This window comes from Oncorhynchus clarkii, chromosome 2 (assembly GCF_045791955.1).
Source record: "Oncorhynchus clarkii lewisi isolate Uvic-CL-2024 chromosome 2, UVic_Ocla_1.0, whole genome shotgun sequence".
Classification (NCBI taxonomy): domain Eukaryota; kingdom Metazoa; phylum Chordata; class Actinopteri; order Salmoniformes; family Salmonidae; genus Oncorhynchus; species Oncorhynchus clarkii.
Genome location: NC_092148.1, coordinates 49,551,228 through 49,694,509, shown reverse-complemented (window position 1 = coordinate 49,694,509; position 143,282 = coordinate 49,551,228). Strand labels below are relative to the sequence as shown.

Below are 143,282 nucleotides of genomic sequence, written 5' to 3'. Positions count from 1 at the left end.
TACTTGTCGAACATCTCATTCCAAAATCATGGGCATTAATATGGAGTTGGTCCCCCCTTTGCTGCTATAACAGCTTCCACTCTTCTGGGAAGACTTTCCACCAGATGTTGGAACATTGCTGTGGGGACTTGCTTCTATTCAGCCATGAGCATTAGTGAGGTCGTGCTCTGATGTTGGGCGATTAGTCCTGGCTCGCAGTCGGTGTTCCAATTCATCCCAAAGGTGTTCGATAGGGTTGAGGTCGGGGCTCTGTGCGGGCAGTCAAGATTTCCCTTCACTGGAACTAAGGGGCCAAGCCCGAACCATGAAAAACAGCCCCAGACAATTATTCCTCCACCAAAATGTACAGTTGGCACTATGCATTTCTGCAGGTAGCGTTCTCCTGGCATCCGCCAAACCCAGATTTGTCCGTTGGACTGCCAGACGGTGAAGCGTGATTCATTACTCCAGAGAACGTGACTCCACTGCTCCAGAGTTCAATGGCGGTCAGCATTACACCCCTCCAGCCGATACTTGGCATTGCACATGGTGATCTTAGGCTTGTGTGCGGCTGCTCGGCCATGGAAACCCATTTCATGATGCTCCCGACGAACAGTTCTTGTGCTGACGTTGCTTCCTGAAGCAGTTTGGAACTCGGTAGTGAGTGTTAAATATAGTATATATATACACTTGTGTATATATAGTGTATTTGTGGCAGCTGTTAGTGGTAGTGTGTACCAGTTTAAGTGGTTTTATTGTTATGTTGATGAAGGTTGAGCACCTCCTTTGTCCACTCCCAGTTCTACAAGCTTTGTAAGAGCCTGTGACAATCAAGAGCTGCACTGTTAAGAGGTTACTGTGCATTTTCTAGTAACTTAATGGAAGTTGGTCACCAGGAAGTTCATGTTTATTTTTCAATAAATTACTGTCAGCTTGCTGCAAGTAGTTATTGTAAAATTCACAGTAACTTACTGTGGCTGATCCCTGTCATGCTCACTGACTTGTTGGTGTGACAGGAAGGTCAGTTGGCTCTCAACAAAAATGTTGAGGTCTGGTGAGGGAGGCTGAGTCTCAAGTGTACTCACCACAAAGAATGATTAGTAGTTGTCAGCTAATGTTAAGCTATCTTGTAATCAATAAAGTTCAGTGAAAGTACAGTAAGTTAATGGCAGCTAGTTGCAGATAAGTTACTAGCAGTTACTGGTTATTAAGTTACGGTGAATTTGGATAGCTTTTTGACACTGATAGCTAGGGCTGGGCGATAAATCAATAATTTTCGAGGTAATTACTAACCCCCAATAACGATATAAAAACGTTTAGAGTCTGAAGCAGATATGCACCTTTTAAACATTATTTGATTAATATTGTGATAATTATTGTCATCGAATGAAAAATATATATATATCGTGATCATTTATTAGCCATGTCGCCCAGCCCTACTGAGCCCTACCAGTTAGGTAAAGCAAAATTCACAGCAACTTACAGGCTACTAACTTCCATTAATTTACTGTAAAATGCACTGTAGACCCATAATTGTCACATGCGCTTACAAAGATTGCAGAACTGGCATTGATAAAAGAGGTGGTCAACCTTTGACAACATAACCATAAACCACTTAAGCACCATACCTGAAAAATGGTTACACATCACCCTCAAAGAACCCCTCAACATTTGTGTGTGTGTGTAGTAACAACATTGAATTAACATGTTTCTTTACTACTTTAGCCATGTTTTGCATTGTGTTGAAAGATTTGTTACACAATAGAGCCCCACAATGGTGTCATAATTCCCCAAAAACCTAGTGGTAAAACAGGGAAATGGTTCCAATTGTTTTTTCCACCATTAATTTTTCCCATAGGGAATTTTGGTAGCACTTCATATAAGGGCTGTGTTTCGTGTAGCCTTACTCTGGCGTGACGTTTTGAAAACCATGTAAATTTCTCTCGGACAAGGTGATTTTTATCAATATGTTCATCTCTATTTACTTTGATTAAAAAACGCTAATTAGCATCAAAGTAGACATCATGCAAGACTACAAATCCCTGCAAGCTCCTGCATGTCATCTCCAGCTGACACGTTTGCTAACAGGTATTGTGTTAATTTAAAACTTGCACAAGACATTTCACAGAATTGTCCATTCCCAAAAATTTAGACAATTTATGAATTACTCAATTTAGCTAACATTACATCGTAATCCAGAAATTCTTACCTTTGCCTCAATTCGGAAGTCTCATCTCGATCATGGCATTTGTAGTTCTTTATGATAGCCACATTAACAGCTAATTAGTATTTCATTTTTGGGGGGTAAATACAGGGGTCTATTGATGTCACTTGGTGGTCCAAGAGAGATTTCCACTTATCAAAATGTCACACCAGGGTAAGCCTACACAAAACCCATCCCTTATTTTAAGTGTTTCTAAAATCCCCTATGGGAAAAATGAATAGTGGAAAAATGATTAGAACCCTTTCCTTGTTTGACCGCTAGGTTTTATGGGTATTATGACTCACACTGTGGTCCTCTATAGGAATATGGACAATCCCTATTCCACTTGTGGCTGTGAAATAAAAACTATGCAATTACAACAGTACGACAATATCGTATTAGTGTCAGAACAACTGAACTTACCAATGTCTACCATTTGTGTTTGATATTGAAGATTTTAAGCCCAACATCATCATCAACACCAGATAAGTCCAGCATTCATTCAGGCCAGGCTTTTAGGTTTGAATGGGATGATCTATATTTTCTTTAGGGTCAATATAAATCCTCAATTACACAACAAAGTGTAGCCTCAAAAGAAGACTGAGTTACAGGGAGCCAGATTTCTTCCTCAAAAAGATACAACCCAGTAATTAAATTGAAACACACTCATAATCCATGAGTAGAATTCGGCCACTCGCATACACTTTATAGACTGATTGACATGATGTGGCCAGAATGTTTTTCACAGTTGTGTCAGGAAAGCTTGACTCAGCTGTAGGTAGCCTTGCGGTTAGAGCGTTGGGCCAGTAACCAAAAGGTTGCTGGATCGAGTCCCTGAGCTGACAAGGTAAAAATCTGTCGTTCTGTACTCTGAACAAGGCAGTTAATCCACTGTTCCCCAGTAGGCCATCATTGTAAATAAGAATTTGTTCTTAACTGACTTGCCTAGTCACATAAAAAAAATAAAGATACAATCCATGTAAATTATAAACACCTCCACCTAACCATTTTGGTTACGGTAAGACATGCTTATTTCTGATTAATGAAAGGCGTGATTCAATTCTGGGTGCATTAACACTTTCGCATGTGAAATTGTAAGTCGCCGGGTCTCATTTATTTGGCAATTACTTTGCAGCTCTGCTGAAGTGAAATATATGGGTCAGTATTAAAATTAGTGATACAATCGCCATAAACATCCATCACAAGGAGGAAACTGGGGCTGCCTTCACCTGATCTTGAGCAACTGAAACTGTCTGTGTGCAAAAAGGCCTTGAGAGACCTGCTGGAACTGCTGACAAGGTGGCCGTGAATCCAGAAGATGGAAATTAGGATCATGGTCATTAGGGCACACGGTACGGTTATTTAAAAAAAAAAAATTAAAACGCTTAACAGAACAACGGGGATGAACTGAAATGTTTTCTTCAAACCTTTCAGCAGTTGAAGTCACTGAACAGAAAACGGAAGCAAACGGGGAGGTAACTATCCGAATATCTCAACAAAAGGAACGCTTGTTTTCGTGTCCCGTTGCCATAGGTTTTCATACGGTGTGCCCTAATGAGTCATGAACAATGTACATCAATAAGTTCTGCGATCACACAAAATAACTCAGTTTTACAACTGATTTAATATCTCGGTAATAACAAACTTGAAAATTCCAGAGCACAATTACACTTCCACAAGTGAGATATACGACAAAATTCCCATTCTTTAAAAATATAAAAATAAGACACTGGACACATGCTGTATGAAATGCAATAAATAGTTACAAAATTAAGAAAAAAATGGCCTGTGTTTTAAAGAGGATTTGAAAATGGGAGTCCAGTCAAGATGGGCCACTTCCCCTCCGTCTTCCTTCTAGTGTGACGCATGCATTATGATGCCTCAAACGGTATGACCCAATGACTCTTCTTGTGGGACCTTCTTCAAAAGGTTTCTGCTCCCAACTGAGGTTGAGGTACATTGCTACTGTTACAGCTAATGTCCGGTATCTGGTCCGCAAACGACTGTGTCATCCACTGGTCGTATGGCATGTGGCTCATTGCTGTAGCTTGGTCCTTACTGGGCATTCCTGAAAGAAGCAAAAAAAAAAAAAAAAAAAAAAAAAAGAGAATATATTCATTACATATGTCATTTTAGATTAACAAACTTAAAAACCTGTATGACTAGTGATGCTAACTTGTCTCATCTTTCGGATCTACTTTTCGATCAGCCTCAGATGGCCCAGGTTAACTAACAAAAGTTTTTTTTTTTTAAACACAAGCACTCTGGTCTTCAGAAACTGACAGAAACCTACTCTCACCAGTCTCTTTGGTGGAGGAAATGTTGCAGTAGCTGGTGCTTTGCTTTGCATCCTGGGACGCCCCACCGCAGTTCTCGTACTCTGGATCCACCTGCTCTTCCTTGATGGCCATCCTCTTAGCATCTTCTGTAGCGCAGCGATACAGGAAATACAAGGTTACTAATCTTCAACACTCTGAACTGCCTTGACAAACGGATGACATTCGTTTCTCCTTTGCATGTACACCAAACAACTGAATATAATTTGCCTAACATGAAGGGTATGATTATCATCATATCAGTCATGTTCATGTGTTCATGTTCATTTGGTGATGAAATTTCACTTCCTTATGTCATCAAAAATACATTTTAGCAAGACTTTAGCGTAGCTGACAAGATGCAACTTTCCAGATTTGATTTTTAACCACTTTTTCCACTGCCATGGATTTTGTCACCCTAATTCTGACCATATTACAAGGGTAAACACTCCAACAACTTTTAAACCGTTTATGATAGAGACCTGATGTTTGGACCATTGTTTTTCTTTGAGGGTTATCTACACAATTAACATATGTTACCCATTGTTCAAAATATGTGTTTTTGATTGGACACCCTACTTATCAATGACATTATATTCAGTGTATATAGTGCCTTCAGAAAGTATTCACACCCCTTGACTTCCCCCACATTTTGTTGTGTTACAGCCTGAATTTAACATCGATTGAATTGAGATTGTGTCACTGGCCTACACACAATGCCCCCTAATGTCAGTGGAATTATGTTTTTAGAATTTCTAACCAGTTAATTTAAAAAAATGAATAGATTATGTCTTGAGTCCATAAGTATTCAACCCCTTTTATGGCAAGCCTAAATACATTCAGGAGTAAAAATTGGCTTAACAAGTCACATAGGTTGCATGGACTCACTCTGTGTGCAATAATAGTGTTTAACATGACTTTTAATCGACTACCTCATCTCTGTACCCCTCACATGTAAGGTCTCAGTCAAGCAGCGAATTTCAAAACACAGACCAGGGAGGTTTTCCCATACCTCGCAAAGGGCACCTATTGGTAGATGGTAAAGGGGGAAAAAAAGCAGAAATTGAATATCACTTTGAGCATGGTGAAGTTATTAATTACACTTTGGATGGTGTATATATACACACCCAGTCACTACAAAGATACAGGCGTCCTTCTTAAGTCAGTTGCCGGAAAGGAAGGAAACCGATTAGGGAAATTTACCACGAGGCCAATGGTGACTTTAAAACAGTTACAGAATTTAATGGCTGTGATGGGAGAAAACTGAAGATGGATCAACAACATTGTAGTTTCTCCACAATACTAAACTAAATTACAGAGTGAAAAGGGGCCTCCCGAGTGGCGCAGCGGTCGAAGAGGCGTCACTACAGACCCTGGTTTGTTCCCAGGCTGTGTCACAACCAGCCGTGATCGGGTCCCATAGGGCAGCACACAACAGGCCCAGCGTTGTCCGGGTTAGGCCTTCATTGTAAATAAGAATTTGTCCTTAACTGACTTGATGACAAGATGGCGCTGACAGATATGGCAGCTCTGCTTCTAGCTCCTAAGCAACTTTACAGTATTTCGTTTTTTTGTGTGTTATTTATTACATTATTTGCCCAAGAATTTGTATTGTTACATACAGCCGGAAATAACTTTTGGATATCAGAGCGGCGGTAACTCCCCAGCATTACAAGGAATATGACTTTCCCGAATTGGATCCTTAGTTCGTACCCCCCCAGGGCAATTTAACTTATCCTAGAGGCTGCTCCAAGACATCGCCGGCGGAGAAGAGGTATTCGGAGTGGACTTCTAATCAGACTCTAGAGACATGCACACCATCCACCGCTTCCGAGTATATTACTCGCTAATCTTCAGTCTCTGGACAATAAAGTAGACGAGCTCAGAGCGAGAATCTCCTTCCAGAGAGACATCAGGGACTGTGACATACTCTGTTTCACAGTATCATGGCTCTCTCCGGATATACTGTCCCCATCCATACAGGCAGCTGGATTCTCAGTACATTGCGCAGACAACTCTCCGGAGTCGAGTCCATTTAGCTCCTCCCTTCCTATAGGCAGAAACTCAAACAGGAAGAGCTCATGCCAAGGTATATTCAACGCTGGTCTGACCAATCGGGAATCCATGCTTCAAGATTGTTTTGATAACGTGGACTGGGATATGTTCAGAAACGGTGGATAGTTGGCAGCATTCACACAAAACTGAAAGTGCAAACCACTGCATTTAACCATGGCAAGGTGACTGGGAATTTATTTTATCTTTATTTAACTAGGCAAGTCAATAAAGCTGAATAAAAAGTGTAGTTATTCCCTCCGTAAAACAATTAAACAGGCAAAACGTCAGTACAGAAACAAAGTGGAGTCACAATTCAACAGCTCTGACACGAAACGTATGTGGCAGGGTCTACAGCCAATCACGGACTACAGAGGGAACATCAGCCACGTCGCGGACACTGACGTCTTTCTCCCGGACAAGCTAAACACCTCCTTCGACCCGCTTTGACGATAACAGTGTCCCCGACGTGGACCGCTCCCAAGGACTGCGGGCTCTCGCTCTCCGAGGCCAACGTGAGTAAGACATTTAAACGTGTTAAGCCTCGCAAGGCTGCAAGCCCAGACGGCATCCCTAGCAGCATCCTCAGAGACAGCGCAGACCAGCTGGCTGGAGTGTTTACGGACATATTCAATCTCACCCTATCCCAGTATGCTGTCCCCACATGCTTCAATATGGCCACCATTGTTCCAGTACCCAAGAAAGCAAAGGTAACTGAACTAAATGAATATCACCCCATAGCACTCACTTCTGTCATCACAAAGTAATTTGAAAGGCTAGTTAAAGATCATGTCACCTCTACCTTACACTATGGACCAACTTATATTTGCATACAACCCCAATAGATCCACAGACTATGCAATTGCCATTGCACTGCACACCTCCCTATCCCATGTGGATAAGAGTAATACCTATGTAAGAATACTGTTCACTGACTATTGCTCATCATTCAGCACCATACTACCCTCCAAGCTCAGGGCCCTGGGTCTGAACCCCGCCCTGTGCAACTGGGTCCTGGACTTCCTGACGGGCCGCCCCCCAGGTGACAACACCTTCACTTTGCTGATCCTCAACACACAGGCCCCACAAGGGTGCGTGCGCAGCCCCCTTCTGTACTCCCTGTTCACCCATGACTGCGTGGCCACGCATGCCTCCAACTCAATCATCAAGTTTGCAGACGACACTGCAGTGGTAGGCTTGATTACCACCAATGACGAGAAAGCCTACAGGGAGGAGGTGAAGGCCCTGGCGGAGTGGTGCCAGGAAAATAACCTCTCTCTCAACACAAAGAAAGGAGATGATCATGGACAGGAAACAGCAGAGGGAGCACCCCCCTATCCACATCGACGGGACCTCAGTGGAGAAGGTGAAAAGCTTCAAGTTGCTTTGCGTACACATCATCGACAATCTGAAATGGTCCATCCACACGGACAGTGTGGTGAAGAAGGCGCAACAGCGTCTCTTCAACCTCAGGAGGCTAAAGAAATTTGGCTTGGTCACTAAGACCCTCACAAACTTTTACAGATGAACAATTGAGAGCCTGTTGGGCTATATCACAGCCTGCGCCGACCTCAACCGCAGGGCTCTCCAGAGGGTGGTGCAGTCTGCCAAACGCATCACAGAGGGCGCACTGCCTGCCCTCCAAGACAACTATAGCGCCCAATGTCACAGGAAGGCCAAAAAAGATCATCAAGGACATCAACCACACAATCCACGGCCTGTTCACCCCACTACCATACAGAAGGCGAGGTCAGTACAGGTACATCAAAGCTGGGACCGAGAGTCTGAAAAACAGCTTCTATCTCAAAGCCATCAGACTGTTAAATAGCCGTCTACCACCCGGCTACTCAACCCTGCACCTTAGAGTCTGCTACCCTAGAAACATAGAATCACTGGTAAAATGTTTACATAACGCTTTACTCATTTCATATGTACATACTGTATTCTAATCTACTGTATTTTAGTTAATGCCACTGACATTGCTCGTCCTAATATTTATGTATTTCTTAACTCCATTCTTTTACTTTAGATGTGTGTATTGTTGTGAATTGTTAGACATTGCTAAACTATTAAACTGTTGGGGCATATACAACACAACACATCACTGAGTACCACTCTTCATATTTTCAAGCATGGTGGTGGGTGCATCATGCTATGGGTATGCTTGTAATCGTTAAGGACGGGGGAGTTTTTCAGGATAAAAAAAAAAAAAAAAAAGAGACAGAATGGAGCAAAGCACAGGCAAAATCCTAGAGGAAAACCTGGTTCAGTCGGATTTCCAACAGACAATGGGAAACATTTTCACATTTCAGCAGTGAGTTGCTTACCAAGACCGCATTGAATGTTCCTGAGTGGCTTAGTTGCAGTTTTGACTTTAATCTGCTTGAGAATCTATGGTAAGACTTGAAAATGGCTGTCTAGCAATGGTCAACAACCAACTTGACAGAGCTTGAGAAATGTTTAAAAGAATGTGCAATAATTGTACAATCCAGATGTGCAAAGCTCTTAAGAGACTTACTCAGAAAGACTGCCAAAGTTAATTCTAACATGTATTGACTCAGGGGTGTAAATATTTACGGAAATAAAATTCTGCATTTAATTTTCAATAAAAATGTCTAAACATGTTTTCACTTTGTCATTAGGGGGTATTGTGTGTAGATAATGTATATATACACACACAGCACCAATTAAAATGTTGTACTCATTCCAGGGTTTTACTTTATTTTTACATTGTAGAATAATAGTGAAGACATCGAAACTATGAAATAACACATACGGAATCATGTTGTAACCAAAAAAAGTGTTAAACAAATCAACATATTTTATATTTGAGATTCTTCAATGTAGCCATCCTCTGCCTTGATGACAGCTTTGCACACTAGGCATTCTCTCAACCAGCTTCATGAGGTAGTCACCTGGAATGCATTTCAATTAACAGGTGTGCCTTGTTAAAAGTTAATTTGTGGAATTTATTTCCTTCTTAATGCATTTGAGCCAATCAGCGGTGTTGTGACAAGGTAGGGGTGGTATACAGAAGATAGACCTATTTGGTAAAAGACCAAGTCCATATTATGGCAAGAACAGCTCAAATAAGCAAAGAGAAACGACAGTCCATCATTACTTTAAGACATGGTCAGTCAATCCAGAAAATGTCAAGAACTTTGAAAGTTTCTTCAAGTGACCCAGAGTTACCTCTGCTGTAGAGGATAAGTTTATTAGAGTTAACTGCACTTCAGATTGTAGCCCAAATAAATGCTTCTGAGTTCAAGGAACAGACAGCATCTCAACATCAATTGTTCAGAGGAGACTGCATAAATCAGGCCTTCATGGTCGAATTGCTTCAAAGAAACCACTACTAAAGGACACCAATAAGAAGAAGAGACTTGCTTGGGCCAAGGAACACGATCAATGGACATTAGACCGTTGGAAATCTGTCCTTTGGTCTGATGAGTCCAAATTTGAGATTTTGGGTTCCAACCGCTGTCTTTGAGATGCAGAGTAGGTTAACGGATGACGTCCGCATATGTGGTTCCCACCGTGAAGCATGGAGGGGGAGGTGTGATGGTGTTTTGCTGGTGACACTGTTGGTGATTCATTTAACATTCAAGGTACACTTAACCAGCATGGCTACCACAGCATTCTGCAGCGATACACCATTCCATCTGGTTTGCAGTTAGTGGGACAATCATTTGTTTTTCAACAGGACAATGACCCAACTCACCTCCAGACTGTGTAAGAGCCATTTGACCAAGGAGAGTGATGGAGTGCTGCATCAAATGACCTGGCCTCCACAATTACCCGACCTCAACACAATTGAGATGGTTTGGGATGAGTTGGACTTCAAAGTGAAGGAAAACAGACAACAAGTGCTCAGCATATGTGGGAACTCCTTCAAGACTGTTGGAAAAGCATTCCAGGTGAAGCTGGTTTTGAGAATGCCAAGAGTGTGCAAAGCTGTCATCAAGGCAAAGGGTGGCTATATTTTGATTTGTCTAACACTTTTTTGGTTACTACATTCATACATCCATATGTGTTATTTCATAGTTTTGATGTCTTCACTATTATTGTACATCGTAGAAAATAGTAAAAATGAAGAAAAACCCTGGAATGAGTAGGTGTGTCCAAACTTTTGACTGGTACTGTATACATGTAATCCATTGTGATTTCTGCCTGTAACAACAAAAATGTGGAATAAATCAAGGGGTTTGAATACTTTCTGATGCACTGTATAAGAGATTCAGTATCCGGCTTTCACACGTTCGTTCTGAAATAGCCAAATGAACGAGACTTTGAAGTGTGGCAAAGGGAGACTAATTCAGTTACCTTTGGCAAGTCCCAAGTCGAAGTGGTACTCTGTCTCTTGCACCTCACGGGCGACTGGGGCCACACCCTTGATCTTGTCCCGTAGCTCCTTCAGCTTGATGTAGAAGTGAACCTTGTCCTGAGCGCGGGGGAACTGGGCACAGCGGGGGCTTGACGAGGGCATCAAGTAGCACACCTGGGGTGTATTTAATGAGTGAAAACGTTTGCAACATTGCAGTTAGGAATGCAATGTGTAGAGCCGACATGACTCACAAACACTAAACTTGATCGACACACAATACATTTCTATCGGAATATTCTATAACGCTGCACCCTCTTGAACAGACCCCAAAACAACAGTAGGAAGAGCCAATTAGAGGAACAGCCAATGAGAGAATGGCTACAAACATCAAAATAGAAAATATTTGCAACTTCTTTCTATTTTGGTAAAACTACTTACCGTTTCGGTTTCTGGGATTGTGTACGGCTGTAAACCGAACTCGAGTTTCTTTGCCTTCACTCCAAAGATCTCTTTGCTGAAAATTTCGTAAATACCTGCCAAAGAAGAGCAATGCAATGAATATCATTTTTAATAGTAAGTTAAGTGTAAAAGGCAGCATTAAAAAAAATACAATTCTAATTACTGATATCCTCTAAAAATGTTCTCACATTTTCCATTGAAAGCTGCAATTAGCGGCTTGTATTTCTTCAGCTTCTCTACCAATTGATGGCCTCCTTCACGAAACTCTTTGCTGTAGAAATAGCAACAGTTAGCCTAGACAATGAACAGCCAATTTACCATGATGGCAATTCTAAACTGAAGAGAAAACACATCATGCAAGGTAGTTTTATTACTATAAATACTACTGTGATGGCACGTTAAATAACATACATTTGACAATAACTATACATTTGGAAAAAAAAGAAGGGGGTTTGACACCTTGAGAGGTCTTTGCTTCCTGGCGTTGTCCTCTCCACCATGTTGGTAAAGCCAATGCCATACTTCTCCGGTAAGTTTCGATCGTGCATGTGGTTGAGTTGCTCATCAGTTAGACCAGAGAGGAACAGGCATTTCCCTAAGTTCCGAAACAAGAACAAGCTCAATCACTTTCATCGTAATGTTACTAATAACGTGGGCCGTGCTCACTTAGGTACAAAACGGAAGAAAGCTGTCTCAAATGAGTTAAGCAGGGAGGTACTATCTGAACTTGTCCAACAAGAACAGCTAGCTTTTGTTTTCCATTGCACACCGTTTTGCTACGGTGTGCCCCAATAAACATGACCCTGATCAAGCAGTCAGAGTGTCATATTACAGTATTCTGGATATATGGAAATAGAAGTGAAAAAAAGAATACTGAGTGAAACGTACAAAAATGATTTCCTGGGTTTGGGTAATGTCGTCCCTTGTAGGCTGACAATAGTCCTGGATTGATACCAATCTGAGAAAGGGATAATACAATACCTTATTATTGCAACATGCTAGAGATTTTTTTTTTAAGAAAAAAAAATGTAATTTTTGAGATTTACACAATTCATAGCTTTAATCTAATTAACATTTGCGTTTGATCCAGGGGCTATCATTAGGGGAAAATGGTACAGATAAAGCAAAATGTAGCCAAACTTCACATCAAAAGTCCTACTCGACATTCCCACTCCAAAAATGACGTTGAATGACGTTAAAACTCACTATCAAAATGTCGAGGTTGTGGTCAATAATGTCTGGCAGGGTTTTGGCCATGACCTCATCCACTGACATGCCATTGAAGCGGTTAAGGGTCCTTTTGGCTTTCTTCAGAGCTTCTGCCTGATCGTGTTCCTCCTGCGGTTGGCCCTCCCCCGGCTTCTGTTTGGGAGGCCTACCTCTCTTTCTCTTCCCTGGCATTGGAGCTAAAAGAAAGAAAATGAACACGTTTGAGGTGAATCTGTTTCAGGCCAGGTGCAGAATCGCTTATCTTGATCATATAATAATGATGAGTGCCTATCTGGGAAGCAAGGTGATTTCTAGATCAGTGATCCTGTGCAGTCCGGCTGCAATGTAGTCTCAAACATGCCCGCTAATTCTGTGAATGGTGCGAGACAAATATAATTGAATTGATTGACCAATTGATTACAGGAACAGCACTGCACGAGGATGGGTGAATTCATGTTAATACCAGGGAGATGGGGACTGGTGGAAATGTGTTTACGGTATGTGGAGGAAAGAGAGCACGGAGTGGCAAATCGAGCTGTACAAATATTTACCAAGCAAACATGGTAGATTGCATGGCTAAGTAGGGGGAGGGGCAGGAATCACATACCTTGTGATGTATCCACAGGCTGATGATGTTGGACAATTGGCTCTTGATGGCCGAGGAAGTCATGATGGAAGTCCAGCTCTTGGTGGACTGGGAGCTCCTGGTGGACCGACAACTCTGTCATGACCCGGTCCTCTCTGGATCCCTCCATGTAATGGCCCATATGACCTGTGTTATGGTACTGCATCACATGTTGAGCTTGGGGGTGCTGCTGGGTGGACTGGTACCTACAGGTCGAGAAGACAACAGGACAAGAGGCAGACTGGGGTGACACTATCTTCTTTTGTCTTCATGGGATTTGTCCCGACACGAGACAAAACTCATGACAAACAAATGGCGCACCAACGATGGGAGGACCAATAGAGAAATTGTTCATGCTCCTAGGATCTGAGAATGAGTTTACATCAATGATAGCGGCCTTCAAAGAATACATGTTTCACACACACATTGGTTTGACATGTCGTTTCCTGGTCAGAAAAAAAAAAAACTTATGGCCCTACTTATGGGCCAATCATTTGATATGGATGTGTGCTATTAATGACCATGTTTTAATGAAGCATATTTTTTAAGGTCTAGGACTACTTTAGTTAAATGTAAATGGCCTATCAATGACACGTTGCCTCATACTCTGCATCAACAGAGTAACTTTGCATATGCACTTTCAATTACCGTTTTTTTTTCATTGCAAATCTTACATTTGATCATGTAACATGTAGAGAGATGTCTTTGTTTTGTCGGTCTGTTTTTCTGAATTCCTGCCTGTCTGTCTGTCCGTCTATACAGGACCATTATTGCTTCTTCATTTTAAAAGTAGTGTTGCAATAAGAAGCATGCTTTTTTTCTGAATGTGTTTGTGATGACAATTAAGCATTGCCTAGTGTAGGCCTCGACAATAGTAACTGTTTTGTCAGTTGTTACAAAATGCTATTTATTTCATCATGATATAGACTGCACTGACACTCCACAACAATTTTATTTTAAGCAAACCCTCCAACACCAATACATTTGGAGGACAACTCACCACTGTTGGAGATAATCCGTAGGAACCGTCAGTGACGTATACTGCTTTTCTTCCATCTTTACGAGGATTTACTTAAATAAATTAATATTCATGTTGCTGTTAGCTACAATGATATGCCTTTACGCTCTAAGTTACCACAGTAGGAGTATTGACAAGCTGTAGGTCTTTAGATTTGGCAAACGGATTGTTATCATAGCACCACAAAGACGTCTGGTGGTAGGAAGGGCTACGGACAACCAACATTCATTCTAGCTACACAGTCTACTATACTAAAAAAAGCTTTCTGGAAAATTGTGAGGAGGGTATATAAACGTGCTAGCGTAACTAATAAAAGATGTTGTGTATAGACATACCTGTTATACATATGTTTACAATTCCCTTTTCAGCAAATGCACCGAATGAGGGCGATCAATGCACCCAAAACAAAGACCATTTAGGAACATTGGGGGGATCTGTCTTCAGTTTGTTGGCTTGTTCTTAGCAAAAGTATTTGCATTGTCGCCACCTACTGGGTTGGAGTATGGATCTGGGCTCACATCAACTTGGCTTTTTGTGCCATTAACCCATTATATTTAAATGTAGCTTATCTACACACTGTAGGCACATTACGCCTTTTACCAGAATGGAAAAAGTAGATTCAGAATTTCACAACTAAAGATTCCATCTCTCGAAAACGGAACGAGATAGGTGGCAGTAGCGCCCAAATATTACCCACAGCGGTAACATAACGTTCTAAAAAAATAAGAAGAAGGCTGTTAAAAAAAGAAGAAGAAGGCTGTTAGCAGTGCTGTTACGTTAAGTGACCTGCCGATGTGCTTCAATGATAAATAGATTTCTGTTGGAAAACGACCGTTTTTCAAACTCGCCTTTTGTCTGTTTCAGAATAGAGCAAGGTAATGTCAATAGCTGAGTGCGAGTGTTTATTTTGGGTGGTATGACTATGGAGCAAAGACAAAATATCTACTGCTAGCTGGCTAGCTACTTGGCTAGCTAGGTAACGTTACATATGCTAAGTGACATAGCTAGCTAAGGATTGAGATATAAGAGATTTGAGACCTAGAACTACTGTAGCAGTATGGCAATGGATCCCTGATGACGTGCCATGTAATGTCAGAAAATCTGTGTTTAACATGTAAACTGTGTTTCCTGTGGCTGTGATTATTGAAAGTAATGAATGTACCCTACTACAACGCCTTAGCATGTTGTGTTGATTATTCGATACAATGATGATGTTGGGGTACTGGGTTAGGGTTAGCACAACGCCCACCCACCTGGAACCAATCCAAATCTTTCTGCTAATGACTACCACTGTCTGTCTCTCCCCTGTATAGGTAACTGATTGGTCCTCTTGGCTGATGTGAAGATGCCTGCTGGTGTGTCATGGCCTCGGTACCTGAGGATGTTTGGTGCCAGTGTACTATCTATGTTTGTCGGAGCAGAGGTTGTCCATCAGTACTACAGACCCGATCTGGTAAGCATGGAAACAAACTCCTATCCTTCCCCCATTTTGCTTTTTTATTATATGACCACGTGTGTCGTAAAATGAAGGGTCCACATGGTATTGTGTTTTGCGTACTTGCTCATAAGATCATAAATGCATTGCTTGTAATGTTGCTGATACTCCAATGTAATGCATGCACCTTTTTTTATTTTCCTTTGCCAGACTATTCCAGAAATCCCCCCCAAACCTGGTGAATTGAGGACTGAACTGCTGGGATTTAAAGCCAGAGAAGAGGCTGCTGCTGTTGCTGCCCAAAGACAGTGACCCTTTCCGTTGACTGATTACATTTTTGTACAGTATCTAACTCTAGAGCAATCCTTGTACATATTGCACATGTTTAAAAACCACAAAGGGACAAATGTGAATAAGAAATTGGATGGACATATGCGTATCACATTTGTTATGAAACGAATGTGGTATAAATTGACGTGTGCCAATTCTATTCAAAGTTACTCCAGGCAATGATGTGTTCACATGGCTGGATGGCGCTTCAGGCTCCTCAGACTATAAAAGGAAATGGAACCTTTATTTAACTAGGCAAGTTAGTTAATAACAAGTTCTTATTTACATTTAGGTCAGGAGCCTACAATTGCGTTTATCGAACCTATTGTCATGGAGAGCTCATGAGGTCTTGAGTATGGGACAACTTGCAGAGCAGACACCCTTTTGCTGTTCTTGATGCGAGAGCCATAGCAAAGTGAGCTCAAGTTTTAACCATGTCTGATGGATCACTCATGTAACTTCTGCGCAGACTAGTATGAGTATGTCAGATACTGTATGTATGTAAGTAACTGTTCATTGGGTTTTTAATCAACAGATGTGAATCAAATGTTTGTTTATGCTTTTAATAGACTTATGTTGGGTCCACACGCAACAACAAAAAATATAGATATATACAAATCTGAATTTCATGATTTATTAATGAATAAACTTTTAAATTATTCTGATAGTTATCATTCTGATTTTGATCATTCAGAGCGCTAGACGAGGAGGAGCGTCAGGCGATTTGGCGTATCCATAGCAACCACATATAGCAACCAATGTAGCTAGCTACATATACTTTTCAGAAGAATGGCGACACCAAGAGAGCAAGAGGCTGCAGATTATCTTAGAAAACACAAAATTATCGAACTCATGGATAATTTAACAAGCATGCTCTTCTTTTACAGACCAGGTTAGACTTTTTCATCATTTGTTAACATTTTCTTCCCATCTTGTGTGGTGGCTGAAGTAAAAGGTAAGCTAGCCTGCTGTGCTAACGCTAACTGCACTGACTGCTTGACTAACGTTAGGAAAGAGGGTCATCATAATAATCTCATCACTAGCATCCTCTTTGTCAACATTAGTTATTTAAACCCCCCTCCCCAAATCTCGTGTTTTGTATTCTTTCTTATACTATAGTGTTGTTTTTCATGATCTGTTTCACACTAGTTTGCAAAAGAGAATGGTTGAGATATAAGGTCAGGTTAAAGTCAAATCAAATTGTATTTGCCACATGCGCCGAATACAACAGGTGTAGTAGACCTTAGAGTAAAATGCTTACTTACAAGCCCTTAACCAACAATGCTTTGAGAAGTAAAAAAAAAATAGAATAAAGCGTTAAGTAAAAAATCATTTAACAGCAGCAGTAAAATAACAATAGCGAGGCCATATACAGGGGGCACCGGTACAGAGACAATGTGTGATCTACTGCAAAACAAGGAGGATCATTCCTATGACATAGCCTACCTAGCAGGGCAGGCAACGCATTGTGGACTATTGACACATGACATACGTCTTTTTCCCCATCATCTGTGCTGTTTCTACTACAGAGAGACCAAACGAGTTCCTGATCACACAGCTTGAACAACTGAGAGTATCCAAAATGCGGTCACTGGATTGCCCAAGCCTGTTCAATGACACAAACCTGGATGCCGTTTTGGGCATCTTGGACCCTACCAACCAAGGGCACATCACTTTTGTTCAGTACAAGGAGGGTGAGTCAGAAATGGGCCATTTGATCATTTGCGAGGCAATGGCCGAGAAATAATTTGGAGGAGATAGGACAGTGAGGTACCTACTGTATCAGATAAGTGTATCAAAAACAAGTAGGGGGCATACCAAGGGAATGTAAGTCTAATAATACTATACCACAACCCAATGTTTATGCCTCTCCATCACTCCCAAGGAAACACTCATTCAACATACTATGTATGATTCTGTTTTGCAGCACTGACCACTTTGGGGATTGAGAAGTTTAATGCGTGTCCTGAAGGTGTGGCCAAGGACAAGATATCTCACGAGACCTTCAAGAGAGAGGCGTAAGATCTATGGATCTCTTTTAAGTCAAACATAAGACAAATATTCATTCAGTGGATAAAATGTTTGTTATTGTGAGACACTGTGTGATGTGATTATCTTTGTCATTTTTTTTCTATAACTTTTTTTACAGGAAGGAGGGCTTACAGAGAAGCTCAGCAACGTTTATATCTTAATAAAATTGGAGATCTCTGTCACATCACTCTGTGTGTGATATTGTGAATGATATGTCTATGATGGCTATACGAACTCTTCATAATAATGAAAGTAATGGTCAAATTGGATTAGTTATACAGTGTGTTGTCTGAACCCAGTATGGTCACAGTCTTGAATGCAAGTTATCTCGGCTTGTCCACCATACATCAATGGGCATGCACCCGTTCCAAAAGTCCTACACAAATCCAAGTACATGTTATTATGTTATGTTATATGTTAACTCAGCAACGCTTCAGTTTTGAAAATATTCATTTTACTGGCTATCAAGAGGTTTTGTGTGTACACTATTGTTTTGTGTTTACAGTAAGCAACTGTTTGCAATTTTTCTTTAGTTCTGCAATATATTGTGAAACGTTGACATCTTGAACACCCCCAGGGTGGATGAGGGGGCGTGGTGTTGGTGGTGTCATGGCGTCCACGAAGCTACATTTCTCTTGAGCCGAGTGTGAATTAAATGTCCCTTAATTTCTTAAAATTAACACAAACATTTGAAGTACGGTACATTCTAGACGTAATCATGGGAACCGTCCACGCGAGGGTAAGGATAACTGCTTAAAATGCAAAGGGTGAACGCATGACCTCTGAGTACAGTAACCGGAGTAGCTAGCGTAGTCAGCACGCAAAGCGAAAGGGGTCCAGTTGGACAGCTTGCCAACTATGGCAACTAGCTAAACTCCAGAAACACGAACTGTCCATACCTTGTCAGGAAGTGAAGGAAATTAACATGATCAAATGCTGCATAGTTGTAACAACAGCATTGGTGAACGTTGCTCGTGTATTGTGCGCACTACAGCCACTGATCTGAAATAGTGAGGACACCAATCATATGCATGGGGGTGCATTAATCATTTGCATTATTAGATGCTTTAAACAACAAGCTGAAATTTCCAGTGAATTCAACTAATGACATTTTGAAGAATGTGACTTGTAAATACCAGTCTTGTGGTCAGGTGCCACAAAGAGGGAAGGAAAGAACAGAACAGGTCAGCACGACGGGTCCTTACATATGAACACGGATAGCTAACGTTGATATGCATGTCAATCTCTCCAGGCTCAAAGTAGAGATCGACTTCATCACTACTTGTTTATGTCAGAAGTATTGACATGTTGAATGCACTGTGCTGTCTATTTAAACTATTAGCACACAGCTCAGACACCCATGTAATGCATACCCCACAAGACATTCCACCAGAGGTCTCTTCACAGTCCCCAAATCCAGAACAGACTATGGGAGGCGCACAGTACTACATAGAGCTATGACTACATGGAACTCTATTCCACATCAAGTAACACATGCAAGCTGGAAAATCTGTTTTTAAATAATGGATACAAATACACTTTATGGAACTGCAGACACTGTGAAGAGACACACACACACATGATAACATACCCACGTACACATGGATTTTGTGTTGTAGATATATTTGAAGTCAGAAGTTTACATACACTTAGGTTGGAGTCATTAAAACTCGTTTTTCAACCACTCCACAAATTTCTTGTTAACAAACTATAGTTTTGGCAAGTCGGTGAGGACATCTACTTTGTGCATGACACAAGTAATCTTTCCAACAATTGTTTACAGACAGATTATTTCACTTATCACTGTATCACAATTCCAGTGGGTCAGAAGTTGACATACACTAAGGTGACTGTGCCATTAAAAAGCTTGGAAAATTCCAGAAAATGATGTCATGGCTTTAGAAGCTTCTGATAGGCTAATTGACATCATTTGAGTCAATTGGAGGTGTACCTGTGGATGTATTTCAAGGCCTACCTTCAAACTCAGTGCCTCTTTGCTTGACATCATGGAAAAATCAAAAGAAATCAGCCAAGACCTCATAAAAAAAAATGTGGATACCTCCACAAGTCTGGTTCATCCTTGGGAGCAATTTCCAAATGCTTGAAGGAACCATGTTCATCTGTACAAACAATAGTACGCAAGTATAAACACCATGGGACCACGCAGTCGTCATACCGCTCAGGAAGGAGACTTGTTCTGTCTCCTAGAGATGAACGTACTTTGGTTCAAAAAGTGCAAATCTATCCCAGAACAACAGCAAAGGACCTTGTGAAGATGCTGGAGGAAACTGGTAGAAAAGTATCTATATCCACAGTAAAACGAGTCCTATATCAACATAACCTGAAAGGTCACTCAGCAAGGAAGAAGCCACTGCTCCAAAACCGGCATAAAAAAACAGACTACGGTTTGCAACAGCACTTGGGGACAAAGATCGCACTTTTTGGAGAAATATCCTCTGGTCTGATGAAACAAAAATAGAACTGTTTGGCCATAAGGACCATTGTTATGTTTGGAGGAAAAAGGGGTAGGCTTGCAAGCTGAAGAGCACCATCCCAACCGTGAAGCACGGGGGTGGCAGCATCATGTTGTGCGGGTGCTTTGCTGCAGGAGGGACTGGTGTACTTCACAAAATAGATGGCATCATGAGGGAGGAAAATGATGTGGATATATTGAAGCAAAATCTCAAGACATCAGTCAGGAAGTTAAAGCTTGGTTGCAAATGGGTCTTCCAAATGGACAATGACCCCAAGCATACTTCCAAAGTTGTGGCAAAATGGCTTAAGGACAATATAGTAAAGGTATTGGAGTGGCCATCACAAAGCCCTGACCTCAATCCTATAAAACATTTGTCGGCAGAACTGAAAAAGTGTGTGTGAGCAAGGAGGCCTACAAACCTGACTCCGTTACATCAGCTCTGTCAGGAGGAATGGGCCAAAATTCACCCAACTTATTGTGGGAAGCTTGTGGAAGGCTACCCGAAACGTTTGACCCAAGTTAAACAATTTAAAGACAATGCTACAAAATACTAATTGAGTGTATGTAAACTTCTGACCCACTGGGAATGTGATGAAAGAAATATAAAAGCTGAAATAATCATTCTCTTTGCTATTATTCTGACGTTTCACATTCTTAAAATAAAGTGGTGATCCTAACTGACCTAATTTTTACTCAGATTAAATGTCAGGAATGGTGAAAAACTGAGTTTAAATGTATTTGGCTAAGGTGTATGTAAACTTCCGACTTCAACTGTATATGGTAGTAGAGTTGTGGCTTGAGGGCCACTACTCCATAATAAAAAATACAAATATTGAGATGAACTCGTACCTTTTCATAATGACCAAAACACAACATCCACCCAACTACCTGTTCAGCGAATGCGTTTTGTACAGATAGCTTTAATATTGAAGATATAGCCTGATAAGTCAACGTATTCATCACTAAATCTGTTGTGTTGCAGAGTCTTGATCCTCTACCAATGCAGGGACCTGAGCTGGGGTTTCATGCAGATGACATTGAGAGGCCAGATATGGAGCAGGAGTCAAAACAAGAGGTCCTTGAAAACAAAGATGTATGTTTTTTTCTTTTTTTTTCACTCAGTCCTGAATGAAAACCGCATTGACTCAAGTTGTGACTTAACCCATAAGAATTTCTGTGTGGTTGAATGTAAAAGTTACCTTTATCATTGTTGGCTGTCACTGCTGATTATAACATTTCATGTATTTGCCCTGTAGGTCATAGTCCAGCGTGTACACATAGATGGTCTCGGAAGAACCAAGGAGGATTGCTTAACATACGAGATTGCTGATGTCTTCCGTGCCAAGAACTTGATTGATGTGAGTGAGTCTATCAGTACAGTACAGACCATGTTTATTCACGTGGAGTCTGTATAGAGACTATAGCAAAAGTAGGATCGACTTTGTTTACTGTTTGTTCTAGGTCATGAGGAGAGCCCACGAAGCCAGACAGAAGCTCCTGCGTCTCGGTATCTTCAGACAAGTGGATGTTGTCATCGATACCTCACAAGGTACAGTGGTTAGAAAGGGGATCTATTCTGATCACAGTGTCTGTCCAAAATGTTGTATTTTACTTTGGAAGGGACTAAAATCAATGGGAAAGTAGGTAAAGCACTCAAAACAACAACAAAAACAATACTTCCTTTCAGGGGTGGATGCTCTGCCTAATGGACTAGATGTGACGTTTGATGTGACTGAGCTGAGACGCATGACTGGTAGCTATAACACCATGGTTGGAAATAACGAAGGCTGCATGGTGAGGACTCCTGAGTGATGGGCTCTATTCAATGCATCGTTTCAATTCATTCCTCACGTCCTATCGCCTCGCCTCCTTCTCAACCGTATTGGAGGAGAAGGTCCAAGATCCCTCCCCTAGGACCTTTTCCAATGCCTTTTGAGAAGGAAGCGAGGAGAGCGGATACCAGGAATTGAGGAAAGATTCATTTAGGTTGAACCATGGTGGTGATTACAAGTGCAATTGAGGTTCCATCCTTTGTTTTTACTAGTTTACCTGCCTCCTACTTTAGGTTCTTGGTCTCAAGCTGCCCAATATCTTCGGTTCTGCAGAAAAGCTCACCTTCCAGGTCTCCTACGGCACCAAAGAGACTTCCTACGGGCTGTCGTTCTTCAAGCCCCAACCTGGCCACTTTGAGCGCAGGTATGAGACAAAACAAAGCTGCTAATTCCATCATTAGCAATGCTTCAAAAACAGTGAATTGTGTTGTTGTTTATGCTGCATTTCCCTGAGCTCTTTTTGTTTGGGATCAATCTAATTGACTTTCTCTGGCTGTTGCAGTTTCGCTGTCAACTTGTACAAAGTTGCAGGCCAATTTCCATGGAGCTCGCTGAGAGAGACTGATCGCGGTGTCTCCACAGAGTTCAGTGTAAAGATAATTTTCCATTAATCTATCATTATTGTACAAGTTCTCAATTGGCATACTCCTGTGCTCTGTGTTTACCTCTGGACTCTGTGTGAAACAACCAAGGTGATTTATTTTTTATTTTTGCTGCTGTTACGCTAACTAATATGAGTAGAATGGAATTTCTCAGCTACTTTTCTATTCAATTTCATCCTGCCGGCAATGCTTTTGCAAATGCTTGATCCTCTCTGGGTTTCTCCCTTTCTGTTTTGCATACGAACAGTTCCCTCTCTGGAAGACCAACCACACCCTGAAGTGGGAGGGGGTGTGGCGAGAGCTGGGCTGTCTGGAGCGTACCGCTTCGTTTGCAGTCCGGGAAGAGAGCGGCCACTCCCTCAAGTCATCACTCTCGGTACCGGGACTTCATTTTCGCTTCACAATCCTCACACAACTACCTTTAGTAGATAAAACACTAAAAATATATATATTTAACCAGGAAAAGCCCATTGAGACCCAGTGTCTCTTTTACAATGGGGGCCGGGCGAAGAAGGCACCAACAATCAATACATTACAGGATTAAAAACATACAACAATACAAAACAATTCAACAACATGATCCAGCCTTTAAAAAAGCATTTACACTCCTCTGAAACAGAGTCTCCCATCAAAATGTTTAATTCATTCAGTGGCACTAACATATCTAGATGAAGCATGGATTGTAGACCATTCCATGCCTCTGGTGCACAAGATGAGAGGGCATTCTTGCCTAATCGTGATAATACATTTGGACTCAAATCCTATTTTGAGATCTGTACACTAAATGTGGGTTTTTGTGTATATCTTGCATTGATGTTGTCAAAATCTCAAGTTAGGATTCGACCCACTGAGACATTTGAGACAATACTTTTCATCAACATGTATCCTCTCCTTTGCGATCGCAGCACTCCATGGTCATCGACACCAGGAACTCGGCAATCCTTCCCAGGAGGGGGGCCTTGCTGAAGATCAACCAGGTGTGTGGGTTGACATTACCTGACCCGGTGTTGCAGCCAGTAATGATTTCCTATTTAAACCATTTTGAACCGACAACACATTCAGCCGATGCATCGCTGTGGTTTTGCAGGAGTTGGCAGGATACACTGGAGGAGATGCCAGCTTCCTGAAAGAGGACTTTGAGATCCAGTTTAACAGACGTCTCTTCTGGGACTCGGTGAGAACCTGAATTGTTTTTATTGATCAAGGAGAAATTTGCATGTGAACTTGAGTTACACACATGGATCTCTAGTTGGAATAGTAATAGTCACCTTTACAGTAAACACAAGTTATAACCAACAGCTTGTTGATGGAGGGTTGAAAAATGGTTGTGGACAGGTTGGGATAAAAGAGCAAGTGGGAGAGCACTTTGGTTGAGACCTTTTCCTCTATCTTCCAGGTCCTGTCTGCATCTCTCTGGGGGGGATGCCTCCTGCCCATTGGAGATAAGCCAACTTGCATTGCTGATAGGTAAGACAATACTCTCTATTCCACAATGCCGCCAATGAAAAACCAGGGGTGTGTGAGAGAAAAATGTGTTTACCTGATTTGTTGGATATTAATAGTTAGCAATTAATACGTAACGAATGGGAAGACATTTCTGTCCTGCTAATGCTGTGTTTTTATGGTCTCCGCTCTAGTTCCCTGCAGCTAATCTGGGCGTATGGTCACTAGAGATGGCCTTGAGCTGACAAATGAGTTATAAGACTGCATTGCATAGACAATAATGTGTTTTACTAGGGATAGCTTAGGAGTAGAACAATCCCTCATTGTCTCAAAATCATTCTTGCATCTGGGAAACTAAGCCAGGGTGGGGTTAAGACAACCACCCTGTGCAGATGACGACCGGATGAACCCAGAGTGGCTTATGATGCCCCCAATCTGCATGAAGGGGGTGGAACCAACTGTGACTGAGCATTGTTAGTGTCACTTTTTCACAGCACTGTATATAGCTATTTGCCCCCTCCCTGATTTCTTGTTTTTTTTGCACATTAGTCACACTTAAATGTTTCAGATCATCAAACTAATTTAAATATTACATAAAGATAACCCAAGTAAACACAAAATTCAGTTTTTAAGCAATGATTTTATTTATTAAGGGGGAAAAAGCTATCTGAATCTTCATGGCCCTATGTGACAAAGTAATTGCCCCCTAAACCTAATAACTGGTTGTGCCACCCTCAGCAGCAACAACTGCAATCAAAGAATTTGCGATAACTGGCAATGAGTTTTTCACATCGCTGTGGAGGAATTTTGGCCCACCCTTCTTTTCAGAATTGTTTTAATTCAGCCACATTGGAGGGTTTTCGAGCATGAACCACCTTTAAGGTCATGCCACAGTATCTCAATCGGATTCAAGTCCGAACTTTGACTAGGCCATTCCAAAACCTTAATTTTGTTTTTTTTAAGCCAATTCAGAGGTGGACTTGCTGGTGTGTTTTGGGATCATTGTCCTGCTGCAGAACCCAAATGCACTTCAGCTTGAGGTCATGAACTGATGGCCGGACATTCTCCTTCAGGGTTTTTTGGTAGAGAGCAGAATTCATGGTTCCATCAATCACAGCAAGTCGTCCAGGTCCTGAAGCAGCAAAGCAGCCCCAGACCATCACACTACCACCACCATATTTGACTGTTGGTATGATGCTCTTTTTCTGAAATGCTGTGTTATTTTTACGCCAGATGTAACGGGACGCACACCTTCCAAAAAGTTCAACTTTTGTCTCGTCAGTCCACAGAATATTTTCTCAAAAATCTTGGGGATCATCAAGATGTTTTTTGCCGAAAGTGAGATGAGCCTTTATGTTGTTTTTGGTCAGCAGTAGTTTTCGCCTTGGAACTCGGGCCATGGATGCCATTTTTGCCCAGTGTCTTTCTTATGGTTTAGTCATGCACACTGACCTTAACTGAGGCAAGTGAGGCCTGCAGTTCTTTAGATGTTGTTGTGGGTTCTTTTGTGACCTCTTGGATGAGTCGTCGCTCTTGGGGTAATTTTGGTAGGCCGGCCACTCCTGTGAAGGTTCACCACTGTTCCAAATTTTCTCAATTTGTGGATAATGGCTCTCACCGTGGTTCGCTGGAGTCCCAAAGCTTTATAAATGGCTTTGTAACCCTTTCCAGACTGGAGGAACAAAGTCATTGACATCTACATCTGTTCCTGAATTTCTTTGGATCGCGGCATGATGTCTTGCTTTATGAAATCTTTTGGCTACTTCACCTTGTCAGACAGGTTCTATTTAAGTGATTTCTTGATTCAACAGGTCTGGCAGTAATCAAGCCTGGGTGTGACTAGTGAAATTGAACTCAGCTTTCCAAAAAATGTGATCAACCACAGTAAATTCATATTTTAAAAAGGGGGGGCATTTACTTTGTCACATAGGGCCATGAAGGTTCGGATAGCTTTTTTCCCTTAATAAATAAAATCATCACTTAACTGCATTTTGTGTTTAACTTGGGTTATCTTTGTGTAATATTTCAATTTGTTTGATGATCTGAAACATTTAAGTGTGACAAATGTGCAAAAAAACAAGAAATCGGCAAGGGGGCAAATCATTTTTCACAGCACTTTATAGTACTCTGCATTTGCTCAAAAGTTAGGCTACTCGGGTTGACTACTTTCATTATTGCAATAATTAATCGATATTAAATATAGACGATTGTTTGAGGAAATGACAAAGTCTCTGTCAGTATGAATATCCACGGCAGGTGTCAAACTTGGCCCGCGAGACGGTTTTAATGTGGCCTGCCACGTTATCTGTATACCATGTTGTTTCTTGACCCTTAAATGGTTTCTACCTGCAACTGCTCGGCACCCGACCGAAAGGCGCTACAGAGGGTAGTGCGTACGGCCTAGTTCATCACTGGGGCCGGGCTCCCTGCCATCCAGGACCTCTATACTAGGCAGTGTCAGACTCCAGCCACCCAAGTCATAGACTGTTCTCTCTTCTAGCGCCCGGCAAGCGGCACCGATGCACCAAGTCTTGGAACCAACAGGACCCTGAACAGCTTCTACCCCCAAGCCATAAGACTGCTAAATAGTTTGTCCAAGTAGCTATTGGTTAACTATTTAACTATCTGCATTGACCCGTTTTGCACAAACTCTTTTGACTCATCACATACGCTGCTGTTACTGTTTCTTATCTATCCTGTTGCCTAGTCACTTTATCCCTACCTATATATACGGTATCTACCTCAATTACCTCATACCCCTGCACATCACCTTGGTACTGGTACCCCGTGTATATAGCCAAGTTGTCATTACTCATTGTTTATTTATTCCTTGGGTTATTGTTTTTCTATTATTTCTCTTTTTTCCCCCTCTTTGCATTGTGGGAAGGGCCCGTAAGCATTTCACTGTTAGTCTACACCTGTTGTTGACGAAGCATGTGACAAATACAATTTGATTAGAGTTTTGACCTATTCATCTCTTAGGTTCTATCTCGGTGGTCCTACTAGCGTCAGGGGCTTCAGTATGTACAGCATCGGCCCTCAGAGTGAAGGTGAGATGTTATCCATTTCAATAAAGTCCGATTTAGGTTACATTCTCACATCACGTGTGTGGTTTTATTGTTGGCATGACAGGTGACTACCTGGGAGGTGAGGTGTATTGGGCTGGAGCAAATCAAATGTTATTTGTCACACGCTAAATACAACAGGTGTGAAATTATTACTTACAAGCCCTTAACCAACAATGCAGTTCAAGAAATAGAGTTAATAAAATATTTCCTAAAAATAAAAAAAATACACTGCTCAAAAAAATAAAGGGAACACTTAAACAACACAATGTAACTCCAAGTCAATCACACTTCTGTGAAATCAAACTGTCCACTTAGGAAGCAACACTGATTGACAATACATTTCAAATGCTGGAATAGACAACAGGTGGAAATTATAGGCAATTAGCAAGACACCCTCAATAAAGGAGTGGTTCTGCAGGTGGTGACCACAGACCACTTCTCAGTTCCTATGCTTCCTGGCTGATGTTTTGGTCACTTTTGAATGCTGGCGGTGCTTTCACTCTAGTGGTAGCATGAGACGGAGTCTACAACCCACACAAGTGGCTCAGGTAGTGCAGCTCATCCAGGATGGCACATCAATGCGAGCTGTGGCAAGAAGGTTTGCTGTGTCTGTCAGCGTAGTGTCCAGAGCATGGAGGCGCTACCAGGAGACGTGGAGGAGGCCGTAGGAGGGCAACAACCCAGCAGCAGGACCGCTACCTCCACCTTTGTGCAAGGAGGAGCAGGAGGAGCACTGCCAGAGCCCTGCAAAATGACCTCCAGCAGGCCACAAATGTGCATGTGTCTGCTTAAACGGTCAGAAACAGACTCCATGAGGGTGGTATGAGGGCCCGACGTCCACAGGTGGGGGTTGTGCTTACAGCCCAACACCGTGCAGGACGTTTGGTATTTGCCAGAGAACATTGGCAAATTCGCCACTGGCGCCCTGTGCTCTTCACAGATGAAAGCAGGTTCACACTGAGCACATGTGATAGACGTGACAGAGTCTGGAGACGCTGTGGAGAACGTTCTGCTGCCTGCAACATCCTCCAGCATGACCGGTTTGGCGGTGGGTCAGTCATGGTGTGGGGTGGCATTTCTTTGGGGGGCAGCACAGCCCTCCATGTGCTCGCCAGAGGTAGCCTGACTGCCATTAGGTACCGAGATGAGATCCACAGACCCCTTGTGAGACCAAATGCTGGTGCGGTTGGCCCTGGGTTCCTCCTAATGCAAGACAATGCTAGACCTCATGTGGCTGGAGTGTGTCAGCAGTTCCTGCAAGAGGAAGGCATTGATGCTATGGACTGGCCCGCCCGTTCCCCAGACCTGAATCCAATTGAGCACATCTGGGACATCATGTCTCGCTCCATCCACCAACGCCACATTGCACCACAGACTGTCCAGGAGTTGGCGGATGCTTTAGTCCAGGTCTGGGAGGAGATCCCTCAGGAGACCATCCGCCACCTCATCAGGAGCATGCCCAGGCGTTGTAGGGAGGTCATACAGGCACGTGGAGGCCACACACACTACTGAGCCTCATTTTGACTTGTTTTAAGGACATTACATCAAAGTTGGATCAGCCTGTAGTGTCGTTTTCCACTTTAATTTTGAGTGTGATTCCAAATCCAGATTTCCATTGATAATTTTTGTGTGATTTTGTTGTCAGCACATTCAACTATGTAAAGACAAAAATATTTAATGAGAATATTTCATTCATTCAGATCTAGGATTTGCTATTTTAGTGTTCCCTTTATTCTTTTGAGCAGTGTATATAAAAAAAAAGTAACAAGAAATGTACATAACAATAACGAGGCATTATTCAGGGGGTACTGAGTCAATGTTCAGGGGTACAGGTTAATCAAGGTAATTTGTAAAGTGACTATGCATAGATAGTAAACATCGAGTAGCTGTAAATAGTCTGGCTGGTCATTTGATTAGTTGTTCAGCAGTCTTATGGCTTGGGGGTGTAGAAGCTGTTAAGGAACCTTTTGGTACTAGACTTGGCGCTCTGGTACCGCTTTCCTTCCTCTGGCACCGCCTAGTATATAGGTCCTGGATGTCAGGAAGCTTGGCCCCAGTGATGTACTGGGCGTAAGCACTACCCTCTGTAGCGCCTTCCGGTCAGAGGCCGAGCAGTTGCCATACCAGGCGGTGATGCAACCGGTCAGGATGCTCTCGATGGTGCAGCTGTAGAACTTTTTGAGGATCTGGGGACCCATGCCAAATTTTCCCTGAGGGGAAAAGGTGTTGTTGTGCCCTCTTTTTTTCGACTGTCTGTGTGTTTTGACCATGATAGTTGGTTGGTGATGTGGACACCAAGGAAATTGAAACTCTCGACCTGCTCCACCTCAGTCCCATCAATGTTAATAGTGGCCTGTTCGGGCTTCCTTTTCCTATAGTCCACAATCAGCTACTTTCTCTTGCTCACATTGAGAGGTTGCTGTCCTGGCAGTCTCTGACCTCCTCGCTGTAGACTGTCTCATAGTTGTCGGTGATCAGGCCTACCACTGTTGTGTCATCAGCAAACGTAATGATGGTGTTGAAGTCGTGCTTGGCCACACAGTCGTGGGTGAACAGGGAGTACAGGAGGGGACTAAGCACGCACCCGAGGGGCCCCAGTGTTGAGGATCAGCGTGGCAGATGTGTTGTTGCCTACCCTTACCACCTGGGGGCGGCCTGTCAGGAAGTCCAGGATCCAGTTGCAGAGGGAGGTGTATAGTCGCAGGGTCCTTAGCTTAGTGATGAGCTTTGAGGTCACAATGGTGATAGCTAACTTCCCTGCTTGCTAGAAATTAAAGTTGATTGCACAATGGTCTGTCCTGCGACTTTATACAGGGAAAGAGAATCCTCTGCGCTTTTCAGTCCTCCAGCTTAGTGGTTCCCATACTGTGGGGCGCGCTCCCTAGGGCAACTCAGCTCGGCTTTCAACCTACTCTTAAAATTTGTCGCAGTAGAATGCATAATGTGCAATTTCGAGATTGGGTAGTGCATCATCAGTTGTTCTCTGGTCATGTCAGTCATTGCATACCTTAGAGAGCTACTTATAACTTGTCAGAAATGTCCAGATCAAAGTGTTTTTTTTTCAGCTATGTTTTTTCTAGCCCGTAGATTGTGTAGTAATGTTTGAGTCACTCATATCACATGAATACACATTAGACATAGATAGAATTGCAAAACGATTTGCTTTAAAACCGCAAAATATTATCTGTACCTCATGACAAAATGTGTAGAATTGTGCGAAGTGAGCTTTAAACCAGCAAAATGTTCTCTCTGCCAACAAGAGGGATGTGAACAGGCTGTGTCATGAACCGTGCTTGTGCCCATAGAAATAGATGTGGCGCGGGGGGGGGTGGGGGGGGGGGGGGGGGCGGGATGTCCCTCAATGCTGGAAGGGGAGCCTGAGGGGGAAAGTGTGGGAACCACTGCTCTAGGTTTACTCAGGCTGTGTTTTCCTGTAGGTGACGGGCCTCAAGCACACCTGAAGAAACTGGCAGAGTGTATCCGCTGGTCTTACGGAGCGGGAATTGTGCTGCGACTCGGAAACATCGCCCGGCTGGAGCTCAACTATTGCATTCCCACGGGCGTCCAGAGTGGAGACAGGTAGGCTAATATCTGCCCATTCTGTTGTCAAACCATGGCATGATAGTATATAGATGAGCAGTACACTTTTATGCCTGATTCAAACTATAAGGCCGACTCGAACCGTGTTGTCCTTTCCAGCATGGTTTCAGCAACTACGGTGGATGCATAACCAGGCCATCCCAGTACAACTCGGCTTTGATCAGTTTGGCTCAATATTGTGAAAGGGGTATTGAGTTACTGTTAAAAATAACACTTAAGTATTTTTGTTTAGGATATGCAACGGGTTTCAGTTTGGAGCTGGAGTCCGATTCCTGTGATCCTGTCTTGCTGAATTGAGGACTACAGGAGTTTGTTTAATTGGTTTTAGTAAGTGAGACGCCGGGACCCTTGCAGCACACCGAAGGTTGCTGGGAATGCAATGGATACCACAACCAAACTATTGTATAATGGACGAGGCAACAATGGAGGTTTTCCTCCAGTACTAATGAATGACTGGAGCCACCAGTAACATATCAGCCATGAGTGCCTTTACCATGAGTCAAATAATGTGGTCTGGATTATTATGTTCGGTAATAAATTATCATCCCCTCTACAGGTATTCAAAAACCACACTAGTATGCGTCATTCTATGGCATTGACCTACCTTCCGCTTGATTTTGCAAGGCATTCGTTAGATCGAATCCCCGAGCTGACAAGGTAAAACAAATCTGTCGTTCTACCCTGAACAAGGCAGCTAACCCACTGCCCCTAGGCCGTCATTGTAAATAAGAATTTCTTCTTAACTGACTTGCCTGGTTAATAAAATATAAAGGAGCTGTGCCAATAAATAATTATGTAAATGAACGGGCCAGTATCCCTACTTTATGTATAGGATATGTGTTTGCCATCACTGCTTTCAAATGTATTACTTCACTCGGCACTCGTAAAATGAAAACAACAGTATTTTAAGGAATATGATGAAGATTAAAATTGCAGAACGCTGATGTTGTTTGAAGCGGGCCCATGCGCATTAACGTTCTTCCTGATGTTAATTTTGGAAGCAAAGGAACGGACAGCGGGGTTTCGTTCACAGCGAGCTTACTAGAAATTTCCTCTCCCCATCCCCTTTTCCGACACACCGTACTACCAGAACGTAGTGTTGTTTACGTTTGGAGAAGTTCTGTACGAAAGGTGACGAATTGAAAGTCATATCTGTGGAATATTGTTGGTGACGTTCTCATCTCGACAACAAGCAGTCCGACGCACGCTGATGGCGGTCACTATCGAGGAGCTGTATCGTAACTATGGGATCCTTGCCGATGCTAAGCCAGAGGACCTGGGCCAGGTAAGCATCAGATGACTGGCTAGCTAATTGAAATATATTCCAGAATAGGTGCCTTTTCATATCCGGTATATCAGCAGTGGAAGCTAAATGTGAAAGTTAGGCCAACGTATTGGCTACATAGCCCGCATTGTCTGGACATGCTAACTAGCGTTAGCTTGCTAACTAGTTAAAAGGGGCCTAGCTAGCTTGGTAACGTTAGCTAACATTAATCCTGTTTCATTTCAGTGAACGTTTCCCGGCGTTTTTAGTTTAGCTTGCCAGCTATCTCGGCCATGGAACTACGCTAGCTACAGTAGTTAGTTATGTGCGAACAACTTTAACGACGGTTTTAGGTGGTAGCTAACTGAGTACTGTAGCTGGCCAATATGGTTAAATAAAGGTGAAATAAAAAATAAATAAAATATGAGTTGATTCCCACGCACAGCTGCTGCCGAAAACGTACTTATGCCATGACTCTGGCCACTTGTCACGTTGGTAAGATTTACAATGTAAAACTCAAAGGCTAACTGGCTCAGGAGGCAGCTGAGGGGAGGACGGCATATAGTAATTGCCGGAGCGAATGGCATGGCCTCAAACGCATGGAAACCATGTGTTTTCGATGTATTTGATACCATTCCGCTCCAGCCATTACCACGAGTTCGTCCCTCTCAATTAAGATGCCGCCAACATCCAGCGCTAGTTCCTACTGCTGGCAACTAGCTAACTATTATGCCAATGGCGTCAAAGATTGCATGCTTCTTTGGCAGAACTCTGTTTTCTAGTCCTCTACTGAACACTTTTGACCAAATCACTGGAAGCTTTTGAAATTCATGTTGTACAGTGATGTATCAAGCGTGTGAATGTATAAATTTGTTTCCATCTCTTCTCTAGCACAAATATGCCTATCAGGTGATCCTTGATGGTGTGAAAGGGGGTCCCAAGGAGAAGCGCTTGGCTGCACAGTTCATTCCCAAATTCTTCAGCAGTTTCCCAGAGCTGGCAGATGCGGCAATCAATGCTCAGCTTGACCTTTGTGAGGATGAAGATGTCTCGGTAAGGATTTTATCAGTGGGACTATCATTTCCATTTGGAAAATACCATTGTGCACAATGGAGTTGACAAAACATAACATGCATATACCACTATACACACTTGAATCATAAACAAAGTTAGATTTGAGAAATCAATCGATGTAGAAGTGCCTTGCCGGAGTAGTCGCGCACTATTTTTTTACCTGTTAGTTTTTCTTCTTCCTTCCTCCTGTAGATTCGGAGGCAGGCCATCAAAGAGCTCCCCCGTTTCGCAGCCGGGGAGAACATTGTCAGGGTAGCAGATATCCTGACCCAGCTTCTCCAGACCGGTACAGTACTCTTGAGCTAACCCACCTAGACTACTAATTCTTGTACGTTTCCCGGGAAAGACGCTGCGTTCCGTATTGCTGCCTTTCTCAGGTTGTCGTTCAAATGACACATTCCATTATCTAATAGTCTCACACCCGTAGGTGCAGGCCAATGGAAGGGAGAAACCACAACGTCCTTGGTATTTCACTCTGCCTGTCATTTGAACCCAAAGTTGTTACAAGCAAAAATTTGGTTACGCCCAACTTGGCCAACTCACAGAAAAAAGTCCTCCTATCCTCAGCAATATAACAGGACATGCTTCACATTCTCTACCTCTCCACATTCCTCACACTTCCCACCTGGGTGTTTCCCAGCTAGCAATCACACACTTCCCAATCCACAATGGCCCAACCTCAGCCTTCACAACAGAACCCCATCCCCTGTTACTCCACAAATGCCTACTGACCTTCCTCGCAGACTTCTGGATAGAGAGACACTGCCTCCACTCTCTCCCACTCACGTTGCCACTCCTGGGTCATCCCCTCTGCTTTGATGCTCCTACATTCCATCCCTCTAATGGGACATTATGTATGCTATGGTGGGAGTGGACATTATGTATGCTACGGTGTAGTTTGTGTCAATAGAAGATATGTGCTCTCTGTGACAGTGATGGACCAATTGTTATACTCTCTTCTACGTTGGTGCTTACAGATGATTCGGCCGAATTCAGTCAAGTGAACACAGCGCTGGTCTCGATCTTCAAGATGGACGCAAAGGGTAAGCGTCTCTTTTCTCTCATGCTTGAATTGGCTTTCAATTGTGAGAAGACGGACAACTTCACGAGTGAACAGGCAGGATAATGTGGCTCATTTTCATGTATTCATGCAAGACTCTACGAAGAAAACTGTTTTTCAGACGTTTTCATACCTGATGCTGGCTTTACTCCACGTGATCTGTTGTGTAGAACCTCGCATAACGCTTTAAGAGAGATTTGGCAGGCCTCAATCCCAAATGAAGGGGGGAAAATGGGCGTTGGATTAGAGTTAGAAGATGTAGTTTGTTGATGTGAGCATAACATGCTTCTTATTCCTCATTTGGCTCAAGAGCCCCCTCCCAAGGCTCAAGTTCTGTATAGCCTCTAAGTACTTTGTCTAGCCAACCTGTATCTCCGCTTTGCCTCAGCTACCCTGCGAGGCCTCTTCTCTCAGATCCTGCAGGGGGAGGACATAGTGAGGGAGAGGGCCATCAAGTTCCTCTCCATCAAGCTGAAGACACTGCCTGAGGACACCATGACCAAGGAGGTGGAGGACTATGTGTTCACCGAGACAAAGAAGGTCTGTTCCATATCTCTTTGCTTTTGTACAGCTATCAAAGTGAATCACCTGGAGTGATACACTCCATTCTGGGGGCTGGTTAGTAGAGCACTTTGTGAAAGGGCTGAAGTAGGATGAAGTAGAATGTGTTTTTATTACTATTATTGGCCAACTGAATACAAGATCTCCATAGGAAGGATCTGTAATCTAGTTGTGTGTTGGATGTATTTGTAACTGGTCAGCCTAACATTGACTCCTTGATCATGTTCATTAGGGCACAACGTAGCAAATGTCTTGCAAGCGAGAATTACTTTCTTATTGGATGATTCCATATAGTCCCTCCCCGTTTTAGTTGTTTTTGTTTTTGCATTGTGCCCACTGAACTTCTCAGCCCTCTGACCCACATTGACCTCTGAACCCTTCTCCCTCCAACCCCAGGTGCTGGAGGATGTGACAGGGGAGGAGTTTGTGCTGCTGATGCGCATCCTGATGGCGCTGAAGGGCCTGCAGACGGTGAATGGGCGGCAGCAGCTGGTGGAGCTGGTGGTGGAGCAGGCCTTCCTGGAGCAGGCGCTGAACCCCGCCGACCCCGACACTGTGGACCGCTTGCTGCAGTGCACGCGCCAGGCCCTGCCCCTCTTCTCCGTGAGTGATGCATACACAAGCTGACGGGTCAGGCCAGGCCCCTCTTCGCTGTTAGTGATCCGTACACTCCCAACACACACACATTATAACACACGTGCCAGGCCCTGCCTGTCTTTTCTGTGTGTGTTATAACACACACACAGGCCAAGTCATAATAATATACTTCACTTAGGGACTTATAGAGAGTGCATACAATTTCTGTGTGTGCCCCCTGTGGGACTTGAACCCACAACCTTGGCATTGCTAGTTCCACACTTTTACCAACTGAGAACTGCAATCTCACACTCACAACACACACGGTATCACCAAACACACGTACTGTCAATTGTTTTCCAATGGCTAATTACTCTCGTAATGAGAACGCTGCGTTTCAGTGTTTGTGCCGTTACCTCCCATTGTTACTTCATTCCTATTTCTGCATGTTTGTTGGTCGAGGTTCTGAACTGATTTGACCAACCACATCAAGTAGACAATCCCCACCCACCTCTTAGAACTCGTTTTCTTCTGAGACTTCAACTTTTTTTTACCCTTCCAGAAAAATGTCCATTCTTCCCGCTTTGTGACCTACTTCTGTGACCACGTCCTGCCCAACCTCAGTACCCTGACAAGTCCTGTGGCAGAGCTGGACATTCAGCAGGAGGTCAGTTACCGCCCTCCCCTGTACCGACCATACAGTGTTCAGGCAACTAGTCCTCCATGTTGGCTCCAACATGCCAGGATAATAGCATTGACATATGTTGTGTGTGTAGGTGCTAAAGCTGCTTGCTGAGATGAGTCCGTTCTGTGGGGACATGGAGAAGGTGGAGGCCAACCTCCTCATGCTGTTTGAGAAGCTGCTGGTAAGTAACAGCCTAGCTCAGCCTTCTAAGGGACTTCAATGTGCTTTCACCGTACTGCATACCCCTCTAGTACCTTCAGATGTGTCACTATTGAGGGATAGTGGTTAGGAGTTGACCAGGACACGTTAATCTGGTTTGTTTAGACTGGTAAAAGACTAATGGCCAAAACGGACCGTGCCAACGACCGCTAAAAGCAACGAGTGGCTGTCCTATCGCCTCTTAGCACAGAACATTGGGCGTCATTTTCTTTTTTGTTTACTAAAGATCCTACATGTTGAATCGCCACCGTTCGTCAACACACACGAGGTGCTCTGGTGTGCCCGGTCAATGTTTGCTGTGGTCCGTGTTGTCCTTGACTTGGCTGGTATAAGACGAACTGATCAACCCTTTCCTCCCTGTGTATAGGAGTTCATGCCGCTTCCCCCAGAGGCGGAGGGTGAGAACGGCGAGAACACGATGAGCGAGGAACCCAAGCTGCAGTTCAGCTATGTGGAGTGTCTTCTCTTCAGCTTCCACCAGCTGGGCAAGAAGCTGCCCGACTTCCTCATCGACAAGATAAATGCAGAGCGCCTCAAAGACTTCAAGATCAGGTAGAAGGAGGCTACAGATCATCAGTGCTTATCGTGCTGTCTGCCTGGCTGAATCTGCACCATATTTACAGCCATTTCTGACGTAAAAGTTATTTTACTGAAATCCTTCATTTGTTTAGGAGAAACATTCCCTATTCCCTCAACCCTTGCTCTCTTTACGTGATGCATGTATGCATCGCATGCCCGGGACTAGTATTACTCGTAGAGAGGGTTAGTTATGTAATTTACTCCAGAATGACTGTCGTTCCAGAAGGACGATTTGGACGGGATTATTTTTTTTCTCCAAACTGCCCCCTGTAATTATACATTTTTTTCCCAATAAATTGACTTGACTGAAGCCTGGAGGTTTTTATTTTAGGCGTGACAATAGTATATCAACATGTCTGTGTGGCAGGGTCACACTGATAACTCGAGCTTGGTTCCCAAGTTTCTAAACCTTTCTTTCCTATAGTGTCGCCGTAATGTGTAATGTTTGAGTCAAGGAAGTGTGATCATAATCGTTAAGATATTTTAGCGATCCGCAGTACGTCCTAAATTCACCCCCCACCAGCTTTCAGATATGCGCTGAACAGATGCATTTTAACGCTATGGATGAGAGTTATCATTTCCAATCGTTTGGGTCAGTTGTATGCTGTCATGTTGCGCGAGGCTTGGTGGTCACGGAATCAGTATGCTATTAAACAAACACTCAAACAGGAAACAGATGCAGGATCTGTCTTCTTTCTGTAGACATATTGTAGACATTGATGATTTACGAAGCCAGGCCCGTTTAACAGTTAGGCTATTAATTATAGACCTAGTTACGTTGGTTTCCTCTCTCCTCACTTAGGCAAGGCAAGGGCTGTTTTCTCACCTCTTTTCTGTTATGCACATAGCAACATAGTCTAGGAAAAGGTGGCAATTCAGCAGCACACTGAGGGAGAAAGCGCATTTGTTAAATATATTTTTGATTAGTGTTGCACCATTGTTCTTATGTAATATAACTATATACAATTTTCAGTAGCACACGTCTTAGCCTCCACAGTGGATCTGTCCACTCAGACAGGCGCGAATCAGACAGGTGTCTTATACACCATGCGATTTAAATGTATTTATAGATTATAAAAATGTTTTTGCTACCGCTCGACTGAAGAAATCTCGGCCGACCAACAGCCTGTCAACTAAATGGGGTCAGCCATACTGTAAAGGGACTTAGTCTTTGTGTTTCTTGGCAATTTAACTTTTTGTTCACAAGCTGCTGTTTTTCAACATTGGCTTGATTCTGCTGCTTCAACTGATGGCGAATAGACGCCCTAGCCTATTCAGATCCCAAATATCAGCCCCGTTACCATGGTAACCTCCAGCCCTTCAAGTAGTAGCTGAACGGTTTCTCTATTTTGGACTAAAACTCGGGTCACAAAAAATGTAATGAAATTGAGCAATATTCCGCATTACTTCTTAGTAATACATTTCTTGTTTTAGAAACATTACAAAGCATGATCATGTGTTTGTTTTTTTTTAATGTAAATATGGGGGTAAAATATTTTGTCTGGTAATTGTATTTAATCTACCTGCCACAGTGTCTGGTGGACCACAAAGTACATTTTAGGCCCTGGTCTCCACTGTAGAGTCTGGATGCCAGTAATGTTAGTCATCTTGTTTCTTTCTTCGGTCACTTTAACCCTACTTCGTCTTCTCTCCCACCTTCAGGTTACAGTACTTTGCCAGAGGGCTGCAGGTATACATTCGCCAGCTGCGAGTAGCCCTTCAAGGCAAGACGGGAGATGCATTGAAGACCGACGAGGTATGTATCGTCTCACCGGCTGTTTTGGCGCTCTGAACGAGAACTTGCCATGTTTCCTCTTGACGGTATCTCAGGAGCCGCAAAGAATCGCGCAGATTCAATCAGGAGGTCTCTGTAGACCTTGTTAACCGTGCGTTCCTTCTGTTCTAGTGTAATAGTTGTGTTGTCGTCCCTCTTAGAACAAGATCAAAGTGGTGGCTCTGAAGATCACTAACAACATCAACGTTCTGATCAAGGTGAGACGTTCATAATCGATGTGTTAAAACACTGGGTTCCGACCCTATGTAGCTAGTTGCGTCTCTTACATTCTCATTACTGTTCCCCTTTCTCTGCAGGATCTCTTCCACAACCCGCCATCGTACAAGAGCACGGTCACTCTGTCCTGGAGGCCTGTCCAGAAGGCTGAGGCTGTAGCGTAAGCCTCTCTCATGTTGTCACGGGTTATCTGGTGACCGAGAACACCTGGTTTCTGATGGAGTGTTATTAACCTTACACTCTAAAATCCAGAATGTTCAGACCTCAAAAGTAGTCTTGAGTTCACATCCCAGACCATCTTATGTAAATCCATCTCTTTTCCGCAATCTAAAAGAAATGAAAGTTATGAGTACCATGTAGGGTCCAGATTTTGTGGATGGTGTGGGGAAACATCTGACAAAAGTTGATGTTTGAGTACAATGTCCGTTTTAATGTTAATTCATGGTTGAACTGACCCGCCCACATCAATGTAAGGAAACTACCAACTTCTCAGTACAAGCACCTAGTCAGACGACTGCAAACGCAACAGTAGTGTTAGCGTTATAACCCCCAACTGACCTCTGTGACCTTTGCCCTTTGTGCCCATCACAGTCTGAAGCGCCCATCCGGGGAGGAGATGGGCACGGGCAGTACCATGAAAAAGCTTCTGTCCCCCCCGCTGCCCCGAAGGAACGCGCGACAGATATACAACCCCCCCAGCGGCAAGTACAGCGCCACCATTGGCAACTTCACCAACGGTGAGGGTGGCACTTGGGTAGCATGTTAATTAAACAGTAGAACGTTGCACAGACATTGTATCTGTTTTCTCGTTTGGTATCACCTACCTTAGTCGACTGCACTTGGTGTAACTTAATCACTCTGGGTATGAGAGTCATTTACTGAACTATAAACATGTTTGGTGCCTACTTTTTCTATCCTGTGTGTGTGTGGTGGATATTGTTCACTTCCACCTTGCATTGTGCCTAGGGTTGCAAAGGGAGGGTATATTGCTGGAAACTTTCAAAGTTGACCAGTAAATGACTAGAATTTTGGTGAATTTCAAGTTTCTTTTAAGTTTACCAGAGGACATATCAAGTGGCCTTTTGGGGAACTCCAATGATCACAGATGTCTAATTATCTCTGGGCCTCTGGGCCGTATCACATGGAAAACATATCAAATAAGGTGATTTTTAGAATGGCGTAGCTGTAAAACGTTCTATTTTACTAAATAAAGTGTTGCAGATTTAATTGAAAATAATGCCGTTGTTGATGAGATGCTTTTTTTTTTCTTCATTTAACCTTTTTATCCTACCCCCTCCTTTTTCGAACATTCTGTTAAAAATCGCGCAACTTTTCAGCGTCCTGCTACTCATGCCAGGAATATAGTATATGCATATGATTAGTATGTGTGGATAGAAAACACTCTGAAGTTTCTAAAACTGGTTAAATCACGGCTGTGACTATAACAGAGCATGTGTTTCATCGAAAAGCGCAAGAAAAACTGGTCACTGAAATCTGAAAAAAGTATCCATGCGCCCCTTTCATGGATTATTTAAAGGAACCCAAATTTAATATGGAGACGGATGCAATTCCTACAGCTTCCACACGATGTCGCCAAAAACGTCATTTTCATTGACAAAAATCCATTGAGACATTATCAATAGATCCGTGATACCATCCAGCCTACCTCAATCGATTTTGGAAGATTGAAAAATGGACACTTTTCTTTTGTAGCTGCTATTGAATACAGATCGCCCAGTGATCAATTTGATCGCTTATTAACGTTTACAAATACCTAAAGTTGGGTTATAAAAGTAGGTTGAAGTGTTTTGTCAAAGAATATAGGCAACTTATATAATTTTTAAACATGACGTTCCGTGTTGGAAGAGCTTTTTTCGTGATGCAGACAGGCTATACAAATGGATATTTTGGGCATTCATGGACGGATTTAATCGGGAAAAAGACCAATTTGTGATGTTTATGGGACATATAGGAGTGCCAACGAAGAATATCATCAAAGGTAATGAATGTTTTATATTTTATTTCTGTGTTTTTGTGTAGCGCCGGCTACGCTAATTCTTTTGTTTACGTCGCCTTCAGGCATTTTGGGGTGTTGCATGCTATCAGATAATAGCTTCTCATGCTTTCGCCGAAAAGCATTTTAAAAGTCTGACTTGTTGGCTAGATTCACAACGAGTGTAGCTTTAATTCAATACCCTACATGTATATTTTAATGAACGTTTGAGTTTTAACGAGTACATTTAGCATTTAGCGTAGCGCATTTGCATTTCCAGGTGCCTACTTGAGACGTCTGCGTCTCAAGTAGGAGCAAGAAGTTAATTAGGCAATGTTCTCTTGAACCATGTGATTTATCCACTAGAAACTCCTAAACAACATGGATACAGATGGAAAACATTTTTTTAAATGAATGCTACATATGGTGTTAGGTTCGAAATATCAGAGTAAGAACTCGGACACTATGAAAGCTTAAACTACGTTTATTCATCCCAAAGGGTTGAACAGCTGAACAGACAGACACATTTCCATTAGTGGTGTGTGTGTATATATATATATATGTATGCATGCATACACCCACCCACACACCCCAAGTTGAGGTGGAATCTCCTCCTCTCTAAACACCACATCTCTGTTGCTCGGCAGGAAATTAAGTGACGCGGGTAATAAACTGTTCCTTCTCCCTTAGCGTGACCTGATCTCAACCCCCTTCATCACTAATCCACGGTTCTTTACCCATATCAGTGCCTGCCATGTGATCGTTTTCCCTACACTCAGTACATTCCAAGCTTAATTGCACGCACCATGTACCTTCCTCCTACAGATAACCATTAACTTCTGGTATAGACACTCTATACCAGTGGTTCCCAAACTTGTTATAGTCCCGTACCACTTCAAACATTCAACCTTCCTGCTGCGTACCCCCTATAGCACCGGGGTCGGCGCACTCTCAAATGTTGTTTTTTTGGCATCATTGTAAGCCTACCACACACACTAAATGATACATTTATTAAATACATTTATTAAACATAAGAATGTGAGTTTTTGTCACAACCCGGCTCGTGGGAAGTGACAAAGAGCTCTTATAGGACCAGTGCACAAATAATAATATAATAATAATCAATAATTTTGCTCTTTATTTAGCCATATTACATAACTTTATTTGTTTATCAAATTGTGAATAACTCACCACAGGTTAATGAGAAGGGTGTGCTTGAAAGGATGCACATAACTCTGCAGTGTTGGGCTGTATTGGAGAGAGTCTGCCATTTTCCACACACAATCTGTGCCTGTATTACAGTTTCATGCTAGGTAGGGCCGAGAATCCACTCTCACATAGGTACGTGGTTGCAAAGGGCATCCGTGTCTTAATCCTGCCTTGGCAAATCGCGCTGTTATATGAGCACAGCTCAATCCAGAAATCTGGCGGTTTCTGATTTTTCATTAAATTTTCACAGAACCGTTTGTTGCAATTTTGATGAGGCGCTCTCTTGTTCAGATATCGGTAAGTGGACTGGAGGCAGGGCATGAAAGGGATAACGAATCCAGTTGTTTGTCATCCATTTCGGGAAAGTACTTGCGTAATTGCACAACCAACTCACTCAGGTGCTTCGCTATATCACATTTGACATTGTCCGTAAGCTTGAGTTAATTTGCACACAAAGAAAACATTAAATGATGGAAATAACTGTGTTGTCCTTGTTAATGCAGACAGAGAATAGCTCCAACTTCTTAATAATAGCCTCAATTTTGTCCCGCACATTGAATATGGTTGAGGAGAGTCCATGTAATCTTAGATTCAGATCATTCAGGTGAGAATTAACATCACCCAGATAGGCCAGTCGTGTGAGAAACTCGTCATCATGCAAGTGGTCAGACAAGTGAAAATTCTGGTCAGTAAAGAACTTTTAAGCTCGTCTCATTTTTTTATGTGTCAGTACTTTGCCCCTTGATAACCAGCACCCTTCTGTATGTTGTAAAAGCCTTACATGGTCGTTGCCCATATCATTGCATAGTGCAGAAAATACACGAGAGTTCAGGGGCCTTGCTTTAAAAGTTAACCAATTTTCACTGTACTGTAAAAAACGTCTTTCACGCTATCAGGCATTCCCATGGCAGCAAGAACCTCTCGGTGGATGCTGCAGTGTACCCAAGTGGTGTTGGGAGCAACTGCTTGCACGCGCGTTACCACTCCACTATGTCTCCCTGTCATGGCTTTTGCGCCATCAGTACAGACACCAACACATCGCAACCACCAAAGTCCATTTGATGTCACAAAGCTGTCCAGTACTTAAAAAATATCCTTCGAAAATTGTATTAAATATTTATTTATTTTAAATGTAATCACATTTTATTTGGTGTACCCCAGTTCGGGAATAGCTGCTCTAGCCCATAGCACTCAATATTTCAATAGGATACCTGATACTGAATCCTATTCCAAGTTTTAGGAGTCAGAACCCGGAATCCATCAATAGATAAGTTATTCAAGTATAAATCACCCAAGTTACTGCTCTATTTGTTATTGGATTTAGTAGTTCCAAATTTAGGATTTAGAGTTCCAATACTAGCCATTATTGGCAGAGATTTCAGGTTACACATCCCTCCCATTAGGCCCATCAAGCAGACCACTCCCAGACAGTGAGGGAATTGGATTATCTGGCCTGGATTTACCCCGGTGGGAGGAGTTTGCACCATGTTAAGTGATAGCATTTGTTTTGGAACTGAGCCAGGTGCTCCATTCAAAGGCACCAGTAAAGCTGTCTCAACAAGTGACGTGGACGAGATTGTGCACGTGTGGTAATGAGTAGGATTCGCATGCAAAAGTGATTGCCTTTGATCGACGGCCTTCCCAATTAAAACTAGTTTGAAAATTCAAACATGTATTTTATGGAGAAGAGATGTGCAGTACCACTCAAACGTTTGGACACGCCTACTCCAGGGTTTTTATGTATTTTACTTTTTTCTACATTGTAGAATAATAGTGAAGACATCAAAACTATGAAATAACACCCATGGAATCATGTAGTAACCAAAAAAGTGTGAAACAAATCAAAATATATTTTATATGAGATTATTCTTAGTAGCCGCCCTTTGCCTTGATGACAGCTTTGCACAGTCTTGGCATTCTCTCAACCAGCTTCATGAGGTAGTCACCTGGAATGCATTTCAATTAACAGGTGTGTTAAGTTATTTTGTGGAATTTCTTTCCTCAATGTGTTTGAGCCAATCAGTTCTGGTGGTATACAGAAGATGGCCCTATTTGGTAAAAGACCAAGTTCATATTATGGCAAGAACAGCTCAAATAAGCAAAGAGAAATGACAATCCATCATTACTTTAAGACATGAAGGTCGGTCAATCCAGAACATTTCAAGAACTTTGGACGTGCAGTCTCAAAAACCAAGCTCTATGATGAAACTGGCTCTCATGAGGACCGCCACAGGAAAAGAAAAACCCAGAGTTAGCTCTGCTGCAGAGGATAAGTTCATTTGGAGTTACCTGACTGAAATTGCAGCCCAAATAAATGCTTCAGAGTTCAAGTAACAGACACATATATCAACTGTTAATAGGAGACTATGAATCAGGCCTTCATTGTCGAATTGCTGCATAGAAACCACTACTAAAGGACACCAATAAGAAGGAAATACTTGCTTGGGCCAAGAAACACGAGTAATGGACATTAGACTGGTGGAAATCTCTCCTTTGGTTTACAGCATTCTGCAGCGATACACCATCTGCAGCGATACACCGTCTGGGCTTAGTCCCACAATCATTTGTTTTTCAACAGGACAATGACCCAACACACATCCAAGCTGTGTAAGGGCTATTTACCAAGAAGGAGAGTGCTGCAGTGCTGAATCAAATGACCTGGCCTCAACCCAATTGGGATGAGTTGGACCGCGGAGTGAAGGAAAAGCAGCCAACAAGTGCTCAGCATATGTGGGAACTCCTTCAAGACTGTTTGAAAAGCATTCCAGGTGAAGCTGGTTGAGAGAATGCCAAGAGTGTTCAAAGCTGTCAAGGCAAAGGGTGGCTATTTGAAGAAACTCAAATATAAAATATATTTTCATTTAACACTTTTTTTTTTTGGTTAGTGATTCCATATGTGTTATTTAATAGTTTGTCTTCACTATTCTACAGTGTAGAAAATTGTAAAATAAATAAACACTTGAAGTATGTGTCCAAACTTATGACTGCTACTGTATGTTTCTGGATGATCCACCATGCTGCCTTGTTGACAATATGACCGAACGGCGCAGATTCCTGTTCGTTTTGAGAAGGGCGCTCCTCCCTCATGCAGCGTTAAGACTAGGGACGCAAAAAAAACGTCATACCAGTCGGCATAGTGGATTAGAAAGTTGATGACGGCAAAAGCAAGTCAGCGTGATGGTATCCGTTGCTATGGTGATTTCAGTAAACAAAACCGTGCAAATTAACATCCGGTTGAAAACGATGCTCATGAAGATGTCAAAAGTTGAAATATTTAAACTCGGGCGGGCGAGTCCCTTCTACCTTGGCAGCTGATGGCATTCACCGCCAGCCTCAACGGTATTTACCGTCGTGCTCTCATTGAAAACAATGACATCCGGTTTGCCCTCTCTCGTACCATGAAAACGCAGCGCCGCCACTTTTGCCCATTCATGTCACGACCCATAGACGGTGCACCGCACCTCAGGTTAATAGAACTCCCTCGGTCCTAGCAAAATTCTTGCTTGAGAAATAGTTTTATTTTTTAATTCTTGACTAGTTGAGTGGAGAACTATTACAGTAAGGTATTTAATTGTTACCCAGAAAGGATTTGATATTGAGATAAATGCCTGCTCTGTGCCATTTGGCTTCAATACATTGAGTCTGGGCGGTAGTTTTTTTTCCCTGACCATGTAACCCAATTTATTTCTTACTTTTAATAGGCTGTTTGAGATATACCACATTGCCATTGTGTTTTCTCCCCTCAAACATGCTAAATTACTCAAACTAGGGACCAGTCTTTCCTGGCCAGGTCAAGCAATGTGGAAAACTCCTGGCCCTAATGAGTCCTCATACTGACCTCCTGTCTGTTGTCCCTCTGTGATTCCAGAGCAGCGCGGAGGCTTCAGGGGAGGCCGGGGACGAGGCTTCGGAGGCAGGGGAGGCAGGAGCCGAGGCCGAATCTACTGAGTCCACCGTCTCACATACACACTGGACTGCAGCACATCAGAATCCCTGCCGTAACTGAGGTGGTCTCCACGACCACTGCTCCTCAACTTGTGTCCACTTGTTATATTTTTCTCTGGCTCCAAACGCCTGTGGTAAAGGAAGTTTTTTTTTGTTTGCTGTTTTTTCCCTTCAAAGTAAATCTACTTCAAGACGACCGGGCTTCAGACTTTTCTACCTGGCGTTTCTACTCCCGACACTGTTCCCCGACGAAGCGGTTGTTCAAGTAGATCAGCGTGTTATTTTTTTTGTATCATTGTGAATGTATTTTTGTGGAACCAGAGACTGCCAAGTTGTACCTGATTTGATATTTTAGTCATGTCGGAATTTTTTTCTTTGTTTTACAAAATGGTGACGAATGCATTATTTCATTTGGATTGGCCTACTCTCTTCCCTACTTTGTATTGATCGATAATGAAGTTTATCAGAATTTTATCATAAACTTGTATTGAAGTCTCAACACCTTGACCCTTTTGTTTGTGTAACACCTTGTTAAAATAAGACTGTTACATTGGTTTTCGATGTATTCTGACTTTCTTGTTAGTAAAACTAGATTATTTCCTCCACAAAATAGGTTGTGTGATGCCCAATAGTACAGATGGTTATTAATTGCACATAGGTTGTCATTCAAACCAGACATGGCAGATTGAGGACATGGGGGCGGCCATACTTGCCCCCATGAACATAAGCAACCATTTTAAAGTTTCTCCGGCTAAATGCATTTCAGCCAATTCAAATCGCAGATTTACTTGGACTTCCGATACTTGTTCATACCTCAGTCCAACTGCACGTTCACTATCACGCGTATTTGACTGACTGGTCAAATTGCTCTCTGGGAAGTGACCTAGGAAATTAATTGACGCAGATTGTGGCAAGGGTTCGAATCGCACGTTTTTCCCTCCCCTTTGAAATGTGGATTTGCGTATGTTGTGTTTGTGTGTGGAAATAGGGACGTAGCCTACAGAAGACTAATAATACATTTAATAAGGTACTACCTCTTTCAGGCTTGGTACACAAACACACTGCTATTGCCTAATCATCATATTGCATAGGCTATATTACATGGACGGGTACTCCTAAATGTAGGATTACAATGCTTTATATGCAATCTTATAATCACCTGCTGTCACATGCGTTAAAGTGCCCGGTAGTAGTATAGGTTGCACTCCCATCATCCTACAGATGGCAGTATTAATCTAACTGATCCTTTACTTTAGGTTACTATCGGAACTCCAATCAACAATATAACCATTCATTCATAGTGTCTGCGTTATAACCTGCTAATGCATATGGGACACCTCAATTCATGATGAACCCAATTGACCCCCTTAATTCCATATGCAGCCTCGGCTTCCAGGCCAGGAGAGGCGAAAGCATGGTGGAGCCTACCCATAAGGTGATTATGCCCTCCTGGGGAGGAGACTGTAGGCTAGTAGTAGCCTACGCTATGGGGTTTTTTATTTTTTTCCTCAAGAAAAAAAAGCTTGAGAGGGCGAGGCTCAAAAACATGGCTAAAGTGTCCCGACTTGAAGTCGAACTAGGCAAGTCAGTTTAGAACAGATTCTTATTTACAATGACAGCCTAGCAACAGTGGGTTAACTGCCTTGTTCAGGGGCAGAACAGATTTTTCATCTTGTCAGCTCAGGGACTCGATCTAGCGACCTTGCAGTTACTGACCCAACGCTCTAACCACTAGGCTACCTGCCGCCCCACTGCCTTAGCAGTGTGCGCCACCTAGAATGATAATGGTAGCCCACATTAATGCTATTTGACAAATCCATAGGCCTCTGGGTTAAAAATGTTGTACGATTAACTTGCATGTTTAGACCTCATTTTTTTCCATAAAACCACATGGATGTGTGTGAAACATTAAAAATCATGTTTGTCATATAGGCGCAAAACATGAACATGTCTAACATTTGAGTAGCTAGTAGCCAAGGCAGTTGTCTCATGATATGCGGCACTTTGGGGTGGACGCCCACCTGTCTCAATGTGAGAAGACTTGAAAGACAAGATGGCGGTGTATACATTGAGCAAGAACTGCATTTTAATAAAGGAGCATTTTCTAAATTCAAAAGGGACCTTCAACTAGGAGGATATTTTTCCACGAATCGAGGACAGTATCGCTAAGGTTAGTCAAAGATTCTGTGTGACACCAAACACTAAATAACCTGGAATTCCCAGTAATGGTTACACCAGATGGGATTTAGCCAATCTAGCTAACCTCCAAGTTCCTGGTATTTGCACCATTTCGGGAAAACATGTTTGGTATGTACTGTTGTAAAATGTAGCAACACATTTTTTTCAACCAACTGAACACACCCCTTATTTTCTTTCCTTCAAATGAGCTTCACTTGCTAGGATTTGTTTAGTGAATGAGTGAACCAAATTACTTTGCTGTCAAAGGAGGATGAAAGTATCATGACCACTGTTTGCTGTAGATCGAAGATTGAACAGAACTTTTTTTTTTACATATCAAATTGGTAGTTAGTCTTGTCCGTAGCTGCAGCTACGAACTCGGGAGAGGGGAAGGTCTGAGCCATGCGTCCTCTGAAACACGACTCTGCCAAGCCACACTGCTTCTTGACACACTGCTCGCTTAACCCTGTAAGCCAGCCGCACCAAAGGATCGGAGGAAACACTGTCCAGCTGGCGACCGAAGTCAACTTGCAGGTGCCCGGGTCTGCTACAAGGCGTCGCTAGAGTGCGATGAGACAATGAAACCCTGACTGGTCAAACCCTTCCCTAACCTGGATGACACTGGGCCAATTGTGCGACGCCTCATGGGTTTCCAAACCGTGTCTAGTGATCCCTCAAGCACTGCGATTCAGTGCCTTAGACCTGTGCCACTTCGGAGCGAATAGACAATATTATGGTGATTCTTCATCCTGCCTTCAAATTCACTGTGTGGAAATATTGCTTCCACCTAACCAATCCTCAGGTCTACAGCAAACAGTGGAATTCTGCAGTTATGAGGTGAAATTGTCCCTTATACCCATTCCTCACCGTGGTGCTATGGTGTATGTAGTTTGTTACGCACGCCTCTAGAAAGAGGGAACGCAACACCCTGCTACAACCCAACTCCCCATGGTGTGAAAGAAGTATGGGACTGTAGGTGCGAGTAAGGATGACAAAAGGCAGAGAATTTACCGTTTACTAGGAATGTATTCCTTCACACGGTAATACGGGGAAAAGGGGCTGGACGGAACCAAAGTAAAGAAAGTAAATGTCAAAGCCCCCTCTCCTATCTTACCTGCCTACCCACTACTTACCTTAGCACCACCTGGTGTCCTAACCAAAATACAGCGAGTGGTCCGCCCAGGTCTTACCTTGTGCCTAGACAGTGAATATACTACGGGTATATGTATGCCCGCGGGCCTCTTGCCTAAGCACTCCCTAGGTCCCTTCCCCCCTGGGAACTAATTAAACAGAATATTAAACCATTAAAAAAAGAGAAACACAGGATATCAAATAAGCGCCATCTGACTTAGCAAAAAACTAACACAGAACATACCAAAGCTGCTCCCAGCAACAACTAACACAGTTCATACCAAATCTCTCAGCAACAACCAACATGACATAGTCATCAGCCTCCTCTCTCTCTCAGCAATCATCTCCTCTCTGAGTAACAGAACACTGGTTTATATAGCTTCAGCAGGATTTGGTAATTGAAGACAGCTGCGTCCTGACGAGGGGGTGGGGTCAGCTCTCCAATCATGAATAGGGCTGACCAATCAGCTGCTTGGGGAGAATTTCAGAAAGCCATTTCCTGCAACACACTCACAGATACACAAACTACAGCACAGAAACTGGGGAACGTAGCACGCGTAGCACACAACAAATTCAAACATAGTTTGCAATAACAAAAACCACAGAGATTAATAGTATTGTTCAGTTACATTAATTTAATTTCCTACCTAAAATACACTACATGAACAAAAGTTTGTGAACACCTGCTCGTCGAATATCTCCTTTGAAAATCATGGGCACTAATATGGAGTTGGTCCCCCCTTTGCTGCTATAATAGCCTCCACTCTTCTGGGATGCTTTCCACTAGATGTTGGAACAATGCTGCGGGGACTTGCTTCCATTCAGCCACAAGAGCCTTAGTGAGGTTGGGCTTGCAGTTCATCCCAAAGGTATTTGATGGGGTTGAGGTCAGGGCTCTGTGCCGGACAGTCAAGTTCTTACACTCCGATCTTGATAAACCATTTCTGTGCCCAGGCGCTTTGTCATGACAAGGAAGGGCCTTCCCCAAACTCTTGCCACAAAGTTGGAAGGGCGGAATCATCTAGAATGTAATTGTATACTGTAGCGTTAAGATTTTCCTTCACTGGAACTAAGGGTTCTAGCCCGATCCATGAAAAACAGCCCCAGGCTGTTATTCCTCCTCCACCAAACTTTACAGTTTGCACTATGCAGCTGTTGTTGCTCCTAGACGTTTCCACTTCACAATAACAGCACTTACAGTTCACCGGGGTAGCTTTAGCAGGGCAGACATTTGACGAACTGACTTGTTGCAAAGGGGGTATCCTATGATGGTGCCACATTAAAAGTCCCTGAGCTCTAAAGTAATTTCAAGTATTTCAATAAGCATTTCTCTACGGCTGGCCATGCTTTCCTCCTGGCTACCCCAACCCCGACCAACAGCTCCGCACCCCCCGCAGCTACTTGCCCAAGCCTCCCCAGATTCTCCTTCACCCAAATCCAGATAGCAGATGTTCTGAAAGAACTGCAAAACCTGGACCCGTACAAATCAGCTGGGCTAGACAATCTGGACCTTCTCTTTCTAAAATTATCCGCTTCCATTTTGCAACCCCTATTAGTAGTCTGTTTTTGATACCATCGATCACCACATTCTTCTGGAGAGATTGGAAACCCAAATTGGTCTACACGGACAAGTTCTGGCCTGGTTTAGATCTTATCTGTCGGAAAGATATCAGTTTGTCTCTGTGGATGGTTTGTTCTCTGACAAATCAACTTTAAATGTCAGTGTTCCTCAAGACTCTGTTTTAGGACCACTATTGTTTTCACTATATACACTGCTCAAAAAAATAAAGGGAACACTGAAATAACACATCCTAGATCTGAATGAATTAAATATTCTTCTTAAATACTTTTTTCTTTACATAGTTGAATGTGCTGACAACAAAACCACACAAAAATTATCAATGGAAATCAAATTTATCAACCCATGGAGGTCTGGATTTGGAGTCACACTCAAAATTAAAGTGGAAAACCACACTACAGGCTGATCCAACTTTGATGTAATGTCCTTAAAACAAGTCAAAATGAGGCTCAGTAGTATGGGTGGCCTCCACGTGCCTGTATGACCTCCCTACAATGCCTGGGCATGCTCCTGATGAGGTGGCGGATGGTCTCCTGAGGGATCTCCTCCCAGACCTGGACTAAAGCATCCACCAACTCCTGGACAGTCTGTGGTGCAATGTGGCGTTGGTGGATGGAGCGAGACATGATGTCCCAGATGTGCTCAATTGGATTCAGGTCTGGGGAACGGGCGGGCCAGTCCATAGCATCAATGCCTTCCTCTTGCAGGAACTGCTGACACACTCCAGCCACATGAGGTCTAGCATTGTCTTGCATTAGGAGGAACCCAGGGCCAACCGCACCAGCATGTGGTCTCACAAGGTGTCTGAGGATCTCATCTCGGTAACTAATGGCAGTCAGGCTACCTCTGGCGAGCACATGGAGGGCTGTGAGGCCCCCCAAAGAAATGCCACCCCACACCATGACTGACCCACCGCCAAACCGGTCATGCTGGAGGATGTTGCAGGCAGCAGAACGTTCTCCACGGCATCTCAAGACTCTGTCACGTCTGTCACATGTGCTCAGTGTGAACCTGCTTTCATCTGTGAAGAGCACAGGGCGCCACTGGCGAATTTGCCAATCTTGGTGTTCTCTGGCAAATGCCAAACGTCCTGCACGGTGTTGGGCTGTAAGCACAACCCCCATGTCGTCTGTTTCTGACCGTTTAAGCAGACACATGCACATTTGTGGCCTGCTGGAGGTCATTTTGCAGGGCTCTGGCAGTGCTCCTCCTGCTCCTCCTTGCACAAAGGTGGAGGTAGCGGTCCTGCTGCTGGGTTGTTGCCCTCCTACGGCCTCCTCCACGTCTCCTGATGTACTGGCCTGTCTACTGGTAGCGCCTCCATGCTCTGGACACTACGCTGACAGACACAGCAAACCTTCTTGCCACAGCTCGCATTGATGTGCCATCCTGGATGAGCTGCACTACCTGAGCCACTTGTGTGGGTTGTAGACTCCGTCTCATGCTACCACTAGAGTGAAAGCACCGCCAGCATTCAAAAGTGACCAAAACATCAGCCAGGAAGCATAGGAACTGAGAAGTGGTCTGTGGTCACCACCTGCAGAACCACTCCTTTATTGAGGGTGTCTTGCTAAGTGCCTATAATTTCCAGCTGTTGTCTATTCCATTTGCACAACAGCATGTGAAATTTATTGTCAATCAGTGTTGCTTCCTCAGTGGACAGTTTGATTTCACAGAAGTGTGATTGACTTGGAGTTACATTGTGTTGTTTAAGTGTTCCCATTATTTTTTTGAGCAGTGTATTTTACCTCTTCGTGATGTCATTTGGAAACATAATGTTAACTTTCACTGCTTTGCGGATGACACACAGCTGTACATTTCGATGAAACATGGTGAAGCCCCAAAATTGCCCTCCCTGTGAAAGCCTGTGTTCCAGACATATGGAAGGGGATGGCGGCAATACTTTTAAACTCGGACAAAACAGAGATGCTTGTTCTAGGTCCCAAGAAACAAAGAGATCTTCTGTTGGATCTGACAATTAATCTTAATGGTTGTACAGTCGTCTCAAATAAAACTGTGAATGACCTCGGCGTTACTCCGGACCCTGATCTCTCTTTTGACAAACATATCAAGACTGTTTCAAGGACAGCTTTTTTCCATCTACGTAACATTGCAAAAATCCAAAACTTTCTGTCCAAAAATGATGCAGAAAAATGTATCCATGCTTTTGTCACTTCTAGATTAGACTACTGCAATGCTCTACTTTCTGGATAAAGCACTAAATAAACTTCAGTTAGTGCTAAACACGGCTGCTAGAATCTTGACTAGAACCCAAAAATGTGATCATATTACTCCAGTGCTAGCCTCTCTACACTGGCTTCCTGTTAAGGCAAGGGCTGATTTCAAGATTTTACTGCTAACCTACAAAGCATTACATGGGCTTGTTCCTACCTATCTTTACGATTTGGTCCTGCCATACAAACAGTTGAAGTTGGAAGTTTACATACACTTAGGTTGGAGTCATTAAAACTTGTTTTTTCAACCACTCCACAAATTTCTTGTTATTAAACTATAGTTTTGGAAAGTCGGTTAGGACGTCTAATGTGTGCATGACACAAGTAATTTTTCCAACAATTGTTTACAGACAGATTATTTCACTTTTAATTCACTGTATCACAATTCCAGTGGGTCAGAAGTTTACATATACTAAGTTGACTGTGCCTTTAAACAGCTTGGAAAAATTCCAGAAAATTATGTCATGGCTTTAGAAGCTTCTGATAGGCTAATTGACATCATTTGAGTCAATTGGAGGTGTACCTGTGGATGTATTTCAAGGCCTACCTTCAAGCTCAGTGCTTCTTTGCTTGACATCATGGGAAAATCAAAAGATATCAGCCAAGACCTCAGAAAAATAATTGTAGACCTCCACAAGTCTGGTTCATCCTTGGGAGCAATTTCCAAACGCCTGAAGGCACCACGTTCATCTGTACAAACAATAGTACGCAAGTATAAACACCATGGGACCACACAGCTGTCATACCCCTCAGGAAGGAGAAGCGTTCTGTCTCTTAGAGATGAACGTACTTTGGTTCCGAAAAGTGCAAATCTATCTCAGAACAACAGCAAAGGACCTTGTGAAGATGCTGTAGGAAACAGGAAGAAAAGTATCTATAGCCACAGTAAAACGAGTTCTATATTTATTTTTTTATTTTACGTTTATTTAACTAGGCAAGTCAGTTAAGAACAAATTCTTATTTTCAATGACGGCCTAGGAACAGTGGGTTGAGTGCCTGTTCAGGTGCAGAACGACAGATTTGTACCTTATCAACTTAACCTGAAAGGCCGCTCAGTATGGAATAAGCCACTGCTCCAAAACCGCCATAAAAAAGCCTGACTACAGTTTGCAACTGCACATGGGGACAAATATTGTACTTTTTGGAGAAATGTCCTCTGGTCTGATGAAACAAAAATAGAACTGTTTGGCCATAATGACCATTGTTATGTTTGGAGGCAAAAGGGGGTCGCTTGCAAGCCGAAGAACACCATCCCAACTGTGAAGCACGGGGATGGCAGCATCATGTTGTGGGGGTGCTTTGCTGCAGGAGGGACTGGTGCACTTCACAAAATAGATGGCATCATGAGGGTGGAAAATTATGTGGATATATTGAAGCAACATCTCAAGACATCAGTCAGGAAGTTAAAGCTTGGTCGCAAATGGGTCTTCCAAATGGACAATGACCCCAAGCATACTTCCAAAGTTGTGTCAAAATGGCTTAAAGACAACAAAGTCAAGGTATTGTAGTGGCCACCACAAAGCCCTGACCTCAATTCTATAGAAAATATGTTGACAGAACTGAAAAAGCATGTGCGAGCAAGGAGGCCTACCAACCAGCTTTGTCAGGAGGAACGGGCCAAAATTCACTCAACTTATTGTGGGAAGCTTGTGGAAGGCTACCCGAAACGTTTGACCCAAGTTAAACATTTTAAAGGCAATGCTACCAAATACTAATTGAGTGTATGTAAACTTCTGACCCACTGGGAATGTGATGAAAGAATTAAAAGTTAAAATAAATCATTATCTCTACTATTATTCTGAGATTTCACACTTAAAATAAAGTGGTGATCTTAGCTGCCCTAAGACAGGGAATTTCTACTCTGATTAAATGTCAGGAATTATTTGGCTAAGGTGTATATAAACTTCTGACTTCAACTGTACCTACACGTACGCTACAGTCACAAGACGCATGCCTCCTTACTGTCCCTATAATTTCTAAGCAAACAGCTGGAGGCAGGGCTTTCTCCTATAGAGCTCCATTTTAATGGAATGGTCTGCCTATCCATGTGAGAGACGCAGATTTGTTCTCAACCTTTAAGTCTTTATTAAAGACTCATCTCTTCAGTAGGTCCTATGATTGAATGAAGTGTGGCCCAGGAGTGTGAAGGTGAACGGAAAGGCACTGGAGCAACGAACCGCCCTTGCTGTCTCTGCCTGGTCGGTTCCCCTCTCTCCACTGGGATTCTCTGCTGTGGCGGAGATGGGGCTCTACTTGGCCTTGTCTCAGGATGGTAAGTTGGTGGTTGAAGATATCCCTCAGTGGTGTGTGGGCTGTGCTTTGGCAAAGTGGGTGGGGTTATATCCTGCCTGTTTGGCCCTGTCCGGGGGTGTCATTGGATGGGGCCATAGTGTCTCCCGACCCCTCCTGTCTCAGCCTCCAGTATTTATGCTGCAGTAGTTTATGTGTCGGGGGGCTGTTATATCTGGAGTATTTCTCCTGTCTTTTCCAGTGTCCTGTGTGAATTTAAGTATGCTCTCTCTAATTCTCTCTTTCTTTCCTTCTTTCTTTCTCTCTTTCTTTCTTTCTTCCTTTCTTTCTCTCAGAGGATCTGAGCCCTAGGACCATACCTCAGGACTACCTGGCCTGATGACTTCTTGCTGTCCCCAGTCCACCTGGCTGTGCTGCTGCTCCAGTTTCAACTGTTCTGCCTGCGGCTATGGAATCCTGACCTGTTCACCGGATGTGCTACCTGTCCCAGACCTGCTGTTTTCAACTCTCTAGAGTCAGCAGGAGCGGTAAAGATACTCTGAATGACAGGCTATGTTAAGCCAACTGACATTTACTCCTGAGGTGCTGACCTGTTGCACCCTCAACAACCACTGTGATTATTATTATTTGACCCTGCTGGTTATCTATGAACATTTGAACATCTTGGCCATGTTCTGTTATAATCTCCACCCGGCACAGCCAGAAGAGGACTGTCCACCCCTCATAGCCTGGTTCCTCTCTAGGTTTCTTCCTAGGTTCTGGCCTTTCTAGGGAGTTTTTCCTAGCCCCCGTGCTTCTACACCTGCATTGCTTGCTGTTTGGGGTTTTAGGCTGGGTTTCTGTACAGCACTTTGTGACATCAGCTGATGTAAGAAGGGCTTTCGTGTCGTCCGAGATTCCTAAGGATTGGAAAGCTGCTGCGGTCATCAAAGGTGGTGACACTCTAGACCCAAACTGTTACAGACCTATATCCATCCTGCCCTGCCTTTCTAATGTCTTCAAAAGCCATGTTAACAAACAGATCACTGACCATTTAGAATCCTGCGGTACCTTCTCCGCTGTGCAGTCCGGTTACCGAGCTGGTCACGGGTGCACCTCAGCCACGCTCAAGGTACTAAACGATATCATAACCGCCATCGATAAAAGACAGTACTGTGCAGCTGTATTCATCGACCTGGCCAAGGCTTTCGACTCTGTCAATCACCGTATTCTTATCGGCAAACTCTCTTTCCAGACTCATATTAAGCATCTCCAATCCAAAATGAATTCTAGAATCGGCTTCCTATTTCGCAACAAAGCCTCCTTCACTCACGGGACCAAACATACCCTCGTAAAACTGACTATCCTACCAATCCTCGACTTCGGCGTTGTCATTTACAAAATAGCCTCCAACACTCTAATCAGTAATTTGGATGTAGTCTATCACAGTGCAATCCGTTTTGTCACCAAAGCCCCATATACTGTACCAGCCACCACTGTGACCTGTATGCTCTCGTCGGCTGGCCCTCGCTACATATTCTTCGCCAGACCCACTGGCTCCAGGTCATCTATAAGTATTTGCTAGGTACAGCTCCGCCTTATCTCAGCTCACTGGTCACCATAACAACACCCACCCATAGCACGCGCTCCAGCAGGTATATCTAACTGGTCATCCCCAAAGAGAACTCCTCCTTTGGTCACCTTTCCTTCCAGTTCTCTGCTGCCAATGACTGGAACGAATTGCAAAAATCACTGAAGTTGGAAACATATATCTCCCTCACTAACTTTAAGCATCAGCTATCTGAGCAGTTTACCGATCGCTGCAGCTGTACACAGCCCATCTGTAAATAGCCCATCCAACGACCTACCTCGTCCCCATATTGTTTTTATTTACTTTTTTTCTGTTTTGCACACCAGTATTTCTACTTGCACATCATCATCTGCACATCTATCACTCCAGTGTTAATTTGCTAAATTGTAATTACTTCGCTACTATGGCCTATTTACTGCCTTGCCTCCTTACTCCATTTGCACACATTGTATATAGATTTTTCTATTTTGTTATTGACTGTACTTTTGTTTATCCCACGTGTAACTCTGTGTTGTTTATTGTCGCACTGCTTTGCTTTATCTTGGCCAGGTGGCAGTTGTAAATGAGAACTTGTTCTCAACTGGCCTACCTGGTTAAATAAAGGTGAAATTAAAAAAGTCCATTCTACTGCCAATGTTTGTCTATGGAGACTGCAAGGCTGTGTGCTCGATTTTATACACCTGTCACCCACGGGTGTGGCTGGAATAGACAAATTCACTACTGTGAAGGGGTGTCCACTTACTTTTGTGTATATGTAGTGTATTACTGTGACCCCTATCTAAAGGTGGGAACAAACATTGTGCTTTGATTGCTGATAATCCGGAAGACCTCCGCCTCACAAACAGCCATTAATCCTTATCTTCAGCACCTTGGACACTGGCGAGGAGAGAACGGACACTCGCGGAGGGCGAGATGAAACGGCTGTTGACAGGGACTCAACCGAACCACACCACATGGCAGGGCCTCTCCGAGGACTTGTTGAGTAGAGTGAACAGAATCATATGGCGTCACACACACTGGCAGAATGCATTACAGTTCAGTATTCAATGCCATGTCTTGTCCCACAGCATGGATGTTTCTAAGCACAGGCAGGCAAGACTGCTCGATCGTAAGTAAATGTATGCGTTTCGGTGTGTGGTCGGAAAGAGAAATGTCTGTGTAAGATGTCTTTTGGAAACCCTAGGTGATTGAAGGACAAGTGGAAAAAGACAGCATAGACACCTGCATGCTCCTGTCCTCGACACTCCCCCGTCTCCCTCTCTGTCTGTCCCCTCCTCCCCGTTTCACCTTCACTCATTTTCTCTCCCTGACACCCCCTCCTCTCTCTTTTCCCCTTACCTGCTGAGTCTGCCAGGTTTGCTTGGACGCTCTTCTGTTTTTTTTCTTTCTCCCTCCTCTTGTGCCTCCCAAATGGCACCCTAATCCCTATATAGTGCACTACTTTGGACCAGAGCACCAAGGGCCCATTCTCACCCCTGCCTTGGGAACCCATCCCATTCTTTCTCTCTCTCTTTCCCTCTTTTCCCCCTCCCTCCTTCCCTCCAGCTACCCCAGCGTTAGGACTGGGGGGGGGGGGGCTGCTTTGAAGTAGGGAGTGTAGAATCGGCACTCAATAATTGAAGGAGATAAAAATAGCACCTGCCTTGTTTAGAAAGCTTTTTATTTTACACACCCAGATGGAGCGCCAACTCGCTCTCTCCCTCACTCACTCATCGCACACATGCTGGCTTGGCTTGACACGCACAGACACACACACACACACAGGCTCACAGTGGGAGCTACAGGTCTGCATGTAGGGACGTGTGTGTGTGTGTATCTGAATCGGATGGTAGTTTCACTTCACCTCTTTATATTAATAGATTGTTTGTTTTTCAGTAAAGAGAAAGACTGCTTGCGAAAGGCAAGCAGTATCATTAATAGTCTCCTGAATAAAGACCCTTCTTGTTTCTTTTGATTGAGACCAAACTGGGCTCTCTCTCTGTTACATGCGGTAGCAATTTGCCTGAGGACGAGGATAAGATCAAACTCACGTGAGCAAATGACAGTGATGATGATATCAATGTGAAAGTAAACATACAGTACGTACCATACTGTTTTTAAAGTAACGTTTCTGTGTTTCCAGATTTCTATGAAATATAACCTAGAATTAATTACAATATGAGTGATGTAAAAAAATTTATTTCAATATTTTCAAAGCAGATTTTCTGTGTTGGAATTGTGTGGGTGTACCTCAAGGGTATTCTGGTCATTAAAAACCACCCAGTTTATAATTGAGTTTGAACAACTGGGACGATATTCATAAAGCATCTCAAAGTTGGAGTGCTGATCCAGGATCAGGTACCCCCTAATTATATCCATTATGACCTAAAATGACAAACTGATCCTAGATCAGAACTACAGTACAAACTAGTCATTTAAGCTTCATGATGTCTTTCTGTTTCTCTTTGCGTTGCAGAACAGATTCCATCCCACTCTAAGACCGCTGTGATCTGGTAAAGAGAAGCTTTGAAACTCGGGGCGCGTTCAGTTCGTGAAACGTTTTGCTACATTTCGCAACAGTGTCAATTGAACAAAATGTTTTCCCCCAAGCTGCGTACACTGTTCTCCAACGCTGCTCCCATTTTGTGGGTGTAGCGGGTTGTGAACTGATCCATATGAGCGTGGCCTTTTGAAATCCCAAAACGTGTGCAGCAGCTCACACAAGCAGTGCAATACACAGCACACAGTCACCCTCTGAGCCAACGCTCTTCAACTGGTCGTTCAGAACAACCCAATTAAATGTTGCGCAATGTTGTGCCCTGTAGTCTGGCAGAGAGAATCCCTGTTTGTCAAGTGGAGACAGAACATCATGACCTTCTTGGCTGACATGCACTGGTGTAGGTGTCAGTAAATGCAGATCTATGGCGGGGGAGACTCATCCTGAAGATTCACTTAAGGGCAATATGACTATGTCATGACATGGGTTGGACCAATACAAAGAAGAGTCCTCTGATTGGATGTGTTCACTCAGTCTATTAGTCTCGGGCCGTTTGTTGCACAAGTTACCGCTGCCATACTCTTGGCAATACTGAGTTCACTAAATAGGGAATAGGGTGCTACTTGGGATGCAACCATTGTCTCCCGGGTTCTCTTGTCTTACAAACCGCTTTGACTTCATGGATTGTTTATGTGTGCCATTCAGAGGGTGAATGGGCAAGACCAAAGATGTAAGTGCCTTTGAACTGGATATGGTAGTAGGTTCCAGGCGCACCGTTTTGTGTCAAGAACTGCAACACTGGTGAGTTTTTCACGCTCAACAGTTTCCCATTTGTATCAGGAATGGTCCACCACCCAAAGGACGTCCAGCCAACTTGACACAACTTTGGGAAGCATTGGAGTCAACATGGGCCAGCATCTTGTGGAGTCCATAACCCAATGAACTGAAGCTGTTCTGAGGGCAAAAGGGGGTGTTTTGTATATTGTGTGTCAGTGGAGGCTGCTGAGGGGGAGGAAGGCTCATTTTAATGGCTGGAACGGAGTAAATGGAATTGCACCAAACACACGGAAACCATGTGTTTGATGTATTTGATACCATTCCACTAACTCCATTCCAGTCATTACCACGAGCCCATCCTCCCCAATTAATAAGGAGTCACCAACCTCCTGCGATGTGTGTTTGCGTTGACGTACTGTATGCACCGACAAAACTACCATCTGTGTGTGCATGCATTTCTCTTTTCCAGGCAGTAGGGGGAGACATGCTCTTAGCTAAACATCCCCCTGATTGATCTGACCCAGGTATTTCCCAAACCAGCCATCCGGAGCCTGGCGCGCGCACGCGCACAAGCACACAGCCGAAAATAACCAGGAGGTGGGGAAGGAGTGGGTGGCAGCAACACCAGGAGTGGAAGACAAAAGCAGAGGATGCGAAAGACTGAGCGCTGATACGGTTCCTCAGTAAGTAGTCAACATGAGGAGAGAGCAGGAGAACCAGGTGAGTCCTAAAGACGTAGAGAAACTCAATGATCATTCTCAAATGGTGACACGTATCTGGCCTTGCCTGAATTGATGGTGGTAGACAATATGATGTCGAACCCCAATAGAACTCTATTGCTCCGAAAAACTCTACGTTGCGTACCTGGGGCCATATGTAAATCCAGCGTCTCAGTAGGAGTGCTGATCTAGGATCAGTTTTGTATTTTAGATCACAATGAATAAGATTAAATGGACAAGGTGGATCTGATCCCAGATCAGCAGTCCTACTCTGATAGGTTTTTATGGAAATGGCCCTGGAGGAACAACAGTACCTCCTGCCTCTAAAGCCTCAGATCATAAAGGCATTCAGTCCCAAAACGCAACTTCTTATCGAATCCCAGTCTTTATCCTTTAGAGGACCCGTGTGCAACAAGGGTACCTTGAATATCCTTATGTTTGTAGGCTGCGTGACCTGTCCAGATAAATGCATTGTTTAGCAAGATCTCGCCATAGTTTTTCAAGTTCTGAGAGGGGCCTTGTACAGTTCACCACCATGGGCAGATTCTAGTGATTCATGCGGAAGTGATTAACGTAGCTATGCAGCAGTTTGCAAATGCAGACAAGACACCAGGGCAGGGACTTACCAACACGCAGAAATAAATACATCAATTGTGAACAAAAACTTTTTTTTATTCTTCCCTTTCATAAAGAGAACACTGCCCGCCCCCGCATGTACAATGCTGGGAATAGTAACAGCACTGCTAGGCATGCTAAATATAGCAGCCAGTGAGCGCTAGCATTGTCAACTTCAGCAGGAGTGCTGCTACACGTGTGACTGTAGTGAATATACACAGCTTGCTATAAATATCAACCTCGCCATGCGTTGAACACGATTCGTGGTTATGACCCCGTAGATGTCCCATCGCATGTGAACACATCAATGTTCGAATTATAACCGAGATTGAGCACAAAACAAAAACACGCAACATTGCGTAAATACTGCGACCATATGCGTATCTAGAAGGGATTTACTCTCCTTATGTTAAGTATTTCTGACAAAGGTCTCGGTTAAATCATCAATGTTTTGTTGTAGTGTTGGTGCTCTAGCTGATCAACGATGGATATAGGCTACTGTATGATATTGATATATACATATATATATATATATGTATGTATGTATGTATGTATGTATGTATGTATATATGTGTGTATGTGTGTGTGTGTGTGTGTATATATATCTCACACAAAGGATTTGTGTTTGAAAGCTCTGTGGGGGTTCTAGTATATTTTTATTACCTGACACATTGCAGAAATACAAAGCCAATAAAAATAGACTTCAGTTCTCAATCGAAGACGCTTGTGCAGTAAACCGTGACTTTATTTGTGATGGGAGGGAGACTTAAAGCCTCGTTATGTAACATAGCATGTGAACGGCGAGAGACGGAAACCGGTTGGAGGGGGTTAGGGGGAGTGATAAGAAAAGAAGCACCATGCTATGTGGTCTATGCATAAAGGGATCCAAACACTCATAACGAGGGAACACTGTGTACTTTGTGTCCTCGAAGATGCGGGTGTTTGATTTATACTTTTTTTTTTTAAACAACCAGCGCTATACTGCAAACTATACTCATCAGAAGAACAAGTGCATTCCCAAATTCATGAATCTATTCATTCGGGGAACTCGGGGGAAATTATGTGAATGACTGGGTGAAGGGATGAATGAATTAACCCAATGTGAGAGTGTGTGTGTGCATTCCCTGTCAATGAGTGCGAGTTGCAGGCAGCTAGCTAGCTACACGTTTGCGGGGGCGATATTGCACATAAAGGTTTCGGGTAAATGAAGAAAGAAACACCCACCCACTCGCAAAAACACCCACGCACTTAAAAAAGAAAAAAACGGGTGTTGCGCAGCGGGTAAATGTGACAATGGCAGGGCACCCGTCCGTTGATAAATATCCACCGCCTCTATTCATGCAGACTCTTCTCTTGAGGTGGTTATTGTGCAGCAGCTCTGGACCACGTGATGGGGGGGGGGGGGGGATTCTATAAATAGCTCCTATAGCTCAGCTTCCATTGACATCATTTAGGCAGGAGAGATGGAAAAATAAACAGGCAGGAATCGGGGAGGGGAGGAAAGGGATCCTTAATCTGAGCTTGAAATTCAAACAACCCCCCCCCACCCATAGTAAAAATAAAAAAAACATTGTCCGTTTCCTAGAACGACTATGCGTCTCCCAATACGAGATGGAATGGAAACCCGAAGGCAGATCGGAGGGACAGTAAACAAATGAAAAGCAGCCGTGTATACACACTGTCACATGTGGGAGACGCGGGGGCCACCCATAAGGCAAATGTTTTGGATAGCTTTTTTTAAATAATGTTAATGGAAACCATGTATTATTGACATACTTTAAAATCCAACCGTTTTTAGATGGCGGCCGTATTTACATTTATTTATCAAGTCATGCTTCCGTTATGATGGCGAGAGAGTTTAAACGGGAGGTGACTGGTTTGTTTATGTTTTCATAGAGGAGGACAGCACTCTGTTTCCATGGTCGGTGGTTCTTAGTCATCTCCTGAATCGTTCTCTCCAGACAGCCTTGGCTCTGAACCCTGAGTGCTGCTGCTGCTTGGCTCCTGATGGTTCCCGATGACGTCTTATGATCCATCTCTGCTCGTTGGCCCCCTATCACACATCAAGTCTTCCCTCGAGCTCTGGAAAGGCAAGGATGAAGACACATTTGCTTTACGCCAAAACACTCATATAGGCCTGTCACCCTTGGTAATTTGGTCTTAGATTTCATGATATAGGCCTAATGCAAGTAAATAAAAACACCGCGTATCATATCTGAAATGTGTTTTTATTACTTCATGTTATTCTCCATGTTTGAGTATTGACCGTTTATCGGCCTTGGCTATATAGCCTATTAGTTCATATTTTACTTGACAATGTCATACAAGGAATCCTTTTCTTTAGGCTAAGGAAAATCTCATTCACCCCAATGATTTCATCTCAAACAAATTGGTTCCACACACAAGTCATTAAATCGCGGAGCTATCATATCCCATTGAAGTAGGCCAAGTCTGCTCTACCCCTTAGCGTTTCAGCACCGGACCGAGTCGCTCATAGCCTTTCACCCAGACATACAGTAATGGGTGACCCATAGGCACGATTCTCTTGGCAACTACGAAATATGATCCTGTAGGTCACGTCTAAAGGGTGATGTGCAACATTCTGCGGGATCCGAAATGTGCTGATCTCAACTCCCTGCGGGCACAGGATGAAATGATAAAGGAGCGAAATGAGTGACACTTGGCGGGTACCTCACACTCTCGAGGTGAGATGTATGACTACGTCCCAGAAAGCACCCTATACCCTAGTGCACTGCTTTTAACCAGGGCCCACTTGGTGATACTTGAACGTTTTCAGACACTCCTGAGGTGAGGCGTATGACTACGTCACAATAGCATCATATTCCCTACGTAGTGCATTAAGTTTGACCTGGGCCCATCGGGCTCTGGTTAAAAGTAGTCCTCTGTGTAGGGAATAGGATGCCTTTTGGGACGTACAATGTGACTTTCCAATGTTCATATTTCGCTAATATCAGCCTATTTGTAGTTTGGTTAGATCATAATTATTTAGAGGTTGTTGTGTAGGGTATGCTCATGTGGCGAATGGTTACGTATTAAAGTGATACAGTAGCCTTACTGGAGCCGGGATTTACCGTTTGTCTCAACACGCACAGGAGCCTAGCGTTGGACAGCGCCACCTCGCCTTTCTAGGGCGCCACCTCAATATCGATAGCGGTCGTGCAGTAAGTAGCCTGTAACAATTTGTCTGTAACAAAACTGTTAAGAACAACATAATAATGGTGCAAATTCTCACTATGATATAATTATTTTAGTTCACAAATTCCCAGGTTTTTCAGAAATCCTGTTTGGAAGATTCCTTGGAAGTTGTCGGAATTTTGCAACTCTTGGGCAAACTAAGTCAGAATCGTTGGCAGGTAGGGGGCTGTGGCTTCCAGGTTTTTACTTGACAAGCTGCAGTCTGGATGAGATTAAGAACCCTGCCTCCCCTACACGATCTGAGAGAGAATCACACAATGACATCAAGTTGGTGAATGAATTGCAACTAAGTAATATCTATAATGTATATCTATGGTATATAATCTCAACGAAAAGCTATATGCGAATGGATTTTGTAGTTTGCTTTTAGATTATACATCCCATCAACAAAGGCTCCCCTACTATATATACAGATGTGACGCCCAGCTCAGCTCTCATAAAGGCAGCAGCAACCTGTAGTACGTCAGTCTTTGAGGCTACTTGTTCTTGTGTGTAGGCTGTAGTCTGTCTGGCAAACCCGCCTGCAGGCCTGCCTTGCCTACCTGTCTCCTGGGTCTGAGTTGCCTTGCATCACGAAGGGTTAAAAAGGGTTAAATGGAAACGTAAACCACCCAACATTTACCCCATTTCTCTCCCCTTCACCCCTTGCCACCCATTTCGCCCCTCTCCCCTTGCCAGCTGAATTCATTCGATACTTTTTTTGAAAGTCACTCTTTCTCAGGGATATGCCTACCTAATGACGCAATGACGTCAATGCAGGTCAATAGCACACTGGCGAAGCGGACTGGCGGGCTGAGGCTACCGTGTGGCTGCGTGTGAACTAATGTAGTTGTCTCCCAATACACGGGAACGAGTCTCCGCGGTAAACCCGTTTGGTTGCCCATGGTATAGCCATTATAAGAAAGATTGCCTATTGATAGGCTATCATTCCCTTCACACTAAACTTCGTTCTTTGACTCAATTGCTGTGAGAGCTGGTTGGACCTGGTCGTCTAACACTGTGAATGGAGCGGGAGATAAGTCGATCTGCATCACAATATCACATGTTGCACGGATCATTCATACTTCCCTGCTCCCTAGTCATTCACATTTATTGCGGTGCGCATCGCATAGCCTATGAGGATGATTAAAATTACCCAATTTTTTGGCGGGCTTCTTTCATCAGTTGGTTTTCGCGCTTAACTCGGTGTTCCCGTCCGCGCTCTGTTCCTGAATAAGAACAACACCAGATATGTTCGCCCCAGATAGAGAACTGAAACGACGCGCACGGCTTGACCCCCTTTCGCCGTCCTGCTTTGGGCTCCGACCTAGAACTCTTTCCCTTTCTTTGTCTCAAAAAGTATCTCATTCAGACGAAGCCCTTTTGTAGACTACTCGAGCACAAACAGACAAGACTTCTCACACAGGTAAGCGCTTTCTTTTGTACCAGAGGGAATCGTGACTACCCCAGAGGTGCGGGAAGTTGTCTCTTTTAACCCTGGCAATCAGGGTAGCCCACTACACGCAGTTATGATGAGACTTTAGTTCAGCATAATCTTGAAGCATGCTATTTTATGTAGCCTTTGCGCTGATATCCTACATGGACAGATGTTTTAGCCTAGGCTACAAAGCCTTATATCTGAGGCATCTGAACACATGCATGTGCAAAACCGTTATTGTTATCGTTTAGGCTATGATAACTAACACTGTGGCTATATGGACAGTGGATATGTTGTTCAGAGTTACTGTGAGTTCTGCACTTTGGGAGAGATCCGCAATAAACACTGTGAGTCGTAGACCGTGCGGGCTGAGCTAATGCGTAGGCGTATTCACGTGCCGGGGTTCCTCCGCTTAGCCGGCTACTCTGCTGGGATGCCTAGTAACAGAGAGCATGGCACATAGCCTATAGCTGTCCATGGCAGCTCCGCACACGGTGCATAATAGACAAAGCTGTAAAGTTGATTCAGGAGCTAAGAGGTATGCACTTTTTGTAGGCTACGCTACTACACTTTGATAATACGGTCAGTGAGCACTTGTTGTATATCCCGCTGATGCAAGTCATCCAAATTACATAGACGGGGTTATTTGACCGTTTAGTTTACCTTAGAAGTTGCGTAGGTCGGTCACAGATTATTTTGTTGACCACCTTTGCCTTGTAGCGTGTGAAAAAAAAAAGTATTCGAGCAATTATTTAGCTAGACTGTATGCGTGTCCTAAAGGCAAATGAAAAGGACCTATAAGTCTTGTTATGATGACAAAGAAACAACTAACTTGCAATTGGTCAATATAGGCTATAGGTCTACTCGCTTATGGACACGCATGAGATAATGAAGAAGACATACGCAGTAAACTGTATGGTGCAGGAGCTCCGTTCAACGCAAAACCTTTGCGCCGCTTAACTTCTCAGACCCATGGTCAGCGTCACCTTGTCGCTAATAACCACTGTCGAGCAGTACGTTAGTGCGTCCCGCTTAACTTTTCAGAACCACGGACAGCGCTACGGTGCCGCCATTCTCACATCGGTTTTGACAAAGTGCTTTGTTTGCGCCGTTTGACCTTTTCAGCACCATGGACAGCGTCACGGTGCTAAGGGAGGTGAATTGAAATAGCTTTTAAAACCCGTAAAGGAACACAAACTGAAAAGTTGAACAACTTGTTATTAACTAGGCGTCACGTGGCTACAACTGAAATTAACATTGAGTGTAGATAAATTCAGGAAGAAGGCAGATAAAAAAAAACGCCATATGAAATGTCTGGGATAACAATTTTCAACATAGGGCGTTTCCAAGATTTGAAGAAGAATAGCTAGAATAGCTCAACACACAAAAATGTGAGCTTAGCTATTTTAGGCAAACGTTTGACTATACACCTGGGCTGGCGCATTGATAAGATCCTGTAAAAATAGATTTCTATGCAGTATACATCATTCAAAGAGTACAGTTCCTTAAGGGAGGAGCTAGCCTGCATAAATTGTTTTCTTTCTTCAGGGCTTTGTACCATAACTTTGGTGTCAATTGTGTGAGGAGTAGGGGTGGGAGACTGTATTCTTACAGCTGTCTCAGGTAAGAAAAATGCCCGTGTGTGTGTGTGTGTGTGTGTGCTGTGGTCCGTCGTCAGCTGGTTGCTTTGGATAACCAACAAGCAGGACACGTCACGCCCCCACCGTGCATTGTCTGGCATTTGGCGGGTGGCCGGGTCGGGCAGCGCTCAGAGTCAGGGAATCACTGGTTCTTCAAAAACAAATTCTCCAGCTGACATTTTCATTAAACCGAGAGAAAGGTCCATTGCAACTAGCAGAAGTCCATTCTCCAGAGGGGGGATTGGAAGGAGAGGTCTCGGGCTGAGTGTGGCGACATCGTGCGGCGAACTCAGTGCGCTTCACTGATAGACCCGCTCATTGATATTTGTTGCTGGTTCACTGATTGAAAGATTGCAGCTGCAGCAAAGACGGCTGAAAGACAGAGAGATGGAGGGATGGAAGAGATGAGGGAAGGGGGAACTTCAAACAACATTACAGATGACATAGAGTACTGTTCAACAGTTTAGAGAACAAAGGATAACTGTAAGATTCGTTTATGATCATAAGGTTTCTAATTAGGAATTGCATTTCTATAGCTATCCAAAAGCCCCAGCTCACCTCACCCCTCGCCCTTAGTGTCAGGGGCTGCCCTAACTTGCACTCCACAGCGGGGTAAAACCTGCAGCATCAAGTGGACATACAGTATTGGCTTGTATTATAGTAATTCAAGCCAATACGCGATATAAATAGCATCTACCGCTGAGACAGGGGCAACCCTTTTTTAATCTGAGATGATTTTTCGATGATAACCGCCAATCTCTGGGCAGACACACACACACACACACTGGTCTCGTGACTTTCCACGCGGGATGCTGGCAGGACGTCAGGATGAACCTGGGAGAGGAGAGTAAGGGAAGGAATTATAGGGGATGTAGATTGTAGAGAGAGGTGGGGGGGGGGGGGGGTGTAAGGATACGAGAGAGCGAGAGTGACTATTTATGTCTAGGGTGTGTGTATAGGTTGTATCCGTCGTATTGGTGTGCTTGTGCTTGCGCTGACGATGCAGTGGGTGAGCGAGTCTGGCGCGTGGGTACGGGCAGCGGCGAACAGAGGAGCCAGTTCACGTAGAGATCGCATTGTTATTCTCACTAGCTCGGCTAGAATGTTTGCCTAGAAAATACACGGATGGGAGCCTCAAGACTACAGTTCATACCAATCCAGTAGACGAGAAAAGCGCATGATAAACAGTGGAGGGGGAGATTGAGAGAAGGAGATTCTAGAATTGTTCATTCATACTAAGGAGCTATATGAGACGCATAGGCTGTTTCCCCTACCATTTTATTCTCCAAACCAAAAGCAGCGTCTTTAATCAGGCGCTGTAGGCCATATCTGTAAAGTGGGGAGAATCTAAACGTGACGTCAATGCCTAGTAACTGACGCAGCCCCTCAAAAAAAAATACGGCTTTTATTCTCTCTGGTCAGCAAGCTTTTAATTATTCGTTGTTGTTTTTTTTAAGCAAAAACCACTGGGATAACGTGGGGTTATCCCTATTATGTGAAGGTACCTATTCCATTTCGTATGTAGGCTATTTTGTGAATTGCAAACCAACCAACAGCTGCGTAGTGAATTGTTCAGCGAAAGTTGCATGGATACACACGAGCGAGAAGGCTTCGAAGAGCTGAGCGAGAGCACGGCGCAGTCAAATATCGATAATAATAATATATGAAAAGAAAGAGTGAGAGGGATATTAGTGGAGTAAAGTACTGTGCTTTGAGATACGGGGAGGGGGCTCTTGTGCAGAATTTGAGAGGCAAAAGAATGTACATTACATGCACTACACGTAACGTCCCTGAGCGATGCCTTTGTGAGTGTTTTTCCCCCTTACTGCCACCTAAAAATAGCAGCAGGGTTTGATCGTGCGCCAGAAATAGACGGAGGGTATCACTTGTATAAAAAGGAAGGCGACCCTGAAAACTTGGACGTGCCATGATTTAGGCTATATTAACCATGGACTGAATATTTGGTCATATCCAATTTAATTTGCCTCTGTTTCTGTAAAACATGTTCATGTATGAATTCTAAATGCATTTGATTTTTATTTCCCTCGTTTCAGCAAGTGGTCCCTGCTACGGTAAGTGATACTTTGCACGTGCAATGTTTTTTAATTCAATGTAGTTTCTCTGTGTGCCATTTTTGCATGTTCCGGTGCGTGTCTGCTGTCGTGTCTTGTCGTGCTTCCCATCACATTTAGCTCACAGTGCAGTAACAGAAAAATGCCATCATTCCTGGTCTTGACTTGGATACATCGGCATGTTTTTGTAGTTTTTTTGACAACATTCAAATTAAACCATGCACCTTTCTCTAAAGAAAGGGAATCGCCGCAATGGTAAATAAGTGAAAACTCCTTTGTTTGTTGGCGCTGTTGAGTCTCTTTTCACATCTCATTCCTCCCGCAAAAACCATACGCTTGCAAGGGAAAACCCTTCTCTAATGAGCGCTAATTGGGCACTAATTTGTCCTTATTTTTTGTATTAAAAAAAGAGGAGGCATAAAGACAGGAATGGAGAAGGAGGAGGGGAGGGGGGTTGAAGAGGAAGAAAACGAGCACCTAGGAAAGGGGGAGCAGCAGTATCCCGAAACGTTGCACGTACTTGGGGGAAACCCGGTAGCTGTCCAACAGTAATGGTGCTGAAAATACATCGAATGGCACTGGGGAGCATTCCGTGATTCACCAAACCATAGGCAAGCGCGTTTAGAGAGAGAACTGAATATGACAAAAAAACAATGTAATTTCAATGAATGATAGCCTGAAAACGTTTACTCTTTCACGGAGTGTTATCGGAGGCTGAGTCCTTTACTTCAGGGGTAATACCTGGAACTACCGATTTCCCGCCTGCGTCGTTTGAACAGTTTTACCAGATGATGTACAGGCACAGACAGGGAGGCTATAGGCAGATAGACTTGGATTACCCTTCTGCCCACGTCATCCATTTCTATCGTCAGTGTATTTGGCTATACCGTATGCTATGATCGATTGTATTTATTTCAATGTAAACCATCATCTGCAGCATCCCCAGTCATTTTGTTCCTTTGCATAAAGCAATGTGAAAGATTTCATATGGCTTAACTAACTACTGCTGGCCAAACCGCCAATCACCATACGCGTTTCATTGCTGCTTTTCGGCTATGCTGCTTTTGAATCGGATATGGATGACTTCATGACAAGTACAACCTCGTTGGGAAGAGATGGGAGGCAGCGCTATTCTCTACGTGTACAAAACATTAGGAACACCTTCCTAATATTGAGTGGCACTACCTTTTGACCTCAGAACATCCTAAATTCGTCGGGGCATGGACTCTACAAGGTTTCGAAAGCGTTCCACAGGCCCATGTTGACTACAATTTTCCCCACAGTTGTGTCAAGTTGGCTGGATGTCCTTTGGGTGGTTGACCATTCTTGATACACATGGGAAACTGTTCAGCGTGAAAAACCCAGCAGCGTTGCAATTCTTGACGCACTCAAATCAGTGCGCCTGGTACCTACTACCATACGTTGTTCAAAGGCACTTAAATATTTTGTCTTGCCCATTCACCTTTTGAATGGCACACATACACAATCCATGTCTCAGTTGTCTCAACGCTTAAAAATCATTCTTTAACCTGTCTCCTCCCCTTCATCTACACTGATTGAAGTGGATTTAACAAGTGACATCAATAAGGGATCATAGCTTTCACCTGGATTCACCTGGTCAGACTGTCATGGAAAGAGCACGTGTTCCTAATGTTTTGTGTGTGTGTGTGTGTGTGTGTGGGGGGGGGGGGGGGGGGGGTCTATATTGATGGTTCCACAACAAGATATTGGGCTGCCAAATGGGCAAGGAATCACCCATCCAATTACGATAGTGTCATCCGTCTGAGCACAGACACCAGTTCAACGTCTAGTTTTGATTTACATTTGGTTGAGTTGTCAACTAACGTGAATTCAACGTCAAATCAACAAACAATTTCATCATGACATTGGATTTAGGTTAGAAGTTAGAAGACGAAATGCCCTTACATTGACGATTTATTGAAAATCCAATTACTTTTCCACGTTAATTAAACGTCATCACATAGATTGTCTGTGTTGAAATGACGTGGAAACAACGTTGATTCAAACAGTTTTTGCCCAAGTGGGATGTCGAGGCAATCAGAGCCAACTTAGTGATAATGTATAAAATAAAGTAAGCGCCGACTCGCATGTCAAAATGTCGAATCGAATTCAAACAACGCTCGTATCTGTCTGCAGTTTCGTTCACGCCACACAATAATCATGCTCACTCACTCATAGCTACAGTCCTCGCACGACTTTTGTCCACAAGTCTATATATAGCGTTCTTTTCGCCGCGGGAGAAGAGTTGCAGTACACGACATCCACGTTGTCATGAAAAATAAATCTTCAATGGCTGGCTCGTGTTGTGATAGACTGTGGAACCATTCACCTGCTATATTACCTCCACCTTTCAAAAAAACTCCGCTTTTTAGCCTTCCTTTTGCCAAACGAAGCACCAGATAGGGCCAGATCCCCTTCCTTCAATAATTAAATGCCGGGGCCGTGTAATTTCAGTGGAAACAACACGGAGACTTGAGTCGTGACTGCTAAAGTGAGTAATGCGCGCGTTGGCTGCGTCAGGAGAGGCAGTCACTGTGCAGTGCAGTGCAGACTGAAGGAGGGGAGGGGTGTGTGTGTGTGTGTGGGGGGGGGGGGGGTCGTGACTGACTGTTGAGACGGTCGCAAATGAAAAGACCACCCAATAAAAATCCACAACAGGGCGACAAATGGGGATTGGGAAACGTTTTTTTTTAAATACATTTGCATTGCTGTCCCCCTGAATACTACTTCGTTCCTTTACCTTGCTTTACTGATCCTGGCACCAACTTGAATGCAGGAGAAGAGTTACAAGGATAGTGGGGGTGGAAGGAGGAGGGAAAGAGGAGGAGGGGGGTGGGGTGGGGTTGGTTTGGGATAAAAACGAGACACATATTGAGGAGGGAGGATCCAGATATAGCTCGTGAACCCGACCTCCTACTCGGTACAGTAACTTGTCCAGTTCTTAGGGGGGGGGGGGGGGGGGGGGGGGGTATACCGGGCCTCCTGTGGTATTTCTCTCTCCAAAACAATGATGGGGTCTAAAAACACTGACTAAATAACCTCAAGGGTAAGTAGACTTCTACTATTCTGTAGCTTTTCCCCGATTCATCTTAATTAATGAAGTTTATTAATGGTTGTTTATTGGTGTGTGCAGAGTTTGATCATTGGGCTGGGTGACTATTGTTGTCATTGACTTGTTATCACTATCACTCTAGTGTTTTGTTCCGACTCCTGCTAATGCTACTGTGTAGGTAGGTGCCTTTTAATTGTCGTTCTGCATTGCATTTATTGCAATATATTGCGCTGTAATTCGGAATCTTTGACACGTGGCACTTTGACAACAAGTGTGTTCCGAGACCCCCCGTGTCGTCACTATTGGTGGTATCCTCCAGTGAACTCTCGCTGGTCATGCAATAGAATCGCTTCAGATGCTTGTCATGTTGTTGTTATCGCGTGGACGAGGCACCGCGCTTTCCCACGATTGGTTTACATGCGTTCAAGGGGGCCGTATTTATATTAGCGTTTCAAAATGGTTCATGTCCAGCCTATATACAATTGTATTAACATGACGGGTTGTAACGCAGTAAGGATTTAACCAGCGAACCTGTTGTCGTTTATTCTTTCGTCATTTGAATCTCAATAGAATTCATTGTGATCCGATACGTGTATCTCCCACATGCATAGCCGTAGCCAAGCTGCAATACATGCACAACTCGAGAATCAATCAATCGATATAACAAATCCACCCAAATGTTCTGTGCACATAACCCTATTCGTACGCATTTATCAAGTCACTTTTGCCAGCTAGAACACAATTTGGTTTCCCTTTTTTTTTCTTTTTTTTTCAAAAAGGGGGGCCCCTATATGAGCAAGACACGGATTGGTCGATGACGAGTTTTCGTTTGCTCCAATAAGGTCCCTCGCTGCTCTATATTTATTGCTAGCAGATTACTGCTTGCTCCCGCCTTACCCAGACGGTTCGAGCGGTTAGAGCGAGCTACTTCTCCAGGAGACTTCATGAACGAGGGGAATATGTTTTTTGTATATATGTATACATATCTATAGAACCATAATAACAACTAAAACAGTGCTGCTTTCCGATGCTCGGAGCCTAAATGACCACACTATCTTAAACATTTGTTCATTTAGACCAAATTATATTCGAAAGAGAGAGGGAGTGAGAGGGAGTAGGAAGAATTTCGAGGGGAGGTCGGGGAGAAATTCAACTACAGAGAAGCAATGCGATTTAGGACCATGGACAGCGGTAGAAAGCAGTAGGCATTCGTTCGCTTGGAAACCCTATTTCTCGCCTCGTAGTGTGTGATTGAGTTGGAGACACACAATTGCCTCGGGTTGCCGATGGCTGAATGGACCCAATCCGGGATTGGCGATGGAAGCGGTCTTTCTTGATGTCACTTTCTTAAGCCTCATGGACTCTCGACAGGACGTAGAGGCAGAAGCCGATCAGTCCTTCGCGAATCTTTTTGCGGTCTGGGCTTGCTGTACATAACTAACAAGCTGGGAAGCCCTTACCCCAAAAAGCATTTGCGGAGGGCGCATTCGCCGAGTCACATCGCAAGACGTCTTGCAAGCACGCTTCGTGGATTTAAAAAAATTATATTTTTCCTCTTGCTTTTTCACATAAAAATTTTACTACAATTATTATTCATACTATTTTCATACTTATTTTCATTCAGATTTTAGGATTGATATAATTGTTAAGTGCTAATTGTAATTTATTTTGTATGTGTTTGTATCGTTAGGCTTAGGTCCCATTTCTAAACTTTGGTATGTCTCCCAACCCCGGGGATACTTAAAAGATTTCTCAGCTCCAGAGTTTCCGAAAATGTTTTGGACTCAACTTGGAGTAATGTGATAGCAATCAGTCCATATAGCGCCCCACCCCCCAAATCCACAAGATCGGTGCATAGTCCCCTCAGCATTACACAGAACGCCGTGCTGATGAATAAATCTGGGACCCAAATGGTACCCTATTCCCTATATAGTGTACTATTATTGCATTATATAGGTAATAGGATATCATTTGAGACGCAGAATAAGTCTAAACAAAGGGACACCCTCGGAATGAACAAGTTGCACGTGGGGAAACAGAGTGATTCCATTCAGAGACGGTGGGAGGATGGAAGGGGAGAATGAGGAGGAGGGGTGTGGGAACTTGGACCTCTCTGCCCTGCGTGCACTTGGGAAATACAACATTTATTTAAATGTTCCAATCTCCAAATAGTTAAGTGTGGCGGGAATTGAACACGCACACACGCACACACACACACACTTGAATATATGAGACATGACCATGCAGCGAGAGCGTGTGAATGTGTGAGAGAGAGAACGAGCCGTGCTGTGTGTGCGGCCGTTCTCTAAGACAAGCAGAGACTGAAACGCTTTATTCAGCCTGCTGTCTCTTTCTCTTTCTTCCTTTCTCTTTATCGCTCTTCCTTTCTCTCTCTCTCTCACGCGCACACACGCACACGTTTTTCTCCCTAATGTCATGATATAGCCTATTCACCCTCGAGCATCGCCCACCATTACCCCTTTCATCAAACTTAAAGCATAGAGCACGTCCTTCTATATTTGGCCCACGTAAGAGAGAGAAACAAGTTGATTGGGAACACTCATCTGATCAGTTGACGAACTCCGACCTATTCCTCGAGTTTGTTTCCAAAAGCACGGAGTGTCGTTCGTGTCCATCACGCTTGTGCACATAAGCAAAACCATGAAAACAGAACTCCCAGTTTTTGACTCCTTGTCCAGTTCGATAGAATAAAATAGTGCAGTGATGACACAATTAGATTTACACCCGAAAAGCAAAGTTAAAAAGCATAGCTATACCGGTAGCTTAATGATACTATGTTGCCCTATACTACAGTCAGTGAACAGTGGGACAGTGAAGCATTTTGTATTCTCCTGGCTATGAACTCTAGCACTCTTTATTTGAAGTGGTACAATGACTATAAGGATGAAGTATCAGCTATGATTTGAGGGAATTTCTATCCATAAAGGGTGAACCGTTTAGAAATTACAGCACTTTTTGTGCATAGTCCCCCCATTTTAGGGGACCAAAAGTATTTGGACAAATTCACTTAGGCCTACATGTGTATTAAATAATTCAAAAGTTTCGTATTTGGTCCAATATTCCTAGGACGCAATGATTACATCAAGCTGTCACTCTACCAATTTGTTGGATGCATTTGCAGTTTTTTGGGTGTTTCAGATTATGTTGTGCCCAATAGAAATGAATGGTAAATAATGTATTGTGACATTTTGCAGTCATTTTTATTACAAATAAGAATGGAATATGTTTGTAAACACTATGATGCTACTATGATTACGGATAGTCCCGAATGAATAAAAGTGACTGCAAAATGACACAATACATTATTTACCATTCATTTCTACTGGGCACAACATAATCTGAAACACCACCAAAACAAACAGCAAATGCATCCAACAAGTGTGTAGAGTCACAAGCTTGGTGTAATCATTACGTGCTAGGAATAAGGGACCAAATACTAAACGTTTGACTACCTTAATACACATATAAGTGAATTTGTCCTAATACTTTTGGTGCCCTATAATGGGGGGCTATGAAAAAAAGTACTATAATTTCGAACCTAAAATACCTTCATATTAAAGCTGACAGTCTGCACTGTTTGATTTCAAATACAAACTTTTGGAGTATAGAGACAAAATAAGAAAAATGCTTCACTGTCCCAATAATTACGGAGACTACTGTATAATGTCCCTGAGTTTAGGGTATACCCGGCCATTAGCATCAGTGCAACCGTTTCAGGGGCATTTACATGAATGTGGGAATAGTATTTGCTTCTTTAATTAAATACATTTGGCTACTAATCCCTACAGTCAGGTGTTTGCTATAGCATTGCAATCCTGGGCATAACTGCTCACTTACGGTGACCGCTGGCGTAAATGTTGGTCACGTGGACATAGTTGCTATTCAAAGTGAGAAAAAATCGATAATCAAATAAAAACAAACGATTAAAACCACGATGAGGGCCCTGTTATAGGCTGCCCATAGAAATATAACGTATCAGTGATTTTGCCAGGAAAGTAAATATAAATATATGTATATGTATGTGTGTGTGTGTGTTTTATTGTCACATACACGAATGTAAAGTGACTGTGGTAAAAATAGTGCGTGCAGTTCGCTTAGGCTACAGAAGTCATTGCGGTCTACTTCTCCTCTCGAGGTGAATGACATATCTCCTTGGCTTTATCAATTGACAAGCATCTCTGACCTATAGCGACATGCATACAAACTCAGCTGAAGCTTAGAGTGTAACATTCCAATATATACGATGTGGGATTTCCACCCTGTGATTATCTCTGGAGGTCAAAGGTTGTTTTAACTCAAAATAATGATAAAGACAGCAGAATTGTTTCGTGTAGGGGAGTCCCAACTTGCGTAACCTTTACACCCGCGTAACTTTTAAGCACCATGGACAGTGCCATTTCGCTGCGATGTTAGCACAGTGCACTCCACTTCAGGACCATGGACAGCGTCATATTTTCACCAATCTGACCACGGTCTTGCGTCCCTTCAATATTTCAGCACCACGGACAGCGTCACGGGCCTTCAGCCCGATTTCAGTGGCGTCACACTCGGGCACTCTGCAGCTCAAGTTAGTCAAGTCTCTAAATAATCATCATCAATTAAGGTTCATGTCACCTTTTGGCACTCAGGTTGAGGAGACAGCTGACAATTCACTAATGCTGTAAAAACACTCAACACCCCGTGACTAAAGAGTAACAAGTAGTCATAGGCCTATAGTAGAAAGCATCATACAATGGTTAAAACTTGACAGTGGAGACAAAACCACTGTTTTGCATGGTATTGTATGGGTGCTGTATCGTGCATTTCCGATAAGTAAAGCCACCTATTGCTTGTTTTTGTATTTGGACACAACTGCATGCAATAAATGCCAATGCCATAGCCCAAATATAGATGTCTTGTTTTGTAGTTTTTTGTTGTTGCGTGGTGCAGTATGGATGGACAAAGCCTAGGCCTAACTATGCATACTTTTATTCTCTAACAATTGTTAAAAGGTGTCTCGGAAGAGATTCGAACTAGATGTGGGCAAACAACAAGGCTACGTTTACATGTTTTAAAACCTTTCGAGTCAGTCATTTGAATTAGTGCGATTTGAGGATGTTTCAGTGGGCATCGGTGACGTAGGGCCTTCATTCCCGCTCCACATCTTTTCGAAGACTGTATTTGTGCGCACCGGACGCCCCTCTTCCACCCAATTATGTAGTACACTTTTAATGGCAATGCTCTATCAATCTTACAGACACAATGATACCTCTGACCTCTGTCTTTTTGTTTTCTGCAGGTGAGGGAAGAAGTAGGCACGACCGTGAAGGGCTCGAGCGCCATGTGACATCCTGGCCAGAAACGTCAACTCGATTGGGATTTCATCATCTCCATTGAGAAGGAGAGCCGGCCTATCACCCGTGGACCACTAAAATCACCACCTCTTGGTCCTTCCTCTCTCGTGTTCAGCGCAAGGTAATTGTTAACCCGAGAGTGTTAACAGAGGCAACTGGAAAGATGACGTCAAACAAAAATCACTTCCCTTTGAAATTGCATTTTTTTTTGATCGGGCATTTTCACCGCTCGTGCACGTGAGCAGAAGTTGACCGCCCATTAATTTGGCATCAAGATGGCCAATCATTGCAGTCCTTTGTGAGAAACATACTTTATAGATTTAACAGACGTCAATGCAACAAAGACACTTGTTTTTGTCGAGGTTTGACCTATTCCATTGCATGTGTGAGGGGTAGGCAATATATGCCTCATTTTACTGGTCTGTAGGCATGTGTAGGCCTATTTATAGTTCCCATATTGGCCTGTCTGACCCTACTTAAAAAAATATATAATAGTGTTTTGGTGGGTAATGTGTGTTAGTACTGTGTTCTACATCATGGAAACAAAACAAAACATATATTCTATTTATCTCTCTGTCTACCACACAACGTTTATGGGCCAATTGCGTTACATGTTTATTCAGTTAGTGAATATCACTGAAAATAAGAAGGACATGATTTGAGTCATGAGAAGGAGGGCCAATGAGGGGATGCATGAGAGGTGCAGGGTGAAGTTGCTCCTAGACACTGGTCTTGGGTCAGTCGTGCATTTCCCCCCACGGGCCCTAGATCTTCACCGAGGGGAAACGTCAGTCTCAAAATGATATCTTGGACCTACACACTTGATTGACATGTATGAAAACTGTATTTCTGAAGAGTTTGCTTTGCAATGTTTTTTAAGTGCGTTTCTCTGACGGCTTGCACCATGCCATTAGCAGTGTAGGATGTCTGAACCCAGAGATAACGCAAAGGAGAGGAGAGGTGGAGCTGTGGGCTTTGTTAAGGAATAGCAAGTCTATAGTGGAGCAACAGTTGCGCCAAAATAATAGTCGTTTGTTTGCCTCCCAAATACCACCATATTCCCTATTACTTTTTGACCAGGGCCCATAGGGCTCTATGGGGAATTGTGCACCATTTGGGATACACAATTTGATAACTGGTTATGATCATAAATCCAGTTTGAAATCTGGTCAAAATGTTGGTCAATCAAGCACTTCTAGAGTCAGACTTATTGACCTGCATGGAGGACTAAATTCAGTAGAATACAGTGTAGTTCACCAAATACAGTGCACATGTCGTTACGTGTAAAGGTGTGCAAAATGGTGTCCATGCAACTCCCGTCTTTGTTCAGATTGTGACAAGCAGAACTCTTCAATGTTCAGACTTCTTTGGGGAATTCGCTTCATTTTGAACACTTGTCTCCAGATGTTTCCCAGAAAGCAAAACTGTTGCTATGACGTCTTTTACGGTCAGATTCTATGCTGGTTGTAAAATCATTTTGTAAGTGTATTTTTAGCAACCAGAAAAATACGCCTTTTGACTAGATATCAACCAACATATGAAGTCTTTCCCATGAAGCCTTGATTTTGTCATGAAAAGTCTTTACCTGTTTGTAACAGAGACCTGTTTGTCTTCAGTTTACAACAAGAAAACAACGTTATCAAGACGTCATGTGTCAAATTATGCCCACTGGGTTTGTTCATTTATGACTACTAAGGTTTAGGTCTCAAAGACTGTGAGTTTGTGGTAAAACCTCTGGGCTGGGCTTATCAAGGTGTGTCCCTCAAAATCTACCGGTTAATAGTGAGATTTGTATGACTAGTACAGTATTTGTTATTCAGGATGCATTTTCCAATTGTCTCTGTGAGAGATATGTGACGTTGGGAAGCAGTATGTATGGGTTTAGGAAACAGTCAGGTTGAACAATGCCTTCTTGAGCTTCCTGTTATTACGAAAAGCACGAACCATTCAAGGATATTTAGAACGTTCAACCTTTCTCACTGATTCAGTGTGTTGCAAGCTAGATGAATAGGGCCTATCAAATGCAAAAAAAAAAAAATGAAATGAGCACACAATCAAAAACTTCCACTCACAAAAATGATGCCTCCATTTTGTTTTAGCCTAAACTACAATAGACCAGAACTTGTAACAAAACCAATTGCTAAAAATACTCTTGAATGAATCAGTCATTTGATATAGTGTTGCATTTTCCATCTAGGACATAAAGGACCTCTTTCTATGTTCAATACAACCGTATAGGTCACAACATCTAGAAATACCTGTTTTTGTCCTCCAGATGCCTGATTTGTTAGCCAAAAGGGGTGAGGCGACTGTCTAGCCATCTAAACAGAGATAAGAATGGGGACCTCTCCTCTTGAATGGAAGAACGTCATCACTCAGTTCTGTCGTGACTCGTATCATTACAAAGCTTCTTCTTCTTTTTTTCCCTCATTCCAAATGTCTTTGTTTATTTTTAGGGGAAACGTGTTCTGCTCACATGAACATAAGGTATGCATACGTACATGTAGGTGCACGCACTCACTCACTCACTCACTCACTCACTCACTCACTCACTCACTCACTCAGTCACACACACACACACACACACACACACACACACACACACACACACACACACACACACACACACACACTGTAGCTGGGCTTTAATACACAAAGGACTACACAGCCTCTGTGCTGTGGGCCACACAGATATTTAGTAGAGTCAAAGGCTTTAGGTCCTGTTCTTTGTGGTTGTAATTATTGTAGTTTAATACCAGTCTCATTAATGAGAAGAACTCAACCCTTGTAAGATGATAGTCACCTGTGTCCATTTATTTGTAAAGGATGTTGTATTGTGTGTGTGTGTGTGGGGGGGGGGGGGGGGGGGGGGGGTGTTCAGAGGCCTATTAATGTCTAGCAACTGAATGCTTTTTTTCAGAAGATGGTTACATATTGCATACTTGTGAAGCCAATCAGCGTTTGAATGGAATGGACCACTTTTGGACAGGAGAGAACAGTGGGGATTCCTCTTAACACATGATGGAGACCTGTTAACTTCTCAGTTAAGCTGTAGTTAAAGTTCCCTTGAATACAAAAGAGCACAGTGGGTTATAGACTGGACAGGAGGGTATTCTACCTCTGAACAGGTACAATCAACAGGTAGTGCCAAGACAAAATTGTCCTCAAACTAGTTTTCTTTCCAAGCCGCAGGACACTGAATGGACATCCATCTACTCATTGATTGTGATTTGGCCAAGGCTTCAAGACGTGATTTATTTTTAATGTCCATATTAGTCAATGACCCATCTCTTTTGACTTGAGTGGTGTTGAACCTCAAATAGTTCCTCACTTCCTCTTTAGGCCTTCCTGGATTTATTTCTAGAGATTCTCTCAGTGGGGAGTGGCTGCACCTGAGACAGTCGGTGTCCATCGTCATGTGGTGCTGAACTTTGGGATGCCGATTCCGTCGCTGTCTGCTCGAGCGGTGCTGAATCTTTAATACCCCCTGTTTGCGTGTCATTTTTGTTGTTGTTGTTGCCATCAGACCTTTTACTTAGTCACATCAGATCGTGGCCCTAGAGACACAATGAACTTTTTATGATATACATACTATGACTGGTGATGAGGGCTGTCTTCTAGTCAGAAGTTCATGCTCCTTTCCATGTCTGTCTTATGCTGAGCTGAGGCAATGGCCTCTCTATTTTGCAAACTGTTCCTCTTTAAGGTTGTGTGTAGGGGTCGTTCACATTCACTGTTAACGTTCATATTCATGTGCATGTTCACGCTCTGTTCACGAGCTGTTCACTCATGATTATAGCTAGTGTCATGACGATGTTCATTGTACTGTGAGTGTGTACATTGACACAGTAATGAACCAACACTATTCTGTCATGAGCCTGGTGTTATATCTTACAGGCAGAATTAGAGCTGGCCACAACTTGTTTCTCTTGGTCTTTCTCTGACTGTTTTCTCTCACTTTTCTTACTTTGCACAAAAAGGGCTTCACAGGCAAGGATATTACTGCCAGTAAGATTGCACCTAAATCAACCATTTATCGGATCATCAAGAACTTCAAGGAGAGCGGTTCAATTGTTGTGAAGAAGGCTTCAGGGCACCCAAGAAAGTCCAGCAAGCGCTAGGACTGTCTCCTAAACTTGATTCAGCTGTGGGATCGGGGCACCACCACTACAGAACTTGCTCAGGAATGGCAGCAGGCATGTGTGAGTGCATCTGCACGCACAGTGAGACGAAGACTTTTGGAGGATGGCCTGGTGTCAAGAAGGGCAGCAAAGAAGCCACTTCTCTCCAGGAAAAACATCAGGGACAGACTGATATTCTGCTAAAGGTACAGGGTTTGGACTGCTGAGGACTGGGGTAAAGTCATTTTCTCTGATGAATCCCCTTTTCGATTGTTTGGGGCATCCGGAAAAAAGTCCTGTGTCATGCCAACAGTAAAGCATCCTGAGACCATTCATGTGCGGGGTTGCTTCTCAGCCAAGGGAATGGGCTCACTCACAATTTTGCCTAAGAACACAGCCATGAATAAAGAATGGTACCAACACATCCTCCGAGAGCAACTTCTCCCAACCATCCAGGAACAGTTTGGTGACAAACAATGCCTTTTCCAGCATGATGGAGCACCTTGCCATAAGGCAAAAGTGATAACTAAGTGGCTTGGGGAACAAAACATCGATATTTTGGGTCCATGGCCAGGAAACGTCCCAGACCTTAATCCCATTGAGAACTTGTGGTCAATCCTCAAGAGGCGTGTGGACAAACAAAACCCCACAAATTCTGACAAACTCCAAGCATTGATCATGCAAGAATGGGCTGCAATCAGTCAGAATGTGGCCCAGAAGTTAATTGACAGCATGCCAGGGCGGATTGCATAGGTCTTGAAAAAGAAGGGTCAACACTGCAAATATTGACTCTTTGCATCAACTTCATGTAATTGTCAATAAAAGCCTTTGACACTTATGAAATGCTTGTAATTATACTTCACTATTCCACTGACAGAAATATCTAAAGACACTGAAGCAGCAAACTTTCTGGAAATTAATATTTGTGTCATTCTCAAATCTTTTGGCCACGACTATACAGGATACACATGGTGTACACCGTCCAACGGAATGCTTACATGCAGGTTCCTTTTCAACAATGCAACAATAATAATAAATAATAAAAGATAAGAATACTAACATAAAGTAAATGGCTCAGTAGAATATAATAAACATTTTAGCATACGTATAATACAGGAAGAAACCATTTATAGTCCAATATTTACACATGTATCAGGGAAGGGGGGATTGAGGGGCAAGTGTTTAAATTGTGCAGTATTAGCAATAGTAGATAAGAGTCTTGTAGCAGCAGTTGTGGTGTTTGTGTGTGTAGCATGAATTTGTGTGTGTGTGTCCGTGTGAGCGTGAGTGAATGAGTGAGCGCATGTGTGCTAAGGTGTGGAGAACCAGAGCAGGTGGTCAGTCCAGTTCAAGTGTTCAGCAGTCTGATGGCTTGTAGGTAGAAACCGTCTCTGAGCCTGCTGTTATTCTGTCTTTTCTTCCCCTCTCTCCCCCTTTCTTTCTCCTTCTCATTCTGTCTTCATCTTTCACACTTTCCACCTCTTTCTCTTTTTATTTCCTATTGCCAGGGCCTTCCTGACTGTGTGACAGAGAGAGTCCTGAGTGACGCCGTGAATCACTCTACGATGCCTTACTGCCCCCCCCCCCCCCCCCACACACACACACCTCTTCCCGGCTGCTTCTTATTAAGGTATGATCACTATAGCTGCACACACATTTCAAAGACTTACAAAAAGTCCCCAAAAAATGAAGCACTTTCCCTCAAATGTTGCTGTTCTGAAACGGACCAATAGGAGGGATGTATTTAGCAGAAGGAGCGTTATTTGTACTGTTCCATACCTTGGAACTTAACGTATCTTAGACGATGCCCCAGTGTAGGTTCCAATCGTTTTGCAATGCAACTGTGCTCGCTGCTATCAGTGAAAAGGTTCCACCCAAAAAAAGATCCCTGTTTCTAGTACTCTTACAATGCAGCACGGCGGCTCGGACTATTACTGTTACACTTGCGGTGTTGGCCAAGCTACTGTGAAAATGCCGTTTACCAAGCTACCGTTTACTTCACACTGACAGAAGTTAAGCTACACTGAAGCCACATTTAAGAAAATATATATTTTACTTAACTCAAGTTACTTTGGGAAAATAGTTCACGACATCCACACTGCTTTTTGAAAAATGATCATATTTGAGTACAAATTGCAAGGGCAGATCACTTTGAGGTCATACGTTAACAGAATGTGCCTATTAAACACAAAAACTATGTTTCAAGGGAGAATTGGGAAGGTTGGATGCTGAAAAAGAAAGGAAATTCTTGCCTACTTCAGTCCTATTTTCTTTTCTTTTTGCAAAAAAAGTAGTGTGTGGTTCCAGTAGTTCGCTACACTGCTACGTGGCAATTAAAAAAAAATTAACTACTGAAAACGATACCAAAAGTTGAATTTAGTTAATAAACTACCACCACCAAGCTACTGCAAAATGCAGTTAAATTAGTAGTTCACTACTCCTCCACACTGTACACTTGTCACCTGGTTGAGTGAGTGTGAAAGCACTCAATCATGATCCACTTCCTGTGTGTGCCCAGCCTATACTGAACCTGTGTTCATTTGGGACCAAAGGGAAGACAATAGACTGAAAGATGGGAGGGACTACCTGAGGTGTATTAATTAGTCCTACACCGTAGCAAAACGTTTTTTTCAACGGGCACATTTTGCAATAAAAACAAACGTTTTCAGCTTAGGTTCCATTTGGTTCCTTGTGAATACACCCTTGGATTCTTCCAAATAGCAAAAGCTCATTTTTGTTTTCTGTCGCAGGCAGTTAGGAGCTAAAAGGAAGACGTCACGTCGTTTCACATTATCCATGCATATGCTAGGGTGGTTGATAGTTGGTTTAGTGGAAAGTGAGTTCTAGGTCAAACTAAAACACGGGGCACTTTTCTGTACCAGGCTGGCAGCTGCCATTCACCCGGCCTTCCCCTCCATCTCTCCCTTTCTCTCTCACATCTCTGACGGAAGGAGAGGTGCCCGTCGTTGTAAGGCGGTTGTGGAAAATGGGGCAGGCTGAGGGATGACTCAGCCTCCTGGAGAGGGGGGGGGGGGGGGCGGTACTTTGGGAGGGGGGTTAGGGGTTAACTCTAACCCTCTATGGAGCCTCTGACATAGATGGATCTGACACACACTCACACGTGGACACATAAGTGAATGTCTTTCACACACACACACACGCAGGCTCAGAAACATACATATGCCGTGCATACGCACATTCATTTGTAAGTTCTCAGTTATGACGACGCCCCTTATGTTCGCACACGATGACTCACTCTATCACTCACACACTTTCTCTCTCTTGGACACACACACACACACACACACACACACACACACAAACACACACACTATGAGTTTCAAAACAGAACATATTTATCCATTCTGATTTGAGTAGAGTTGAAGTATTCATTGCTGCAGAAGTACATTTTTAGCAAAACAAATCACTAAATGATATCTAATCTATAGAGTAATATTTCTAAGAAGACGACTGTATTGAAAATAACCATTTAAGAGAGTGCTTAATTGAAAGAATGACATTGTTCTGTCACCTTTTTGGGGGAAATTTCACTTCAACATAAACAATGTTAGTTATGAATTTGACCAGTGCTACAGAAGATATTGCCCAAATACTTTGAAAGTATCTTGATTTATACTGTAGGTGTGTAATTCCTTTTCGAGTTTGCAGTGTTATGTTTTCATTTTCCAAAACAGAAAGAAAAATACTCATGCCAGTTGACTTACTTGTATTACTAAAGGGTTTTGTGGTATTAAAATACAGCTATGTAGCGTCAGTTGAGAAGTACTATGTATCACATCACAGTAAATTGAGACGACAAAAATGTGTGTGATATGGACTCGTTCAAATCACAAGAAAATGAGCAACCAGCTGTTTCTCGTGCTCTTATAATTAAATATGTCATAATAAAAAGCGACCTGAAAATGACCAATTATTTCTAAAAGGTTTGAGAGCTTTTATTTAAGGACATCATTTCATTGGATACAATAAATGAACAATTGAATCACAGAATCCTTTTTTTTTTTTTTTTTTGGAAACAGGATCAAATTCAAGACTGACCATTGAAGCTGAAATTAGAAGTATATCTAATATCTATCGAAGACAATTGTTCTGACAGAAAATAATACGTTGTAGAAGTTTATAAGGGTATTTAACCATTGTAGTGGTTGTTGAAATTGGTTTCCATTGTATCTTTGTGCTCAACCAATATCAAGAGTGTATTTCTTTATTGCTAGTCTGTATATACAGCATGATAACACAAAGAAATGTGGTCAACATTGTTGCAGTAATAGTCATGTACAAAACACTGTAGATTACAACATTATTCAACCTGCAATTAGTCCATAGCTGAAGCTAACAAAGCAAACTGTCCTTTTCCCAAAAAAACTGCATTAACCTTTTCTCTCGCCCACCAAAGAAAACATGTTACTCTTTCTGTTTCATTGAGCTTGACAAGTTCTGTTGCAGCCATAGGAAGAATCGTTTTTACTGGGCAGGTTTGTACACTTGTCCAAACAAGTCGTCTTACTTGCTCCTGGATCCTGTGTGTGTATTAGGCCTGTACAGAACGCATGACACCCCAACAGATGCATCCTTTAGAGTGAGTGTATGTGTCTGTCTGTGAAGGTGGTGTCAAAGCAGTATGTCGATGCTCTTACCATTCCACAGCGAACGGATCAACGTAGTTTTGTTCAAACGTCAAGTAAAGCGTCTGTTTCTACAAAACCAGCATGTACAGAGGTGCGACGAGATGCAAATAAATGAGATGAGAATAGAGGCAAATATAGAGAGGGCAAAACACAACGGAAAAGCAAGCGAAAGGAGAAACAAATGAGTTGGGGAAGATTTTAGATTCCGAGAGGCGAGGGAAGAAAAGACAATTGGATGCGAAGGAAGGTTTGTTAAAATAAAAAATAAAAAACAGTTCCTTGGGATCTATTTGAACAATTTTAACCATTCCAAATCATGTATTTGTCTACACGTTTTGAAAAGGGTTTCTATATTTTATCCATTGTTAGTAATTGCTGTGCCTGCTGGCTTTCTACTGGTTTTCAACTATTTGAACCACTTTCGTTAATCGGGTTGTAAAGATAAGATGACTTTATTGTCCGTGCGGGGGACATTTTGGTTGTGGCTCTGTGCACACACGAAAACACGGGATTGTCATTTTGAGTTTGCGTCCCTTTTACAAAATCCCTGTAACTCGTTCAAGTGGAACCATTGACTTATATGATTCTGGTTGTACTGTAGATGTATGCAGTTAGAGGTTAGTTATTGTGGCCTTCTTACACAGAATCAAGCATAGACAAGGACAAACACGCAGGGTAGCCTAGTGGTTAGAGCGTTGGATTAGTAACCGGAAGGTTGCAAGTTCAAACCCCCCAGCTGAAAAGGTACAAATCTGTCATTCTGCCCCTGAACAGGCAGTTAACCCACTGTTCCTAGGCCGTCATTGAAAATAAGAATTTGTTCTTAACTGACTTGCCTAGTTAAATAAATATATACACTAAACACAACAGTGCACTCTCTTAATTACAATGTCGACTGTATATAACTTTCCCACAGATTTTCAGGTATTTGAACCTTTTCAAATAGTTACTGTGTAGGTCTGCACCAGATCGCTAGAAGGTTTTGAACTATTCTAATGATTGACAGTTCATGCTGGGTTGATGAAGGTTTGCGAACACGTTCTCCAGCAGCAACGACTTGGGGAAGAGTTACAGTGGGGGAGGATAAATATTTGACTAAGGTAAACTACCAATGAAGCAAATGATCGCCGTTAGTTTTGTTTTCCCTTATATAAAAGATAACAGTATAGATGCAAACTCTTAGGGCCGGTTTTCCGGACAGATTAAGCCAAGTCCTGGACTAAACGATATCAATGGCGTTTCTTCTAACAATATTTTTTGCTTTTAATTATCCAGGAATAGGCTTAATCTCAGTCTGGGAAATAGTACATTTGCTGTTGTTGTTTTTTTTTTAAACTTTTTTTTTTTAACAAAGACACAGACATGAGTGACAGGTATTCTGACTGGAAACTGTTTCTGGAAAGTAGCTTGTAAACTAAAAACAAAAGGGGACGTACATTTTTTTAGGAGGCCAAAGGTAAATTGGAGCTGTAAACAATTTCAATGAACGGTGTGTGTGATGAGTGTGTGTGTGTGTGTGATGTGTGTGTGTGTGTGTGATGAGTGTGTGTGCGTGATGAGTATGTGTGTGATGAGTGTGTGTGCGTGGACTGGCCTGCATTCCTTTTTAAAGCTGTTGGTATAGTGAAACAAATAGCAATGATTTTGCTGATATAGAACGTTTTATCCAGCCTCACTGTACCTTATATTGTGGCATGGGGACTCCTTTCAACAGCACCCTTCTTGATGGAACATGGCAGCCATTTTGTGTGTTTGTGTGTGTGTGTATGCTTGTGTTTATGCATTTGAGTGTGTGTGTGTCCTCCCCACCGAAGTAACAAAGCCGATCTTGCCAACACATTCAGGAACAGTAAACAGCCTGTCCAGAGATGTCTGGGGGCTGTTAAGACTGTGACATCCACAGTCAGAGTCCTGCCCCGAAGAGGAGCACCACTCCCCCTACCTGGACACGAACAGAATGGTGCTCCGTTAATTACTGTACCCCCATGTAACATGTGCTCCGCTCGGGGCGATGACACAGTTCCTTGTAAGTAATGTCAAACGGAGTGTGACACAGCACCACATGTGCGGCCTTTCTAGGGTTGCAAAACTCTGCTAACTTTCCTGTTACTTTCCTGGTAACTTTCCTGTTTTTCCTTGAATTCAGGCAACCATCCTCATTACTCTAAAGTATCTCCGTTTCACAGGGTATTTTGACTGGAAATGTAACGTCAAGGCACAGAAGAGTGCTTTAAGACAGCATGTCATGCCCAAATGGTTCAGGAGAAATAGTGTTCACCAATCTGGAACTTGTGTGTGTATATCAGTTTCTTGAAATAGGAGACGTTAAAAAATGCTTGGAGGGCCAGACGGCACACGCTTGTGTCTGGATTGTTTTGACACGTGTGTGTGTGTGTCCTTTGCACTGTATTTGTCCACAAAAAAAAAGGTGCATTACTCGCATTGTTATGAGCAGAGTCTTATGCCCTCTGTCTTTTTCTCTTGTGTTTTCGTAGGAGATTTGTAAAATACATGATTTCGTCAAAGGGGGGGGGGGGAGTGGTGACACAGAGGGATGTGTCTGTCCTGAGAGAAGAAAAGGACGAAAGTAGCCGGAGGATCGAATAGAAGGAGAAGAGTCCCGAAAGTTACAGAGAGGGGGTATAAGTAGGTAACGACCGCCACCCTCTCTCTCTCTCTCTCTCTCTCTCTCTCTATATATATATATATATATATATATATATATATATATATATATATATATATATATATATATGGTAAGGGTGGTGACTGATTTGGGGTAGGGTTGGAGAGTGGGGTGACACAGTATGGTTTCAGTGTGTATGCTGAAGAGGACAGTTTGTACGGAGAGACGGGTAGAAGGGTGTTAGAATGAGGTTCATACACACACACACACACACACACACACACACACAGGTCTGGCAGAGAGCATTCATCTCAGGGGTGTCGTCAGTGCACGGATCAGTGTGTTCATGATTGTGGAGTGTGTGTTTCCTAGTGCTGAAAGTGACGCACGCATACGCCTGAAAAACAGGGAAGGGATTCTTATGATATGTGAACTTTCATTATATATTTACATAAACAGTAAATGTTTCTTTTATCACCGAGTTGATGTGATAAAATCTTCCCTTTTTTACCTTTCATATATGCTGGGTGTGTGTCGGTGTCAACCAGGGTGGTATAAAACATGGCAAAAAGGAGCATCTTTCCCAACATGCATTGCGATGAAACGGACTAAAAGGAACATGGTTAAAATAACGGTTCTAATGTGGTCCAGGGAGACAGGTGTATGTGCCACCTTTTGATTTGGACACAGCATCCCGTGACGGTACGACGCACATTTCTACCATTGTGCAGACATTTTGCCATCAGGTTCCGTCATTTCCTGCTGCTCCAGTTCTCATAAAACGGTGCTGTGTGTGAACAAGCAAATCACGCATGTATTGTGGTGGTCCTGACTTTACGTCGGGAAAAACGGTTTATATTTCAAATGCTTCGTTTGATAAGTTACTGTAAGTACAGATGTAAGTTACTGTAAGTACAGATACAGTGCCTTGCGAAAGTATTCGGCCCCCTTGAACTTTGCGACCTTTTGCCACATTTCAGGCTTCAAACATAAATATATAAAACGGTATTTTTTTGTGAAGAATCAACAACAAGTGGGACACAATCATGAAGTGGAACGACATTTATTGGATATTTCAAACTTTTTTAACAAATCAAAAACTGAAAAATTGGGCGTGCAAAATTATTCAGCCCCTTTACTTTCAGTGCAGCAAACTCTCTCCAGAAGTTCAGTGAGGATCTCTGAATGATCCAATGTTGACCTAAATGACTAATGATGATAAATACAATCCACCTGTGTGTAATCAAGTCTCCGTATAAATGCACCTGCACTGTGATAGTCTCAGAGGTCCGTTAAAAGTGCAGAGAGCATCATGAAGAACAAGGAACACACCAGGCAGGTTCGAGATACTGTTGTGAATAAGTTTAAAGCCGGATTTGGATACAAAAAGATTTCCCAAGGAGCACTGTGCAAGCGATAATGTTGAAATGGAAGGAGTATCAGACCACTGCAAATCTACCAAGACCTGGCCGTCCCTCTAAACTTTCAGCTCATACAAGGAGAAGACGGATCAGAGATGCCAAGAGGCCCATGATTACTCTGGATGAACTGCAGAGATCTACAACTGAGGTGGGAGACTCTGTCCATAGGACAACAATCAGTCGTATATTGCACAAATCTGGCCTTTATGGAAGAGTGGCAAGAAGAAAGCCATTTCTTAAAGATATCCATAAAAAGTGTAGTTTAAAGTTTGCCACAAGCCACCTGGGAGACACACCAAACATGTGGAAGAAGGTGCTCTGGTCAGATGAAACCAAAATTGAACTTTTTGGCAACAATGCAAAACGTTATGTTTGGCGTAAAAGCAACACAGCTCATCACCCTGAACACACCATCCCCACTGTCAAACATGGTGGTGGCAGCATCATGGTTTGGGCCTGCTTTTCTTCAGCAGGGACAGGGAAGATGGTTAAAATTGATGGGAAGATGGATGGAGCCAAATACAGGACCATTCTGGAAGAATGATGGAGTCTGCAAAAGACCTGAGACTGGGGCGGAGATTTGTCTTCCAACAAGACAATGATCCAAAGCATAAAGCAAAATCTACAATGGAATGGTTCAAAAATAAACATATCCAGGTGTCTGTGGAAAGAACTGAAAACTGCTGTTCACAAATGCTCTCCATCCAACCTCACTGAGCTTGAGCTGTTTTGCAAGGAGGAATGGGAAAAAATTTCAGTCTCTCGATGTGCAAAACTGATAGAGACATACCCCAAGCGACTTACAGCTGTAATCACAGCAAAAGGTGGCGCTACAAAGTATTAACTTAAGGGGGCTGAATAATTTTGCACGCCCAATTTTTCAGTTTTTGATTTGTTAAAGAAGTTTGAAATATCCAATAAATGTCGTTCCACTTCATGATTGTGTCCCACTTGTTGTTGATTCTTCACAAAAAAATACAGTTTTATATCTTTATGTTTGAAGCCTGAAATGTGGCAAAAGGTCGCAAAGTTCAAGGGGGCCGAAGACTTTCGCAAGGCACTGTGTAAGTTACTGCAAGTCCAGATATAAGTTACTGCAAGTACAGATATAAGTTACTGTAAGTCCAGATATGAAGCCACACATGTACAACTATACATCATGTATGTTCTTAACAGAAAATGCACAAATTCGTCCAAATACTGTATTACAGTAGGTAGCTATAGTGAATTGTTAATTGATTTAAAGCTCTTGTCCTCCATGTCCCTCTAAAACATATCAAGTTTGGTAAAGAGGTTATAACAGAAAGCATTCTTAGAACAGGAAAAAAATAATGAAGAGTCGTCAAGCTTCCTATCCCATTTGTGAAGTATCCCATTGTTCATTTGATGTGAGAGGGGGAAAAAAAGTTTTTTTTTTTAGCACACATGAAATATCTATTAGGACTAGCAATTGGATGCTTATATTGCTGTTGTTGAGGTGGACTTTTTTTTTTTACTCCAACATTTCAAGACAATTGTGTGTGTGTGTGTGTGTAAGAGGAGTGTGTATACAAGGTTTATGAAGTGTGTGAAAGGGAGAGACGCCGTGAGTGTGCTGGAAAAGATGCATGGCTTTACTGCGGGTAAATGGCTGTTGATCTGTTTTGTCTTCCGGTGAGAGGCGGAAAGAAACGGAGGACACAACACGTTATTCTAGCGACATCCATTTTGTCAGACAGCCTCGGTATCCTGGAGGGGCTGAAATACAAAATGTATGTTTGTTTGCGTTACAGGAGAAGTGTGTGTGTGTGTGTGTGTGTGTCCTTTTCAACTGGCCATTCCGATGAGCCTGGACCAAATCAGATACACACCTGTCACTCTCCCTACAGTGGAAAACACAGGTAATAAATCCCCGGTGTACATCCCGTGGGGCTCTGGTTAAAAGTTGTTCACAAATAAAGGGAATAGGGGGCCGTTTGGGACACGGCCCTTGTCAATGCTATAACCACGGGATGAAACACAATTGTACAATTTGATTGTCCGTAAACGTACAGACAACATTCCGAATGTTAATGCTGTAACTCCATATGTCTTTTGACATATGATTATACTTTTTTTTTTTAAATACAGTACCAGTCAAACGCTTGGACACGCCTACTCATTCAAGGGTTTTTCTTTATTTCGACTATTTTATACATTGTAGAATAATAGTGAAGACATCAAAGCTATGAAATAACACATATGGAATCATGTAGTAACCAAAAAAGTGTTAAATGATTAAAAATATATGTTATATTTGAGATTCTTCAAAGTACCCACCCTTGATGACAGCGTTGCACACTCCTTGCATTCTCTCAACCAGATTCATGAGGTAGTCACCTGGAATGCATTTCAATGAACAGGTGTGCCTTGTTAAAAGTGGAATTTCTTTCCTTCTTAATGTGTTTGAGCCAATCAGTTGTGTTGTGACAAGGTAGGGGTGGTATACAGAAGATAGCCCTATTTGGTAAAAGACCAAGTCCATATTATGGCAAGAACAGCTCAAATAAGCAAAGAGAAACGACAGTCCATCGTTACTTTAGGACATGAAGGTCAGTCAATGCGGAAAATTTCAAGAACTGTTGGAAAAACATTCCAGGTGAAGCTGGTTGAGAGAATGCCAAGAGTATGCAAAGCTGTCATCAAGGCAAATGGTGGCTTCTTTGAAGAATCTAAAATATTAAATATATTTAGATTTGTTTAACACTTTTTTGGTTATTGCATGATTCCATTTGTGTTATTTCATAGTTTTCACATCTTCACTATTATTCTACAATGTGGAAAATAGTAAAAATAAAGAAAACCCTTCAATGAGTACGTGTGTCCATACTTTTGACTGGTAGTGTATATTAGGCTATTAATATATAGGCTATGTCCAGCACATATTAGGAAGTCAATTTTGATGCAGATAATTTATGATTTGATTACTGGAATACACAAATGTCCTTTGAACTCTCAAATAATATTCAGTGTGAGAGAAAAGTGTGTGTGTGTGTGTGTGTGTTTGAAGAGTGTGTGTGTGAGAGTATACAGTGTGTAAGAGGAGTCTGTGAAAGGGTGTGTGTGTGTTTGAAGAGAGTGTGTGTGTGTTTGAAGAGTGTGTGTGTGTGACAGTATACAGTGTGTAAGAGGAGTCTGTGAAAGGGAGTGTGTGTGTTTGAAGACAGTGTGTGTGTGTGTTTGAAGAGTGTGTGTGTGACAGTATACAGTGTGTAAGAGGAGTCTGTGAAAGGGAGTGTGTGTGTTTGAAGAGAGTGTGTGTGTGACAGTATACAGTGTGTAAAGAGGAGTCTGTGAAAGGGAGTGTGTGTGGTTGAAGAGTGTGTGTGTGCGAGTATACAGTGTGTAAGAGGAGTCTGTGAAAGGGAGTGTGTGTGTTTGAAGAGAGTGTGTGTGTGACAGTATACAGTGTGTAAGAGGAGTCTGTGAAAGGGAGCATGCGTGTTTGAAGAGAGTGTGTGTGATAGTATACAGAGTGTAAGAGGATTCTGTGAAAGGGAGTGTGTGTGTGTGACAGTATACCGTGTGTAAGAGGAGTCTGGAAAGGCAACGTGTGTGTTTGAAGAGAGTGTGTGTGTGTGTGACAGTATATAGCGTGTAAGAGGAGCCTGTGAAAGGGTGCATGTGTGTTTGAAAAGAGTGTGTGTGTGTGTGACAGTATACATTGTGTAAGAGGAGTCTGTGAAAGGGTGCATGTGTGTTTGAAGAGAGTGTGTGTGTGACAGTGTGTAAGAGGAGTCTGTGAAATGGTGCGTGTGTGTTTGAAGAGAGTGTGTGTGTGACAGTGTGTAAGAGGAGTCTGTGAAAGGGTGCGTGTGTGTTTGAAGAGAGTGTGTGTGTGACAGTGTGTAAGAGGAGTCTGTGAAAGGGACTGTGCTTGTAAAAGGGTGTGCATGAATATCTTGCTAGAAAAATATTTGAAGAAATGGAATCAATTTTAGCAATAGACAGTTAGACTTTTTTTTGCTAGCAAAATCATGTGGCTTTTATGTACGACCTTGTGTAGTGATTTGATTTGACCACACAAATATGATCATTGTACTGTAATTTTTCAGATTGACTTTAATTATGTAGTAAAACTAAAACAATAGAAAATGGCTAGTTTGTTTAGGATTGTTTTATAAAGTTAGAACTGAAATTATTCTCTGTGTGTGTGTATTATCACCATACTGTAATTTTTAAGAGAATAAAAATACGTTAATTTCACATAAAATGCCATTTGTTCTGTGCAGTAATAGTATGACAATAGTGCATTGCTTCCCACTTGGCACAGACGTCTATTCCACTTAATTTAATTGAAATGACGTGAAAACAACGTTGATTCAACCAGTGTGTGCCCAGTAGATTGTTAGTTTCAGAAGTGTTTGATAAAGTTAGAACTGAAATGATTGATACACACAGCAACCTACATGGCAAGAAGACTATGCTTGGGATCTGTAGAGTATTGCTATTCTTCTCAGTTAGAACGCGGTTTACTCGTTTGTGAAGGAGCAGGCGGTTTTGTGGTAGCCTATTTGAAAACCCTGCGTGTGTGGTACTGTGACAGATGTTGCAGACGTTTGTCAGGACACCAGTCTTTTGTTCATTACCCCAACACAAAGGATGGTGTACAACTACCACTTTAATATTTTGTAAGCCTGTTTCAAAAGTTGTGAAATATTAGAGCAATTCGGTAGCCTAAACATGGCAGTTTCATTGTGTGACCAGGTTAGAATTGATCCGATACTTGAAGTGCAGGTCTGTAAATTCAAATAGAATTTTAAAGCACGTGCAGCACGTGGTAGCAGTAAAGAGCTCGAAAAAAATGCAGGCCCTGTGCATATTTTGTGCATACCGGTCTTTGGAACCCCAAAAAAGTTACACAATTTTTTTATAAACAACTGCATTGATATCGAGGAAACGTTTCGAAGTCTGGGAACGTGTGAGTGGCCGAGGTGGGGACTGTTGACGAGTTTCGCTGTCCAATGGTGGTGCTGAAATGTAGCGCTCTTCGTATGACGGTTGGAAGCCATTTTAAACACATACACATCAAGGAAATTATTAATTGGCATACAACAAATGTCAAATGTGGACTTTTAGTGCAGAACAGAGATAAACATGCACATGTGATTTAAAAAAAAAAATGGGTGCAAAGTTATATGCACTGGACATAAATGAGGGAAAGTTGCAGCCTAGTTTTCATTGTCAGGCACCTCGTCAGCAATTATGTGGATGGGCTATGGGCACACTTGAATGTATCGATACTAGGGGAGTGGCTGTGTGTTTCAGTGGAAATGTATGCAACACCCAGGAGTTTCAGAATATTGTCATGATGAGAGTCCATATATTTTCTATAATTCTGAATGAGTTTGTCCCATTCCAACTGCACAATACTCTTTTGTTTATATTTCCCCTCAAAGGAGATATTGCAATTTCAGTAACTTCCATATGTTGTATGTGTTACTGGGAACACTTTCTGTTGATGTATAATCGATGTATGTGTTTGCATATAGGCATGTGTGAATACATGCTTGTCTCTAATTTCGGACGTGATGATCCATTGAAAAATGACATGTTGCCAACATGTTCTCCAAAAGAGAGTATGTTTTTTTTTGCAGTATAAAATTGTACCAAAAGAAGCTGTCGGTTGTTTAGAGAAGCTCCACAGTCGTGAAGAATCTTTACAATTTGCTGCTGTTTTTATTTGATTTACAAATTGTCATATTTGAAATCATGGCTGATAATGACAGCTGTGAGTTATGTTGTGTTATAGCTGGGTAAATATGTATACTTCTTTGCTGGAGATTGAGAAGCTGTCGCATATTTTCAGCATTGAGGTTGTTGCTGTTTTAAATAATTCAGAATATGCGTGTGTGAATGGGGTGATGAATTGTTGATTTCACTTCTATTTTTATTTATTTATTTTTAAATCCTCTATTTTTGGCTGCGGTGTCATTAAGTATTACTTTGGATGACTGTTTTTCAGATGTTCGTGGTGGGATCTGAGAGCAATGTGAACAACTACAGGTGCAACTCGTACAGATGGACGTAACGTATGAAATGTGCTGAATATATCCATGTATTTAGATCCTAATATGTACACATGGAATTGCTGTATTAATTTGATGCTTTTAGAACGTCTCTTCATAAAATCTCAAATGCTGAAAGATCCTGTCAAAATACATGCTTGGTGTGTTTATTTGGCTCTTTGCTGTCTTTCATTTATAGATGAATTCTGAAGGACCTTTATAAGATAACACTGTAGTTGGCCACGTTAAATTACATCCTATTCATACGCCTGGTCATCTAAGCAGGATGAAAAGAATAGGCTACGTTTTAATGAACTATTAATTTTGGATTAATAGCCTGTCATGTTAAGAGATATGCATGTAAAAAATATATGTTTGGTGATATGTCAGATAGGCTACAAAAGGGATTTCGTTGTAAACTTCTGAAAAGCCAGTTCACCCAATCCCATCGGCCCAATCCCATCGGCTCCACAAGCCTCCGGGTATATTCACTCCTGTCAAAGAATGCAAATGACGACATGACGATTTCTACAAGTCAATTGATTTTTCCAACAAGCACATTTTGATGAGTACACTACACCTGTCAGTTATACTCAGGCAGTTCTGGTTGGTCCATACTTTATGTTTAGTTACATTACGGTGTACGCATACAGCTAGTATGGCGATAGTGTGTGTGTGTGGGGGGGGGGGGGTCTTGAAGACAAAAGCAGCCTAGGCTACACTGTTGTGAGACTTTCTGTCTGGATTACATAAAAAATGCCCAACTCTCCCGAGTCGTGACATCCCGCCAAGGAGACGCACATTCTCTCAACAGTCCTGTTCGAGTCGTGTGGTTCACAAATGTACAGTGCGATGGAATAAAGTGTTAAGACATCCACTGACTGTCTCTGTGTTTATGTAAGGGGAAACACTTTTTTCACCCCGTTAATCACACAGCCTCCCATCTCTTCCGTGTTTGGGAAATGTACCATGGCAAAGAATTTCTATTATATTGACAAGATAATCGAGTGACCGCACTAACAATGGAGATACATGTCCTGAAAGATGGAAGGCAAGCTGGAGGCGAGATCATGTGAGACTATTCTATCCATTGAGAGGGCAGATATCGCTTGTGAACAACAGGTACTACTCCGATATAAAGGCTTTCCCCAAAGTTGCCGAAATGCCACGCGTGTCCACTTATATCAGTGCATTCATAACAACCTGACAATTACAAAACGTATATTCAATCAAATAAGCCTCATGCAGCAAATTAGCAGATATATTGTTTGTTGACCAAATTCGGCACTCTCTCATTGACCTCCATACAAATGTTCCTCACTTCGTGGTCTTATTTTCGTGTACAGATTTTGGATGGAGTAAACAATCTCGCTTCGTTTCGTCTTCTCTGACTAAGGTAAACGGTCTCGCGAATCGTGAGAATAGAATTAAATGGCCATATGGGGTTTGTAGTTTTTTGGGGGGACAGGTGCTCTTGTGCTCATAAAATGTAAGCAAAAAAAAACGGGCGCATGTGTTTGTTCTGTTTTAGGGCGCATATAAGCGTTTATCAGTGTGGTGTGTCCCATCACTTGTTGTAATTGTCAATATAATGGTACCAGGGTGCTTAAAATGGGTGAATGAGTCATGTTTAGAAGGGTGCGAACTGATTTCGTAATCGAATGACGTCTTTCCCAAAACTCTCCGGGAGGCGGGTGGATAGATTATTGTTCCACCAATCGGAGCATCCTTCCATTCATAAAGTGGTGTGGGCAGTTTTTTTTTGGAACGCGTGGGTTTGGAGGGTTTCATAATCCTGACTAAACCTGAAAAACCTGTTACAACAGGAACCAATGAAAGGCTCGGAAGATAAGTTTCCGTATTGTACGCCCAATCGCTCCTCACCTAGGACCACATTTGAGCCACCCTGCTTCATAAAGAACACTGGGCACATTTGTTTTGCATGGCCCTGTGCCTCAGGGGAATGGAGACCATTGGAGACCAGTGGAATGGTCTATAATGTACATACTACGTTTACCCGGAGCACCGGGACATGGAAAACGAATGCGCCCAATGCATGAATGGAATGGAGTCTTGGGGATTGGCATGTAAATTCACCAAAGGGTGGGCAGTTTCTATTGTTAGACAGTTGTTGTAACCAATCACGAGCAGAGGTGGGTTTGCAGGCAGGCTATAGAGTAGGTGGTGGGTGTGTGTTTAAATCAGGATAGACTAGTGTTGTGGGAGTGTGATGCTACAACCTCCTTATAAAGGGATTCGCACGTTGTGCCTTGAAATTAGAGCACATTGCCTAAATTTGAGGTCTCCACAGAGTCACTGAAAAACAGCTGTCATGTATTCGTTGAACGTGGAGGACATGCTTCCTGTGGCCGAGACGCCACTCTTCTGGGTCGGAGCATTCACCGTGGCCTCACTGTCTTTGTGGGTGCTCCACCGACTCCTCCAAGGTTTTCGGATTTGGGTCTGGGGAAATGGCCAGTTGCTCTCGCCGAAACTGGGCAAATGGGCAGGTGAGTTGGTCACATGGATTCCTTACGACAAAAAGTCACGAAGGCTGCTCAAGAAGCCTTGAGCTCGACAATAACATTTTAAAAATTAGGATAATTACTCCAACTTTATTATACATCAACGAAAATACTGCATTCTCATCATATTTGACGTATCGCCGACTTTAGAAAGTTAAGTTGTGTATCAGGACTATCGCGTAAACGCCCTAACATGTTAACAAGATCACGCTTATTGGCTTTCCAGTGTGCAACAGCCGCACTTCAGCACCCATGACTGAAGTTCCAGACCCCGAACCAGCATTGTTTTTCGCCGTCCATTCGAAAGGATGAAGATGTCCAGTACAGATAAACCACAAACCAAATTCCGCAGGTTGTGCGCTCATTTAGAGATGGGTAATATGTGGGTGATAATTCATCCAGCGGCACAGTGAACGACATTAGCCCATCCACCTGATATGCCCAATTAAGACGTGACCTATATTTGGATTTACCCCAAATATAGATTCCTCTCTGTAATGTTAACAATTTCATAGTTTATTCAACAGTTTATAATAAACCCCAGGCTATATTTTGGTCATGCGTGCATTGTTGCCATATGTTTTTTGTTTACGCAATTAATAGGCTACCTAAAATGGGTTATCAAATGGATTGATCTTAATTTTTCGATATTCTTATCTGATTAGCTTGAAATTTATTTGAGTTTCCCACATTCTAAGCAGCCAGCTGCATTTGGTCAAACTCGTATCCTGTGTTTTTCAAGTTTATTTTTGTTCAAACTAGGGGCTTCTGTCGCCGTCCTGGTCAAATAAGAGTATATTCGCTGTTAAGACATTTTAGGATCGTGCCTTTGCATAATGTGGAGCCTAGTCTCGTTGAAATAGCCTTGGCCTATCTTGACCCAGTTATCCAGTCTTGTCTTTCGAGAATACTGCTGCGTCTAGAGCAAAAGCTCGTTCTCGTCTTGCTGCGCAATTTGCCGAGCGCCCCCCATACCATCCTCTACGTTCTCTTATCCAAAACGATGACAGAGTATTGTTTTTAAAGCTACGCTTTTATCTCTGCATCATGACGTACGTTTGTCTAAAGTTGTTTCTGGGTTTGGATGGCTTTGTTTATTTGGTTTAAAATGAATGTCATGTGTGTTAGATGAAGGATTCCAACATGTGTCGCATTGGTGGAATGCTTATTGAATGCGTAATGGCATAGTTTGATGTTCTCTTGGTTTATATGCGTCCGGGTACCAGTGTACATCGGCGCTCTAGCTATGTGATCGGTCATTGCCTTGTCATAGATTGCGACACGTTCCCAAAATCATGTATTGGCGCTCACGTTGAATGGTCGCTTGAATGTAACCATTTATATAACCCTTGCAGCCCATATCCGAATTTATTGTTGCATATTCTGAGGTTCGGCATGCTGCTAGCCCACATCACTATATACAAATGTTATAATTCATAATTTCTGACTGATAATTGGATTTCATGTTTTTTGTGGGCTGCTATTTTTGTTTAAAGTGCTACCTTGGTATTTTTTGTTCTTGTGAAATATGCATGCCTCACCCTGAAACCAACAGTCATAGGAATACCAGTCTGACTTGTCTCTTCTCACATTAATTTCCAATGTCAGTCCCTAGAGTATGCACAGCGGTTGGAGGTGACAATGCCCCAGGGTATGGGGAAACTGGTTCCTGATCCTGAAGCACAGGTCTGGCAGCCAGGTTGCACCACACATGCATGCTCGCTCACTCTCAAGTCACTTTACAGCCTCTTCTCTTATAGCCTGATCCCACATCTGTTTGTGCTCTCTTGCCAACTCATATGGTCATTGTTTAAACCACACCAACAGATCTTGGACCAGGTTTCTCGGACATAAGTCCTGGACTAAAAAGGTGTATGCATACACTTTTGTAAATTGTATTCACACTTAAGTTAATTATGTGGACACCCCTTCACATGAGTGGATTTGGCTATTTCAGCCACACCCTCTTCTGACAGGCGTATAAAATTGAGCACACAGCCATGCAATCTCCATAGACAAACATTGGCAGTAGAATAGCCTTACTGAAGAGCTCAGTGACTTTCAACATAGCACTGTCTTAGGATGCCATCTTTCCAACAAGTCAGTTCGTCACATTTCTGCCCTGCTAGAGCTACCCCGGTCAAACTGTAAGTGCTGTTATTGTGAAGTGGAAACGTCTAGGAGCAACAACGGCTCAGTTGCGACGTGGTAGGCCACACAAGCTCACAGAACGGGACCGTCACATTTTGGATATGCCATGTCTTGCAATATGCAGACAGCTGGCTTAAAAGTACATTTACAAAAACATGATTTTCAATTGCACACTTGTTGTCCTGGACTAGGCTTAATCTGGTTCTGGGATACAGGCCCGAGAGTATTACTAAAAGGTCACCAGTGAAGAAATTCATTAAAGAAAGGAGACGTTCTCAAATCTCCATTCTGTTTTATGCCCCCTTTTTCAACCTTCATATGTGTCGTGCTGTAGCCTGCCAGTACATTGGCTACATCTCTTGTGCACATACTTGATTTACGAGCTACGCAAGAATTTCACTGGCGTTCCTTTGGATGCTCCAGCGAGGCTGTCGTGTTCCCTGAGTGGAGGGGACTCCTGGTGGTAGGTTTGGAGTCATACACCCTGCCTGACTCAAGGAGGCATCCCCTCTTGTTCTCCTGCCTTATCCATCGTCTGTAAAAGACTAAAGCTCTTGCTTAACGATAACCTCTTATGTGGTATGCAGTGTCCTCCAATAGTTACGAAATTCAAGTGATCTACGCATATATAAGTAACAGATTTATATCCAAAAATGTGACGTTGTGGTTCGGGGAAAAATGAATAGTTGAGGCTGTTTTAGAAATGACCAACATATTCTGTAGGATGAATATACTTTTCATAGAGCTCAGCGATCCCTACTTTATTTTATTTTATGTGAGACATAAAAGTTATTTCTAGACTCGACCGGTCTGTCTTGTAGAAATTCTCCCCACCTCTTCATTAGTTCACAGAGCAGCACATCTTGCATAAGGATACCAGTGTGTTGCAGATGATATACAGAAGCTTCTAATTCCTTTTTTAGAGGCATGGATCAAACCAAGGAGTAAGATTTTAGGGGGGGGGGGGGTGTTTTTGCCTCTGTAAATCTAACCGAACGGATGACGCTACGGTGTAGGAGACTTTGAAAGGTTATTCTTAGGATGTGGCTCCTGAAAAGGTCATTGCCATTGGATTCAACATTAGGGCCACTAGGTTCTCTGTGGTGTGTTTCATCTGTTGATGGGCAGAGACTTCCCACAGGGCATTTGACATGGAACTTGTCACAACCTCTAGCTCGTCTTATCCCTTTTTCTTATCCCTTAATTAGTTTATTCAGCGATTGGAACTGTTGCATATTATGAGGGATGGGTGTAGCCATTCAGGAGTTAGTGTCAGCGTGACATGGAAGACTGGTCAGTTATTCCGAAATGTAAAGGACCCTTTTTACTTTGGTTATGACTGTTATGGCAACAGCCTAAGGATGTGTGGAAATTCGTCTTTTGATAAAGGGAAAGTTGTTGGCAAGTGACATGTCAAAAGGTTTTCAGTTGGTGTACTTGTCATGAATAGGCGCTGTGTTTCATTCATTGTAAGGAACATGCACATCCAGTCAAGTTTGGACACCTACTCATTCAAGGGTTTTTGTTCTCTAAATTGTAGAATAATAGCGGAGACATCAACTATGAAATAACGCATGGAATCATGTAGTAACTAAAAAAAAAGTGTTAAACAAATCAAAATATATTTTAGATTCTTCAATGTAGCCACCCTTTGCCTTTGACAGCTTTACACACTCTTGGCATACTCTCAACCAGCTTCACCTGGAATGCTTTTCCAACAGTCTTGATGGAGTTCCCACATGCTGAGCCCTTGTTGGCTGCTTTTTCTTTACGCTGCAGTCCAACTCATCCCACACCATCTCAATTGGGTTGAGGTCGGGGGATTGTGGAGGCCAGGTCATCTGATAAAGCACTCCATCACTCTCCTTCTTGGTCAAATAGCCCTTAAACAGCCTGGAGTTGTTGGTCATTGTCCTATAGTCCCACTAGGCGTAAACCAGATTGGATGGCGTATCACTGCAGAATGCTGTGGTAGCCATGCTGGTTAAGTGTCTTGAGTTCTAAATAAATCACAGACCGTGTCACCAGCAAAGCACCATCACACCAGCAAAGCACTAGGCTTCACGGTGGGAACCACACATGCAGAGATCATCTGTTCACCTACTCTGCGTCTCACAAAGCCATGGCAGTTGGAACCAAAAATCTCAAATTTAGACTACTCAGACCAAAGGATGCATTTCCACCAGTCTTATGTCCATTGCTCGCATTTCTTGGCCCAAGCAAGTCTCTTCTTGGTGTCTTGTCGCAGTGGGTTCTTTGCAGAAATGTGACCATTTGGGGGCGGCACACTAGTGGTTAGTGTTGGACTAGTAAACAAAAGGTTGCAAGATCAAATCCCCGAGCTGACAAGGTAAAAATCTGTCTTGCTGCCCCTGAACAAGACAGTTAACCCTCTGTTCCTAGGCCGTCATTGTAAATAAGAATTTGTCCTTAACTGACTTGCCTAGTTAAATAAAGGTTTAAAAAAATAAATGAAGGCCTGATTCATGCCTCTTAACAGTTTGTCTGTTACTTGAACTCTTTAAAGCATTTTATTTGGGCTGCAATTTCTGAGGCTGGTAACTAATGAACTTATCCTCCTGCAGTAGAGGTAACTGTGCGTGTTCCTTTCCTGTGGCGGTCCTCATGAGAGCCAGTTTCATCAAAGCGCTTGCTTGTTTTTGCGCCTGCACTTGAAGAAACGTTCAAAATTCTTAATTTTCCTAATTTTCTGGATTGACTAACTTTAATATCTTGACGTAATGATGGATTGTCGTTTCTCTTTGCTTATTTGAGCTGTTCTTGCCATAATATGGACTTGGTCTTTAACCAAATAGGGCTATCTTCTGTAAACCACCCCTACCTTGTCACAACACAACTGATTGGCTGAAATGCGTTAAGAAGGAAAAATTCAAGGGTGCAAAGCTGTCAAGGCAAAGGGGGGCTACTTTTGAAGAATATAACATATATTTTTATTTGTCTTACACTTGTTCCATATGTTTTGATGTGCTCACTATTCTACAATGTAAAAAAAACCTTATTGAGCAGGTGTCAACTTTTGGCTGGTAATGTATGTGAATGAAATGTGCCGTCACTGAGGAAGGATCAGCAGCTCCATCTATGCTTGTGAATGTGCTTCCCCCTAGTGTTATAAATGGGAGGGGGGGATGGTTGGAGACTGAGGGAGAGCAGCGTTGCGTTTCATGTGACGAACACGCGCTGAGACACGTGCTGCAGCCGGGGCTGCTGGGTAGAGAAAGCTGTAGCTCTTAATTTCAAGCCCCCGTCACTCCTTCCCTAGCCAGCCTTTCTCATCTCCTCTTGTTCTATCCCTCTCTTCCTATCAATTTCGCATTCATTTCTTGCCCTCTGCGAGCCCCCCACTTCTCGCTCCACTGTCACGACTCGTGTTACTTTATTTGTTAGAGAAGGAAGTTCATCGGTTTCTTTAAAAAATATATTTTTATATAGCCCATGTTTGCACTTAATCTCAAAAAGAAATGCTATCAAACACATACTGCTATTCCAGTCCACTTGCTCAGACCAGTCGGTATGTGTATGAATGAGACTGGTGTAAACCTGCTGTTTTCAAATTCCTTTTGTTTAATGCCAGTTTTTTTTTTTTTTTTTTTTTTTTTTTTTCTCCCGGCAGGTAGCCTAGTGGTTAGAGCGTTGGACTAGTAACTGGAAGGTTGCAAAATCGAATCCCCGAGCTGACAAGGTTCAGGGGCAGACCAAGAGATTTTTACAAGGCAGTTAACCCACTTCCTAGGCCATCATTGAAAATAAGAATTTGTTAACTGACTTGCCTAGTTAAATTAGGCTAAAATAAATTCCACCTTTTTTTTATTTTAGTAATGGGTGGTGTTAGTGCTTAGGGGCACAGGTGCATGAAATACATTTCATAAAGTTAGAGCCCACCTTAGCAGTATAGTTGTAATGGGGTGAATTGAATACTATTCACTGCATAGAACTGCACAAGGTTCTTGTTGATTTTGGTAGTGCAACATGCCCAGAACCAGAGTCCAGTGCATTTGCATGCACAACACAATGTGATACCACCTGTGGTTGTATTGCATCATAAATTAACTTCCTTAAAGCCTAGGCTCTTTCAGTTGAGTTCTTGGGTTTTGTAATAGGTACATCTCTAGGCAGTAACTCTGAACCCTAACCCAATTCTCCTCTTGCAAAGACTTCCTATGATGTCTTGGTTGTCTGAGAAACTTGTGTAGATTTGCTCAGCGTTGACGGAAAGATTGAAATACCTGCATTGACGTTGTGAAGCTCTACAGTTGAGTTGGGGTTATTGATTACCTCTTAGGCAAAAGTGCTAACTGCAGAGCTTTACACACTGTTGACGAGGAGTATTGTCTCCACTATGTTTGATAACCAAGACTTTATTGGAAGAGTATGTAAGATGGGAATTGGGTTAGGGTTCAAGTGAAGCAAGGGTTGTGTCCCAAATGGCACTACATGGGCTCTGATCTCTCGGACTCTGTCTGAGCAGCATAACGCTGTCCTACTGGGTTTTCCTGCTGTCTCCTGTTGAGGCGTCTGAAATCTCTCTAGTGCACTCTGGAACCCCTCTGCAGAAAAACCTGCTAAATCTAGACTTTTTAAAGTTGTAGTTTGTCTTGCAGATAAGGTTAGGTAACATTAACATACGTTCATCTGAATCTAGACAACTACAATTTCAAGTGTAGACTTTCATGCAATGTGCCGCCGTAGTTATTTACAATTGTAGTGCTCTACAGTTATATTACTGCACTGTTGGAGCTACGAACGCAAGCATTTTGCTACACCCGCAATAACATATGCTAAATATGTGTGTGACCAATCAAATTTTATTTGTATGATTGGCAGGTGCTACAGGAGGTAATGTGACATTGCAATGGACAACTGTTGCAGATGACAGGGATTCATCATGGAGGCTCCTCAGGGGAGGACCATCCTCAGTGAATTTCATAAAAATGGAAACACATTGAAGTGAATATATTTAGAATAGTTTTATCTAAAGGATAACATATGACCAAATTGATTAAAGCACACTGTTTTGCAATGGAGGTCTACAGTAGCCTCAACAGCACTCTGTAGGGTAGCACCATGGTGTAGCCGGAGGACAGCTAGCATCCGTCCTCTGGGTACATTGACTAAAATACAAAACGTAGGAGGCTCTTGCGCCTCACCCCCTTCCGTAGACTTACACAGTAATTATGACAGGATGGGGGATGTCCTCCGGAAGTTCAGAGCTCTTGCAGCATGACCTGACATGTCCTCCACCCAATCAAAGGATCAGTGAATTAATCTACTACTGAAAGCGTAAGCTACAGCTAGCTAGCATTGCATAAAATGTGATAAGTAGTTGACTCAAAGACAATAGTTCAACAGTTTCAACAAATAGGTTTCTTAAATAGAAATGCATATAAAAATGATATTTTTTTCAGTTTCACTTAGCTAGCAAATGAATGCAACTGGCTAGTTTAGTGGCTCAAATAGAGGGATGCTATATTAGCTAGCTGACTATCCAACACAATACTGGAACTCTTCCAAGTCAAGGTAAGCTTTTGGTTGTATTTGTTGCCACCTGGGCGTGCTAGTAACTGCATGATTGTAGCGTGTTTACTAACGCTTTAGTTCTACAAGCTATGTTGACTAGGACGTTACTTTAGCTAATGTGGTGACAACGATCTAGGCTGTGTAGCGGCTATTATATGGTTTTGATTGGAAAGGCTTTTTTGCCTGGTCACATACAGCTGATGTGTTGTACATTGAAGTCCACAAACAAAGGGAAAATGTGAGGCTAGAATGAATACAACGTGGCTGCTATGATCAAGGGTGTGTTCATTCTACTGATTCTGTTTTTTTTGTTTTCGTTTTTTTTCCTTAAATGTAAAATGAAACGGATAAAAAATAATACCTGAATTTGTCCAATAGAAACTCTTGTTTGCCACTGGACTAATGATTACAAGCAAGCTAGCTGTCAGTCTCGCACAAGGTTAATCTAGACCTGTGTGCACCTACGTTGCAAATGTTCATTAATAGGCTAGGTTATCGCAACCTTATGATGGGTATAGGGAACATTTTGAGTATCATGTAGTAGCCTAAACCTATCGATGTTACATTGAACTGGGTGACTGGAATATGAATGACAGTCATCCAACATGCTGTAATGGACATAAGGCCATGCTCATGAAAAAAATAATCGTCCTATCGCTCATCCTAAACTCCACTGACCGCCACTGGGATTCATAGTTACACTGTTGTAAAGGAAAGCCTGTTCTGGTCATCAAATTCATATCTGCGACAGTTTATTACCCATTGAGATGGAAGGAATTAATTTCTTATTTTTTTTTTTTTAGTAAGTTATCGCAACTTTTTCTTCATATGAAGAAAAATAACAAGCCTGTGACTGGGAGGCAATTTTTACACACTGTACTCAAATATAGACGCTATATTTGGTCGTGGGCGGCTCGAAGTAGACTTATTTTTGCTCTCGGCTCATAAAGCAGTAGCTGTCTTTTTTTTTTTTGCCCACGTGACTTGCTGCTTTTTCTGCTATTTAAAGCAACTTGTTTTGAGGTGGGTGAAGGCAGGGATGGCGGTCGCGTTGGGTTTTCTACTGCAGCCCGCCTCCCTACCACACCTTTCTCTGACAGGGGAGGGCTGGCTCGTTGATAGGAGGGACAGGGGTACGACAAATGACTTAACCGCTCCCGAGGAAAGGAGAGGGGCAACACGAGGACCGTATCCTCTCCACGAATGTTAATTGGGGCTTTAGTGAGGGATAGAGATCCACTTTTAGTTTGGCAACCATTTTGATTTGCGCAGTTTTTCTGGAGCTACAGTGCTATATTATATACAGCCATGAACGGTGCTGCAATAGGATGCTGAAATAACGGCATTGGAGCAATCATGCTTCTGTATTTTCTTTTGGGATACATTGCAGAGTAGACCCCGTTTTTAGCCATTACGGGTATGTTTCCCCCCTCCCCTCCCCTGTCCATTCCTTCCTTGTTGGTATTCAGGTGCTGCGGCAGGCAGGCGAGAACCAGACGAGGCTGCGCTCGGCTCCTCGCTGCTATTTTTAACTCGTGCTCCTTTTTTTAGCCCTCAATATGAATATTGAGCAGGCGACAGTCAGGGGCAGCTCCACTGTGCCTCTGAGGTGGGAACGTCGATATGCATCAACTACGTGATGTGTAGCGCCGAGTGCAATTTAAGCCCCCCCTCCACCAGGGGATAACTTAACCAAAATGGCATTGAAAATGTGTTATTGTCGTAAATGTATAGAGATGTGAGTGACACATCTGAGCCTCTGAGACATTCTACACTGAACACAATATCAACGCAACATGTGAAGTGTTGGTTCCATGTTTTTAATGAGCTGAAAAAAAAGAAGCATGATCATTGCCTTGTGCTGGGGAAAATAAAAGGCCACTCTAAAATGTCATTTTGTCACAAAGTGTGCAATTGGTATGCTGACTGCAGGAATGTCCACCAGAACTTTTGCCAGAGGATTTAATGGTTAATTATTTACCATAAGTTGCTTTCAACCTTGTTTTTAAAGAATTTGGCAGCATGTCCAACCGGCCTCCACTACAGACCAAGTGTAACCAGGGGGTGCTGAGGACTTTCTGTCTGTAATAAAGCCCTTTTGTGGGTAGAAATTAAAATTCTGATTGGCTGTGCCTGGCTCCCAAGTGGTCTGCAGCCCTGCCCCAGTCATGTGAAATCCATAGATTAGTGCCTAATTTTAAGTTGCCTGAGTTCATATAAAAAGGAATATAACTCGGTCAACTTTTAGAATTGGAATAAAACAAATTCAACAGTAAAAAGGTGCCCATGGACGAAGACCGCCCCCCCCCCCCCACATATTTTGTTAGGTACGTCAGTGTGGTGTCACTTGTGTGCCTGCTCGCGTAGCTCCTTCCTGTGTGCAGCTGTCACTGACCGTAATGCTCCACTCACGTGAGGGTAATTTTAAAATCCTGCTCTGTGAATTTAACAATGGGGAAATTTGGACACTATGTTCCTGTTCCTAATGTGTGGAAATGTTGACTGAATGGGTGATGTGTTTTAATATTTATTTAAAAATATATATATATATTCCAGGATCTTAACAGATTTGAGTTGAATCTATTTTATTTAGTTTCTGTTACATAGAGTATTTTGGTTGCATGAGTAAATGCAAGTCTTAACATTGGTTGTCATTGTAGATGTAGCGCACAACACAATGGGGGTGACGGGGATGTCAAGTCTGTGGCTGCATATGATATGGCCCCCTATTCCCTATATAGTACACTACGTTTGAGTCCTATTTTGGGCCCTGGTCGAAAAGTAGTGCACTTCATAGGGAATAATGATCCTGACGTGCCACCTATACACTGCGGGTGCCATGAATTAAGATATCCACTTGCCCAAAAAATGTTATTTGTCCTTCTCTCATCCTTGCCAAAATGAGTTTGAGGGCACATGGTTCTCTTCTGATATGAGGGAGCGGTGTAGCCCTTCAGGAGTTACAGAAGGGAGGCGTGAAGCGGCTACATTTCATTCTGAGCTGCAAAACCATCGGACTAACTTGAATCAGCAATAGTCTTTTACATTATTCTATTTTTTTTGTGGAGGTGGAATCGGGGTTCAAAACCCAGTTCATATTCCCATTGCCCCATCGTCTCCTCTCTCCTCTTCACTGTTCTTGTAGGTAGATGGCGTGGTATGCGACCAATGGCACTTCCTCCTCCCTCCCACTCACCCTGTGTCTTCTAGTCCCATATGAAGTCACTACATTCCGGTGACCATTAAAACCCGCAGTGGCGAAAGTGCAAGCGGTAATGCACGAGTGTACAGACACTACTCATCCCCTGACAGGTGGCGAGAGAAACATGTGCCCTACAGTTCCTGTGGGATTCCATAGGCATTTAACTTCTAGTGAGTTGCATACCCTTTGTTCCACATGTTAATATCTCTGTGGAATGCAGTCGGTGCAGATTCAGAACCTCTCCTACCCCCCCCCCCCCATTCCGTTCTCTTTTTCTGTCCATCTGGTTTTGTTGGTTCATCCAACCAATCCATGGGACTGTATGGTCGTTGTTCCCCGAAAGAGAATGTGTTGCTGAGTTGGGTGTATGTGCTCTGAACTTTGGGTCAAGTCTCAGGTGAAGCAGGGCGGGGGAGGAAGTTCAAGGAGTCCTTGAGTGCAGGAACTTCCAGTCCTGACAACACTGCCCTTGTCATAATGAACCTAATGCGGTTGCGTTCACAAAACGATGTGCGACCATTTAACAAACCGCAGATGAAATTACATGTGCAATTTGTGTAGGCATCATGCACTCTCCTGGTGTATTCCTAATCCGGCATAGATCTCACGACCAACTGTGTGGTTCACTATCTAGCATACAGCTCCTCTGTTGCTCATGTACAGAAGCTCACTATGGCATATCTCTTGAGAGATGTTGGTATACTGTCATCTTTAGCTTGGCCATACTCTGCATGTAGCCCCTTGTACAGGGGAGTGTACCGTCTCAGCCTGATGCGACAGTCAGTTGCCCATTGAGGCTTTTCTGCCAAGAAGCGTTTCATTCTTAAGATGGGCGGGGGAAAAAAACAATCTGCTTCTCTCTCCACTTTTGACTGCGCTCTCTTTCTTCTCCCTCCTTTCACTCACTTGTTATTTTCCTCTCTGTTTCTATTTTTAGCCGCCCCCAGGATCCCTGTCCTCCCTCCCCTCCTTTCTCTCGTGCTCCTTGTTCGTCATCATTCCTCCCCTCCCTCTCCTTGTTTCCCCCTCCAGCTTTGTGCCAGAGAATGGCTACTACCTGTCTGAATCTTTTCATCAACCCTGGGTTGGTTCCTCTGTGCTATTTCATAGTGCACAATGGTTTGTGCTGGGGGTATAGTACGTATTAGTGCCCACTTAGCTTCCCACCCTAAAAATCCTGTATTTGGGTGCTTTGGTTAGTGTTAGCAAGAGGGGTGTGTGAGACTGACGATTGTTCAGGCATGGAATAGGGGTGATAAGCAGAAGGCTGGCTAAAAATAGCTGTATGATGTCTTGACAAAGCGAGCCGAGAATGACAGGAACATCCGGACTCCTTGTACCTCCTAGCCACCCTCCTTTACCTCCACTGTCTAGTCTCTTGCAACCACTTTGAATGGAACTCTCTTCAGCCACTGTAAAAGAGCATTGTTGAGAGGCCTTGTTTTAAAATGTAGTTTTAGCTTAATGGTTACATTTAGACTTACGTTTTTATTCGGTACCACATGATAATGGACGAACAAGGTTGTTGGGTGCGTCTCAGCTGGTTTTTGTCATTTATTTTTTACTGTTTGCTATCCGGTCACCCGTGAAGGCTACAGTACTATGTAAACTGTGTTGCTGTTTGCATCCCCCAAAGAAGCAGTCTGACCAGAAATGAAGGCGTGTCATAATTTCGGTTAAGACAATAATTTTCTCTGCAATTGGTTTCTTTGAAAGCCTTGACAGAAATGACATGACACTTGTGTGTTACTTTATGTTGGACCCCCAATATATTGTATATTCCCCACTACATGTTAGCGTTATACACTGTTATATAGTGACTTGGAGCTAGGCTGTAGTTTTTTTTTAAACGGAACCTATTCATAGGTTGCACGTCTGTCACTCTGTTGCGTTATGCCGTTATGAACGTTCTCAAGCTGCCTTCGATGGCACCAAAGTGGTGATCGCCTCTGTCCAGAATGACTGTCTGAATTCCACTATAGTGCCTGGAAATACGATGACATTGCCAAAGTAGTCATATATTTAGTAGGAAACGACTTTGCCAGCAGCATGTGAACTCTACTTTAGACAGATGGAAATGTTGTCACTAGCTAGCAAAGTTTGTCAAATATAGCTAGCAATGCTAACATTGGTTAGCTAAAATCTCCCCTCAATCTTAGCTAGCTAACGTCATCTGGTGACATCAAAATGTCTTTCCTACTCATTTTGTTTTCCGCCTTTTTTTTTTGAATAGCATTGTATTTCCAAGCCACTGTAATGCACTTTGGACCATCTTCATCAGCTCTCATTGACGATGTATGTTGACTGCTCAGTCGAGGCATCGGTCCAAAACGACTGTACGAAACATGCAACCATGAGTACTGATTATTATTTTTTATTTTTTTCTTCAGTTGTGACGGGAGCCACAGACGGCATCGGTAAAGTCTATGCGGAGGAGGTGAGTTTCCTGCATGACCCCTTTATTTAATTTCCTCCATTGGAAAAGCTTAGTGACGCACAGGCCATGGTAGGGAGGGCTCTTCCAGGTCTATTGTTTTAAAAGGATTCTTGCACGCACCCACACTTGTTTTTTCTGTCCTTGTGGGGACCTAAAATTTCCAGTCCAAATCCTATTTTCCCTTACACCTGACCATAATTGTAACCCTCACGCTAAACCTAACCCCTAAGCTAAAAATAGCCTTTGTCCTTCTGGGAAATGTTCCCACCCGGAATAATTTCTTGTTTTACTATCCTTGTGGGGACGTTGAGGGATTTCCCGTCTCCACGAGGATGGAAGAACAAGAGCGGCGGTAACAAGGCTACCACTGAGCTCCTCACGCCGTTCCATGTTGAGTTGGAGCAGCCTTGTCAATGGGCCATGCATGTGTTTAGAGCAGTAGTGAAGGCTCGGTCAAGAGCGTAGTTGGCCGAGGCAACTGTGACATGGTTCAATAGGAATCAAATTAGTCTCCATTTGTTTTTAAAAGAATCGTAGAGTTCCCTGGTTCAATATCGTCTTCAGTGATTTGTGGTGTACTGTTCGTCTAATCATCCCATCTTTCTTGCTCCCCTTTCTCAGCTCGCTCGTAAAGGGTTCGCCATGATTCTCATCAGTCGCTCCCAGGACAAGCTGGATGATGTCGCCAGGCAGCTTGGTAAGTGGGCAGCAGGTAGCCTAGTGGTTAGTGCGTGGGACTCGTAAACGAAAGGTTGCAAGTTCAAACCCCTGAGCTGACAAGGTAAAAATCTGTGTTTCTGCCCCTGAACTAGGCAGTTAACCCCTAGGCCGTCATTGAAAATAATATTTTTTTTCTTAACGGACTTGCCTAGTTAAATAAAGGTGTTAAAAGCAAAAGGTGTGACCCTTTCTGTTGTTAGACAGATGGAGTATGTGTGCCTCGTCAGCCAACTCTCTACGTCTGCTGATGTACAAAATATGGCCACTGTAAAAAGCTTCCCCAGCCCTCTCCAAAAGGCTAGCCTGTGTATGTCATTACAGGACACTGGGATGCGCACACGCACCTCCGTGAAACCTGGAAGTTGAGGATGTCCATATGGGCAGGCCTGCCTTGACGCATGTCTGTCCCCATTCCCTTAGCCCTTCACTCATCCATCAATCAAATGTATTTATAAAGCCCTTCTTACATCAGCTGATATCTCAAAGTGCTGTACAGAAACCCAGCCTAAAACCCCAAACAGCAAGCAATGCAGGTGTAGAAGCACGGCGGCTCGGAAAAACTCCCTAGAAAGGCAGGAACCTAGGAAGAAACCTAGAGCGGAACCAGGCTATGAGGGGTGGCCAGTCCTCTTTTGGTTGTGCTGGGTGGAGCCCTTATCTTCCCTTTTGGGGTGTGGAGTTGGCTGTATATTTAGTTGATCTGAAGACCCTCAAATTCTCAGTGCTGTGCAGTTTTGTTTCTCAGGTGCCGTATATTAACTGTATAAAGGATACCGGCACACTGACTAAAGGCGAGATTTCATTTTAAATGACCAAAATTGTTTGGTTGCGTAAGTCAGTGGTCTCGTTTCCTCACTGCGTTTGAATGAATGCTCCTTTTATTTTGGAAAATGGCACCCTAATCTTAGACATTCTGGCCTTACGATAATGCAACCGTAAAAGCGACTGGATTCTGGTCCCCTAAGCCTTCACCTTGGGTGCAATGTCCCCTGTCGTGCTGACGATTCAGAATGGGCTGATGGGTTGTCACGTGCAGGGCTCAAGGTTCCAAACCGCTGGCACTCCTCCCCCTCAATCAGCCTGGCAACTTAACCCCCCCCCCCCCTCAATCTGGCATCCCCAATCACTGTGCCAACAAACAATCCCTTTTCTGTACCTCTAGTCACCTTTTTTCTTCAATTGGCTCACAATGAACCTGGTAACCCAAACCTATTTAATCTGGCAGTCTCAATCCCCATAACAAACCCTGTGACTAATTCCAACTCTTTTCCCCCCTTAGTCTAGGATATGAGGAAAAAAAAGAATGTCACGCGCTAAATATAGCTTCATGAATAGGGTGTGTCGGTTCATGGGGGCATTCCAGCCCAGCCTTGTATCTCCACTAGACTTCTCTACTCTCTTGTGGAAATTTCAACCCTATCCAGCAGTGGTAACGCTTGCCTGCGTATCCCTCTGAGTGGCACATCCTGGGATTGTTTTTTCCCCTCTTGGAACTTACCGGGTTGCCCATCAGACAAACAAGTTTTATACATGCTAATTGCAGCAGGCATATCGATGGAAGGAGAGCGTCGGGCGTTTTCAGGTTTTATTAGTGGGTACGCGGCGCCCTCTCCTGTTTGAGAAGTTGTCTTTTTACTGCTCATTTTTCAATGGAATTTTTGGTGTTGAAAAGGGTACCATCTGTTTTTATGGGGTGACTGCTGAGTGTGATTATCTTCTTTTTATTTGCCTCCTGTCCACAGAGACGCAGTACAAGGTGGAGACCAAGACAATCGCCGTGGACTTTGGCCTGTCGGATATCTACCCCAAGATCGAGGCTGGACTGGCTGGACTGGAGATCGGAGTCCTGGGTAGGTGTTCCTTTGGTCTGGCCTTCGTCACTGTGTGGCTGTGTATACCACTTGTCCCCACACTACACTATCCTCTCTTTACACTGAGTGTACAAAACGTTAGGAACACCTTCCTAGTATTGATTTGCACTCCCTTTTGCCCTCGGAACAGCCTCAATTTGTTAGGGTATGGACTCTACAAGGTGTCTCAAGCTTTCCGTAGGTATGCTGGCCCATGTTGACTCCAATGCTTCCAACAGTTGGGTGGTGGTCGTCCGTTCTTGACACACAGGAAACTGAGCGTGAAAAACGAAGCGGATTTCTAACCAGTGTGCATGGCACCTACTGCCATACCCCGTTCAAAGGCAATAAAATATTTTGTCACGCACATTCACCCTCTGAATGGCAGACATACACAATCCATGTCTCAAGGCTTTGAAATCCTTATTTAACCTGTCTCCTCCCCTTTATCTACACTGAAGTGGATTTAACAGGTGACATCAATTAGGGATCATGGCTTTCACCTGGTCAGTCTGTCATGGAAAGAGCAGGTGTTCCTAATGTTTTGTACATTTCACCCACAAACAAATTATTTATTTAACTAGTCAAGTCTGTTAAGAACATTCTTATTTACAATGACATCCTTCCCCTGCCAAGGCCATACTGTCATCGGTCTCAACAATGAGAAACTACACTTGCTTGTACACACTATTGCCATTGAGCTTTTATTTGTCCATAATCGTGCAGAAGTGTGTGAAATTCTGTCAGTTTTTTTTTTTAAAGTACATTTCCAGAACACTGACAACGTGTTGTGGAATGCATGTTAGCGTTTTGCTTGACACCTCAACACATGCCACAGTCAGTCTTGAGTTCTAACCCTGGAGTTACCGAGGAGACACGAAGCCAAAGCAGTATGAGTGGTATGCAATTGGGGCAGCGTCGTCATTTACAATTAGCCGCCTACTACTGTCATTTTAATTACCTCAGGCGTTTTTATTAGGATGTGTTCGTACAGAAAGTGATGCCTGTCCACATTCTTGGTGTGTGACTCACATTCAGGTAATTCTGAGGGCATATAAGTTCATGTGCTGCTTGGCTTGCTCTTCCAGTTTTTAAGGTGGGTCCTGTTGCCACCTGGTGGTTCGGAAGTGTAACGTCATCAGTTAGAATTCTTATTTGCAGTAACAATGGCCTCGTTGGCTTCTATTTTTTATTCTACAGTGAATAATGTGGGGATATCCTATCCCTACCCTGAGTACTTCCTGCATATTCCTGACCTGGACAATGTGAGTTTTTCTGGAGTTAATTCTGTGTAGTTGAGGGACATGTTACTTGAGACTTCTTCGAAACCAATTGAGTGTCAATTAGGCTGTGTTTTACACAGGCAGCCAAATTCAGTAATAAATACAATTACTAATTGTTCTTTTGAACAATTAGATCATCGTTTTACTTTTAACCAGTAATTGGGCAAAATATTAAACAGGGCTGCCTGTTTAACATTGCCAAAGTTCCTAGCTGTACTTTATGTGTAGCAAGCATTTGGAGTTAAGAGGGGAAGAGTAGGTGTCAAAGATCCTTGTTCTTTTTCTTCTAGTTCATCACCAACATGATCAATGTCAACATGACCTCCGTTTGCCAGGTAAGAGTTCTCTTGCTTCTGTAGCAGTTCTGTGTGTAAAAATCTATACCACGGGGCAGCTATGCATGTCTATACCATAGATATTCATCTAGTTTTTGAGCTATTTTATTTTTAGTGCACAGGTTGTGTGCACTTTGTCGGTCTGCGGAAAAGTTCAGGGAGTTTAGTGTTACAGTGTGTCAACCGTACAGTGGCGCAGGTGGCATGTCGATGGGCGTCCATCTTTCACGCTTCCTCTTCATCCTCTTTCCTCTCTGCCACTGTTGCTGCTGTGCTACCTGTGGTTCCCAGAGCAACGGTGAACTACACCAACGCTGTCTGTGTTCACCACCCACGCACCACCACTTCTTCCCCCGATTTCTCTCGTTCCTTCTCTCGCTCGCCCTTGCCTCCTACGCGGCTGAAATGTACCGGTGTGCTATACATCTCCCATAATGCCGCTGGGTGGAATCTGTAGCGGTAATGTGAACTTCCTCGCTGGTCCTGTGTGACTTCATTCCCTTGCCATTTCAGTATTTTATTTTAAAAAATGAAACAATGTATAGGTCGTGTTAGCATCCATCGAAATGGAAATTTGTCTTGAAGTTGAATATTTACATATAATGGTGTCCTGTTTGACTTATTTCATGTGTGATTCCTGAACATGCTGTTTTGTCAGGTAATCGAACTGTTTGCTCAGTTCACCTTTCTTTCCCTGCTCCCTCTTCAGATGACTCGTCTAGTTCTACCCAGAATGGTGGAGAGGTGAGTTTGTGTTTTTCTTTAAAGTGCTATTGCCACATTATAAATGAACAATAACTTCTTATTTATTTTGATGCTATTGATAGTCTGTTCAAGTGTGTCTGACTGGTCGAAAAAGGGTGTCTCGGATGTAAATCATAAAAAAAGGGGTTTACACGCTCATCCACATGACAAAGCTGTGCTGCACTGTAAAACTACAAACACTAAATCAAATCCTTTGTAGACAATTTTATTTTGGGTACCAGTCTGTTCAGCTATCATCCCACTGCTTGCTGTTCCTTTTTCATAAAGGAACAGGCCGGCACCAAGGCTGTCCTAACGCTGGAACTTACATCAGAAAAGCCTAAATGTTCTCCATTTTTATTTTTTAGAATGACCATGAAATGAAGACATGGGCTTCAAATGTTCAGGACATGAGTTCAACAGTGTTATACAGAGGATGCCTTTCCACCCTGCTTCTTTCTATCCCTTTGTTCCCCGATCTGACCAGCTGCTTTTCAATTCACACAAAGTGCACCCTCTTCCGATTGGCTCTGACGAATCACATGGGCTCTCTGCGCCAATGGGAAGGCGGGGCACATTTGGTGCCGTGAGGGGCAAACCAACCCCTTTTTCACTACATCACTGCAGCAACCGGAGTGCTAAATGCGTAAGCAAGCCGCTGCCATGGCAACCCGCACAGCGACTATGATTAGTGTGTGTGTGTATGGCAGTCTACAGTGGCACTAGGCTGCTTGTACTCTTGTGATGGACAGGAGGCTCTTTTGGCACTCCATGGCAGGAAAAAACAACTTCTAATTCCTTTTTGGTTTTTGTGGTTTCAGGTCCAAAGGTGTGGTCCTCAACATCTCCTCTGCCAGTGGCATGTACCCTGTCCCTCTTCTGACTGTGTACTCCTCTTCCAAGGCAAGTGCCAGTCTTAGACCTCCACACACGTTTACACCTTAAATGCACACACTTTGTATACATTGCATCGTTTAACTGCACAACTGCTAGTCAATGTCTGAGTATGCCTTTCTGTCCCCTCTTCACACTGATTTGGTGGAACAGCTTCAGTAACATGTCTGCTGACTTCAGACTCTGTGGCAGCAGATATGGTACAGCACTGATGAAGGCAAAGCTGAAACTTATGCTTTAAATAATTTTATTTTATTTTTACATATCACTTTGCTCTTTCGAGGATGGATTCAGTTCCTGTTTTTGCATCTCGGGCCTCCTTAGGTTATTCCTTTTTTTTTTTTTAATGGTTTTGAGTGCCAGTACTTTTTGAACTCTACAGATTCTCTCTCCCATGCGCCGGCTGCCTTCCTCTCTAGCCTGACCTCAAACTCTAATACTAGCTATCTAGGCACCAGATATAACCCCCCCCCCCCCCCCCAAAAAAACTAATTGTCTGCCTGTGGCTCACCCTGGTTAAATGGCCACGCTCGTGCTTTAAAAAGTACCTCGGAAACGCTGAATGTAAATGGAAGACCTGCTAACTTCCAGGTATTCTGAGCTAATTAAGGATCTGAAGTTACGTTGTTGCTGTTGAAGAGGCATGGGTGAACTACTTCGCTGCCCTGATCTGAGTACTTCCACAATCCAATTCTGTGGAAGACGATTGTGTCTTACACACAACAATGACATGCCTGCATCCCCTGATCTCTTCAAACTGTTTGAGTCTTTACAGAAAAGATAAGATCCTATATTGACAGTAGCTGGGCCCCATAGTGTTTCTGGTCAGGAGGCACTTGAGACAACTACCCTGACTGTCTTCTGCTTCCTTTGTGCTCCTTTGCGCATATCCGTTGAGTCCCTCCTTGATACTGAAGACCTGCCCCTTGGGTGTGATCACTACTAGACCACTAGAGGTTATGACTTTTGGCCCCAGCATTCTGTCTATTGTAAATAGCTCCCTGACCTCTGGCTCCTTTCCAGACTCTTTTAAAACTGCTCTGGTCCGACCTCTCCTTAATTAAAATGCCCAGTTCCCCCCCCCCCACCCTCTTCCATTAATAATTATAGACTCCTCTCTTAGCTTCCTTATTTATCCAAGATGTTGTTTTTCAAGCAATTTGCATATGAAGTCAGGCTTCCGCTCACGTCCTAGCACGGAAACGGCTTTATTGGAAGTCCGTAATAATGACCCGTCTCTGCCGGTAGATGCTCTCTCCTAGTTCTTTCGGATCTCTGTGCTGTGTTTGACACTATTGATCATAACGTCCTTGTTGACCAGCTGGAGAGGTGGGTGTGACTCTCTCGTGTTGCTCTAGACTGGTCCGGGTCCTGCTTTTTAACGTCTAAGAAATAAAGGTAAAGTCTGACTGATTTGGAGGAAGTTATGCATGTTTTTATTTCCTCATGCCTAGATTACTGTAAATCTTTGTGTACCCATCTGTCAGAAATCCCTCCACCCAGTTATTTCACAATGCTGCAGTACTGCTTTCACCTGGCACCAGGAAATGTGACATCACACTTAAAAAAAAAAAAAAATTTTTTAGCTGCTCTACACTGGCTGCCAGTCACTTTCTCTTTTTTTATGTTGTATAAAAATGAAGTTTAAGGCTAGATTTGGTTTAGCCCCAACCTACATTGCAGAACTTCTCTCCCGTAGGAGCCAAAACGTAGTCTGGGGTCCCCTGGTAAAGCACTGACCGTTCCAAAGTCTAGGTTGAAAACAAAAAGGAGACCGGGCATTTTCCATTTGGGTCCCTAGACTTTGGAATGGTCTCCCAGAGGTGGTCAGGCTTGAACATTTTAGTGCAAATCCGCCCTGGAAACACCCTGTTTTCTATAGATTTTAATTGGTACTACTCCCTCCTTTTTTTAATTGTTTTTTTATTTAATGATGTGTAGCACTTTCTTACTTGTATAGAAAAGCACAATACAAATGGTGTTATTGGTGCCCATCACAGGAGGCTGCTGAGGGGAGGACGGCTTATAATGTCCAGAACTGAGCGAATGGCATCAATCACGGGAGCAATGTGTTTTGACGTATTTGATACTATTCCGCTCCAGCTGTTACCACAAGCCTGTCCTCCCCAATTAAGGTGCCACCAACCTCCTGTGGTGCCCATCCTCATACTGCAGGCCTATTTTCCATAGTAGGATTTGTTACATATAGAAACGATGGCAAAGCTGTGTTTACATTTTTTTTTTTGGGGGGGGGGGGGGTTTATCCCAGTCTTAGTTACAGTAGGGGAAGCACTTTCTCTCGTAGGTGGTAATGGTCAGTATTTCTTGTTTGCTCCTTTTTAGGCTTTTGTGGACTTCTTCTCCCGGGGACTTCAGGAGGAGTATAAGGCAAAGGGAATCATTGTCCAGGTGAGTACTTATCCTGTTCACCTGGGCCACATTCAGCAGGACACAATGTTGGCCACCATTCAGATACTTGTATTATGTAAATAAAATGTAAAAAACGAACCTGCTTCTCTGGCATTTTATCTGCGAAGTTCAGCAATGTTTTGTGTGCTGAACACGGTCCTGTTCGCTACTAGTTGCTTTCCAGTTCGTGTGACATGTGACAGTTCCACAAAGGTCAGCTAGTATGGCTTCTTCCTGACTGCTCTTCAGCACAGAACCGTACCGTCATGCCTCTGTTTTTGTGGCTTACGCTACAAGGCTGTTCTTTGTTTACACCGGTGTCACTCGTCTCTTAACGTGGCTACATTTGCTGTGTTTTTATACATAGCTTAAAAATTAAACAAACTTGTGTCCTCCAGAGCGTGCTGCCCTTCTTTGTGGCGACCAAGATGACCCGTATCAGGAAGCCCACCTTGGACAAGCCCACCCCGGAGCGCTATGTGGCTGCTGAGCTGACAACCATCGGACTGCAGGACCAGACCAACGGCTACTTCCCCCACGCAGTCATGGTACGGCTCCACCGCTCATCTCCCGGTTTTTGTTTGATAACTTCTTTGAAAACAAAAATGTCTTGTTGGACAAATCCAGGGGTGTATTCACTAGGAAGTAAATGGTAAGCCAAATGGAACAAAACCTGGAGGGACTTACCTGAATTTGTCCAATAAGTTACAGAACGTTTTGCCACTGTTTGCGATGGTCTTCATCTCCTAAGGGCGTTTTCACACAATTCAAATCCAAGCTAGACTTCAAACGGGGTGGGATGCGTAATCAAAACCACGTGTCCATGCAGGTCATTTGTTTATTGGACAAATGTTATCAAGTTAAAAATCGGTTTACAGTAGGATCACTTATGTGTCCTAAACTTCATATTTTCGCTTTGGTCTTCCAGCGACATGCAGGAGAAACCGGCGCAATAGCCGTTAAAACTGCGCCGTCTCCCCTAATCCGCATCGGATGCGCTCATAAATGTTCTGCTACGCACAATGTTTCAGAGATCCCGAGTTATGACGCTGCATGCATTTCATCGAATGCTTGCCGTCAAAACAACCAATAGTAAATGTGCAACTCGGGGGAAAGAACCAATGTTTGGTCCGGACTGTGTTCTCACCTGCAGCGAACCGCATACCCAAGGGGGTAACCGCACCAGAGTTCTGGAAAAACCACATCAAACCAATTTGGTGTGAAAGACTAACCCCTTTTCAGTCGTTGTTTCTCCGTTTGGTGCCGAACTTTCCGTTTTAGAAATGTGATGTGTAGACTTGACCTATTTTTATATAGTTTTGTTTGTCATGTAGAAGCGACCAGTTCCGCATCACTGAATAGTGAATACGCCCTCAATGTGTTTATGTCCACACTGAGTGCCAACTAACCTCTGACCTTTTTGTCCATGTGTCCTCAGGGCTGGTTGACCACTGTCCTGGTGCCCATTAACCTGGTCATTTACTTTGGGGCAAGGATGAACCGAGCCCAGCGTACTGGCTACCTGAAGAGGAGAAAGCTGAGGGAGCTGGCCAACCAGAGTAACGGGAAGAGTGACAGGCTGAAGAGCGAATAAGAACTCCCCCCCCCCCCCCCCCCCCCATTATAACAGAACGGAAGCTGACCATAGAACTACCATACAACCACTCTGACTAGCCCTGACTCTGTCCATTTAGTTAGTAATGTCGAATGATTCACGGGTGTGTTTTTGAGGATCTTTTTGTATGTTGACGCTAACGGATTTCTTCCTTGGAGCCCATATTGCCGCCACATGACACGTCCTTTTGAATGAAGTGGTTCAGCGACAACGTCTCTAACCAAAACGGCAGCTCTAACAGAGTGGCTGCGACAAAAATACATACTCTGCTCTCAGCACAGGGAATAGTTATTTTTCTATGTGACAAAAAATGATTGTAGAGAAGAACCTTGAAAGGCCAAGTGCAGTCAAATGTGATTTTTTTTTTTCTTGTTTTATATTCGTTTCCACACTGAGGATGGAATAATACTGTGAAATTGTGTTAATGAAAATGCCCTTTTAGTGTAAATGCTGTTTGAAAAGACCGCCTGAACTTCAGCATTATTTGGTGGTATGGAGTTGTGGTCTTCTATGTCACCATGCAGTAAATGAGTTAATAGACCAATAAGAAAGCATCCCAAACCTTTCTGCCAATAACCGCTAAGCTAATTTTCAGTCCCCTCCTCGCTCTGACTACTCCCAGACAGTCCTAGCAAAATCCTTGCTTGAGCAATTGCCCTATACTATTTTTGGTTATTTTTGACCATTTTTAATTAACAATCACAATTTACTTGTTACCCAAAACATATTTGATATTGAGAAACATCTTCATTGGACCTTTAAACAGGGTGATTTTCGTTGACTCTGCTGTTGTAAGCAGAATGGTGGCGGGCCAAATTTAGTTTTTTTTTATATATATATTTTTATACGTGTACGTAAAACCAAGCCGCAGGCACATCTTCAGATACTTCGCACAGTGAAGTGCAGTTTACGCATTGGCTGCTCCTGAAGTTTACAAGCGATCACTCTATTTACGTTTTTTGTGTATTTAAAAAAAAAAAAAAAAAGAAATTGGTGGGATTTGTTGCACTGATCTATTTCTCTTTTTTCCAGTTGTCTGAACTTTAAGTTTTTTTTCTTCTGTTTTTCTCAATGTCATTCTTATCCACATGCCTTCCAGCTCATGCTGGCATTGATCACGTCCAATGAGAGGGAGTCTTGCACATTGAAGGCTTTATATGGAGCTGTGAATGTGCTAAATTATAGTAGTTCTATTGCAAGCTAATGCTATACAATTGCCGTACAGGCTCAGACTACTGCCAAAGATTGTATACTATATATTGTGCACAATAGCCTTTGCAGTGGTGAGGGACTTCAACAACATGCACAACTGTTTTCCTAGGTGGTGTTCTGTTTGACTTGGATCTCTGTATGACTTGTTCTGACCAATGTTCAGACTTTAACCATGGTGCCTTATGAAGATTTCTCAGGTGTGAAACTAGACCAGTTTATCGGGAATTTTGGAATTGCAATGTACTGTTACTCTTGCTGCTTTGCACCTGTACGAGTTAATCTGAACTTTCTACTTGAGAAATTCTGTACAATAAAGAATGTGGTCTGTTTTATTTCCTCTCTGACTTGCTTTCTGAATATTAATGAACAAGAACTATGCTGTTTAAAAAAAATAAAACAAAAGAGAATTCAATGTCAGCTGTTCCTTAATGGTGTCATGACGTTGGCCTGGGGGTAGGTTTATGACAGTCAAATACACACCCCTTTTCCTCTCTACCCTACTGATGTTACGTTTGCAAAAACCTTGGTTAACATCGCGCTTCTGGGAACATCAGAAGGTGGGGGGGAAATGAACTATATTCTGGTAATCCGCCCAATTGAACATATGCGGTGGTACTTAATGAATATGATGTCATCTGAGACATTCATCAATTAAGAAAAACTACAGTGGAAAGTCTACACATCGGATTCACATGGAATTGTTCAATATAAATGTTTGAATATGAAATTATTCGTGATGGTATGAAATGTGATTTTTAGCTTCTAAAATGTGAGATTTGGGTTTTCATAAGTTAGGGCTCTGCTCAGTGGCCTGCCCCTGTGAAGGGACATGGGCTATAAAAAAACTTTTCAAACAGGCCCTCCTCTCCCTTCCTATATAAAGCCTTGACGACAATGTAACCTCCTGTGCCGAGGATGTGGGGACGACGGTTCGTTGTCAGAACTACAGAACAATGCCAACATCAGTGTGAGCTTTGGTTGCGAATGGTATGAACGTTGAACTCTTATTCACTACAGAAGTGATACCTACTAGCCGTTGAGATAGCAACAGTCGCTGCAAACGAGGGTTAGGAAGGAACAGACAGAGTATTCCGTCTATCACACAGCAATGTTACTACAACGTATCCAATTGACAACCAGAGACATTCTTCAAAGGACCAGGGTTGGGCAACACGGCCTTCCATCTACCACCAACCTACCGAAGCGCAGCTCAGAGTAAATATTTATTGCATTTTCCTTTTCCAAATGGGTGGTAATTTTGAATGCATAAGATACTGTATTTACCATAGCACAGCTTCGCCCTTTGTTCCTCAATCTTTCAGCTCTTTCACTCAAACCCTGCCCCTTTTCTTTTGTGTAACAAGCTGTCATATCTGTTCCGCCCGCTAGGGACGTTTTCCTTTATGGTGTAATTTGTAATCAAGTTGATTAATTATGTGTATATGTTATTCTGTGTGATTAGTTAGGTATTTAGTAAATAAATAATTAAACCCAATTTTGTATTGCTGATTCAACTTGTTAGCCAGGGTTTGTGCAGATAACCAAGAATTTACAACTTTCAGATGAGACTGAATTAAGATGACGATTAATATTGACTGCTATTGGTGTAAAATATTACTAGGTCTTTAAGAGTTTATTCTGAAGATAAATATTATTTTGTGGTGCCCCGACTCTAGTTAATTACATTTACATGATTAGCTCAATCAGGTAATATTAATTGCGGAGAAATTATTTATAGAATAGCGTGTTTTATCACTTAATCCGGCATAGCCAAAGACAATGGTAAGATTTATCCCAACAGGGTGCCATTTCAGAACCCCACCCAAGTTTTATTAATTATCCGCATGGGATTAATCGTCCAAAGAAATGCTTACCTGCAGGTTCCTTCTCAAAGCAACAAATAAATTATATGACTGACGTAAATGGCGGTGGAATAGACCGAGGTAAAACAGTTTCAGGTTGGATATTTGACGGGTATTCGCCTGTAGTCTTCCTTACGTTCACCAACAGCAATTGGGGACCGTCAGCATGGTGACAAATCAAAAGGATCGAATTTCAATAGCTATCTAACCATTACTCCTAAAATTTTCAAAACTGGTTCTAGCTAACCAGATGGTATAGACACACTGCGCACTTATTGTTGGTCGATTTACATCTCACACTATTAAATTATTTATTTACATTTTTACATTTCAATAGCTCCGTGGTCATGTGACCTAGTGACTTCAAACAAGGTTCAGAATGTCCACTCAGTGGGCCTACACATTGCACACCCTTTAGTTTGTCCATTTTCATCTCACATGACTTTACATTCGTTTTTCAATATGTAAAATTTCAATAGTTACTGACTTCAAACATGGTGCAGAATGTGCCCTTCTATATTGCACACTCTTGTTTGTGTGCTGTAAAATCAAGCAGTGTAACATACATTTTTCATAGTTTTAAATTTCAACAGCTCGTTGGTCATGTCAATTACACACCCAAGAAGTGTGCAGTGGATATACACCCATATTGCATAACCTCTAGTCATGCATCTTCTATATTGTTGAACATTAATATTAGTTTGACAATTAGGGGGTTCAGTCCAGTGTTTACCCTTTTATTTAATATTTATAATAATTGGTAGTTCTAAGTACTTATTTTCCCTGTTTGTTTGTCCACAGTATAACAGTGGTACACAATAGAGATATCTCCTTTCGTTGCTAATATCAACAGTAATGGTGACCAGTAAATCAATGAATAAAAATGGAATATTGACAAATGAAACAGAAATTGTAGACCTTCAATATTTTTCAACATGTCAACAGACACTTAACTTCAAATAAGCACGAAACATTTCAGCGTTAACTTTCTCTTTATCCCTGGTTGATGTACATGTCAGAGCCTCTTCAGTGTGGATGGGGTATAGCATACGTTTTCAACAACAAAGACCGCACTTCCAGTTTGTGTTCTTTACTCTGTTGAACTCATTAGTCTTCATACCTAGTTACAGCACATGGAACCACCGTTGGCATGCAATACAGTCAATCTAAAACAAAACAAAGCGTAACGCGTTATAAATAATATCAAATATCAACGCAGTACGACGAATGACGAATTAGCCATCCATTGTGTTATATCATAAATTGTCTTACATGCCATCACTGTTGTCAAAAGATTATAAACATGTTAAATAAAGTTACTAACCCAGTCAGTCTTTGAGGCCACATCCAGGTTCTTTATCAGTGGCACACATGAAGCAGTTGTTGGCTTTGTTGAACTCTGAAATCATAGGCATGAACTGAACATATGGCTGTCCCACACAACTACATAAAAATAAAGAATTTACAAAAACCATGCCCCCAAGACTTTTAAAATCAAAATCATCATAAACCAGTCTGGCATTGACTTAGCTGATAACCTGCTACCAACAAGACAACTGATTGATCACCATATCAAGCTGAGTTCTCTGAACATATGGCTGTCCGACACAACTCCATAAAAATCAAGAATTTACATTTACTTTGAATTAAATGTCATTACATACCAGACATTTTTAGCATATCCTCAGCCATTTCTTTCCGCAGTTGCTCCATGTGTTTTTGAAGGTTCCATATCAGTTTGGGAGAGGATGTTGGGGAAGTTCTGTGCAACTTCCTTGGCCATCTACACCAAAAAAATAAAATAGAGCTTTTTACCTAATTGTCACATAACAGCTAACCATTCATTATTGAACATATAACTATCAAACCTGCATTACAAAGACCCCGCAGCTGAAGGTGTCCTGCTGCATGGTGGGAGTTATTTCCCCTCCTTTACACTTTATGTCCACCCAGTCGTCTTTTCCATGGCAGGATCTTCTCATTTTGAAGTATTCTCTGGGATTATGATTAGTTATAGGCTAATGAATACACAAGCCAAATGTGTATGCTGTTTTCCTTATCACTATAATCTAGTAGTAATAATCTAGTAGTAATTTAGTAGTAGAGGTAGTAGAGGTAATTTCCTTTATGCTCCCTTCTACACACAGCCTAAATTATAGGCACTGAACCATTTACAGGACAATAATAAAAGTAGCATATAGGATCCAACCCTATCACAGAGTGAATAAATGTAGAGCGTTTGTAGACTTTAAGAAAAACATATTAAGTGACAGGTTCATCAGTACGTGCTTAAAAAAAGTCATATCACAAAGATCACAGATGACAGTGCCCACCAAATCTATGACAATAGAGAATTAATTATAAGCACCAAAGTGTGGTTGTCAAAATAATATCTGAAAGTTGTTGAACATAAATCAAATCAAATCAAATCAAAATGTATTTATATAGCCCTTCGTACATCAGCTGATATCTCAAAGTGCTGTACAGAAACCCAGCCTAAAACCCCAAACAGCAAGCAATGCAGGTGTAGAAGCACGGTGGCTAGGAAAAACTCCCTAGAAAGGCCAAAACCTAGGAAGAAACCTAGAGAGGAACCAGGCTATGTGGGGTGGCCAGTCCTCTTCTGGCTGTGCCGGGTGGAGATTATAACAGAACATGGCCAAGATGTTCAAATGTAAGCCCAATAATACTTCTATTTGCAATAGCAATTTATGATATATGCAGTTGAGGAATATTCCATGTACCAACACTACATGTAGGACGGACATAAGACATTCCCACATACAGTATTTTTTGTATTTCTTATATTTTTTATTTCACCTTTATTCTACCAGGTAAGCCAGTTGAGAACAAGTTCTCATTTACAACTGCGACCTGGCCAAGATAAAGCAAAGCAGTGTGACACAAACAACAACACAGAGATACACATGGAATAAACAAACACACAGTCAATAACACAATACAAAAGTCCATATACAGTGTGTGCAAATAAAGTAAGATTAGGGAGGTAAGGCAATAAATAGGACATAGTGGCCAAATAATTACAATTTCGCAAATAAACACTGGAGTGATAGATGTGCAGAAAATGAATGTAAGTAGAGATACTGTGGTGCAAAGGAGAAAAAATATATATAAAGAAAATAAATAGCAATATGGGGATGAGGTAGTTGGATGGGCTATTTACAGATGGGCTATGTACAGGTGCAATGATCTGTAAGCTGCTCTGATAGCTGATGTTTAAAGATAGTGAGGGAGATATGAGTCTCCAGCTTCAGTGATTTTTGCAATTCGTTCCAGTCTTTGGCAGCAGAGAACTGGAAGGAAAGGTGGCCAAAGGAGGAATTTGCTTTGGGGGTGACCAGTGAAATATACCTGCTGGAGCGCGTGCTACGGGTGGGTGCTGCTATGGTGACCAGTGAGCTGAGATAAGGCCGGGCTTTACCTAGCAAGGACTTATAGATGACCTGGAGCCAGTGGGTTTGGCGATGAATATGAAGCGAGGGCCAGCCAACGAGAGCATACAGGTCGCAGTGGTGGGTAACATATTGGGCTTTGGTGACGAAACGAATGGCACTGTGATAGACTGCATCCAATTTGCTGAGTAGAGTGTTGGAGGCTATTTTATAAATTACATCGCCAAAGTCAAGGATCGGTAGGATAGTCCGTTTTACGAGGGTATGTTTGGCAGCATGAGTGAAGAATGCTTTGTTGCGAAATAGGAGGCCGATTCTAGATTTAATTTTGGATTGGAGATGTTTAATATGAGTCTGGAAGGAGAGTTTACAGTCTAGCCAGGCACCTAGGTATTTGTAGTTGTCCACATATTCTAAGTCAGAACCGTCCAGAGTAGTGATGCTAGGCGGGCGGGCGGGCAGGTGCGGGCAGCGATCAGTTGAAGAGCATGCATTTAGTTTTACTTGCATTTAAGAGCAGTTGGAAGCCACGGAAGGAGAGTTGTATGGTTAGTTAACACAGTGTCCAAAGAAGGGCCAGAAGTATACACAATGGTGTCGTCTGCGTAGAGGTGGATCAGAGAATCACCAGCCGCAAGAGCGACATCATTGATGTATACAGAGAAAAGAGTCGACCCGAGAATTGAACCCTGTGGCACCCCCAAAGAGACTGCCAGAGGTCCGGACAAAAGGCACTCCGATTTGACACACTGAACTCTATCTGAGAAGTAGTTGGTGAACCAGGCGAGGCAGTCATTTGAGAAACCAAGGCTGTTGAGTCTGCCGATAAGGTCCTAACTTCCCTGAAAAGTTGCATATCGCAGGGGCTATTGATGCTAATGCAGTACGCCACAGGGTGTTTTTGTGCTGGTCAAGGGCAGTCAGGTCTGGAGGGAACCAAGGGCTATATCTGTTCCTGGTTAAAAAAAAATTGAATGGGGCATGCTCATTTAAGTTGGTGAGGAAAACACTTTTAAAGAATAACCAGGCATCCTCTACTGACGGAATGAGGCCAATATCTTTCTAGGATACCCGGGCCAGGTCGATTAGAAAGGCCTACTTGCTGAAGTGTTTTAGGGAGCGTTTGACTGTGATGGGGGGTGGTCATTTGACCGCGGACCCATTACGGATGCAGGCAATGAGGCAGTGATCGCTGAGATCCTGGTTGAAGACAGCAGAGGTGTATTTAGGGGACAAGTTGGTCAGGATGATATCTATGAGGGTGCCCGAGTTCACTGATTTGGGATTGTACCTGGTAGGTTCCATGATAATTTGGGTGAGATTGAGGGCATCTAGCTTAGTTGTTAAGCATATCCCAGTTTAGGTCACCTAACAGTACAAACTCTGAAGATAAATGGGGGGCAATTAATTCACATATGATGTCCATGGCGCAGCTGGAGGCTGAGGGGGGTCTATAACAACAGTGAGAGACTTATTTCTATTATATTTCTATTCTATATTTTTCAGCTGTGATTTTACCACTCCGAATTCAGAATGGATATGACAATGGGGCCAGCACAGGATGTAATACAGGATGTTATCTGGTAAACTTCTACTGTGTGTCAAGAAAAGAGCCCCAATTAGGGGTTTGTGTCCTCCAGTAACAAAGCACTGGTTTAGATTAAAAACTATTGCCCTGTGTCCCTCAACCACAAGGTTGAGGTTACTCATGGGCAGTCATTAGTATTTATTTATGTTTTGCATTGATGCATTGTGTCTTCTAACTGTCCAAGAATAGGATCCAAAGTGTTCGGAAATATTTGTTCCCATAAATACAAAGGAGGATGTCTCTCCTCATACCTCTGGCACTTTAGTCAGACTGCCAGACTGTGCACCACAGAGCCAATCAGGAGAGAATACATACAGGTCAACGGTGCCAACTGAAAGTCAAGGGGTGTGTCTGTGCCTTTTGGGTTCCTCTCTCTTTACAGAGAACCCCTGTGGTTCAAGTCAAGAGCTACCCTTCCCCTTTCAGTTTGCTCTGCGCATGTCTGAAAGTGACAGAGCCAGCAGCCAAGAGAGTTTTTCACAGTATGTAATAAAAAATCATTACTTATGAATGTATGTAAAATGCTAATATGTATTAGATCCAGTACAATGGAATAACTAAGAACTTAATTTGAATGCAGTGTGTTCCGATTCCTCCTTCACCAAAAACACTTGGCCTGTTGGTTCAAATCAAATCAAATTTTATTTGTCACATACACATGGTTAGCAGATGTTAATGCGAGTGTAGCGAAATGCTTGTGCTTCTAGTTCCGACAATGCAGTAATAACCAACAAGTAATCTAGCTAACAATTCCAAAACTACTACCTTATAGACACAAGTGTAAGGGGATAAAGAATATGTACATAAAGATATATGAATGAGTGATGGTACAGAGCGGCATAGGCAAGATACAGTAGATGGTATTGAGTACAGTATATACATATGAGATGAGTATGTAAACAAAGTGGCATAGTTAAAGTGGCTAGTGATACATGTATTACATAAAGATGCAGTAGATGATATAGAGTACAGTATATACATATACATATGAGATGAATAATGTAGGGTATGTAAACATTATATTAGGTAGCATTGTTTAAAGTGGCTAGTGATATATTTTACATAATTTCCCATCAATTCCCATTATTAAAGTGGCTGGAGTTGAGTCAGTGTGTTGGCAGCAGCCACTCAATGTTAGTGGTGGCTGTTTAACAGTCTGATGGCCTTGAGATAGAAGCTGTTTTTCAGTCTCTCGGTCCCAGCTTTGATGCACCTGTACTGACCTCGCCTTCTGGGTGATAGCGGGGTGAACAGGCAGTGGCTCGGGTGGTTGTTGTCCTTGATGATCTTTATGGCCTTCCTGTGATATCGGGTGGTGTAGGTGTCCTGGAGGGCAGGCAGTTTGCCCCCGGTGATGCGTTGTGCAGACCTCACTACCCTCTGGAGAGCCTTACGGTTGTGGGCGGAGCAGTTGCCGTACCAGGCGGTGATACAGCCCGACAGGATGCTCTCGATTGTGCATCTGTAGAAGTTTGTGAGTGCTTTTGGTGACAAGCCGAATTTCTTCAGCCTCCTGAGGTTGAAGAGGCGCTGCTGCGCCTTCTTCACGATGCTGTCTGTGTGGGTGGACCAATTCAGTTTGTCTGTAATGTGTACGCCGAGGAACTTAAAACTTACTACCCTCTCCACTACTGTTCCATCGATATGGATAGGGGGGTGTTCCCTCTGCTGTTTCCTGAAGTCCACAATCATTTCCTTAGTTTTGTTGACGTTGAGTGTGAGGTTATTTTCCTGACACCACACTCCGAGGGCCCTCACCTCCTCCCTGTAGGCCGTCTCGTCGTTGTTGGTAATCAAGCCTACCACTGTTGTGTCGTCCGCAAACTTGATGATTGAGTTGGAGGCGTGCGTGGCCACGCAGTCGTGGGTGAACAGAGAGTACAGGAGAGGGCTCAGAACGCACCCTTGTGGGGCCCCAGTGTTGAGGATCAGCGGGGTGGAGATGTTGTTGCCTACCCTCACCACCTGGGGGCGGCCCGTCAGGAAGTCCAGTACCCAGTTGCACAGGGCGGGGTCGAGACCCAGGGTCTCTAGCTTGATGATGAGTTTGGAGGGTACTATGCTGTTAAATGCCGAGCTGTAGTCGATGAACAGCATTCTCACATAGGTATTCCTCTTGTCCAGATGGGTTAGGGCAGTGTGCAGTGTGGTTGAGATTGCATCGTCTGTGGACCTATTTGGGCGGTAAGCAAATTGGAGTGGGTCTAGGGTGTCAGGTAGGGTGGAGGTGATATGGTCCTTGACTAGTCTCTCAAAGCACTTCATGATGACGGAAGTGAGTGCTACGGGGCGGTAGTCGTTTAGCTCAGTTACCTTAGCTTTCTTGGGAACAGGAACAATGGTGGCCCTCTTGAAGCATGTGGGAACAACAGACTGGGATAGGGATTGATTGAATATGTCCGTAAACACACCAGCCAGCTGGTCTGCGCATGCTCTGAGGGCGCGGCTGGGGATGCCGTCTGGGCCTGCAGCCTTGCGAGGGTTGACACGTTTAAATGTTTTCCTCATGTCGGCTGCAGTGAAGGAGAGTCCGCATGTTTTAGTTGCGGGCCGTGTCAGTGGCACTGTATTGTCCTCAAAGCGGGCAAAAAAGTTATTTAGTCTGCCTGGGAGCAAGACATCCTGCTCCGTGACGGGGCTGGTTTTCTTTTTGTAATCCGTGATTGACTGTAGACCCTGCCACATACCTCTTGTGTCTGAGCCGTTGAATTGAGATTCTACTTTGTCTCTATACTGACGCTTAGCTTGTTTGATTGCCTTGCGGAGGGAATAGTTACACTGTTTCTATTCGGTCATGTTTCCGGTCACCTTGCCCTGATTAAAAGCAGTGGTTTGCGCTTTCAGTTTCACGCGAATGCTGCCATCAATCCACGGTTTCTGGTTTGGGAATGTTTTAATCGTTGCTATGGGAACGACGTTCTAATGAACTCGCTCACCGAATCAGCGTATTCGTCAATGTTGTTGTCTGACGCAATACGAAACATATCCCAGTCCACGTGATGGAAGCAGTCTTGGAGTGTGGAATCAGATTGGTCTGACCAGCGTTGAACAGACCTCAGCGCGGGAGCTTCTTGTTTTAGTTTCTATCTGTAGGCAGGGATCAACAAAATGGAGTCGTGGTCAGCTTTTCCGAAAGGAGAGCGGGGCAGGGCCTTATATGCGTCGCGGAAGTTAGAATAGCAATGATCCAAGGTTTTTCCAGCCCTGGTTGCACAATCGATATGCTGATACAATTTAGGGAGTTTTGTTTTCAGATTAGCCTTGTTAAAATCCCCAGCTACAATGAATGCAGCCTCCGGATATATGGATTCCAGTTTGCAAAGAGTCAAATAAAGTTAGTTCAGAGCCATCGACGTGTCTGCTTGGGGGGGAATATATACGGCTGTGATTATAATCGAAGAGAATTCCCTTGGCAGATAATGCGGTCGACATTTGATTGTGAGGAATTCTAAATCAGGTGAACAGAAGGACTTGAGTTCCTGTATGTTGTTGTGGCCACACCACGTCACGTTAACCATGAAGCATACGCCCCCGCCCCTCTTCTTACCAGAAAGATGTTTGTTTCTGTCGGCGCGATGCAGATACTGGGGAAGCAATATAGAAATGTATTGATCCCTTAAAGGATTTCACTATTAAATGACCCATATCACAACCCTCATACCTCTTCACAAAAATGCACCTAAATACATTTTGGAAAAAGGATTTTACTCACAAAAGACGTAGGAATTTATTTTCCCAGTTAGAAATAGTAGGCCATTCATCAGATAACTATTTTCATCCGAAAAACGAACTGTCAAATGCACTATTGCATTTTGAAAGGTGTCTGCAGGAGGCTTGTTGTGAACGCACTCAAATATCAAGTCATTATCAGGTTATGTAAACTGCGTTCTAATTCTCAACGTAGAAGGATTTGTCTTAATGTACAGTGTATGAAAGTGATGCTATGAAAAGGATTCTTTCACCTTATCAAGCTCAATCTGACTTACAAATCACTGCCTATTACTGTGATTAAAAATAACTTATGAAACATTGTTTTTCATGAGGCCCACCTGTGCACCTTCCTTTAAGCACCTCTGTTCGAACACCTCTCCTGTCCTTGATCCATTCCACATACAGCCATTTGCGGATCTTTTCAGTGTCCATGTAAAAAATAGTTATTGCGAGGATGGAACATTTGTTAACGTCAATTTCTTTTCAACACCCATGTGAAATGAAGGCCTACAGCTTACAGATTTAAGTCTAATAGCATGATATGAAAGTAGATCAGAGTGTGCGATATGAAGATATAGTCCGTGGACATTCTGAACCTTGTTTGAGATCAGTGGGTCACATGACCAAGGAGCTGTTGAAATTTTACATTTAGAAAAATTCATGTCAAAACTTGTGAGACGAAAATGGACAAACTAAAGGGTGTGCAATATAGAAGGGTAGTCAGTGGACATTCTGGACCTTGTTTGAGTCAAGTGACCAAGGAGCTATTGAAATTCGAATGTAAACAAACCTTTGTACTTTGTTTATGCTCCCTAACTAATTCAACTAGGAATACAAAATGCTGCTCACATTTCCACATGTTTATTAGCTTTGGAAAGCGAATTAATGTTCAAATCGTGAAAATAAGACCTGTGCAATTTTTCCACCGTAATGACACTTATTTGGAGTCTGTGGCTCAAGTGGTTTGAAAGCTATTGAGGTTTGAAAGCGAAAATATCTGTTGAATATCCAACTTGAAACCTCGGTGTGGAATATAATATTTTTGCAGTAGTATAATACAGAAAGGTACAATATTTCCAAGTATTGGGGAGGGGTGGGGGGACAAGTGTAAATTGAGCAGTATAATGAGTCTGGCTGCAGCAGTAACATGTGGAGAGTCTCTGAGCCTGTTGGTATCGGACTTCATGCTCCGATACAGTCTGCCTGATTTGTAAAGGAGAGAACAGCTCGGGCGATGGGGTCCTTGATGCAGTGTGCCTTCCTCAGGCACCGTTTCGAGTAGCTGTCCTGGATGGGTGGAAGTACGGTCCCGGTGATTTACTGGGCCGTATTCAGCTGTTGGAGGGTCTTGTGGTTGTGGATAGAGCAATTCCCATACCAGGCCGCGATGCATGGTTCAGCAGTAGTATTGGGAGAGGTCCCAGGGCGGAATGCCACGTTTTTATCAGCCGCCTTTAAGAAGTAGAGACGCTTTTGCGCCCTCTATACAAGAGTGGTGGTGTTGGTCTAGGATAAGTCCTCGGTGATGTGAATGCCGAGGAACTTAACTCGTGACTCCCCCTACTACAGTCCCATTGATATGGATCGGAGCATGTGACCTTCTCTGCTTCCTGAAGTCAACAATCAATATCTTTGCTTTGCTGACGTTGAGGGAGCGGTTGTTGTGATGACACCACAATGCCATTTCACTTACCAACTCCCTATAGGCTGACTCGTAGTTGTTGGTTATCAGGCCTACAACCGTGATGTCGTCAGAACTTGATGGAGTGGGTGAACAGGGAGTACAGTAGAGGACTGAGGACATACCCATGTGTTAAGTCAGTGTGGAGGGGGTGTTGCCAATCCTCACAGCCTGTGGTGTGCCCATCTGGAAGTCCAGGGTCGAGTTGCAAAGGGTGGTGTCCATACCCAGGGCTCTGAGCTTGGAGGGAACGATAATGTTGAATGCTGAACTGTAGTCAGTAAACAGCATTCTCACATGTGTTCCTCTTGTCCAGATACACTGCATAGACAAAAGTATGAGGACACCGCTTCAAATGAGTGGAGTCAGCTACTTCAGCCACACCCATTGCTGACAGGTGTATAAAATCGTGCAACCAGCCACGCAATCTCCATAGACAAACACTGGCAGTAGAATGGCCTTACTGAAGAGCTCAGTAACTTTCAACATGGCACTGTCATAGGATGCCAACCTTCCAACAAGTCAGTTCGTCAAATCTCTGCCCTGCTAGAGCTGCCCCGGTCAACGGTAAGTGCTGTTATTGTGAAGTGGAAACATCTAGGAGCAACAGCGACTCAGCCGCGAAGTGGTAGGCCACACAAGTTCACAGAACGGGACCGCAGACTGCTGAAACGCGTAGCCTGTAAAAATTGTCTGTCCTCGGTTGCAACACTCACTACCGAGTTTCAAACTGCCTCTGGAAGCAACGTCAGCACAATAACTGTTCATCAGGAGCTTCATGAAATGTGTCCCCATGGCCTAGCAGCCGCACACAAGCCTAAGTTCACTACGCGCAATGCCAAGCATCGGCGGGAGTGGTGTAAATCTCACTGCCATTGGACTCTGGAGCAGTGGAAATGCGTTCTCTGGAGTAATGAATCACGCTTCATCATCTGGCAGGCCAACAGACAAATCTGGGTTTGGCAGGTGCCAGAAGAACGCTACCTGCCCGAATGCATAGTGCCAACTGTAAAGTTTGGTGGAGGAAGAATAATGGTCTGGTGCTGTTTTTCATGGTTTGGGATAGGCCCCTTATTTCCAGTGAAAGGAAATCTTAACGCTACAGGATACAATGACATTCTAGACAATTCTGTGCTTCCAACTTTGTGGAAACAGTTTGGGGAAGGCCTTTTCCTGTTTCAGCATGACAATGCCCACGTGCACAAAGCGAGGTCCATACAGAAACGGTTTGTCGAGATCGGTGGGGAAGAACATGACTGGCCTGCACAGGGCCCTGACTTCAACCCCATCTAACACCTTTGGGTGTCCGGAGATGGTGTCCGGTTTGCTGTTAATTCAAACCTGGGTATCGTCAACGTAGCAGTAAATGTTGATGTCATAATCTCTGAGCATTTGCCCAAGAGGGAGCATAGCATGTAAATTAAAAACAAGATAGGCTCCAGGGCTGACCCCTGCGGGACACTGCATGTGACTGATGGTGTCAATCTTTTTCTTGAAAAAATCTGAGACACAATTGCACTGCAAAGATGAGGCTGCAGGAGAGCATGAGATTGCAGGGTTGAAATGGTGGTTGATGGTATGTTACTGTCAATCATGGCAGAGATGAAGGCTGATTGTGCTGCTTTTAAGGCAGCAGGGTAGCTTGCCTAGTGGTCTTTATGACTCTGATGGGGAAGAGGTTCCCAAAACTATTTCATTTAAAGGGCTCCTCCAGTAAAATAAGAAACAAGCCAATAGGATTTGTGGAAAAGTGAACTTTCCTGACTCAAAAGTATTTCATAAATAAAAAGGGGTGGGGGAATCAACAATGAAATAGTCAGTTGACGTTCTGAGCATTTCAATAACCTTGCCGTGACAGATTTGATGTGGGGTTTTTTTAGGTGTTTTTTTCCTCACTTTCCGAGCTATTGAATTTGATTAGGTCTTTGTACCCACATAGCTTTCTGGTTACTCAGAGTAAACCTCTGGGTATTCAGGTACCTGAGAGCCAATCACATCAACTCAGTACCGGTACCCCGTGTATATAGCCAGGTTATAATTACTCATTGTGTATTTATTCCTTGAGTTATTATTTTTCTATTTTTATACTATTTCAATTTTTTGGTTAATCTGAATTATTGGGAAGGGCCCGTAAGTAAGCATTTTACTGTTAGTCTACACCTGTTGTTTACGAAGCATGTCACAAATACAATTTGATTTGAAGTCAATAGGCTCAGTGAAACCTGAGATATGAGTGGAGACAGATTGGAGAGACATCTGCCCAAGTGCTTGACTTGGGCAGGAGCTCAATGGAGCTGAGTACCGGCACCTAAAACGTTCTACTGCTTGAGCTCCTGATCCTCTTATAGAATATTATCTCAAAAGTATAATGGAGCTCCTTTACCTAAATACTAACAGTACGGACACCCAAATTGAATACCGGCACATATTTTAGTTCAAGTCAGGCTTTCAAGTGGGACATTTCATTATCTGATGGACATATGAACCAACCTACTGAGCAACAGCCTCGCAACGTCACATTCAGATGGGGAAAAGGTTGATGACACAAGACATGCGCAACGTCACATTCAGATGGGGAAAAGGTTGATGACACAAGACATGCGCAACGTCACATTCAGATGGGGAAAAGGTTGATGACACAAGACATGCGCAACGTCACATTCAGATGGGGAAAAGGTTGATGACACAAGACATGCGCAACGTCACATTCAGATGGGGAAAAGGTTGATGACACAAGACATGCGCAACGTCACATTCAGATGGGGAAAAGGTTGATGACACAAGACATGCGCAACGTCACATTCAGATGGGGAAAAGGTTGATGACACAAGACATGGGGTTAAATTTGCACTAATATATACATGTGATATATATGATATAACATTTGCAGCTTGAAATAGATAATACTACTTATTTTGGGACTACACTGTACAATTGTTGGACCGTTTAGGATTGCATAACTAAATAGGAACCCTTAAATTTTGCTGAAGTTTCAGGGGGATTTTTTTTCGAGTAACACAGGATAGAGCTGTCAAATTTGATATGTGGATAGCTAGCTTTTAAATTGTTCTAATCCTGTTGGTAAGTAACAACAAGCAAGAAGGTGATATTTAATACCAAAATATGTTGGAGACCATAGTCCATGTACTGATCTAGTGATACATTTCACTCAAGCTGTAAATTAGCACTATAAGTAACGTTGCCAAGCTATGGACTCCAAATGGGTTGCCACAATGCTAGCCACCGTGCTATTCGCTATATTGTAACGTTAGCTTGGTGGCTGATAAAATCATGTCATTTATGCTATGCCTTTTTATTATGAATTGTGTTATTGGAACATAGTTCTACATGGCTTTTGAAATGCATTTAAGCACAACCAGCTTGCTGGCTTCAGAGAACATGCAGTTTGATGTTGTTACACGAAGTTGGCCTCTGGGTGGCAGTATATGCGAACTAAATGTGACTGCTTGTTTCAACCAGTTTCAGACCTCCAATCGGTGTCCTCATCTCGATGTGATGTCGGATAAACGTCAGCGTGCAAGGGTCCAGGGCTCTTGGGCCAAACCACTGCCCAAACAACCACGTCCAACAGGTTTTCTCTCTGCCATGCAGACTAAATTAGACCAGGGCCCATATTCACAAAGCGATTTGGAATAGGCTGGTCTAGGATCAGTTTTTACCTTTCAGATGTTAATGATTAAGAAAGATTATATGGGTGGTGGGGCGGCTCTCCTACTCTGAGACACTTTGTGAAAACAAGTCCAACTCTCCCACTGTCATTTGAGAATTACATCCATGGTAATATACATGTTTTTAAATGGTCAAATGGAGGCATATACATTTTCTTTGGCAGGAGCAATTCCCAATTCCAGCACTGTTGTGATACCAAGTGCCAATCCACCACCTGCTGGTTGGGGAGTGGGACAGCGGATGTTTGAGTATCAACAGCCCGCTAAGGTAAAAAAGAAAAAAGGAGTATTGGACTTTATTGTGTTAATTGTATTAATAAATAGATATTTTCCGAGAGGAGACGTTTTTGATTTGAGGTGTCGCCATTGACGAGAGATTAAATCGGCCTTGGGCTGACAAGGATCAACTAATACATTTCCCTTCTTTCTTTCTTTCCCTTGCTCAGCCAGTCAGAGATGTCCCTACGGAGAAGGTGATGGAGTGAGTAACTTGATCAAACAGTCATCTTCTCTACTCTACGTCATTAAAACAACCCCAAATGAAAAATAGTTACGCCTAGTGGAAATATAACAACAATTCTTTACACATGCTCCTGTTCCTCAGAATGGGGGGTGATTATGAGATCAGTCATGGTCCATCAGGAGTGTCAAGGTGAGTTCTAATCTAATGCATAAGGAGGTCCAATAGACATTGGGTCAACCATATAAATGACAACAGGGGAACACCGTAGCAAAACGCTTCACAATGGAAAATCAAAATGTGCTTTTTAAACACAACCCAGAATCTCAGTCAGCTACTGCCTTCCACCCACTTAACCCGTATGCTTCCCCATTCAACAATTCTCTACCCCCCCCCCCCCCCCCCCCCCAGACTGAGGCTGATCCATGGGTTCCTACCACCAGAAGAGGCTGACTGGGCCTTCAGTAAACTACTAGCAGAGCTGCCTTGGTCTCAAAAGACTAACTACAGACAAGGTAGGTCGACAATCATGTCCCCAAGGATAGACCACAGACCAATACTGTACACTCAGCCTATAGATGTGAGCAAACTGATTTATTTTTATTTTTATCTGTGCCATGTTAGCATTGGAAGTTTCTCTCAATTAGAATGTTATTGTCATGGAATGTTTGGTATCAATGTAAGATCGACCGTCCCTGTACAGCTGATCCGGGATTCAATCTCGACAACACGTCCTATTCTCAAGCTAACATGCTATTCATTGCCCTAACAAAACCATAGTTATCTACATAGCCGCCTTTACCCACCGTTCCTTCCCATTTTCACCACATGACGGAAGGACTGGATCAGGACAAGTCTTCTCCAACCATAGGTCACAGAAGGAAAAGAGACAAGGAAGGACCATTTAAGTGGAATTGGAACCCAGCCCTGAATGAAGTTGCATCAGATTCTCTATTGGTCTCTCTGTTGGATTGAATCCAGCCACGTTCCATCATTGAGCAAGACACAGTAGCAGATGACAACAACGCGAAGGAGGCGCATGACTCAAAACCATTAAGCCCAACAAGCATATGTAGGAAGAACATGGCCCAGCCACTGCCCCTCACATTGTGTCAACACGAGTCAATTGTGACATCTAGGTTCAAGAGGAAATAGAGGGGGTGCTACTGTTACATACACACACAGACACTATATGCACACACATACTACACACACACACACACACACACACACACTATATGCACACACATACTACACACATACACCCACTCCTCTTTTATAGACTTTCTGCACATTGACTCACTTTTTCCTACTCAATCAAGACTCTAAATAGGCTCTACATGACTAAGGTTGCGTTCCAAATAGCGCCCTATTCCCTAAAGAGTGCAATACTTTTGACCAGAGCCTTAGTGGCGTGTATTCACGGATACGAGTGTATTGCTGGCTGCATACAATGCTTTTGAATGGTAAAATGGAAATGACTCTTGCCATCTGCAAGCCTTTTTGCTAGGATGCCAAGGGAAGCCAGGCTTTCCCCAAAATTTGACCAAGAAATAATGTATAAAATATGTTTCATAATTGTCCTTCAATTCACAAGTGGCTGACTGTATCTCACCGGAGAAAACTTCAGTGAGCGAAATGGCGCCCTTATGTCTCAGTATGTGTAGTCCATCTATCTGATGCTGTCTGGTCAAAAAGAGTATGACATTGTTGCTGCCCATAGCTTTAAATTCAATAGCAATGGAAGCCAGTGAGCATTTGGCCTCCCTTGATAAAAACAAAATATAAAAGAAAAGCCAATCAGTGTTGAGATGAACTGAGTAAGCTCAAAACTGAGTGCACCAAAAGAAAGTATCAAGGGAAGTCAGTTTGGATTTGGCTTCACACCAATCACATCAAAAGTAAAATGTCATTGACAGAAACAACGTGAAGTGTTGCATCTCATTGTGTCGTCCTCCGGTGGCTAGCTAGCTAAAATCTGCCCCTACCCTGAGAGGATGGAAGTTCAATATGTAGCGAGATGTACATTGTAGGCTCACATTAACTAGCTGGCTCATCGTCAAAGCCTTTTAGCTAAGTACTGTAGTCTAGGTCAACAAAAACAAAACTCGTGTAGGCTACTCTATACAGAGTCATAGACCGTTTTGCTAACTTGAAAGAGAGGACAATGGCATTGGCATTCCTCAGTCTACAAGTAGGGTGACATGTTTTTTTCTACTTGAATGCATACATACATACACACACACACACACATGCACGTGCACACAGATTTAATTTGAAAACGGTATTATGGACAGCCACATGATAATTAGCTTAAGTTGATTAGACAATTAGTTTTTTGTATCTTTAAGTTGTCACGTTATAAGACTAAGCATAGGTGATTGGATGATGTTGAAATGGTGAGGAAAGACGTTTGCGACTTGCAGTAATTCTGCAATGGTTCTAATTCATTAGTTGTTTAGTAGTCCGAAAATGTTGGAAACATTCAATTGTTGACCATGCTGTAGGTCGTGTAACCGTTTGTTACATTCAATATTTGCTTTGTGGACTTCACCGGATAGATGGCAACATACAAAGCTCAGGTTTTGTGATGAAACAAACGTGTGGTTGAATTTATTCTGCCTACTGTGACTGTCTTCTAGTTA

At 42.9% G+C, this 143,282-nt stretch overlaps 7 protein-coding genes and 1 long non-coding RNA gene across 8 annotated transcripts in view; 7 read left to right on the top strand and 1 right to left on the bottom strand.

The window, feature by feature from the left end:
- Positions 1 to 3,787: 3,787 nt before the first annotated feature.
- Positions 3,788 to 14,654, bottom strand: LOC139381383 (G/T mismatch-specific thymine DNA glycosylase-like). Its single transcript, XM_071124871.1, has 11 exons — positions 14,520 to 14,654; positions 14,167 to 14,237; positions 13,149 to 13,372; positions 12,539 to 12,738; positions 12,221 to 12,290; positions 11,792 to 11,927; positions 11,521 to 11,603; positions 11,312 to 11,406; positions 10,873 to 11,047; positions 4,482 to 4,607; positions 3,788 to 4,250 (listed from the first exon to the last, which is right to left on the bottom strand). The coding sequence occupies exons 2-11, from the start codon at positions 14,220 to 14,222 to the stop codon at positions 4,105 to 4,107; spliced, it is 1,311 nt and encodes a 436-aa protein (XP_070980972.1). The 5' UTR covers positions 14,223 to 14,237; positions 14,520 to 14,654; the 3' UTR covers positions 3,788 to 4,104.
- A 192-nt stretch (positions 14,655 to 14,846) lies between these two features.
- Positions 14,847 to 16,602, top strand: LOC139381374 (ubiquinol-cytochrome c reductase complex assembly factor 6). Its single transcript, XM_071124859.1, has 3 exons — positions 14,847 to 15,059; positions 15,498 to 15,637; positions 15,830 to 16,602. The coding sequence occupies exons 2-3, from the start codon at positions 15,530 to 15,532 to the stop codon at positions 15,929 to 15,931; spliced, it is 210 nt and encodes a 69-aa protein (XP_070980960.1). The 5' UTR covers positions 14,847 to 15,059; positions 15,498 to 15,529; the 3' UTR covers positions 15,932 to 16,602.
- A 127-nt stretch (positions 16,603 to 16,729) lies between these two features.
- LOC139381369 (EF-hand calcium binding domain 10) lies at positions 16,730 to 18,150 on the top strand. Its single transcript, XM_071124846.1, has 4 exons — positions 16,730 to 16,841; positions 17,479 to 17,643; positions 17,877 to 17,967; positions 18,099 to 18,150. Exons 1-4 carry the CDS (start codon positions 16,739 to 16,741, stop codon positions 18,139 to 18,141), a joined length of 402 nt encoding a protein of 133 aa, XP_070980947.1. The 5' UTR covers positions 16,730 to 16,738; the 3' UTR covers positions 18,142 to 18,150.
- Positions 18,151 to 18,559: 409 nt separating this feature from the next.
- Positions 18,560 to 31,522, top strand: LOC139377477 (sorting and assembly machinery component 50 homolog A-like). Its single transcript, XM_071120510.1, has 15 exons — positions 18,560 to 18,719; positions 21,439 to 21,549; positions 21,713 to 21,814; positions 21,918 to 22,005; positions 22,144 to 22,250; positions 22,522 to 22,652; positions 22,791 to 22,878; positions 23,138 to 23,266; positions 23,796 to 23,867; positions 23,978 to 24,064; positions 24,287 to 24,357; positions 27,316 to 27,383; positions 27,466 to 27,525; positions 30,839 to 30,980; positions 31,234 to 31,522. The coding sequence occupies exons 1-15, from the start codon at positions 18,636 to 18,638 to the stop codon at positions 31,277 to 31,279; spliced, it is 1,386 nt and encodes a 461-aa protein (XP_070976611.1). The 5' UTR covers positions 18,560 to 18,635; the 3' UTR covers positions 31,280 to 31,522.
- Positions 31,523 to 31,973: 451 nt separating this feature from the next.
- Positions 31,974 to 46,732, top strand: LOC139368928 (apoptosis inhibitor 5-like). Its single transcript, XM_071108432.1, has 14 exons — positions 31,974 to 32,286; positions 33,157 to 33,318; positions 33,532 to 33,625; positions 34,317 to 34,382; positions 34,788 to 34,939; positions 35,357 to 35,563; positions 36,099 to 36,203; positions 36,313 to 36,402; positions 36,808 to 36,992; positions 38,682 to 38,775; positions 38,955 to 39,011; positions 39,111 to 39,190; positions 39,622 to 39,767; positions 46,101 to 46,732. The coding sequence occupies exons 1-14, from the start codon at positions 32,212 to 32,214 to the stop codon at positions 46,178 to 46,180; spliced, it is 1,593 nt and encodes a 530-aa protein (XP_070964533.1). The 5' UTR covers positions 31,974 to 32,211; the 3' UTR covers positions 46,181 to 46,732.
- Positions 46,733 to 66,077: 19,345 nt separating this feature from the next.
- Positions 66,078 to 81,435, top strand: LOC139381364 (uncharacterized). The gene is made up of 6 exons (XR_011628546.1): positions 66,078 to 66,327; positions 67,888 to 67,962; positions 70,034 to 70,051; positions 78,424 to 78,599; positions 80,935 to 80,965; positions 81,399 to 81,435. It is a non-coding gene; the product is annotated as an uncharacterized lncRNA (long non-coding RNA).
- An 18,089-nt stretch (positions 81,436 to 99,524) lies between these two features.
- LOC139368920 (very-long-chain 3-oxoacyl-CoA reductase-A-like) lies at positions 99,525 to 124,565 on the top strand. Its single transcript, XM_071108420.1, has 11 exons — positions 99,525 to 99,831; positions 113,125 to 113,171; positions 113,793 to 113,868; positions 115,634 to 115,741; positions 116,942 to 117,006; positions 117,315 to 117,359; positions 118,069 to 118,103; positions 118,925 to 119,006; positions 121,341 to 121,406; positions 121,805 to 121,954; positions 122,845 to 124,565. Exons 1-11 carry the CDS (start codon positions 99,654 to 99,656, stop codon positions 122,998 to 123,000), a joined length of 1,008 nt encoding a protein of 335 aa, XP_070964521.1. The 5' UTR covers positions 99,525 to 99,653; the 3' UTR covers positions 123,001 to 124,565.
- A 14,911-nt stretch (positions 124,566 to 139,476) lies between these two features.
- LOC139381356 (alpha-ketoglutarate-dependent dioxygenase alkB homolog 3-like) overlaps positions 139,477 to 143,282 on the top strand; it is a 21,972-nt gene continuing 18,166 nt past the window's right edge. The window contains exons 1-6 of the mRNA XM_071124826.1: positions 139,477 to 139,569; positions 139,969 to 140,080; positions 140,342 to 140,445; positions 140,624 to 140,658; positions 140,782 to 140,829; positions 141,049 to 141,152. Coding sequence (XP_070980927.1) covers positions 140,005 to 140,080; positions 140,342 to 140,445; positions 140,624 to 140,658; positions 140,782 to 140,829; positions 141,049 to 141,152 — 367 coding nt within the window. The 5' untranslated portion in view covers positions 139,477 to 139,569; positions 139,969 to 140,004. The remainder of the gene's footprint in view (positions 139,570 to 139,968; positions 140,081 to 140,341; positions 140,446 to 140,623; positions 140,659 to 140,781; positions 140,830 to 141,048; positions 141,153 to 143,282) is intronic.

What these genes read in the sequence shown, in the direction of transcription:
- LOC139368928 (XM_071108432.1), top strand. Translation starts at nt 32,212, where the DNA reads ATGGCGGTCACTATCGAGGAGCTGTATCGTAACTATGGGATCCTTGCC. An exon ending in CTTCAAGATGGACGCAAAGG is followed by an intron (nt 34,383 to 34,787) that starts GTAAGCGTCTCT and finishes GCTTTGCCTCAG; the next exon opens with CTACCCTGCGAGGCCTCTTC. An exon ending in CAGAAGGCTGAGGCTGTAGC is followed by an intron (nt 39,191 to 39,621) that starts GTAAGCCTCTCT and finishes TGCCCATCACAG; the next exon opens with TCTGAAGCGCCCATCCGGGG.
- LOC139381383 (XM_071124871.1), bottom strand. Translation starts at nt 14,222, where the DNA reads ATGGAAGAAAAGCAGTATACGTCACTGACGGTTCCTACGGATTATCTC. An exon ending in ACAACCTCGACATTTTGATA is followed by an intron (nt 12,291 to 12,538) that starts GTGAGTTTTAAC and finishes TCCCTTTCTCAG; the next exon opens with ATTGGTATCAATCCAGGACT. An exon ending in TGCAGCTTTCAATGGAAAAT is followed by an intron (nt 11,407 to 11,520) that starts GTGAGAACATTT and finishes CTTCTTTGGCAG; the next exon opens with GTATTTACGAAATTTTCAGC.
- LOC139381374 (XM_071124859.1), top strand. Translation starts at nt 15,530, where the DNA reads ATGCCTGCTGGTGTGTCATGGCCTCGGTACCTGAGGATGTTTGGTGCC. An exon ending in AGTACTACAGACCCGATCTG is followed by an intron (nt 15,638 to 15,829) that starts GTAAGCATGGAA and finishes TTCCTTTGCCAG; the next exon opens with ACTATTCCAGAAATCCCCCC.
- LOC139368920 (XM_071108420.1), top strand. Translation starts at nt 99,654, where the DNA reads ATGTATTCGTTGAACGTGGAGGACATGCTTCCTGTGGCCGAGACGCCA. An exon ending in TGATGTCGCCAGGCAGCTTG is followed by an intron (nt 113,869 to 115,633) that starts GTAAGTGGGCAG and finishes TCCTGTCCACAG; the next exon opens with AGACGCAGTACAAGGTGGAG. An exon ending in ACATGACCTCCGTTTGCCAG is followed by an intron (nt 117,360 to 118,068) that starts GTAAGAGTTCTC and finishes CTCCCTCTTCAG; the next exon opens with ATGACTCGTCTAGTTCTACC.
- LOC139377477 (XM_071120510.1), top strand. Translation starts at nt 18,636, where the DNA reads ATGTCCCTTAATTTCTTAAAATTAACACAAACATTTGAAGTACGGTAC. An exon ending in AGGTCCTTGAAAACAAAGAT is followed by an intron (nt 21,550 to 21,712) that starts GTATGTTTTTTT and finishes TTTGCCCTGTAG; the next exon opens with GTCATAGTCCAGCGTGTACA. An exon ending in CCTTGCTGAAGATCAACCAG is followed by an intron (nt 23,868 to 23,977) that starts GTGTGTGGGTTG and finishes GTGGTTTTGCAG; the next exon opens with GAGTTGGCAGGATACACTGG.
- LOC139381369 (XM_071124846.1), top strand. Translation starts at nt 16,739, where the DNA reads ATGGCGACACCAAGAGAGCAAGAGGCTGCAGATTATCTTAGAAAACAC. An exon ending in GCTCTTCTTTTACAGACCAG is followed by an intron (nt 16,842 to 17,478) that starts GTTAGACTTTTT and finishes TTTCTACTACAG; the next exon opens with AGAGACCAAACGAGTTCCTG. An exon ending in TTTTGTTCAGTACAAGGAGG is followed by an intron (nt 17,644 to 17,876) that starts GTGAGTCAGAAA and finishes TCTGTTTTGCAG; the next exon opens with CACTGACCACTTTGGGGATT.